We start from the raw sequence: 144,179 nt of genomic DNA, 5'->3' as shown, positions 1-144,179 counted from the left end.
CTTTTCTACAGGTCCAAAACAGGTGTGAGTCAAGACAATGTTCACAAACAACCCTTTGAATGTGTGTCTATATTTTTGGCCATTATTTTTATTTTTACCACACACCCATCTTTGTTCTCCAGGTGTTCACAGCTGTAAAGATTTATTGCAGCAAAGAATTTAAGGCTACTTTTCAGTTTGTATGAGAGTCCTAATTGGGTTTATAATAGTTACGGAAGTTTCATCATAGTGAGTTTCAGAGGGGGGTACTTACCAAAATCTTGCCAGTTCGTCCACGACATGGGCACCCTTTCTCCATTACCAGTTCGTCCTTATTCATATTATGCTCATCCCTCTGCCCATATGTCTTTATTGTTTTCAAAGTGCTTCCGTTCCTTGGTCTGTCGTCAATCCGTTTCTCTAAGGCCACGATGTCAACAAGTAAATCTCGAAGATTGTCTGACAATCTGTGACATTAAAGTTTTATTTAAAAAAAAAACATGAACACTATGGACGGAAACTTTTGAATGACTGCACTTGAAAGAGTGTCCACTTATAATCTTTGTCCGAGGTAAATTGGAGATTTCCTCAAGTGAATTCTGAAAACTGTGTTGCAGCCAATACATGTGAGAGATATTTTTAAACGTTTCTTTTCGAAATGACCTTTGCTTTAAGTGCACCAGGTGATCTCACCTGCAATCACAATGCTGTGTCGTAAATCGGTTTTAACAATAGAGAGATTCTGAATGGAACTGACACTTTTGGTCTGGGTTGAAGATGTTCTTTTTCGTTGACTGATGATGTTTCTCTTGTGTAAGACATACTTATCTGAATTGTGTTGCAAGATCTGTTCCGTGATTTTGCAACAGCTGTCACATTAAAGTACAATATGTACCCTTTCTAAGTAAAGTATTTGTTCCCCTTACTCTTATGCGTTTGCTAGGCAACGTTGGCACCAGGAATTCGACTTCATAAAAAAAGCAGTAGTAGTAAAACTTACTTGAAATGACTTGATGGAAGCAAAGCAAAACAAACTGTAAATAACTAAATAATTCTGAGTGATGAAGGGCATTAATCTGGTACTCTAAATCTGCTTTAAATTCCCGATTAGTAGTCATATATTTAAATCAAATGCATTGTTATTATTGTTCTAGTTATGCCGTATCAGCGTGTGTGCGTACAATGCACTTCAGGTGATTGCTTAGTTCAAGGACAACACTGAGTCAGTAGATTTCTACAACTGTCATTGCTCATGACTCATGGAGGTGATTTCCCACTCTATTCTATGGCTTCATTCCAAATTTTAGGTAACATTAAGATCTTTGTTTCTGTTGTGCTTGTTATGTTTTTGGACATCCATTTATGGTGCTCGTATGACATAATTGGAAGTGGAAATCACACTGACTATAAAAAAAAGTTGCCATTTGGCTTCATTATGTTATAATAAAATGTTTGTTTTAGGGCCATAGCGACAATGTGGTGAAAAAAATAGAAATAGTTCTCGAAGAAAAGTTCTCTAAGGGAAAAAAGTACTAGATGATGACTAAATGGAAAAAAGGCCTGCTCTGGCATGTTGCATATGGTTGGACTGCCAGGAATGACTCTGGATTAGGAAATCTTTGGCCTGCAGTACAGGGAGGGTATAAAAAAAAAAAAAAAAAACTGGAATCGTGTTCTCTTTTATTACAAAACTTCCACATTGAGCAACATCACTGCCACGAGATGCAAATGCTTTTTTCCAACAAAACCAGGTTTTGTTTTGTTTACGTTGTTTACTCGTGTCACCTCGCGACTTAATGAATGCGCTTAAGCGTTTTCTCCTTCCCGCTCTCAAGCCCATGCTCACTTCCTTCAAACAAGGAAGTGGGGCCAAGCGGCACTGAGCCGGCCGGGAGAAGGAGGGGGGAGGGACAGATGGGAAACTGCAGTTGAAAAATGAAACAAAATGTCCTGAACTTCAAGCAGGAACAACTTCTAGGAAATGAGCACTCGTCACATTTTAGAGTACTCGTAAAGTACAGAATACCCCGTTTGTTTTGTCTAGTGCAATGAAAAAAAAAAACGGCAACTACTGTATGTTGACCATAATTTTTACAAATATGTCATATTTGAAAGCTTAATTTGATTTTAGTATGATAATGGGGCTGTGGCCAGGGAAATAACCTTTTACCCAAACACCCTTGGCTGGATTCCCTAGACTGGCATAATACTAATATTGGTCCAGGCTCCACACATGCCGAGCAAGATACCTAATGCTGCTTTCCACTAAAATGAGAAGTTCTAAACTCTGAGGACACAGATGCCATGAATGTCAAATGGAAATTATATTTATTTTACGACACATTCTGAGTGTGAATCCATTAGGGAAAAGAAAAAAAGTGACCAAAAAACAAGATAGGTTTGCAGGAAGCACAACTATTATTTTATGGCAAATCACACTATCATCCTTGATAGTACTGCTTATCAGGCAATTTTTTGTGTGGACTTTCAACCACACAGTTTTCCTGAATGCATCCCACATTGTTGATTTCTAAGTCATGATATTACGATTTAAAGGGGAAGAATTCACGTAAAAAATGATCTTATATAGGCGTTATGTGCCCCTACGAGTCTAAACACTGCTTAACATTCTGTTGTGAGATATGAATTAAGCATGGGGGCAATCAATTTGCCACTTGCTATTATAATAGTGATCCTTCATGGCTTTGGGAATCGAAAGACAACTTGATTATACTTGTAAATGTGCGCAATGTTTCTCTATGTTATGAAAATGATGAACTTTCCTTATTGTGGTGCCCCCAAAGATATGACTCAGTGGCGATGTAATGGCTGTGACAAGATTCTGGTTAATATTTACAATAGATAAGCAACAAATATATGTCAAAGTCAAAGTCTGCTTTTTTGTCAATTTCATCACGTCAAGAAGCGATCAAGACATTTCGTGACGACATATTACATATTATATATATATATATATATATATATATATATTATACTGGTCCACGGACAAATAAAACATTCAAGTAAACAACACAATAAGTAAAAACAAGAAGGCACATACAATTAATAAATAAGAGCAATGAATAAATAAATAAATAAATAAATGGAGTAAGTGTGCCTAATACAGCAGGCAGTCGGAATAAATAATTTAATGTTGCATCAGAATTCTTACTTAATTCTTAGAACTATAACATGAATAACGCTGTATCATAGTGATGTCAAGCGTCCTAATTTCCTCCTCCTCCTATCAGTGGGCCGAGGGTTTATCCATTTACCACCCACAAGATCGCAATTGGTTGGACTGTTTTGGCGTGTAATGTTAGGATTGGTCTCCTTACGGATTAACAGGGTCACGACGAAAACGTTCCTAACTTGACCCCACTTTTAACTCATTTGGGCCGATTCACTTCCCCTTGGTATGTATCCTCCTTACACTTTCACTCTGACGAGATATTATTACGGCAAATATGACGTCATAATATGTCTATACCATGCAACGTGTATAACCTCTGGATTCTCAGAAGATTTACACACTAGTTATAGCTTCAAAAATTCTAAATTAACAAGCTTTGCACAAAATCATAACACAATATACAAGCAGGAGGAAATGTATTACAACTCACCATATACTCAGTGGTTGGTATAAATAAATAGACGACCAACACAAGGTTTACTTGGGGGCAAAACGAGAGACAATGGCGCTCTTCTGTCCTCATTCAATGCTTCAACTGTCCTCCACTCTCACATACACTTTGTATTTCCCACTACGCCACTATTGACATACACAAGTACACTCGCATGCACTCACGCGCACACTGTCTACTGCCACTCACTCCTCACATATGAAAGACTCTGAAAGTGACTGTGTTAAGATGTAATGGGAAAAGTTGTGCGCAAGTGTGTGTGTCTCACATAGAATATGGTAAAACACAAGATCATGTTCAAATCACAGTTTTAGGCCTCATTTACATAGATGAAACATAATGTGCCTTAAATAAATTATTTATTTATCCAGGCAATGCAAATGAGAACAGATTCCCCTTTTCAATGCTGGCATGGCTGCAGACAGCAGAGTAAATAAGCCAGTACGGATAAATGCACAACAAACTACAATGTGATCTACATAAATTACTAAAACAAAACATACTACTACTACTACTACTACTACTACTACTACTACTACTACTAGTACTAGTACTACTACTACTACTACTACTACTACTACTAGTACTAGTACTACTACCACTACTACTACTACTAGTAGTAGTAGTACTACTACTACTACTAGTACTAGTACTAGTACTACTAATACTAATACCACTACTACTTTCACTACTACTACTACTACTACTACTACTACTACTACTACTACTACTAATATTAATATGAATGCCCCCCTAAAGAAAAAAAAACCTAGCTCCACCAGTGCTTCCTGTCTGAAATGAATTTTCAAGGTGTGGCCCTATTTTACTCAAACCCAAAAAGGTGATGTAATAAGCAGGTGAAACCGGTTTCGCAAAACATCCAGGAAGGGTTTGTTTTGATATTAAACAGTTAAAAAATATATAACTTTATTATCTCATATTTTAGTGCTAAGATACAATAAGACGCTACCTGGTGATAGAGAACTTTGAGTGGAAGGATTGTTGGCGAGCTTTGAATACAGTGGTTGGGCAGGCCACATTTTATATTGAGCTATGAGTCATAGAGGTGTTTATATGACACACGGACCTGTGCTATCGGACTGTACACAAACACACCGGCAGGGTTGGTGAGTCAGTGAGGAATGCATGCTATGTGGGTACAAGGAGGGCTGAGGGTACGGCATGAAAAAAGCAGCTGGGACTCTTCATGCTGAGGCTTGACAAACTCAAAGGAATGTGCTATTGCTTCGTCCCGTCAGTACTATGTCAATCTTGAACAAGTCAAGACCCAATTCAAAGCGTTTTCTTCTTTTCAATAGCACTATGCACACAATTTGCAGTTTCTTGTCCATGACAATGTTCAGATGTGTCTATACATGGGTACAGCATGGTTTATATCATATTCTGCTATGACACATAATAGGTAAGAATTCATTTTCTGAGGAACCCCCGCTGCCTGTACACAAGTCGGGCAAATGTGCCACTACAGTTCATAACAATTTATGATGAAAAATGAGAGCATATTTTTTGACTTTGAAGGCCAAATGTAGGTGATGACTGACTGCAACAAACACATAATGTGGGTCTGAGTTAAGCAACCATGACCCAGTTACACTCATGTACAGTATAACAACAACAGCATGTGACTTCACTCACGAATATGTTGAAAATCTGATGACATGAAAAGTGTATACAGTGGAAAAAATGCACAGACTGCATTGGTAAAATTTCCTTTTCATCAGGTGATTGTAAAAATGGAAAGTTAAAAAAATGTCAGTGTTCTCCAACTTTTTAAGAAAAAATAATTTACACTGCTCTTTACATAATTTGGATGAATTGTCACGACCCAATTAGATTTTAATCTATTGATGGCATTGATAAACAGTTAAAACCAATTTAGGACCGTGTACAGTTACCACCCCTATTGGACACGATGCAAACTTGCAGTCTATGCTATGAAGGATTTCTGAAAAAAAAAAAAAAACACGTAAAAAATATGCCTGTTGTTACCAGTATGTGACAGGAAATAATGTATTACCTGGGCCACTTCTTTGTTTGTTTTTACCTCTCAAGGCAATTCATGTACTGTACGTGACAGGTGCCATGGACGTGGAACTCAGTTCGTGACGTGCGAGATTTGAATTTTGCTCATCTGTATCACAAAGCTATCAGTTCAGATCTTACTTCGGTTTGAAGGTAGTAAGAAAAAAAAACACCCCACACCCATCCGTCCCTTTTTTTTTTTTGTTCTTACTACCACAGTACATTTCCCCCTCCTGTTGTGATGAGTGTCTGCACTGTGTGTGCAGTGTCAAACCGCAGTGACTCAAACTCACATGATGAGGAAAGGTACCATCAAAGAACTCGCTAACGTGACTCAAAACCACAGGGTCTTAATTTGAAGAAACACCCGAGACTTACTGTTTAATTGGTAGAATATTCATTTCATGGCGGGACAACCTATGACTTAAGCTACTGCTCAGTCATGATGAATATGTTCAATCTAGAGCTAGATTAACTAATATTGTTTTATATTCTTCTTCTTTTGCAAAATGTCTACATTACAGACAACAGTTTCTGGGTTGGAATCCTCTGCCTCTGGTTGCCAACCCTTGTTTTTCAAGCAATACAAATATCTCATATGACATGAAGTAAAACAGTTTATATGTTGTTTTTGTGTTATTTTGTGAGTGGCAATGTTCCGACACCAGTGACGTCACATGGCTCAGGTTTGGGTGACTGGAAAAGCTGCAAAGATGATTTTTATTACTTCGCCCCACTGCTCATTCTGTAGATATAGTACACATGTACACAAATGGTCTTGGGAAATATTATTATAGTACTGATAGCTCCTTTCAATTTTAACTCACATAGCTATAGCTCTACTGGTCTAGTTGACCTCAATTTGCTTTTGCCCAGAAAATGTTCATGTTCAAATTTCCAGCTGTAGTACTCTGAATAATTATTAATTCATGAGGAAGGACGGTATGCAATCAACCGTAGAGAGTGTACACTAAAAATACCACTTAGCTCTGTGTTTGATTTCCTTCAGTGAGCCAAAATGTCAGCCACATAATTCTCAGTCAACATCAACAGTGAGGGAACCTCCTCTTGGAACTTCTGTGATGTAGTGCCTTCCTCTTGACGTTTATTTGCAGTACAAATAACTCCAAGTGATGGTTTTTGATAAGAATATACAGTACGTAGGTATGTTCCATCCCACACATACACAAAATGTGTCAAACAATGCGATGGAAAACTTTATCTTCCTCTTGAGTGAGACGATGGTCACATATCATGTTTAAAAATACACATCAAGAATGTTAATGACAACTGTGTACAGCATGTCTTTGATCATATTACATCCATCATCAGGCCAATATCACGTGACTATGCATCAGGAAAAGCTCATTTTCTTTTTTAATTTTTTTGCAGAGAGCCGATGACCGTGACGCTAGTCACACTCTCCTTTGACTTCTGGGTGCTTATGTGGTCGTGCAATCATAAAGTTATATGAGTTGATTCCATTGCTAAAGTAAGTGATTATGAGAACTAGCAAAGGTTTGTCAATATAAAAACACGTAATATGTATATATTTGTGATTATTCAATGTTTTTTAATTGTTCCTTGAAGTTGGATACTTGAATGAAGCCTGCCGCTCACTGGAGCTACTTGCTGAGCGTAGAAGTCATTTGAGACTGTTTGCTCAGCAAATAACTCGCTGTGTGCTTATAGTTTTTGAAGAATTTTCTGCCTCACAAATAGATGAATAGATAACATGTTACATATTTTTCACCTTGTGACTACTTTAGCTACAACTTGCCTATAGGGCAGAAATTCAGGAGGCCAATCAAAACATATCCTCTTTTCACATGATTTCAACTAAGTTGCCGTTGCAAACAAGATAATCAGCTGATACATGGAAAGAGTTTGTGTTTTTATGACGTAACATCTTCTGATTTTGAAAATACGGATACGTATGAGCAGGCATTCAAAGTAAGGCTAATACATCATGTTACCACTGCCTTCACCTTCATTCATGAAATCAGGCAGCAAAATGTCTTATCCTCAATGTAACAGGTGACAACTTTGCCATGGGGCATCATCATGTGATCTCTCTCACTTAGTATACTTTAACAGCTTTTACCAAATTGTAATGTCATGTTATGATATTATGTTTGTGAAGTCAACATTTTTGCATCTGTGGTCAAGGTCAAACAAGAGTGAAGGCAGTGGAAATTCAAAGGTCGAATTTTCTACTAAACACTGTCAACGTCATAAAACTTGTAATATCTACCCAGGCAAAGTCACATTTTAACATTCTAACTGTCATACAAATTTAAAGACCAGTTAACTATTGTTCATTTCATAAGAGATAACTATGAACTATAAACCACTGACTTAACTTTTAATGACAAAGGTCAAAAATGCAAATACAATTTGGCTCGCAGATGAAGATGCTCACCCTCTTCTTACTGAACACCCTTTGTATATGATGGTTGTTCTTTTAAAGAATAGGAAAAAGTCACAAAAACACATCAAAACACATCCCCACACAATTTCCATTCTTTCGACTGCATATTGAACTTAAGTTTCACGTGAAGTCAAGCATCACAACCGTCTAAATTAAACTTTGGGTTAAACTCTGAAATGTATGATTTGCAGGCTTTTGACTTCCACCAAAAAGTCAACCAAAAAGTTGTGTCCATATCATTAGTGATTAAAGTCAAACAGGAATGAACATTTCTTTTCAAATTGTTTGCACGAGCTGGGCTGTACATCATGTTCCATAAAGCCCTTTCAAGTGATTTGAATAGCATTTTGTTCAACCACTGGAACCTTCCTCTACTGCACACTAAGGGGCCTCACTTCCTTTTTTTGAAAGCCTTTCCATTTCCTGTCTGTCTGAGACGTGCTGTTGTTCTGCTTGAGCAAGAGCTAGACTCAACACATTCTCAAATCATCTTCAAGTCTTGAAAATACATGGTTAGGAGTGTGTTTGGAGTGCAACCAAAGAGTGGACGCTTCTTATCAGGTTGAGCTCCAAATTATCCATCAGGTGTCACTAGTATGGTGCCAGCAAGCCAGGTTGGCCTCAAGGACCATATTAGTGGCCCATGGGCTCGTCAGGGGACATTGTAATTTTCTGGAAATGTTGTAGAAGTGATCATTTCAAAATCTAAATACTTGCAGAGAATTATAGAAAGAAAGATTTGAAATCTATTTGTTTCCTACCATTTTTAATTCATTCCAATAATTATGAGTGGTGTCAATAATGGTATTTTGAGCAAATATATTATTTCAGACGTGCAGTACTGACAGTTTGAAAGTCAGACATGCTCGTTAAAGGTCAGGAGTAAAACAGTAGTCTTAGTTCAAGAAAGTGTGGATTTAATTACACGTTAGATTTGGAGACAGTCACTTATTGAGATTTCATTTGTCTGATGATTCGTAACAAGAATAGACTTTGTTACATGGGTTTGCCACTGAATTTAATAGTCGGCATATAGTTAGTTGCAAAGCCATATGACTGGATTCAGAAATATACTCCCACACTGTATATATCAATACAGTACACTCAGATTGTCTTTGTAAATTAACTGTGCTGCTGCTGCCCCCTGTGGCTCAAACTAAGTAATTCAGAGACAAGACAGACAAGGTTGTTGGAACAAAAGATTCCATGCCAAATATTTCTCATACTCTATCAATATCTATCCACTCTTGTACATTTATGAAGTATGTAAAAAAAATATATTGATTTTTTTTTAAAATCACCGTAATCCAATCTCTTTCCGTCCCCCAAATGCTCAAAATGAAAGCACATTGCTGTACATAATATACAACTGGATGAAAAAAAGCATAACAATGAGTGACTAACAATAAGTGACTTGAAACGCTTATCTCTTACCCCATACAAGCCATTGAGAAAATAGATGAACAAACCATCAGCAGCATTTACAATTCAAGTTCCCATAGAATTGGTTTCTTCTTTTCAACACTGTGTATATTTGTGTTACATCTTACTTAGAGGAAGTAGAATTACTCAGTGTTGGTACTGTATGTGTCTGTGGGTGCACGCTTGCTCTTCTACCCACTCTCTTGGCCCGCATGGTGTTTCTCCAAGTCTTTGATTGTTTGCAGTGTTGGTGCATATGCTGGGGGGCATGGAACGGTGTCTCAAATGTGCAGTTTTTCAGAGTCCCACCCCTTCCTAAACGAACTGAAACACACTCACGCAGATCTGAGGATGCATGAATCACACATGACATATTGACGTTACATAACATCCTCACCGTACGTTCACATTCGAACCATAATACAAAAGACTTCTCTGTAAACAAACAGAAGTCTCGAGCAAGATCTCTCATCACTGATTCTGATCTACTGGCAATTCCTATTCGGAGTTGTTAGGGTCTATCAGAGGTTATGAAAAGCAATGAGTGATGTCAAGGTTTTTTGTTGCAGTGAGAGTAGATTCTTTATCCCAGAAATGCACAAGACTACTCTGAAAAATAATCTCTGGCATTTAAATGAGGGCTGATATTTTTACAGTACTATGACCTTTCAAGGCGAAGTTCTGTTTGAATTGGCAACAGATTAAGAAGTGAAAGAAGCGTGTTTAAAATAAGGTTAAAACTGTAAGAAAAAAATACTTGCTACAGATAAGCATGAACCAGGAAGTCAAGCAAACAAACAGGAAGTGGGGAAAAAGATAAAAGGAAACAGTGGTGGGCTGGAGTAGAGGCAGGGAGTAGGATAAAAATAAATAGGAGGATATCAAGTTTAATAAAAGAAAGAAACTCAGAACAGCACAAGCAGTGCAGTGTTTTGTTCTGTTTCCGGTGTTTACACAGAAATAAGAAATATGCACTTTACAAAAAAATTAAAACCTGGTTGCAGTTTCAACAGTTTCTTGTGTATATGCATGGAAAAGAATTGCATATTGTGCCGTACATTTTTACATGAATAAAATTTACTCAAAGCAACATCTCTAATTAATAGGATTAAAAAAAAACATCTAGTGACTTCACTTATGTCCCACTGAAATCAGTTAAATGACTATGAATAAAGATTTTTTTTTTGCATTAAACTAATAATTCAATTTACTCTTCACAAGTTAATTACAAATTATGTGATTAATCACAGTCAAATGTTTTAATCAGCTTACATTTTTAGTTTGGGTCTTTTTTGAGTTAGGACCGGTCGAGTAATGACTGAAATAACACCTCAATTAGCTTTAACACATGATGACTGAGTTTTCTATCCCACATTTCTATGCGGTCCTTAATATGGCTGACCAAGAATATGTAAACTACAGGAAAGTGGCTATGAAGATAGTGTATCTCCTCACTTACTTGACTACTCAACATACTAACTCAGCCAGTCATAATGTGACCTTTCTGTCACAGTTTTGATTGCACCATTTCCAAATAGCAGCCTTCCACTTAACTCCTCAGTGGCCAATTATTTATATGTACTTCCATAAGAGGAATTTATTTATAAAGGTACCACTATTCAAAATAAGGGCAATTTTATGCAGGAGCTGCATTTTGCTTATTTTGTTAAGTTTGGTTAAATAAGCTAAGCACGATGGCATGACATTTGCCGTAGTTCTACTCAGATTCAGATTGTTACTCTGACACTTACTCTAAAAGTATTTGCAATCAACTCTCCAATTGGAAACAGGAGGGGGTTGCTTCCCACCGAGTGGGATAATTTCACTTGTGGAAAAAAAAGAAGGTGATTGCAGTTTTTCTGGGACTACCCTACCTGATCAAGTTTGTCTACATAAAAATTAAACTCCACAGTGCAAGTTCTACTCACTCATAGAGAGCGTAGTTGTAACTGTTGCTGAAGGTCCGATTATCGAGCCTAACTGCTGTGTTTTCAGTAACCAAGGTTGCAGAGCGCTCTACTGGGGGAACCTTTCGGACTCACGTGAGCGGAGGATATTTACTCGCTTGTGCGGCTGGGGGCTTATTGCAAGAAATTGACAGTGTGGGAAAAAGGACAAAAAAAAAAAACAGGACATTTTCCATTTACATGATTGAAGAAACCTAAACTTGATAGTTAACTCACATATGTTTCGTGTTCCAAAGAAATAAATCATTTTCAGTCACATAATTCAGAAGTTTGGCTCAGCAGAAAGAAAATCCACACATCTGTCTACGTTCAGTGAAAAGTCCTTGTGGTCTTTTGTGGTCTCAATTTGCATTCTAACAGCCACAACATGTGCCAACAATGTCAACATTTGTGTATTTGCATGTCCTTCCTCACCACTTTCAATAGCCAGAAGTGTTATTCTGTCAAGGTCTGGCATTGCTGATTGATGCTACACAACTCAACACAAACTCATACCAACACTTGCCTCACACCAATTAATTCAAGAGATGTTGGCAATCGGTGCCAAGATGGTGCTTCAAAGAGGCAAACTAATAGTTAATTTATATTCCACAACCTGAATACTGTGTCGAGAGTAGTGGGGTGGCATAGAGCATATTATCGTAATTATATTTTTGACTTGATTTCCCCTTTAAGGCATCTTGTGGTGATAACGACCCAGGTGAACTAAAGTGAACTTTCTTCGCCAATGCTCTGTATGACTAACATTGATCATTTATTTATCAGCATTCACAAAAACAATGTAAAAATGATTTTGTATATATTGTCAGTTTCGGGAATGTGTGTGTGTGCGCGCACGAGCATGTAAACAAGCTACTACGTATCTTTGTTAATAACGTGATGAGTAAAGGCAGTGCATTGTCAACATAGACTTGCTTCATCCAAAGCATCAAATTCATCGATGGCAATATTTACCATCACCTATGACAAAAAAAAAAGGGGGCAAATACTGTATACGTTTTGAGACAAATTTCCCCAACCTACCTTTTTTCCATTAGGATGACTCACATTTGTCCAAGAAATAACCCGGCAGTCTATTCAGTGAAAATTTCATTTTGGATCTGATACAGCTGCATATCATATTGCAGTAGAGCGCCAGTATGTGACATTTACATTGATTGATGTGTGACTGTCCAATGACAACACGAATGATGAAATATGGTCGCCCTTTTGAGTTATTGTGTTTCAGTTATTTGGGGACTTATCCTTTACAAGAAGCTGCATGATGAAAGCTGTTTTCTCCTTGCTGGCATGTACATATATTTGCTTCACGAGAAAATATGTCCTTCTCAGCCTCTCTGCAGGCTAGAGTTCCCAAAACTGGTTGCAGTGTTCTGCGTGACCCATCTTTATCTTCATATACGTATTGGCACATATAGCTCGGAGGGCTGCATCTGTATACTGCACCAAGACTAAGCTGAGCAAAGTAGTCGCATTTTGTCACAACTGAGTGGTCGGCTCAGATTTCGCTCCATGAAGCTGGTCATAGCCACATGCAGCCTCCCTCCTTTGATGGAATAATCTGCTTCACCTTGTCCATACTTTCTTCCTCACGCAGAATGCATTTTTGTCATGAATAAAGCATTATGGTTGAATTGCGTCAGGTCCCGTTAAGACACGCAGAGTCAACAATACATCCTGATGGCAAAATGTTCGATTGATTTTTGTGTTTTATATCTCTTGAAGCTATAAAAGTTTAAAAATTATAGCGTGACAACCAGACATGGAGAATGTTTTTTTCTTGAATAACTCATGAGTTTACATTTTCATCAATTATGCATCCATCCATCCATGTTTTATGGTACATTTCCACCAAACGCAAATTTACCCTTTCCCATTAAAGTCAATGCAATGACGCAGTGGTGTCAAATGGCAACAGGCAATGAGAAAGGCGCATCTAATGTGATTTGAACGGATGAGCAAGTGAAACAATTGACATTGAACAATGAATACAAATAAAGTCCTACTCATAAAAAATGAATATGTCAGTGTAAATGCAATGCATGGCGTACCGTGATGCAAAAGAAAAATACTAAGCATGATTTTGGAATCAACGCAAACCCAAGAATAAGCGTGACTTTGCGGCATACACATATGGCCTCGCACCGTTTTTGCTCTGGTTGAAATAATTCAATCTCCAGTGCCACATTAACTTGACGCCATGTTGCAATCAGAGTCCAGCATATCCAATTCAAGCTTCCCATCTGTGGTCACGCTGAGTTTTTCTAGCAGTCCTGCACGAGACTGAAGACGGACAGCAAAGCAGTTAGTGTATATGGTATTTGCATGACTTGATTACAGCTAAACCAAGTTTGACGTTGCACAGTGATATAAATTCACTGTTTATCTTATTGACTAGCACATATTTATTCTGAATTATGATAAAAAAATTCAAGTACCTTAAAAAGTACTTCTTGGAGCCATGACTTGACTGTTCCCACCATACAGTATGTTTGGAATGTTAAAGAAAACTCACACATGGGGAGAACAAAGTAACTAATTCCACACAGGAAGGCTGCAGCCCGAAGGCAACCTCGATATTAAGGCCCAGACTAAGTCAAGGAATGACAACCAGTTTTGTGTTTTGTGCAATGTCCTTGCAAGCATATTAATGTTTCTTCAGTCCTGATTGCAGGTGAGTGAATAGAAATGTCTTTGGTCCTTGGATGGAACTTTGCAAGGACACAAAAGACATTTCTATTTTTACAGGCCACTGTCACATTGTCATGTCTACTCTTAATGGGAATGATGAGCAATGGGGATCAACATCAAGATAATGAAATTTCAATCATGTCTATTTAATCTGTCCAGGGTCCATGAATCCATAATGGTCAATGTGATTTACTAGCAGTAGTTTATTTTGTAATATTATTAAATAAATATTGACTCTCAACCACTCCAAATGGTGTACGTGTGTTCTGTTGTGTTGTGTTTTTGTAAAATAGCCTATTGTTGGATTCTAAAACAGTGATTAAAAGGTGGATTAAACCAGCCAAGTCACCATCAAATGCCCAGATACCAAATGCATGGCTCACCTCTTCTCTTTTCTGCAGCTTTGTGAAGTAGTATTTCTGTAAGACTATTTCGAAACTTGGCACTTCATTGACATTATATCCTCAGACATAATTGGAGTAAAAAAAAAAAAAAAAACCCCAGCTCATTTCCTCGTTTATAGCTTTTTGTATCATTTCCAATTGTAGCTTGAAGCTTCATTAAAGACATTATGAGATCGTGTTTTCTCTTGAGCTTAGAGGGCAAACACCTATTGCATACAGCTTGAGAATAAGAATTGCTCATTTTGTGGAGAAAATTATATCTGCCGGATCCACTGGAAATCAAAATAAAGACATCTACATCGGCTTACTTTGTCTAAAAATAAATGAGGGGAAACGAGTGGGAGATCAGATTTCTGTCACCAGTCTATGATGCTGTGGTTCATATTTGAAACACTAGGTGACAGTAAGACATTTCAGAGCAATGACATATCTTTGTGACATAGGAACAGTGAAACGGAAAGGAAAAAGTCTTGGGGAGGGAGACTGAATAGATAAAACCAAATGTATATTGCAATATAGGCCTATCCTAAAAAGATCAGGTTTTGCTGCTACTTTCAAAGACACAAAACAATTTCAATTTGCCACCCCATCTGATGTCAGCTTGTCATCTCCATTTGTTTCCCTCTTAGGCCAAAAATTTCACGTCATTTCTTATCTTTACTGCTCCCCTGCAGAAAGTCTTCGAATATTTTTTTTCCTCACGCTTGTCTATAATCACAGACATTGGTAGGACAACACGCCAACAAATCACTCAAAGCTAGTAACCTAAAATTGGTGCTATGGCGCTATTTGAATATCTGTACTATGTTATTGGCGTAATAATAAGTACATGGACAAGCTTGATCTGTTCTGTGAAAAAAAAGGATTCATCCAAGACACATTTGTGGATGTGTCAGTCAAATGTGACAAGCTTAAACCTATCATCACAGAACCTTAAATATGACTATTAACCACACTACTTACCGGAGCCATATAGTGGCACGAGTGCTAGTGACAGCTGGCAAAACGCCTTGTTGACATCAAAGAGTGTTCTTTGCATCTTGACTGAACAAAGAAGACGTGGGAGGAGGAGGCACAGTCAAGAGTGAGTGCAGTCGTGCCCACTTTTGAGTGAGACAAATTATACATTTGAAGGATTTATTTTAAATCCCTCACCCAATGATATGTCACATACATTGTCACATTAAGGGAGCTAACGATGCGCCAAGTGCTTCTTCACTTTGAAGTTTCAAGTACACATTCATTTTTTTCTTGAGAATTTACAACTTCCAATAAATTGTGCATTGTCCTGCATTATTGTTGCAGTACTAAAATGGAAAAGTTCCTTCAAAATGTTTTTTCCACCCCTAAGTATGAGAATGACATCTTTTTCAAAAAGCTCCCATTGTGACAGAAACTTTGGTAAGCTATTGTGTTGCAAAAAAAACATACACTTTTGCTTCTTCAAATCAGATCTCATTAATATGCTGCTTGAGAGTCCAAATATTGATGGTCTGTCGTTCATGAGACATGAGACGTCAAGTCATTCCTCAGTGAGAAAGACGCAGTTGCCAACGTTGCTTGACGTGGAATGGAAATAGAAACCATCGGACTGAATATGCATGAAAAAACTACGAGCAATTTGACTCAATGGTTGTTTTGAAGTCAATGCCACATTTTCAGAGGAATTGGAAAGTGGAACACAGTCCTCCATTACTTCTGTGGAACACATTCATGTAACATGTTCTCACTCACTTTTGTGTCATTGAGAGCTGGCTTGATATTGAGACAGGTGGATCCAAAAGTATGCAATCTACTGAGAGAAAAGTTCCATGTACAATTAATACATAATACACAAAAAACTAATCAACCACCTGAATTGCAAAGCTCTAACAAGGCAGCATAGAAACTGAGCTACCACACAATTTCATTCATTCAACAACATGATAAAATTGGAAAATTGGAAAATGAAAAATGACATTTTGATAACAGCAAATGATCAAAGAGAGCAAATAAAGACTCACAAAGAGAGTTCAGGAAATGTCAAGTCCAAAATACGAAATGGTGTGAAAAGCCAACTGGCCAAATGGGACTTTGACAGAAAAAAAAAGCAACCTATAAAGCATAACCTTCTCTGTGAAAAAAAAAATGTAGTAAGGTGAAATTGCAGTTGTAGTTGGAGCAAAGCAAAATAATCATCAAGTGTTATTTTCACTACAGCCAAGTACTGGAGGAATTTCTTAAGTATCTACAGTACATAATGTAGGTGTAACGCAATAATCCTATTGTGCTATGCAACGTGTAAACAGGATTAGGAATTGACTATTTCTGTTGCTACTCATAAATATAATCCCCAATGGGGTTTTATTTAGAATAAACTCAATAGTCAGGTTATAGCCGCCGGTGTAATTGTGTACATTTTTAGCTTTTAAGTATTTTATTTTAGCTGCAGCATTATGGAATAAGAACAAGTCAAGAAAAAGGTAAAATTGTTGTTTACTCAATTTGCCCCCATGTTGTGCATGTCAGTATTTAATTCAAAAACCTGTAGCTGCGCTTATCTAGGCAGTGAAATGTAGCTGTTGCTGCTTTAACATCCTCTCCCTTGCCAAACTAATCCCCAAAGTTTTGAATCAACAAAGTTTCTGAGAAATTATACAGTTCATTAAAAATCTGTCAGATACACAGTAAAACCTCTAACGTCGAACACATGACATAAATGGAAATTAATAATCATGCCAACTGTTATGTAAACAATTGGCATTATTATTAACTGCACACACAATGTTTAGAATATTGGCATGTAACATTATAAACGATCATACATGAGCAAAAAACAAGTAAACTGCTCCTAAGACAAAACTAAATAAACTTACTATTACTGTCGATGCATTGATTGACTTTATGCATCACCTTCTATTCAAAAAGTATGGTCTGTAAGTAGTAGTTCATGAAGGGGAAATGATTATGGAAACTCTTAATTTTTATGTCCGTTTTTCACTTTACCGTTGGTGGTCGACCAAAAGAAAACAGTTATCCACAATACATGAGTAAAGGAAATCCTTGTCTTGTGGATATATTGTGTTTTTCCGCTAGATAGGAGATGAACTGATGTGTGGCAAGACAAAAGCCATGTTGAGCAGGAAAGAGAGAGATAGAGTCAAGAAGGATGCATTTAATGGAGAAAAGCTTGTTTGGGAGAAAGTCCAAATCAGAATGAAAGAGGAGATGAAGGACTGGGGGGATAAGAGGCAATCTGATATACAGCATTGGAGGGCTGAATCAGTGGAAGAACACAAAAGAGGCAAAAATACAAAACAAAACAAAACAAAAAGAAATGAAAATGAAGGCGTGCATGTGTTTGTGTGGAAGCAGCTTTGCAACATGTGTCAGTTTATGTAACATTGATTTTTTCCCCTTATGGCAGGCATGCTGCATATGTGCATTTGTGTGAGTGTGTGTGTGTGTGTGTGTTTTACCTTTTGTATATTGTGGCACCAGCACTCAATGTTTCCTCTCTGCTTCAAGGACAGTGACAGGAGGGGAACATGAGGATGAGAGACACATAGAAGTCGAATCAATTCAACTCTTCCACTCATTTCACAAGAGACTCATGTTAAACTTCAGTGGCATTGTGACGTCCATGTTCCGTTTCTGGCATAAACTAGCTGATCTGACAATGCAATCATGTGAGTTACTTTTTTTTCTCCTCTTTTTTTTATTCTTTATTTTTTTATAAAATGAGAAACCTTGAGAAGAGACCACAGACCTCCTATCTGTAGTCTCTTCTCAAGGTTTCTCATTTCCCCTAGTTGGAGTTTTGAGTTTTTCCTTGCCCTGCTGGGAGTTTAAAATCGGGATGGCTGAGAATATTTGTCATTTTCACATGTCCTGAGTGTTGTTAATCACCTAAATGTTGAACAGAGACTGTGATGTACCTGAATCAAATTCCTTATTTGGCACGATCAAACATGGCGAATAAAAATCTTGGAATCTTAAATCATATATATCGTATTGGCCCGAATATAAGACGACCCTGATGATAAGACGACCCCCTCTTTTTCTAGACTCAAGTTTGAAAAAAAGACTTTTTGAACACCAAATTAAATGTTTATACAGAAAACAATTACAGTACATCTGAAACAAATGATCCTGTCGAGCTCTTGAAAGCGGCCACTCTGAGGACAACAAAAAGCTTTTCTCTGATGTTGAGCATTTTTTTGCCGATCTTTTTGAGCTCTCCATCTCCGTACATTACACATTACATGACAACATATTTCACAGCCGCTTTGCAATTGTTTGAAGACTCTGCCTCATTTATCACCATCATCTTGAAGTTTGCATCATAACTTCTTCTCAGCTGCCGGTTAACCTGGCCAATCTTCAACCCACTCTTCTCCAGATTGTCACTACGTTTCTGTTGGGGAGCCTGAGGACTGTATAGGGGGTTGGTTGGAAGGTTATGCTCTTTTCGCCCCCGGGTGTCGGTCAGAACACAGAAGGGAAGATGTAGTTCAGTTTTGATTGCTTTACTGAATTATTGGCAATACATTAACACGCACATAGGGGCAAACTGGCAAAAGGGTATAGGCACACGTTTAGTCGTAAGGATGTGAGAGCAGCTGTGTGTAGCGTACATGGGTGAGTCTTTGGGTGTGTGAATGTTATTCTTGTGTGTTGTAATTAATGTATGAAGCGTGTGAAGGGTGTGTGGGGTGTGTGTGTGTGTGGGGGGGGGAGTTCTGCAACAGACAGAAATACAGCATGTAAGTCAACACTCAACTTCTGACGTCACACAACACGATGGCACACATTACATAACTGACTGGACGTAATGGTTCCACTCTACTAAATAACAATAAATGAAATACTCTCGGCAACACACCAAACTTAAGTCATCGATCGAGACAACAAAATACATTTGCTGGTGACCGTTAGTCGCCGTGGCCCTGCGTAACGGGTACTCGTACGATGCAAGGAAAACTTAAAGGAGCGCTTCAAAGCTATCAATCAAACGACGCTCACACAAAACAAACCGCGATCAGACAAACAGCACAACAGTAGACAGTAGTAACAATGAAATGTATATTCTCACTTTGTGTCAAAGACACACACGATCACAGCAACACACTCAGTCGATAACAGCAACTTTTATCTTACCGATGCGCACAAACTCCAACAACCACGATCAAATGAGATAACTCACGTGAGACTTAAAGCGGGGTGACGTAACTGTCCAACATTTTAACAACATAGGAACCTTTCTAACAGTTTCTCCATTTTCTCTTCTCTTCTCTTATTTTCTTCTGTTTTCTTTCTTACCCCTATTTTTTCTTTTTTTTCTTTGTGCTACCGCTATTTTTATTTGTATTCTTCGTGAAAGGGGTTCGCTTTGGCCTGGGGAGTTAAGTTCAGCATTCGCTTTAAAGATATCTGGCGCCATCCAGCGTTGTGAATGGGTATAATGTGTAGACCCTGAATGTAAGACGACCCCCACTTTTTCAGTCTTATTACAATGCAAAAAACACCGTCTTATATTCGTGCCAATACGGTATACACACGCACGCACGCACGCACGCACGCACGCACGCACGCATGCACGCAAGCACACACACACACACGCACGCACGCACGCACGCACGCACGCACACACACACACACACACACACACACACACACACACACACACACACACACACACACACACACACACGACGTAGTGGTTTGGTAGTGGGGGAGGGGGGTTCTTCATCTTTCACAGCTGGTTGCTCCCACTGCCAGCTCCCATCATGTGCTCCATTCTCCCAGTGACCTTGGACTTGTTTCTTGCTCTGTATTGCATGAGGGGCTCCACTCCATTTACTTTGCTTCTATTGCATTGCCATTCTTGGCCTCCCTCCCCTTTTTATGTATGTTTCACATGATTTTTGATTTCCAGAAAAACATTTAATCAATCCTAAAGCATCCTCACATTTTCATGGACATTTGCACACAACTCAACACGTCCACATATCACATACTGTGCTTGCTTCTCAATTATACATGTGCACATTAATAAATCTGTGGTCACAATTAAGTTGCCCGTGCTCCATAATTTATGAGTCACTGAAGGGTTTCACCTGCCATCTTGATTTGTCAAAGCAAAACCTTCTTTGGTGCACAATGTGTCTCACTAAGCATTTATGAAGAGATAGGTGCGGCAGTGACACAGCAAAAACCTCCTGCAGGGTGCTACCGGAAGACCCCCTGCTCAGTGTAGTGGCCTACTGTTGGGCTTAGTAATTGAAATGACTTAAACCGTGGTTAAAACCATACAAAAATAATATTTATACTTAAAAAAACTTTTAAATAATAAGTTCAGATTGGTAATATGAATGTGTGCAAAGTGGGATTTATTGGAAGATGAAAATAGTCTGGATGATGATTTCTGTCGAAAACTGGATTTAACTCACACACTGCTACATAAATCAATGGTCTGCCCACAGTAACTTCACTGCACACAAAAAATACAAAAGCTGAAATTTGTTGACATTGTTATCTGGAGTTTTCTCTTAGTACCTTCCTTGTCTGTTTGTCAGTTGATGGCCTCCACCTAGTCTCATCAACTCTACTCCTCATTTCTTCCAATCACGCTCTTGTCCCACTTGTCCTGCCTAGATGCGTCTCGCTGGTGAACTCTGCTTCTGGACAGAGTCACACATCACGTCTGTCACAAAAGCAGGTAAATACGTTTGGTTGGTGTTGGTGCAAAATAGTAGAGGACCCCAATGCAAGGAAGCAGGGCAGCGATGGGCCAAATTGTGCCAAAGCGTGATTCATTAAAGGGAAGGAGATGACTTGGAGTATCAATCACCTGTTGTGATAAATACTCCTGGTATTTTTCTTTTAAACACGTTTATTCTGTTGAAAGTACATGCCCAATTCTCCTTTTCAAAAAAAGCTCCATTTTAGTAATAAATCTGTGGGATTACTGGTGCATCAAAAAGTGACAGATGAAGTGCAAGAAAGATGCATTGACTGAAAAGGTCTTTTTTCCAAAATGAATAAAATTCTACTTTAGACTGCAAGTTGTTGTCTTTGAATTATCATCACTGTGCCCTGTTCCAAATAATACATTTTGTGATGACTTCTTTGGTTCCCCATATTGCAATGATGCAAAACAACGGCAATGATGAATATGATCGGAAAGTTCCTTCCCGTCAAGTGTACGATTTATATTGCCCATTTCTCCTTCATGCTAAATACTCAGATTTGTAGCATAGTCACGTCATAAGTGCGACTTATACTCCGGTGTGACTTGTATATGTTTTTTTTTCACTTTATTGTGCATTCTATGGTTGGTGTGACTTGTACTCCGGAGTGACTTATCGTCCGAAAATTACGGTATTTGTCATTTTCACATGTCCTGAGTGTTGTTAGTCACCTAAATGTTGAACAGAGACTGTGATGAGTCAAATTCCTTGTTTCGCACGCTTAAACATGGCGAATAAAAATTATTGAATCTTGAGTAGCTCCCATTGCTTTCTCCCAGCTTGATAGAAATATAATTTTCTTCCAAAGAATTGTATAACAGAGTTATCGCCAACTTAATAGAGATGGAAATCCTACATCCCTGAGGTGATTACATCGCTCAATGGAACCTTTCATCGCAGCATGTGTACATCTGCGGAAGAGGTCATGTTCGGTGCCACAGAAAAAGTTTGTACCCTGACTGGGTTCATTTACAAAGAAATTCAAAAGAGGATCGTATTATTTGAAAATTATTTGAAGACACTTTTGACCCACCATTTGAAGAGGCACAATATTTTTCAAATGCAATACCCACCTCCGAAGGTTTATGTAAACCTAAAAAATATTAATTTAATCAAAGTTTCCCTTGTGCTGTGAAGTGTACATGGAATTCTAAACCTTGTTTTTGTTTTTTGGGGATGAATCAATCATACTCAAGGTGCAAGTCCATCTCCGTTCATAAATATTCATCATACTTCAAATAAATTGACAAGACCTTGAATACAATCCAGCATGATCGGATAATGCCACAAACACACGGTTGGTGTTGATTCCATTACAACCTTCATATCACATTGAGCGTCTCAAGCACTTGTTATTGTAAAGTATTTAAGATAGCTAAAAAAAAATCTCAGTTTGACACCTCACCAAAATAATTTAGGTTTTTGTTTTATTGTCCCTGTTCAGCACTGCATGCGTACAAATCTGCAAAACAAAGCCTTGGTATTTGTGATTGTTTCAGAATGCAGAGCATGTGTTCTTCAATTATTGACAACGTTCTATGAGGACGAGAACAGTTTTGTGTTTGTCTTTTGTACTAGTAAAATTTAAAAACTTGTTTGTTATTGTGGTTGTAATTTGCAATGGTGTAGCAGTGCCCTGCATCCCAAAGGATTGTGTTTAACTGCACAATAATAGACAGACTCATTATCCAAAAGCTGTATTATAATTTGACATGAATGCAAACTTTTATGGCAAAATGAATGATGTAATAGTGTGAAATTCCCCACTGTGGTACTACAATCACTGTCATACATGTATACATTTTCTATAGCAGTACTAGAATTCTGCCAAATTGTTAATTATAAAGTAAAGGCAGACACAAGCCACACTGGGATTTCATTTCAATACATGCAGGTCTAACAAGGAGGCTACAGGACCCTGAACATCTCTTCATCATCAGACTAGCAAAGCAGTTTATTTAACACCAAGCATAAACCAGAGGCGGTTGATTTATTCAATCTTTTGTTGTTGTTTTGTTCTCCCACACATATGCCAAGAATGATTAATAACCTCGCACTTGTTTGTGTTTCAACCTTTCTGTCTGCCCTTTCAAAATCACTGGCCAATCTGCAGGCCAGATGCACACCTTGGTGCTTTATCCTTTTAACTATTCTTTGTCTGTTCAACATAAAATCATATTTGGAAAGTCAAGACTAGGTGATATGGTCCCTGATTGCTAGAATCAACTTTTTGTTGTTGTTGATGTAACCTAACAAAAAACACAGTCACATGCAATCATTAAAGTACAACTCTAAGTCAATCACACACCTTGGATATCAACTGGTCCAGTTAAGTAGTAGTATTGATTGGGAATCAATTTTACCTCCTTTGGTACAAAGGGAACAGACAAGGTGGGAATGAGAAGTCATTAGAAAGACCACCTCTTCAAGGAATAATTCAACAGGTTATGGGGACATACCTTTTTTGTCCATATCCTTTATGACTTCACTCGAGGTAGCAATGGCTGAGATCATCAGAACCACTGTCAGACCATACCTGGTGCAATGTGCATCTTCGGTTGCATAATGACAATGCTCTCGGCCTCATGCGGCTGCCGTGTTAGTGCTCAGTGGTTCCTACATGATGACGGCATTAAAGCCATGGACCAATCTCCAGATCTGAATCCATTTGTGCACGTGTGACACTAGGCTTAGTTTGATCCATCACTTCCACGTTCCACCACACACTGTGAAACTTTCTATAAAGGTTTCAGAAATCCAAACAATGATACTTTTTAAATGATAAAGTTTTCTAACATCTTCTGAGCTATTCATCAGTCAAATATTTTGTGGTCACAAACAAGCAGTGCCATGTGTCCACTGTGCATCCTATTATCACCAGCTCTGGATTATTAATCAATCTGCCTGTGCTGCTTGGCACACATGAGAGATGATACAAACATGGATGCTGAATGCAAAATGGTAGATAATCCAGATAACATTTACTGATTGTGCAGAACATATGGAAGCCCAGACCACATGGGAAACCATAGCCATCCATGATTAAAGAATCTTCAGCCTTAATGACCAGATGTGTTCCCACAATTTCTGGCCTGGTCAATATTGACAGTGATAAGCCATCACAAATATGGGGACTGGTCAGGCCCCAAAATATGGCAATAGCCAAAAACAAATGTTTGTTTTGCACATGCATTTGATTCAAATGCAAGGACACTTGTTTAAGCTATTATGATGGTAAATTGAATTTGCTACAGAGTTTTCTTTATGATTCGATGAGTCACAATCAATCTTCCAGAGAAAAACATAAATGATCGGTGACAAAGCATTTATACAACAAATGATCTTTAATGAGGCATTCACAAAGAACCGGGAGCGTGTAAAAGGGAAACTGACATTAATTCAAAATGATTTAACCAGTGCAGCAATATGTTAGGCCTGCAGCTTTGTATGAGCTTCTTGGTGATAATCATGCATAACAACAGCAAAATAATAATTATTAACTGATTACATAGTGTGAAAAATCCTTTAGTTTTTAATTGAAATGCATTGAATAGAAATCCAAAGGCAACATTGCAAAGCAATGCCACAAAGGTCAACATGAAACAAGAGTCCTGATGACTTTAATATGTTTCAAACCTGGAACTCAGTGACTGAGCCGTTTATTGGCTCGGATTACTGTAAAATGTACAATTTGCATGCCCAAATGAAATATTTGTTTTCCTGGCCAAAATAATCTACATGACTAAAACTGTTGTTTTAGTTGTTTATCAATTAACATTAAATATTTGTTTTCTTGGCCAAAATAATCTACCAAACTAAAACTGTTGTTTTAGTTGTTTGTCAATATAGATCTTTAAAATGTTTGACATTTGGGGCAATCAAGAAGCATAATGTTTCAATACTACATATATATGACTGCAGTAGTTTAGAAGTTTGGCATTCTTACAAAAATCAACTAAATGTTATTTGTCCTTGTTTTACTTTTTGCAAGAAAAATGTCAATCCTAACTTTAAAAAAAGCTGTCTTTGTTTAGTTTAAAAAAACAACAACAAACGTCTTGGCGATACGGAAATGTCAAAGTGGGATGTTTTCTGCAGCACGTTATCATACATAAAATATGAAGGATGCAAGTCAGTGCTTTAATTAAACATTTTATTATTGTCAAGGCCAAATACGCCTTGGTAAGTAGAGGATGCTTTGAATCGGAGGTGTTTGCTGATTGATGGAATTTTTCACTGATGTTGTTCTATTATAAGTGGTTCTGGCACTCCATTACATTTCACATCTCCTAATGCATTAATATTTAAACCCATTCCCTCAGCTAGCTAGGCACACAAACAGAAGAATGCCTAGACCTACAGGATATGCCTACAAGACTTCTGTGGATGTGCGGCACCGCATGCAGCCAAACTCATCTGTTAGATGTGTTTATTTATATACAAGAAATATCAAATGAGGCTAGCTGGGTAGCATGTCCGCCTCACAGTTAGGAGGGTGTGGGTTCGATTCCACCTCCGACCCTCCCTGTGTGGAGTTTGCATGTTCTCCCCATGTCCGCATGGGTTTTTTCCGGGCACTCCGGTTTCCTCCCACATCCCAAAAACATGCTTGGTAGGACAATTGAAGAAAATTATCCCTAGGTGTGAGTGCGAGTGCGAATGGTTGTTCGTCTCTGTGTGCCCTGTGATTGGCTGGCAACCAGTTCAGGGTGTCCCCCGCCTACTGCCCGATGACGGCTGGGATAGGCTCCAGCACGCCCGCGTTCCCCGTGGGGATTAAGCGGTTCGGAAAATAGATGGATGGAAATATCAAACGTATTCTTGCATCCTATACGTTGCATTTTTTTTTGTGTGTATGTGCAAAAATCAGGATAAGAAATCAATTGTGATAAATTGGAGAGTGGTGAAATAATCAATTTATGACAGGAACTGTCAGTTTGAGCATGTGTAATTGCTGTGCCTGGAAGGGATTCCTACGAGGGTCCCTTCCACTAAATTACTTTTTGCCACTTTCCCAGTTTAGAGCTCCATGAGAAACAACACGTCACAGTCATGTAATTTAATTCAAGTCATACAAATGTTTATCAGTGAATTCATGGCAGTGGATTCATGACAGTTTGAATTTCTCTCCATTAAAAGCAAGCCTGAAACATACAACTCAGACACTACCTGCTTTGCAGTATTCATAACGATATTCATAATTAATAAGAAATCGATTTTTTTTGGGGGGGGGCGGCTCAGTGATGCACTGGTTAGCACGTCCGCCTCACAGTTAGAAGGGTGCGGGTTCTCCTGCGGCCCTCCCAGTGTGGAGTTTGCATGTTCTCCCCGTGTCCGCGTGTTTTTTTTCCGGGCACTCCGGTTTCCTCCCACATCCCAAAAACATGCTTGGTAGGCCGATTGAGCACTCCAAATTGCCCCTAGGTGTGAGTACGAGTGCGGATGGTTGTTCGTCTCTGTGTGCCCTGCCATTGGCTGGCAACCGGTTCAGGGTGTCCCCCGCCTACTGCCCGATGACAGCTGGGATAGGCTCCAGCACGCCCGTACAGAAAATGGATGGATGGACCGACCGGCGACGAGTCGTGACACTTGGGAAATATTTTTTGAGCCAGGTACCCCCTAACCAACGCTATGCATTTTTTGATAAAAAGCCCATTAACTTTCTCAATTAATCCTTTACAATACACGCGTTCTTTCGGATTTAGAGTTACTAATGTAATGCATTATTCAGGGAAACACCGGTTGGATTTTGATGGCATGATCATTGAAATATATATTTGTATTACATTTGACTGCTCTTTAGTGACTAATTGTGGAGTGTGAATGGCACGGCACAGTCCGCCTACACAGATCATCTTTTCCTGGCCTCCTGCTGAACTCAGACCTTAGTCTTGCCTGGAGTGACATGCTGCCTGTCCTCTGGAAAGTGTGTTCCCCCGCCAACATGTTAGCACACGTCAATATGCCTCTCTTGCGCTTGTTCTTCCACTGTATATTTTGTCTTCCCTCCCCTCTGGCTTCTCTTTTATAGCAGGACTGTGCTTCTGGCCTTTGTTGTCTTAAAGTGTCACCAACTGTTTTCTCCCACCTCAGGCCGTTGACGATCAATTCCCTATGTCCCCGCTCAATGTCCCTCATGCTCTCGGCTTTCTCTCAGTCATTGGATCCTCACTCTAATTATCTGACTCCCAATGTGCAAGTCTGTATCCAGTGCATGTCAACTCTCCATCCTGAATAGTTCATTTCAATTTCTTTCATTGACTTTTAATCTACTGTATACAGAGTATATCTATTGACATTAAATAGTTTTTCAACAGGCTCTACAATTTACAAAATAAAAAAAAATAAAAAGAACTTCAGCGAATGGGTATCCAAAAATTAATCAGAGCAAATACAGCAAATACAATAGTTGGCGTTTATAATGTAATATGTAAAAGTACAATAGTGTAGGATACAGAAATACTAAATGTAGTATTAATTGGATTTTATTGGTTAGCAGTAGGACACAGTGGTCGAAATGTAGTTACCGTGGGTTGAATATCAAATAAGACCAAGGTGTACACTGCCTCTTGCCCAAAGTCAGCAGTGATACAGTTAATCAGCGACCCTGAAGAGGAAAAGTAATCTAGCAAAAAACGTTATTCGTTATGAAATGTGTGTTCAAAGGAGCTAAACATCGCAGCCACGTGTGGAATTTGATTTGACATTGAATAAAAAGACATTGAAGGAGGGAAAGAGTGACAATTAGTCAAACTGTTTTATCTGCTCTCAGAGTGACACCGACATACAATTTTGTCATGAAAAAAACCTTACAACCATTTTTTTTTCATTTTCTTCTCTAACCACAGGGTTTCTCATTTCTTTTGCTTGCCTGTCGGCACGGTTGCTGTCACACCGTCATATAACATGACATTGACATGTATAGTAGTGTTTCAGTGTCAGAGCAGCTTGCCACATGCTGCTTGCCACACATCTGTCTTCTTGGCACGCACTTAAATCTGAGCCACGCTGTGAAACTTGTTCAAGCAGAGATAAAGGAAAGGTCAATTTATGTAGAAAAATTCAGGATTCTTCTAAATATTGTCACATTTGAAAAATATGATATTTGCTCTTTGTGAAAAAACCTTTTGCCCACAAGTTCAGCGGTATTATATTTCAGAAGTAATTTGTGATGGTATTTTCCCCCCAGATAATTTAAAGTTTAAAGTTAAATTATTAAAGTCTTCCATGACTTTAACACTTCATGTCCCTTCCCCCATCACTGTCTTTTGTTCCTTCCAATTCTTCTTAATAGCAAAATAAATCCCTGCACACACTGCACATATGGGGAAAGGCTCATCCAGATCTAGTGAATGAATGAATCACGTGAAATGCAAATATCTGCAAGGACTGCGGCAGAAAGATGGCACAGGAACAGCTGTGTTTTGGGTGAGGCTTGTTCATCAAAAGCTTTCCGTGTGTTTAAATTATTAGTGTCCACAATATTTATGTGTGCTTCTTATATAGAACGTGGCTCTCTGTGAATAAAAAAAAATGGAAGGATGAAATGTCTACATCTGATTTTATTTTCTTCTCAAGAAGTCTCAGAAGCGGTATTGTTGAATAAAGAGTTGGCATATAACTTACCTTATTTACACCCAGACAGTTATTCTTGAATACATTGTCCTACTGTTATTAAGTATAACTGAACATGCATTTGAAATTATTTCAAAATACTGGATATAAAATACAATTGTATATGGATATGTCACAAACAATAATATACAGTAGGGGTGTCAAACTCATTTTTTTCGCCGGCCGCATTGTAGTCATAGCTTCTTTTGGAGGGCCATTATGACTGTCAACCCAAATAAATGTATGAGCACCTCATATTATATACAGTAAAAGCTACAAAACAAACTGACAAATAACTTGTTTTCAAATCAGATGAGTAAAAACTGGTCAAATATAAAAAAAAAAAAAGATATGAAAAGTGAAGACAATTTGAAATTCTAGTAATGACACACGAATTTGATGAACAATTTGTCTTTGCGGGCCACATAAAATGATGTGGTGGGCCGTATCTGGCCCTCGGGCTTTGAGTTTGACACCTGTGATATACAGTAATGGTATATTTACATATGTAAATGATGTGCAAAATTGCTCATCCCTTTCAAGGTAAACATGTGCATCATATGAATTGTATTATTTGTAATTATGTGATGAAGAACTAAAAAAACCTCTGGACCTGGCAAAAGTTTCAGCAACAAATCATCTAATTTGATGTCTCTGCAAATTACTTAACATATTTTCCAAGCTTCTTTCAAACATTGCAGTCTTCTAGTTGTGGTGTATCATTTTCTTTTATAATCTTGTGTTGTTTTTCCTCATCCAATTATCTCAATCTTTCTCTCTTGCAGTCTTTTGATCCTTTATCTGCCTCTTTTATCTCATTATTGTCCACTTGTGCTTTCTATTTTCAAGCCCGTAGCTAAATCCAAGTGCCAGTATTCATTTGTTTGCTCTAATTTTGCATGCATCTGTGTACTTCAACATGCACGTGTCTGGCTTGTATAGTCACATTCGGGTTTTGACCTTGTGCAACCATCCATTCAGTTTCCCTTTATTTTCACACATGACTATGATAATGTGTGTGTGTGTGTGTGTGTGTGTGTGTGTGTGTGTGTGTGTGTGTGTGTGTGTGTGTGTGTGAGTGCGTTAGTGTGCGGGTGCATGTTTGTCTGAGGGGGTACGAATAAATGTGAATAAGGAAATGCATGTTTCCTGGTGTGTTCATGTGATTCAATGCTAGTTATAACTTTGTTCAAGTATGCATTTGCATGTGTGGGTTGTTGTGTGACTCTGCCGGCAGGGTACCTGTAGGTGCAGTCTTTTCAATTTTGCAGGTCTGGGAGAAGAGCAAGTCATCGGTCGTACAGTGTTTCATCAGCACTCAGCACTCAAGTGCATAGACAGAAAAAAGAAATACAAAAACATGAATAAACCTTGATGAAAATGTAGATTAAATTTGCATTTGGATGCATAAAAATAATGATAAGTGGTTGACCGTACCTGTAAAGGTCTCTTTGATGATAATGGAAAAAAAAGCAGTGAGTCATTCCATCTTACTTTTACTTTGGTTCCTCCAGCTGTAAACATGTACATTGTTTTAAAAATGTTTTTTTTTTTATATAGCGCACTATTAACGGGGAGCAGTCAAGCATGTATGGTAACGATATTAGAAACTGATCGCACCAGCAAACTAGTATTTTTTACAGTACCCATGTCGCACTTGGCCTCCAAAAATATGCACAAACGGTCTTTGAAGCAAACTGCTGCATCTGTTTGTCCGTCTGCCTATGCAGTAGTTACAACTTTGGAGTTGTTAAACTTCAGACGACTATGACTAATCACCGACAAAATTCATATGCACATTCCTACTACAGTCCACTTCAACCTGCGCAAATAATTAAAAAAACAACCAGCATAATATTTTTGATTGTTGTGGAGGTGAAGTCAGGTTTTGCCAATAGGAGCTGAAATTTAAGTAAGTGAATCTAGAATATTGTGCCCAAAAAAACAAAAATCCATATGCAGTTTGTTGGACCTTTGTTTACCAAAGTTTACAGTGGTAAACCAGCTCAGTTGGTTAGATCACCATGCTAATAATGCCAAGGTCATGGGTTCAATCCCCCATATGAGCCACTGTCCTTAGATATGTGTCCATCTTGAGCTTTGCCAGAACTGACATCTTGCAACAGTCCAACTAGAACATACTGATCTTAGCAGGCTGTGGTTGTCCTTCATTGGTCTTAACTATCAGTTGGTTTAAGGTTTTAGCTTTTTAGGAAAATGTGTCTTGTTTTTTACCACATGTAACTCCAATGTTGTTTTTGTGTATACACATGCTGTATACACATCTTTGATAAATAATTCACTATAACCATGTTATGTTAAATGGAGTTTAATTTACCTATGCAGCTCTCTCTTACTTGCTGGGCATGTAAATGTGTTACTTGATGTAAAATAGTAATGACCAGAGTTCAATTACCTTTCAGGAATAATTTCCTATGCAGCAGTTTGGATATGAAGAGTGCAGAAGAGAGGAGATGAAAGTATGCGTGCGGGGTGAACGGAAGGAGTACGAGAGGAAGCCAGAAGGTGAAAGGTAGGAGAGGACTTATATAACAGGAAGTTAAGGAAGGGGTGAAGCCACACAGTGAGGATAACTGTAGACACATTAGAGACATGCACAGTAAGAGAATAATGAAACTGCTCATGTTAACTTCAAATCAACATCAACTGTGATCAAGTATTTCGCAAATAAACAATCAGTACACATTTCCCAATCCTAAATAACAAAACTAAATAGCAGGTATATTCCAATTATCTTTCTCCTCTGGGAGAGAATATAAAACAATGCCATGCTGTCCATCTCCAGCCTTTCTATGTATTTATGTCTCAATCAGAATTCCTTTTCCTTCTTTCTGTACCGCATCATAAATCTTTCAACATTTCCATCTTATTTCATCCTTCCTGCACGCTACTCCACTTTTATTTGACAAACCTCAAATATCAGTGAGCCATTTACCCACAGCAAGACACACACACACACACACGCACACAATACACACACACACACGCAGGGTAGCAGCTGTCGAAAACAACACATCTTCCTTCATAAATGTTTGCTTCATTCTTTGCCAACGGGGCTTTATTCGACTGTTTCCCCTTTCTCAAGCATATGATGCAAACTCCTCTAATGAAGCTCAGAAAGTGGGAGGGCATATTTTTTAGGTTTTCTTGGTTTAAAAAAAGGTTAAATAGATTAATTATTTATTCACAACAAATCACACAAGGCATTACAAAGTCTACACGTATGACATTTAAAAAACTTCCAACCAGTTTTATACAGCTTAAGCCAACATATGCGTTTGATTAGTCTTGCTACTTCCCAGCTATTGATAGATAAAAAAAAAAAGCAATCACTTGAAGAATTGCTTTGCTACTTTGTCAGAGACCAGTGCATGTGCATGATATGAGCAGCTCTTAAACGATAGCTTTTGTCATGAGCAAAAAAATCCCTGCTGTCCATTTGCACTGTTGTAAGGAGAGGTATTCACTGTAAGGACTCACACACTGCTCTTACAAGGAACATTAGCACCGACAATTGTCCGTCAAGATGTCAGCCATGTCAGCTCCTCAGCACAACATAGAAAAGAGACACTAATCGGTGCTTGGAAGACATGAGCTGAACACCTCATTGAGATCTGGATCTTTTTCGTTTAACCTTATGTCACATTGTGATTGGATTTGGCTTTTAGCACTGGGTTATATCAGGAAAAAGAAGAAACCTACACCTCATATTTCTGGAAAATATTGAAACTTAAATATTTAATATATTTTATATTTTATATATATAATATTATATATACTATATACATAAATCTAATAAATGATATTTGATGCAATATTTAAATCTTTCCAATCATATTTACAAAACAGGATTCCTGCTTTCCTCCTAATTCTTAGAGATTTTTTTTCTGCATGCACGGGGAACTGTCTTAAATTGTAAAATTTCAGCAGTGGGTCATATCAGAAAAAAAAGAAACCAGCACCTCACATTTCCGGAAAATATTTTTTCTAATCATATTTATAAAACTGCATTCCTGGTTTCCTCCTAATTCTTAGACATTTTTTTTTCTGCATGCAGGGGAACTGTCTTAAATTGTCAAATGTCAGCTGCACAAAATGTGACCAAAATACTGTTTCTCGTTTGCATTAGACATACGAGGTGTATCATAAACGTTTTAGGACCGGTGTCAAAGATACTTTATTTCAGCCCCAATTAAAAACTATGAGGTAACCCTTCAATACGGGCCAGATGATCAGCCAACATAGTGACAGAGATCCTGAGACATTTGCTTTGTTCAGAGAACACAATGACCTGAGCGCCTGACAGTTCCTGACCAGAAAAAGAACACCGCTCTACTGCGGCAAAATCCCTCCCCACCTGACCTGAATTTTAGTGATTCCCCCCCTCTTTTCCAAGCTCAAGAGGCTCATCAAGGGAACCTGTTTTGAAGCTGTGCTTGACATAAAGATGGCCGTGATCATGGAGCTGAGAAGGATCCTGGAAGAATCCTTTCAGGAGTAACTACATAAGGGAGTGACAGAGAAGGCTAGAAAATGTCTAGCAGACTCCACAGGGTTTACTTCGAAGGGGAAAACTAGTACATACTTTAGATCTGAAATATATCTCTCGTGACACCGGTCGTCAAACTTTTCAGACATCGCTGGTACAACAAATGCTTTGCTTTACCAGACACATTTACTAAGGCAGAATTGAAAAGGGAAAAATCTCATTTGCAAGTAAAAAGAGACACTTAGTTAGGCTGCCATGTACTCACTGTGACACCATTGCTGTATATTAAATTTGTCAAGCTAATCAAGCAACTCATTTGATGAGCTTCCGCCTGCCTTACTTCCCTTTAAGCAATGTGTTTAGGCTGCAATTATAATGTCATGTTGATCCATTTATTGAATGTGCTAGTCTATGCATATGGATGTGTATGATTGCATGAAAGGCCGTGATTTGACTGTGGGCAGACTTGATAGTCTTCTGAATAAATGCTTCTTTTAAATACAGATCAGATTGGCTTTGCTGTGTTAAAAGAAAATAAAGGCAAAACCTTGCAGCGAGGATTCCTTACGGTATGTTTCCAAGACATGAAAAAAAAACCCAAAGCACCATTTTGGTTTTCTATAATCTTGTTTGTGATTTCCTAATATTGCAAACCGTATGGATCATTTAAGCCACAAACTGACTTGTCTCTGTGGTGATGGTTTAACACGGAAAATATCAGGAGGGTTTTGTCCTTTGATGGTTGTGACCAGCAACAATTGTCACAGTGCTAAAATGACCCAGACGCAGTGAAGTGCTCAGTTGATTGGAGTTTTGTCACAGGTTATAAGGCTTCTTGTGACTTGCTCTGAGTCAGCCATCCAGATGAGCTCTAAAAATTGCATTGCTGAATAGACAATGTGTTGCAATAATTTTTGGTGACATTTCCTAAATGTTTACACGAGCAGACAGGATGAGAGCAGACTCTCATATTGGCTGCGCTGCGCTGGCACTTCTTTGCACTCTGATTTACATCTGCCTTTGGAAAGATGTGATATTTAAAGATAAAATATCAGCCAGTGCAATTTGTCTCGGGTTTCAGATTACACATACTGAATTTATCTGCACGCATATACGGTACTACTCCCACAATGTTCAAATTGGGCTGTGTGGCAATTTATGGCATTAGATAGATGCAATCCAAGTTGTGCCTTAATACTTATGCATCTGTCAGCTTCTACGGCCGCACAACTTGTCATGCTTTGACAGTTTCAATACTTATACCCCTGTTTGGCAATTGCGATCAGAAGAAGAAAGAAATGTGACGGAGGACTACTACAACCTAAGGCTCTGTTGCTTTGAGCGAAATTCCATTAAAACCAAATAAATTAAAAACGACCATAATCATAGTAATGATGCCTGTTAAGGATGCCTGTTCTCTAAGATGCTACAAAACTACAGATACCGTTTGTACTACACAGACAACAAGACACAGAGCATCATTCAAAACAAAAAACAAAATCAGAAGTGGCTCTGAAGACATGGCATTACTGCATGACCTTTCTCCATCAGACAGTGAAATGGACAATAAGATAAGACAGCACTTGAATATTAATCACGTTATTACTTCTACAATCTGATGATGGACTAGTGTGGCTATTATAAAGGTTATCTTTCATGTGAATTGACTCTGATGTCACATCCATCATTGTTTGTGAACATAATGCGGCAATAGTTGAGAGGGAGTGATACGACTCAGGCTAAAATGTCATGTCCCTATAACCTTTTTCTCCCTTTGTATGTGTATTAAGAACCACTCGCACAGAAAAAAAAACATCCATAAGTTTAATATGGTGGTTTAACTGGTAAATATGCACACCTGGAATCTGCCCAGTAATACCTGTGGCTGATCTGTTCACTTTTGAGCTGCTTCAATGAAGCAAAGTTCACTGACATAATAAAAGGAGTATTTAAACATATTACCAAAATAATGAAATCTAAAAAGGGATACGGCTCGAAGCAAAAGTCCTCTCACTCACAAGAAACAATAGAGGAGTGGGAAGTGCCCGGAAAATGAAACTAGTTTGAAAAAAAAAAACATGTATTTGACTGATGGGAATAACAGCTAGGTAGAGTTTGAAAGATGTGACCCAGCAGATACCTCCACATCAAGGCCTCAGGGGAGCTTGAGAGACTGGCACAACTTCACTAATGATGGGTGAAATGTTTTATCTTTTTGCACATCCCACATTGCAAACACTGTCTCTCCCTATCGGTCTTATCACGTTTCCTTATTTCCATCCCTGTCCCCTCATGGTCTCTGTTGTCACATTCCTCCTCTCACATTCTGTCCTCCTGCTCTTGGAGTGCCCCCTTATGCCTCGTGTGGCCTTCCATGCTGTCATGTTTCATGTGGCGGTCTTGGTGCTGACTTAATGATCCAAAACTGTAGATAGAAAAGAATGATGTGTTGGATCCCACATTAACACACAGCGAGAAGAGGGACTTCTGTGTTCGATAGAACATTCTGTATGCATGAATAGAGATTACTGACAGCTTTACCGAATGATGTATAGCGAAGCAACAAGAGCGTGAAGAAAACACACAAGTCCACCAAAGCTGTCACCTGGAAAAGTGAATGAATTGTTATGAAAGAACATGAATAAAGATCAATTTTTAGCTCCAGAAGCTTCTTTTGAATTCAGGGATCAAAATATAGCATAATCCGAGGATACTTGACAGAGATATAACAGGAAAACAAGGGTCTTAAAATTTACGTTTTTGTTGGTTACATTGGCTTTGAATACGTCTCTGCGATTCAGATCGTACAAAATCAACCCTTACACACAGTTTGAATTTTGGCATCTGAGCATATAAAATGGGATTTTTCATTTGTAGGGGTGTCAAACTCATTTTTCTGTTGTGGGCCACCTCTTAGATATGGTTTCCTTTGGAGAACCGTTTCTCTGACACAAATCATTTTGTGGGCTTGGAAAAATCGCTTACCTTGTTTTCTTTTCTGGATGTTAAAGACCCACATGAACGAAAATTCATCATGGCAACCCGCGTGATCGTATTCTCTTATTTGCTGTGATGCAAAAGGTTTTGTTGCATTGGGTGTATAGTGCTGTATAGATGATGAACAATATGAAGCAAAATTTTCCTTTGTTAAATTCAATAGTTAAATCTGATTTTATAGTGAAGTCGCCTCAAATGCATGATATGTTGTTACAATTATTATCTTCATGGAATGATCGTGGTGGCTGATTAACTTGTTTGTATTTAGATGCAGCAACGTTTTGTACGGACATGATCTTTTTGGCCACTAAATGCCCTGTTTTCCCTCAAGTGTACCTGCATTCTTTCTTAGCCTACTTTTCCACTCACAACTGGTCTCTACGTCACAGTCAAAGTCACAACCACCCCCAACCTGCCAGATTTTGTTTGTTACGTTTCTTCTTTGTTGAGTTGTTATATCCTTTGGGATTTTGTGCTTTTTGTTTGGATTCTTTTCGTCTCCCCTAAAGAGTTATCCTGCCACATATTTAATACACAGTAAAATACTTTTAATATTCCCATCTTGTCTCATTTGGATTCTGTTTCCCGAGTTTCCCTCATCATAAAATATGGTCTAGTTAAACCTTGAATTCCAACTGCATCATTTATACATCTATTGTTATAAATAGAAGAATAGAATTATTTTGTTCAAATTTACAGATTCTAGTCTAAAGAAAAACACAAAATTGAACCTCTTTTGCAAACACTGACAGTTTTGAGAGTCTGTCATTCAAACACTTAGTCAAGGATAAGCACTGATTTCCACGTTGTATGAGCACCTGGACCAATGGACCTCTTCCCATTTAAAAGGAAAATGTCCTTCATATTTATTTTTACACAAAACCCTTACGCTGAATAAAAATTCTCTCACTATTTTTCTGATTTTCTTTCATTCATTCATCTTGCGTACCGCTCAATCCTCACCGACTTGTTTTGGCTTAGTTGACCTTGTTTTTGTGACATCTTCCTGTCCAATACTGAACCCCCCCACAATTGATCACTTTCTGAATCCTATTGGTGATGTTGGAGTGTGGTTGGAAGTTTAAATATCAAACATTAAACCATATAACACAGATTTAATCAATGATAGAACAGTACGGCGAGTTCAAAAAGTATCCAGTCTTTTATTTTTATTTTTTGGGCTTTTCTATGACTGTTAAGTAAGGTAGTTTTAGGTTGTCACTGCAGTCGTAGATTGGCAACTATTCTCTTTTATACGCTATCTCATCTTTCCTCTCATCACTACCTGTCTGAATTTTCATCTGTCCCAGTTCGTATTGTTTTGCCTTCTGCTTTCCTGGAGCAGGTTCTTTGCATTTTAAAATGCAAGCTGAATAAATGGAGCACATTCATGCTTCTCTGCATCTCTTGCTCCCATTCCCACTTTCTCCATGGGGAGTCTTTTATTATTTATTTCCTCTCTTTTGTCCAGCTGCTCTCTGTTGTCTCATAGTACATATCCTACTCAGATAGAAAAATATAGATACATCTGGTGTTCTTTTTTTAAATATCTCGCACGCACTGTATTAGTAGAAGGCAGTGGATTCCGGTTTATTTTATGTCCAACAGACATCAGAATTCAGTAAGAAATGACCTTAAGATTAACTGAATGACCTGAATTGCAGATAAACAATAAGAAAAAAATTAATTGTTGAATACCCAACCATTGAACTACACACAGTAAATATTTTTTGTATTCAAGTAACTAGAACAAAGCCTATATTATTTGAAATGAAATGTGTAAACCAAACAGTAACCAACTGTATGGTAATTCTGTAGTTGTAGGTTCAAAACCGGGCTACCTCCTTACTGTGTGGAGTTTGCGTGTTCTCTCTGTGCCTGCATGGGTTTTCTCTTGTTCCCTCCCACATTCACCAAAATATGCATGGTTCATTGACTCGGATAGGGTCCAGCATGACCCTTGAGAGGATAAGACAATGGATGGATCAAAATAAGTAAGCTATTTTGGTACCCTTAAATTTTAGAAGATGTTTTTTTGATCACATTGAGACCAGGGCTGTCTGAATATGTCCACATGACAAGTGTATGTTTTCATCTTGCTTAGTTTCAACTATCTGGAGAAAAGGAGAGCTTGTTTCGTATAACAAGATCGGATGGTTAAATGAGCACAGTGGTTGTTGTTTTCTACAATAATCAGGAGGGACATTGTGTTTATTTTTTGAGGATTTCCACTAGTTGAAAGTGCAAAATGCATACATTATTGAAAACATTTTTAGAAGCTAAGCATAATCTTGCTTTAAGGCTTTACCAAATTGACGGTTAATAATTTATTCATTTTTTTTTACCTACCCCAATAAACTCCAATAAAATTGTTTTCCAATGGGTCATTGTAAAGTTTAATAATTGCAAGCACTTAAAATACAAACATCTCCAAACACATAGAGTTAAGTGCAATCAACATACCACAACGATTGGTCCACATTTGACATTTTTCAATTAAATGTGTCAAGTACCCTTTGATACTAATGGACTCCTACGATATTACAAGAGGATACAGCTTGTTGTCATATGTTAATGTACTTAGTTGAGTATGAGTATGGCAGACAGTCCAAATTTATGCAGAACTTCAAGTTTCTGGAAATTACTGTTTCTCGGGACCTTAAGTGGGACATCAACATCAAATGCATCTTCAAAAAAGGCCCAGTAGGTGCGGCTGCTGAGGAACCAAGGGCTACCTCATGAGAGTTCGAGGCAGTTCTATGCAGAACATAGTTCGTACAATATTGGGTAAGCATCAGGAAATGTCGTTTGCTCTAGTCAGTAGCAACTGGGTAAAAAAATAGAGTGCAGCTCAGCTTTTGGGTCACGAACAACTGAGCTAGCAACGTGCTCTCGGCGGTATGCCAAATTCATTTGAAACTGTGTTTAAAAATGTAACATCTTGTATTTAAAGGGACTATTTTTAACACACACAAAAAAAACTTTGTTGTTCTTAACATCTATGAAATGGGTCCCGCCAGTAGGAAGATGTGGGTCCCAGGATGGAAGAAGTTAAGGACCACTGGGCTAGAAAACACATAGTTGTGAAGTGGTTAAAAAAAAAAAATTCAAAAGAAATATCTCACTGAGAAAAATAATATGTTGGATCAAATGTTGCTGTTAAATATTGATTTTGAGAGAAAATCAGCATTAGGGGAGACAGCTAGGATTGTAACACATCCCCAACTGTAATCGCATTACAAAAATATAATAATGATAAAAGAACCAGTAAAATAATATATGTGTTAAATAATTGACAAGCGAAAACAAAATGAACTTAGTAGTACAACTAGTAACACATATACTTCATCAAAGAAGAGAACTGGCAATTGTTTTTGAAGCCTGTACCTATCACAGTGCAGACACAAATTATACCCTTGACTATAAAGCCAATACAAATCCCACTCCTCACCATGTTGCTGGCAGTAAAATAGCTGATTGAACTTAAGCTGCCGCTTTACTCTGTGGACTGGAGAAACCAAGTCTGCTCAGTCATAGTAGATACTAGATTGCTGGTACTCCCAGGTACAACAAACAGCCAGTCTTCCAAGAATATAATGCTTATAATGATAATGGGTGAGGTTGATTTTTGTGCCCATCCATGTGGGGAATTTAAAGGTACAGTTATGACTCTGACTACTTCTACAATATAAGTAATGACGGTCGTTTGCTTTCACAGTAGAGAATGTTATTGATGAACATTTTTTGCATTAAAGACACATTGTCAAGTATACAATAATTATGTTTTTATTCACTTATGATCATAGCCTTATTCAAAAGAGAAGGAAAACATGAAGCGGATGGTGCTGAAATGACGCAAAGTTCACAGCTCTGATAAAGTGCTAAAAGCTTGACTTTCTTGACCATGTTTGAGACCATTTTATTTTGACGGTGTTTCCAAACATTTGACTGGTACTGCATTTGCCACATACAATTGTAATTTGGCGTCTTTTTGATCACCTTGAGAAAATATCTATACGACGGTTTAAGACCTTTCCTCGACTCCTTTTGCTCCACCCCTGGTCATCGTGGTAACCCGAATCAAACTCTACTTTAGTTTGTTGACTAAGCAGGGTGAGTAGTCACAAAATTTGCAAAACAGGCTAATTACAGTCAAGCATAAAATGGAGTATAAAGTATTCGGTAATTCATGGATATTTTGACGAAAGGGTTAGGGTTAACTGTTTTAAATTGTCAAAAAATATGTTTCCCATATAAATGCAAATAAATCCCTTCCTATGAATAATAATTAAAAACACTGAAGTTGTAATTACCCTCACAGTTTATAGATGCTACCATTCACAAATACACATTAAATAATTGAGTGCTCAACCAATTTGAACTATGTTGCCACAGCAGCACTAATTTAAAAAGGCACTTAAAAAGATTAAAGGCTGGAGTCTTACCGCCTGCCACTTGAGTTCCCCATTAAAAATTATCTTGCGTTGTAAAGAGAGGGTTTCTATACCTGCCATCAGCATTCAAATAGACACAGATGTTGTGCATCATATTTATGTTCCGGGGAGCTACATGCCGTCAGCTGAGTTCTTTCCACTGTGCTTTCATTCGTTTCTATGATTATCATTATTTTTTGTGGAAAAGGGATAATCTTCTAATTTTATTCTGAAAATCTGTATGTAAAAAAGGCCTCTCCATCCCTCCCCGCTATTGTGTGAGGTGGTGTGAAGCCACTTTTCCACTAAGTGATACAGTTTAATTCAGACCGCCATGGTTTGGAACTGTAAATACTTATCAGGCCTGCACGTCTCCGCTGTGTGTGGGTGGAATGCCGCTTTGGTATGTGCTACTGAAAATACTGTGGAATAATAGTAGCACAACAATGAATTTGCCAATGAATTAAAAGGATATACTATGTGACGCGATATAGTACATACTGATATATTTTCTAAACAAGTAGAATAAATGCATTTAATTTTTCCTGCCATCGTAATCCACCGTTTTCTAATTCACATTATTCAAATTCTTCAATCAATTGGTTCATACATATGAATGTGAGCGTAAATAGCTTGTTTACGTGTATGTGCCCTGTAATAGGCTGAGAACCAGAAGCGTGCAGGACGGAAGATGCAGCAGATATGTGCCAACATCTAAAGAGTTCAGTCCAAATCGCCGACACTATAAAATCGATTGCTATTGCGACGCCATGAGTCAGAAAACTACTTGCCACAGTCAGATACCAAATTTGCCATAAATATTATAATATCCTTGTCTAAAAAGAACCTTTTCTCAGATTTTAAAAACCGACTCACCCGCATGTTGTATTGCCCGTTTCCTTTATCAAGGTATACAGTCAGTCACTAATGCACTGCACAGAAGCACACTCGGAACCACAGTCAGCTGGCTGACAAATGTTGTGAGTTAGGAAAGCTTTAGCCATGCAATTTATGTTCAATCTCAGATGACAGCTAACATCCATCCTTCCCAAGTGTCTGTCAGTAGAGCGAGTGAGAAAAAAACAATGTGATATGATTGATTAGAAAACAATAACAACAACAAATTACAAAGGCGTGTCTGTCATAATAGTCTTCATCTGTGTTTCTGGAAAACATTACACAGTAGTGTAAGTTTCAAATAATTTCAAAACATCAACTTAATTTTTTCCCCATTGAAATGAATGGAAATGCAATTAAGCCATTCAAGCCTCTCCAAAACAATACTTTTTTGCACACGTTAAAAAAAATTCCATTTGCTCTCCACATAGTGCGAGCACAAACCACGACTCTATTGTCCTTGCTTGTACAACCCTCTTGTCACAATTCTGTCCATTATCATGCATTTTTCTTATCTAAACAAGCATAGGCAAACATGTTGTGATGTTGGAACAAATGTCATTATGTGGTAGTCATACTTGTATAAGGCCCGACTGGTAGAAATTATTTCCTATTTATGCACGCACAACTCTCAAACATCCAACTCTACAGAAGCACTCGTTTACATTTATTTGATAGAGCAACTGGTGTTTTGTTAAATTTCTACATTAGCTCACACACTTCAAAGAAGTCAATAGACCCGAGGCTAACAAAACACATTTAAATTCTCTCTACCAGCTTGTGCACACGCAAAAACAGCACTTGAAAATGGATTTGTGAAATTTGGTTTCAGCATTAGTTATACTCTTGACTTGATCCTTGGCCTCACATCACACATCTGGCACTGTCCCATGATGCCACACGGTGTGGAGGTGTATTTCTGCTGTAGATCAGAAATACCATGGAGCCTTATACTTTCAGAAACAAAAAAGGTGCACAGGTAAAAAAAAAAGTGGACGATAAAAAATCTTTAGAAATCAGGCACTAGTGAAAGCCGGACAAAATCAGCCAGGAAATGTTCTAAAAATGAAGATTTTTAAGTCTTTTTAAAATGCACCCAACGGTCAGGGAAAGTATTCCACAGTCAGGGCACAGCAGCCACTCGGGGCCGGTCACCCTTCACTGAGATCTAGCTGATGTAGGTTGAGGAGTTGCGCAAGGTAGGTTTGGGCAACACTGTTCAGACAGTGATGAGTGTCAAGGAGGATTTTGTATTCAATGGGGAGCCAGTGCAGAGTGTGCGGGATGGGGCTCGTCTGCATCAGTTCCGCTTTATGACCTCTTGGGCGAGGGAAAGACGAAAAATTATCATATTGAGCCAGGTCGAGTGAATAAGGAGGTTCCAATGTTCCACTCGACCAGGAATTGCGCGATTATGAGGAGTGTCGTTGTCATTGTGAGCAGCTCCGAGTTGTCCTGCCACAACTTTCATCTATTTCTCCACATTAAATGAAGCGCACAGCACATAATGTTGGTTGATGTTCAGCCCACGTTGACAGGAAAATATTTTTGTTTAGGCTTGAAATATATCTTTTGTGATACTAGTCCTTTTTTTTGTTTTTGTTTTGGACTACTTGTAGGTCAGTGATGGCTCACTAATAAGAGACTCAGAGTGAGGTGTTGTTGGCCTTGTTGAGCACTTCTTTTCGTTTTCATCATTCCATTCTAATCCAATATCTTTAAATGGGTATAATGAATCTGATCAAATAGTTTCATACAAAACTTCAACCTCATCCTCCACTCATCTAAAATCTGAATCAGCTTTTCAATACATTGCGATTAAAAACTGACCTTCCCTGTTGAAGAAATGAACTTTTAAAATCAGCTAACAACTTCTATTTCTTGGAGTTTGTTTGAGTCCTGCAGATAAAAGACTAAAATTATTGGAGAATCAGAAAAGCTCTTCTGGTGGTCACATTATCTGGTGACATTGAATGATTGATGTGCAGATGGTATAGCAGATATGTGGTTTGTTTCTCAAGATAACAAGGTTCAAGGCATCTGACTATAAATAATTATGAGAATAAGGCTGAGATGACATGAATCCACAGGCAGTAAATTTCAATCAACTCCCCACCGCCACATCTAATCGCGTCTCTGATGAGAATGCTGTAATCTCACTCAATGATTATGATCAGAATGTTAAACTTTGATAAGAATATTTTAATAAAGCTGTCTTCTACCCACTTTTGGCAATGTCATTCATTGCAAGTGATGTTTTAAAGTTTATTTATTTATTTATTTATTTGGTCAAGTGTTACAGAAATCAGTTATTTATATTCATTATACTGTTGTATAGTCTACTTCTGCCTTTTTCATTGGCAATTAAAGCTGGCCTTTTCTAAGCAAATAATAATAATTATTTTTTATTATTAAACATCCTTCCTTCCCACATTCTGCCTCATTCACTTATTTCCGTGAGTAGCACTTTAATTTTCTTCAGTCACTAACTGAAATGAGAGTGTTACTGACTGATATAAGTGCAATGCATGTTCTCAACTGATAAACACACAAGTTTAGTGTTTATCAGCTGAGCACAAGCATATGGGGAGAAAGCAGCATGGTTGGGATCATTGCATGTGCATAACTTGAGTGTGGGAGGAAATTAATTCATTGCCCCAAGTGCCCCCATCCCATAACACCTGTCACTAAGTTGCAGAGTGCTTTTAGCTCACTCACCCACTGAACATCTGCAAACTGAGATAAACCAAAAATGTAAGTTGGTGTTGTAGTTGAAGTCAGCTACTGTGCAACATTACAGCTTCTCAGTTATCTTAAGACACAATAAGAAAAAAAGCTGGATCAGCACAAAATCTGTGGTTGTCTGTAGTCACCCTCTGATAAGTCAAAGTCAAAGTCCGCTTTATTGTCAATTTCTTCACATGCCAGGCACACAAAGAGATCGAAATTACGTTTCCCACCGTCCCACGGTGACTAGACCGTACACAACACTCACATCAAATAGCACAAAGAGTAAAAACGAACAGACAAGAGCAACGAATAAGTAAGAAGCAAATAACCCAAATAATAAACAATAAATAAATGAATAGACAAATAAGAGCAGCAAAATGGAGCAAGCGCGCTAACAGCAGACAGCCAGATCATAGCGCAAAATAACAGGACGTCATGTAGCAGATAATTAAACTTAATTTGGACTGGGAAGATACGTACATGTTGTAAAGATAATACATTTCCATGCAAAAACTGCCATTGTCAGCACAACATTTCATCATTTTTAAAGTGACAGTTTTAAAGCATTTAAGAAACTAAGTATATTTGACTCTCGTATACTGACTGATAACGTTAGTGCCTGACCAGCCTCTGACATCAATTCACATACTAAATCTTTTCAATCGATTGAATCATGTGGAGAAACTTTTATTTAGCCTTGATAATGGGCTTACTATGTAATGATTTCTATCTTCTGAAATTCTCTTTGCGATGACAAGTAGGTCACACAATTTAATATTTGATTGATCCCAAGATAGTGTTTAGGGTAAAATCATACATTTACATGTTTTTCAAAACATTTCATGCTTTGGAAAAAGCTAGAACTTGCAGAGGAAAAAAAAAAAAAAGTCAAATCAAGTTGGGTGTTCTCCACCGAAGTAGACATCATCAGACAGCATCAGAGTCCTCAGCGGTACGACGGGCCCAGTGAGACATTGGACTTGCAAATTAGTCTTAGTTTGATTTCCTGTGTTGATTTCCTGTGTTTAGATCTCTTTTAGGGCACATGATGTTTTTCCAATTTCATCAGTCTACAGATTTGAACTCAGCTTGGGTGCACTGCACAACCAGACCATGTGCATAACACATACTATAAATCAGAATGATAGGTGTAACCATTTGGCATCTGATTTCATCGCGCCATACACTGCAAAGGATGCGTCTGTTGTGTTATGAACATTCAGGCATTGTGCCAAGTGGAACAAATTGTGATTCTTTCATTGCTTAACGTCATGACGTTACCCAATGCATGGAGTGAGGCAAGATCATGTGATCTTGAAATGAAGGCTTGCACTAGGGAAAGACATTTGAATTCATTGATTTCTCCGTGGCGTTATTTTACTTCTTTATGGCAAAATTGCCACAGTGTGTAGTAGCAATAAATATGGATGAAGCGCTTCATCTACATTTTATTGGTAAGAATTTGGTTAGTAAGTATAAGTATATATATATATATCTGTATAAGTCGCTATTCATGATACTGAGATACTCTGAATGGGCGATGCTGTGAAGTTTATTACTTGAGAGGCTCTCATAACTCCGTGGAGGGATCCGACAGTAAAACAAGCACTAAAAATAACCGAGGTTGCCAGTAACAGTAGCAACTTATGATGGCTGATTCTTCAATTTTTGTTAGTCTACCTACCATTTGATGTCTTTCAAGCGGAAGTCAAATTAAAACATTTCTTAGTATAATCCATGCAACCCCACTAGCCTTAAAACTTTAGTCTGATTATCATTGAGTTTGTGGATTATGTATTAAGCAGAAAAAATTATACAAATTTTTATCCATCAAGAGGGGCTGCCATTTTACTATGTACCGTATTTTTCGGACTATGAGTCGCGTTTTTTTTCATAGTTTGGGTGGGGGGGGGCGACTTATCTTCAGGAGCGACTTATATGTGAAATTATCCACACATTTTTACTTGATCATTAACACATTACTTACTAGTATAGTTGATCACTTCACATGTTATTTTCACTTCAAACCGCATGAGGGCGCACTATGGCTGGGAAAAATTAAAGGCTCACTGACAATGAGTTCCATTCGCTGACTTCCGGAGTCAGGAGATTTAATGATTTGGAGTGACACAGATGGTTCGATAAACTTGTTATTTATGTTATAGTTATTTGACATATAGTTTATTTAGAGTAGCAACATGTATGTTGTTAGACTTCGGTAGTTTCTGATTGTCTAGCGAGGCTGTGAAGGCAGCGGGGGGAAGCGCGATCCAGGGCGCTTGCTTGGTGCACACACACACGTTGAGCTCTTGTTTTATGAAATAAAGAGCTGGTTATCAAACCCACGTTCATGTCTGTTCTTGGTGTTGGATTTTGTCATATACATTTCCCCCAAAATGCGACTTAAACTACAGTGCAACTTATATATGTTTTTTTTCCTCGTTATTGTGCATTTAATGGCTGATGCGACTTGTACTCCGGAGCGACTTTTAGTCTGAAAAATACGGTACTTGGACTTGCTGTCGGCTGAACATGTCAATCACAGTGCCTAAGGGCTCAGGAAACAACCATCACAGCTCAACAGTTATGTGGGTTTTGTCACGTGATGTTTCCAAGCTGAGCCTTTATGCACCGTGGTGTCATTTTCAGTTGTTCTGTGTCGTGCCTGCCGTATTATTTACTGCGTTTTTTGTGCCTCTTCCAAAGAAATCAACCTCATCCCAGACTATTTACTTGGACTTGTGGCTGCTACTCAATGTTTTCCCACTAGTATCATTATTCACAATGAAGCATGGCCTGTGGAGCACAGATGTCAAATTCAAGGCCCAGTGTTTGCATTCCGTCATCCCCCAACTCATGTACCACAATAATTTTCTTTCTATCTGCTTCAATATCGAACCACCTTCACCTCATTTTGTCAATTTACGCACATTAACAGACTTTGTTTGTACTGTCAACAGTGGATTCAAATGATACCTGATGACTGAAGGCAGTGCTAATAGCAAAAATAAATTATCCTTACTTGTTATTGAAACACGAAAAGTAGAAAACTAAAAAAGAAAGTCAATTAAAGGAGGGACGTGGCAGATCTATTGTTGGTTCGCAGCTTCCAACTTCAGAGAAGTCAGGAAAGGAGTAGAAGGGAGTTGTGTATTGTCACACTGACTTCCTATTAAAGTTGCAAAGAAAATGAAGCGGGGTGAGAGATGAGGAAGAATAAGGCGGAATCACACGAGGGGCTGAGGGGAATAGATGAGAGGATGAGAAGATAATAGGAGCAGAGCCGAGGTAGTGTTTGGCTACAGATTTACGTAATGTTCACAGTAGTCATTAGCACCTGTGAGGAAGATAATGGGGAACCCACACGACAGCATCATGTTCAATAAAGGTGAAATGCATATTGCCAATTTTAACGACAAAAAGATAAAATGACATTTTTGCATTGGGAGATATTATGCTCTCCCTGGCCATACATTCTTGTATTGAACCACAAGATAGTGCAAGTAGACTTAATAAAGTGGCTGCAGATCGAGTCTAGGATCGTATTCAATCCCATTGAAGTGTATCTTAGATTTAAAAGTATTTGTATTAGTAAGGTGAGGAAATGTATTTCCTGATTGATACAGACTTGATCTGCCAGCAAAATGACATCCATCCGTTATCCTAATAAGAGCTGCGGAGGATCTACAGTAAACACATAATTATCAACACAAGGCAAATATGTACTCAATTGGAAAAGTCCACACTTTTTTTTTTATTAAAATATTCACACACCATAAAAATTACATGTACAAAACTATAAGATTTGAAATTGCTTTATATACACATACAAAATATAAAGACCAAAGGGAGAAAAAAAAAAGGATACACATAAGGGAGGCATGTTGATAAGGGTGTGGTCTTGTTGTGTGAGTCTCTTTCACAAGAGCTTAAAAGAATCAAGGTTCTCCTTTTGGAACAGGTATCCTTCCAAAATGAACAGTAATGACGTTGGTGATAGACCTCATGACCAAAATTTCGATGGAGACGGACGTGAGCGGTAAATATCAGCAACATTACTTTTTGATCATAAATTCTACTTGCATGGGCCAAAGCATGAAGAAGATGAAAGAGATGCTATTGAGGGTCCAGCTCCAAGACACACTAATGGAAAGCCCTCTCAGAGAAATCAAATGAAACGCAAGTTTAGACTTCAGGTAATTCATGCTGGGCACACACTCACATCTATAGGAACAATAATGATGTGATTAAGATGGAAACGGAGCTGAGACCAGCGCAAACAATGTTGTAAACAATTTGCAATCCTATATTCTCACACCACATTTGTCCTGCACATGAAAAATATTCAACAGCAGTGAATGACAGTTGGGCTAAGGATTCAAAAGAACCGTGATAGATGACTAAAACTGATGCAAGGGTGTCTTTTTTTCTTTTCTTTGTGTGTGTGTGTGTGTGTGTGTGTGTGTGTGTGTGTGTATGTGTGTGAAGAACTGTGCTTTTATCTTCAGACATGACAGATCTGGGCCTGAAAAGAGAAAAATATGATATAAATAAATGAATATTGTTCTGTCATTTAATCCAGGGTACATTTTCTGCTCCCTACCAAAAAATAAAATAAAATAAAATTGAATATTAACAATGTTGACGATAACTTGGCACATGCTTTGTGTGTGTGTGTGTGTGTGTGTGTGTGTGTGTGTGTGTGTGTGTGTGTGTGTGCACGTGTGTCTGGTACTGTCTGTATAATAGTAGAACATGAAAATAAATGTAATGAACAAAATCATATATATAAATATATGAATACAACCTCAGTATAAAAAATATGAAAAACTACCAAATAACATTTTTACCAAGAATTTGCAAAGATCCAAAACATAAATAATTGGAAATTGTCTTTTTTTTGCATTTTGCAATACAAAATTAACTATATTTATTTTTTTTGCTCCTGGACATTAGTTAAATGCTGCCCTCTCTGCAGCCCAGTGGACACTCATTGATTAACATTCTCACTGTAGCCGCAAAAAAAAAATCTGCTTTGCATCGCAGCAATAACTTTGCCGAGTTGCTTCACTGCTCACAATCTCTTCAATCACATCATAAAGTTTGGATTCATATTTCCCATTGCTTTGGATCATTTTCTTCTAGCTCAGTCCATCTTGAGTCAACACGTCACACCAGACAATATCTCCCGTTTTCCCCAGTAACACTGCCGGAATCTGTCTGGCTCTTTTATTACTTATCAACATTTGGAGTGTGTGTATTGTCTCCTTTTATGTGTCCAGTTTCTTTGTCATCCAAGGTTTATCCAGTGTTGTCTTTGCAACCTCCCTCCCTTACACTTGACATCTTCATGTCTGTCTAGTCTTCAGCATTTCCTGTTTCAGCACCAGGTGAAAATTGTTCAGAAGTTTTATTTTCTCAGTTACCTTGTCTATTTCCCACTTGACCCCAGTCCAATTCTTTAAAGGTATAACAAATTTGATGATACAGCACCCCACAAAAAAGACACACTCGCCAGAACAGGTTAACCTAATTTCCTTATTCAGCTTGGCATTTTACATAATGCTAAACTCACCATTATTTGCTTAATGTTCTAAATCTGCCACACCAATAGGACACCAGAGAGCATGTGCGCACTTTAACACTCTATTTCCAAATACTACTGCAATCTCATCATTTTATCCCACTCATAAAAAAATACACAGAATGTGCATGAATGCCATTCTTCTAATTACAAAACATAAGTTTCAGTAATGGGCCAGAACAATCCAACTGAATAATACAAGCATAACTACTGAAGTTAATATAAATTAGAGGATGAAATAAGAGATTCATCACTCTGAGCAGGTATTTATTGAAAGGAAAAAAAAGTATTTTGAGGGATAAGGCCTTAAAAATCATTGCATTCTGTAGGATTAGCTACATGATGCAAATATGTATTCACAATAGCGTTGAAATGGTTGCATATTATAAAAAAAAATCATAGTTATTTTATTATTCAATGCTGGTAGAAAATTTGCAATTTTTTTTCTCCAAGGTCAAGGTTACTGCAGGAGTCTCGAACTCACAGTCTGGGGGACTGCAGGTTGACGTTTTATGGCCCCCTATTTGACATCAATGTTTGATGTTAGCCCAGCCCTGGGTCTTTCATGCGTGCGTTTAATCACTTTTAGGCTACCATATCTTAGGCTCATGACAGCATTTGGTGAAACATAATTCTAAAGTGTCCCCCATCACCCAGTCCCAACCCTTTCTTCAAAACCTGCTGTGAAGACAGAAGGTTGGCAATGAGAACTGCCAATTTGAAGGGAACCAGGAGATGGAATGTTATTTTGTTGAGGACAGTACAATATGTATTATGTCATTTATTTTTCCAGTACAGAATATATCTCACATCCCTATACAACACACATTAGTTCCCTCCCTTTTCTACGGCTTTATCTTATTCCCTTTTGTTAGTTTTTGCTTCTTACAGTAGTCCCTGTCCTTCTCGTGCATTTTTAATCCTACTTTGTCCCTCCCTCTTTCCCGATTTTCATTAAATAAAGCTTCTTATCATGTTCAGCTTTCCACCCATATCTCTACTCCTTAGCAACAGTTTAATCCATACAGCCATACTTCATTATAAGATATCACTGGAACATATTGTACAGTACATGTATTTCATTGATGTGTTGCCCGAGGTGGGGGTGTCATATAGATCTATAGTGAGCAAGTTTGTCTGCATAGTTTGTAGATCAGCCTCACTCAACCTGTGTGTTTTAAACCCTTTCTTGCTTTCTCAGCGTCTATGTAACATCGTTTAAAATCAGCTGAGTTGTTTCCTCTGTGGTTTGTGTCGTATATTTCCATATATTGGATGGAAAACAGTGTGTAAGTCCCTAATTTCATATGCACATTTGTACAAACAAGCGCCAATACAATTGAATAAGGTGTCTGTTTGTGTAAAAGCTAAGTAATGTATCCATGGTCACGTTCATCCTCAGTTGAGCCCCCTCAGCCATGGGATGTTTTATGATGTGCAGTATTGCCAATAGTAAATTGAAGACCATGAAAGAGCTTTAGCATAGTTCATCACACCAACTTTTATGTGAAAACAGGCCTGATGTCTTGAATTGTTTATACAATTGTAATGTGTGTAATGTATGTTGAAAAAAAAGTAATTGTAAAGTAATACAGTAAAAATAAACAAATAATTGAAAAAGGTATGTGATGAGCACACAGTAGTATATCAGAGATCCTTGAGTCTATGGATGACACATTTTCTCAGTTAAAAATAATTTGAATATTACTTACCTGGACTAAAAGGGACCCAGAAACTTGCAAGTGAGCATTGGCGGTCCTTGCCAGTCCAATCCAGTGGAATTCAGCAGGGCCAGGTGAAAATATTTTGGACTGGCACAAAAGATAGTCTGCTTGGTCTAGTCCGGTTTTGTTTTACCAGATTAGTGACAGTACATTTTGAAAACACAACCAGGACCCAGGGTAGGCTCCACTTTCTCTAGAGTCAAATCTTCATTCTTTATGAACTGTTCGGAATGAACCACTGGATACGATGGCTGTGTCAAAGTTGATATCCATCTCACAGCAGCACATCTGCCTTTTGCAAAGTTGCATTAATTCACTTGATTAAATAGAAGAAATACATGTTGACTTTGCACTTGTTAGTTGCAATCTGGATTATTAAATATTGTGCAGTTTATATACCCAAAACACCAGTGCTCAGCATTTGCAGATCCAAGTTGAAGGAGATTCTGAAGGCGGCTCATCTACTCGCATCATCTGCTTCTTATTTGTCCAGTTGGAGAGGAGATCATTTACAGTGTATCCAGTATGTATTTTATGTCAATACATATTTGTATGCTTCTCAGTTGTTTTTTTTGTCATTATCCAGTGCCGCATCAACTTTGACTGCATCTTGTATTTAAATAAGGAGAATTCCGCATTTATGAGTGCAGAATGTGTTCCATTAGAAGTGATCGTGATGATACTATCTTGCAGAAAGTGGTCAATTACATTGGCAAGCACTTAAACAATAATCCAACCCAGAAATGAGAACCATGATAATGAGAAAAAGGGTAAACCAGATGGAAAGACAACAACGGGTACAGGAAGCAAGATAAACAGGACAGGGGTGATTTCTTCTTGGCTTTCTCCCGCGGTGGTTGAATTCAACAGCTCAGAGCAAAAGGTTCAAGGCTCTAGAAAACAAAGCAGAAATGACAATGGTGATATTTTAATGTAGGAATCAAATATTTTTGGGGGTAAGTATGTACGTATAGGGATTGGAATCACATTAGATGCTCTGAGTATCGGTAAGTAAGGAAAAACTTTGGATAAAAAGGGAATAGAAAGTCAAAAAATTATAATACAGGAACAGAGGAAAGGGAACATTAGTTAAATGTGCCAGAATCTGCTGTATTTTAGATTTCCAGCCATTCAAGAATGTGGTCCTTGCAGAGAACAAAATGAGATAAGCTATCACCTTTTTGTGATTCTAGAATTGTGCTTCAAATTATTTTGGAAACCACTATTCAAACTGTGACACCCTTTGTCTGACGGTCAAATTGGTATTTGTCTCACTTGGTTATTACTTTGTCATGCCATTCTCTGTCAGGGGTAATTACTAGCATCAGTCGTAGAATCAAATATCTGCAGTACCTGTTTTTACTATTACCATTTTTTTACATTTACTTTTGTTTGAATTTGTCAACATAGAAAAAGGAAGGAGAGGCAATATCCTTGAGAACGATGAAGCACTACTTTTCTCCGGCAGGTTATTGGAACATATGTTATTGGTAATGTGTGCGTTTGTCAGAACATTCTTAACTACATTTGCCTGAAAGAATATTTTCTACAAGCGTTTATGTAGAGCTTGTGCTTCAAGCGTCAGCTAAAGAATGAAGCAGCATATTTGTAATGAGGGGTCATTCTTTATTCATATATCACAACCTCAGCACATCTCTGCTGACTTGCGTGTCATCACCCTCCAACCAACCGCCTCTATCCTTACCTGCACTACTCTGGCAAAGTAGGTGAAAAAATATTTAACACAGAGAACAGGGAAGAGTATGTGTGACAACGAAATGGATGGCAAGGACAAATTTAATGCAGAAGGCTTGAAGAAGTAATATAGGATTCGGCATTAGGTAGTAATTTGCCACAAGCAAAAATGCACAGCAGTTCCAAGGTTGAGAACTGTAAATAGGCGCAATTTACAAAAAAAATTGAAGCCCCCCCATAGCACGATACATGGGAAGGCAACAAAGCAGGAATCAAGAGGCTAAAGAAAAGGCTGCAGGCGTAGGGAGCATGAAAGGAACAATTCACCGAGAAAATATGACCCTCAAGTTTGATCTTTTTTGTTCATTTCAATTTTCACAGTCTTTGAGGAATCTGACACGTTGTTTACTACAATTAAAATAATATTCTTATTATTCACCCAATCTGTTCTCTTCAATATTGTAATTACTAGAAAAAATAATCCTAATTGAAATACCTGCAACTTGGATGATTAGACCACGACCAATACATTTGATTGTGACAAAAAAAAAAATCCATACTCGAAATACCTTTAGTAGAGTAGAAACATACATAGACAAACAAGCTATTATATACTGTCATTTGCAAAAGAGATACAAACTTTTGGGTCAGAGGTAGGTAATATTCTAAAATCATTGGATGGGACTTGGTAGATGCTAAAAATCATGTCCATCATTACTCTTTGGAGCCAAGTCATTGTGAGGCCAGGCGACTGTCAGATCTTAAAATTTCTCCACTCGACACTATGAGGTCGTCCTTCGTCTGCTGGTGGAAGCATCAGAGACATGAGAAAGAGAGACAGAATCAGCAGCAGAGACAACAAACTAGAAAACAGTGAAAATCCAGACAGAGGGAAATCAAGAGTAAATGAGAAACACAGCAGGAGGTTCAAAAGGGAGATGCATTCACAGACACAGATGGCAGTAAAGAATGAAGCCAGCCATGAGGGTTGACAGCAAAAGGAGTGATGGTGTTTTAAGGCACAGCAAAAAGACAGGTTCCAAGGTCACGAGTGGGCCATGGGGATAGCACAGATTGATTTCCACAAATAGTCAAACACATTCTCATGTGGAAATGAACTATTTTCCTATCTTGGCTAACCTTGTGGGAGGATGCACTGTTGCCCTTGCTTAAGGCGGTTAATCCTCACACATTACATCTTTCAAATGCATCCACAGACCTGCAGGGTTTTGGTGGATGACCCTGACATTTTTATGCACACACAGATTTCCACTTCACTAGAGAGAACATTACATTGACTTCCCAGGGGGAACTTTTAACCCCTTAAACATGAGGGATTACATAGAGCACGCTGTTCAGCCCCAGTTGGAGATTTGGTGAATGGATTGTTTAACACATACGATGAACAGATGTCCCATTTGGTTGACTGGTCTTAAAAGCACAACAATTAACTGAGTTAATTGTGTGTCAAATTTTTACTGTAATCTGTAATCCTCGTGATATCGTTTCCCTTGTTTCATATTCAGGCTGATTTCAATGGTGACTCACATTACATTAAAAAGACAATTATTACAATTGCAACTTTGACTACAAGTCATGATGCAAAGGTTCCCTTTGGCATGGAAGTACCTTCCATCACTGGTCCCCAACCTGTAGCGATGCGTGGGCCACTTTGGAGCGGGCTGCGGCGGCCCGTGCAGATGAAAGAATTAAAAAACCTTCATCATCCGTAAGTGGGTCAGATAGAGCCCTGCTCATCCACACTGACATAAGGGGTCAAGGTCTCAGGTGCCTCCTTTATGCTTTGTTGGGGAGTCACTCGGCATATGCTTAATCAGGAAGAGGCCTCTGGGTAGAACTAACATGCTGCAGGGTCTATACCATGATATGCTTGTTCTCAATGTTGGGTCTCATTTTTGACAACCGCAGGCCTTTAATGGGGATCTGTCTTTTTATCTGTCACGAGCTGTGCTTTTCAGTCACTCTGATTGTAGCTCCCTCTGATGAGATCAATGTTTCCTGTCTCTGCAATGCAGCAAGCAGTGAAATGTATCACAGACGCATTACACACCCCAAGAAACCTAAATGTCTCTCTTCAGACACATTTGCGTGTTACTCCTCCATATGGTTTGTGGGGGCAAAGCAAAGCAAAGCAAGGATGGCAAAGGACACCTGTCACTTGTTTGAGTTGCAAAAGCTAACAAAATAATTGTTGTGCATGTCTCTAGTGTGCAGACAGCTCGTTGGATGTTAGTTTGATTGACAGTCTTCCGTCAGGTTTAGTATAGAAGAAGCTTAGGGCAATTAAAAACTACAGTAGGTTTTTTGTTCAAAAAGTGAAACAATGCTCAGTAGCACAATGAAATGTATCCTTTTCATATTTTTGAGTGAAATTCTACCCTGTTGTACTTAGAATGAACCCCCGAAACATTTACCCTTTAGGGGGCCAATTTGGCTAACAACTTAAACCACTTTGCTGAAGTATTTCCCTGCACATGGTTTCAAAGGTGAAACGGATAACAGCAAGTTTGAATTTGCCATCCAAATAATCTTTTTGAAAAATGCAGATTCTCACAGACAACACACCGAGTGTCTTGGTCAATTAACGGTTATAATTGCCCCACCGATCTGACAGAGTTCATGAAGGTCAAAACTTTCCCTGAACTAGATGAGTAAGCCGCCACGTTATCTCCCCTCTCCCTGTATTATTATCATACGCTCAATGACATCTCATTTCAACCCGCTCATAGAGGCTAATTGAATGACTTTCCAGACACTGATAACATATTTCAACTTTGGCTGTTTAAGCCCAATGTGTGAAATGATGTCTCCATTTATTCATTATAATATTTCGGAGTAGATTGCAGTTGCAATGGAAGTCTACTGGAGCGAATTTAGTTGAGTGAAAATCTGCTATGGCACTACGGAGAATTATAAATAACCTTCCCGTGCATGTTTGAGTGTGTGCATCCAGAGAACAAGGCAGTCATCACAAAGTTTTATTAGCCTTAGAATAGCCTTTTCTTCCCATGATTAGGTTGCTTAATTGAACAGTTTTAGTCCTGAAATTTTAACTGTGGTCCAGAGTCAAGTAGAGAAGGTTTTATTTTATTTTTAGTCTGCGATCCAAATCTGCAGCATACATATTGGCAGAAAATACATTTATAATATGACTTGCATGAAAAAATATAACCTTTAAAAATGTGATTTTTGAAGACTTCACAAACTTTATAGAAGAAAAATGAAAGTTTTAATGGCTGAGTGAGGTAGACATTTCTCCTAGTGAAAGATTATGTCATTGTATATTGGAATGTACTGGACTTGTCAGAATCATTTTGCTATAATCATTTATGTGGCTGAATTCACTTGAAAAATGACCTTAAGTGACATCCCTTCTCAGACAGCATTCCTCAAGTTTTAGAAGTGTTTTTCCAAGAATTTTTGACGTCACACACGAATGTTGAACACATTGTTCTTGAGGTACTCTAAAGGCCATAAAAAGTCTAGACGTCACTAGCAACTGACTTGTTTTGTGACACTTGTTGGCAGGCACACTGTGTGACTTTTCAAATGGAAAATGGGCAGCTGTTTGATTACTTTGGATGAAGGGTTGGCCACACATATTGGCTGTGGACCAGTACAACCACATCGCATTATTTGTCTGTATATTTTCTCTCTCACACACACACACACATACACACACGGCAGGCACTCGTACCAGACCTTTGGGGAATTTCAGAGCATGCTACAACTACCTGCATGTTGAATGATAATAACATAAATACGCAACATTCTTCCCCCAATGTGATATAATTCTCTATTTAAAGTGCACAGTGAAAATATTTTTCTCCACTGTTGTCAATTACTGTTTATATATTTTATTGAAGTGCCACAAGAGCTCTATGAGTTCAAAAGACTGAATGGAAGCCTCGAGCTGAGAGGATGTGAAAGATCTGAAGGTAGATTTTAACCAATATCACTGGAGAAAATTGGTTCACGACTGTGCTGAACATAGGCCTTTAGTCATTTGTACACCTTGGAACATTTTTGTTTTGATAAAATGTGACAATATAATTTGAATATATCAGTGTTAGGGAGGAATGGCTGAATAAAACATCTTAGCCAAGACTTGTTTATGTCACTCAGTCACAATTGTGGCTTTCTGCTCCTTATCTGAAGGAACACAATCTGAGGCATTTTAGTATTCACCTGTTATACTTGTTTAGTTTAAAAAAAAAACATTTTTTTTGTCATTGTAAGGCTGTTATTTCTGCAGACAAAGCAAGCCAACTTTTTTGTTGCTATTGTTTAAATCCCACCGCCATCATTATCCACTCTTGCGTTGTTTGGTATTGGTTACCTTGTTTCTTGTATACATTGTTACCCAGGAGAGGTTCACTTAGATTCACTCCTACAGATTCCAAGTTTGGAATTATACAGATATCACTTGAGGGAGCAGTACCTAAACACTACACACAAACACAAGTCGCTCTGAGGAAGGTTTGAGTGTTTACAGCCAAACTTACTAGGAAGGTAAACAAACTTCTCTTTAAATAAAGATATGTGCAAATAAAATGTATACATTAAATTTCTATGCGACTAAGACTTCACAGTTTGATCATGGATGCTAAGCTATCCAGTGGGTCGGATAATACACGAGTATGGAAAACACAACTGCTTTTGAAGAGCAATTTGGTGTTGGTTGGTGAGTGTGTGGGAGGGTGTCTTAATATCATGGGTGCATACTCATCTTGAGTAGAATTCGCACAAAATATTTTAGTATAAAATGTTTGTTCTAACAAAAGAAAAAATATATGATATGAATGTACTCATCAAATTGTTTTTTTCTTTCCCCCAAATTTCCCTTGGCTTATTTCAATCATTCTCTCTCACACGCTTCTTTTCCCTGTCATTGACTATAATAATTTCACACTACCGAAATATCTTTTTTTTTTTTCCTCACTTTCCATCTCTTCCTCTAAAACTCATCCTCATTTCTTTATATATCTGTTTTTTTCCCAGTGAAATTCATTTTTGCCTATTTAGCCCCTGGCTGCTTGCCGCCACTATCTATGCTCCTTGTCTGTTGGCACTCTACCTGCCAATTCCTTGGGGGAGGTGGGCTCTTTGACGACAGATGGTGGTCTGTTTTTCATCTCAATGGCAACCCTGGAGGTGAAGCGGGCTTTGTTGGGTGAAAGCAACTCCTCATTGGCCGTGGAGTTTGTCCGTGCCATTGTATTCCGCGCACTGGCCTCCTCCACAACCAATGCAACAGTGTCCCTCAGGGTGTTGCTAGGTGACACGGCTCCAGATGGACCCACTGCTTCTTCGTCCTGACCGTCAGTCATTTTTGAAGCAGAGCGAGGCAGGACTTGGGCCTGACCACCACCCCCTTGACCGTTGCTCTGCTGTCTTGGCACGGTTGTAGAAATGGCAGATTTTCCATGGGCTGTCCCTTGTTGGCTATAAACCTTGTATCTTATCATCAGGATAATAATAAAAACCAGGACAGACGCCACTATAATTCCACCGATGATGATGATCATAGTTCCTCCCAAGAAGTGACTATGTAATGCCTGACACTGGCTGAACTCCGTGTCTGTCGTGAATGACAAGCAACCCAGGGGACGTGTCGCAGTCAGTGAGGTGACAACATCGTCGAACACGGCAAGGACGCACAGGTCATAGCTTCTCCCGGCAGCAAGGTCACGAACCAGGAAGTCATTGGTGCTGGAGGGAATCATCCTAGAAAAGCAGAGACATCAAACAAAAATGTGTCAGACATCAAATGGGCCAGTGAGCAGCTAAGGTATATTTTAAAACAGCCTTTTTTTGTTGTTGTTGAAAGCAAATAATCAGACCTTCAAGTCATTTTTCACACAGATCAGAGGTAAAATTTCAACATCAATGGTGTGAATTATGCCTTGTCAGTTGAAGTGTATAATTAGCTTGGTTGGCAACAAAAGTGAGATGTGTGGATGTTGTGTGGCAAGTTTTAGATATTACACTCAAATGGGTGTTGTGAGTTTTTAAATTACCTACATCACATGCATTTAAAAATACAAACCACAATTTATATTCTTGGAATGAAGAATTATGTATTGAACAAATAATGTGCATTCTTTGTAAAGCTAGATTATTATTATTATTTTTTTGCGTCTTACACATTCTTGCACTGTGTTGTGGCCGGAATCCTGACTCCTTTGTATCGTGTCTCTGCTGGATTTGTACGTGTGCACAAACCATGACCCAGCATATCATATAATGAATCCATTCGCAGACATACATCCACACTACCTTTAATGTTCTGGTATGGTATGTCATTATATACAGTACTAATGCGTATGAACTAGTACATTTCAAGCCATTAAATATTTACAGTAACTTAAGAATTTTGCATCTTCCACGTGTATGTCAAAACTTCAGAAAGGGCAAGGTCTGCTGGGCCATGCAGAAACAGCCTACTTGAGCAAATCCATTTAACATTGTAATTATACTGCATGGTTATTCAGTTAATGAGATCAACCATGACACAACATGTGCACACACACGCATACACACACGCACACAATTAATCAATGCCTTTCTTTGTTACTTACAGTTCACAGGCACAAGACTGACTTCAACAGGCAAATGGGAACGTGACACTGCTACACAAGCAGCCATCCGTGTTTTGGTACTCCTTGGGTCATCATGACACCCACAAGCACAACCATGCATTCACATAAGGCTATAGTGAGTCCACACACCGAAAACACACAACTGAATACGGAAACCATTTAATCATTTTGCTTTTAAAATTGTACAAAGTACCACAACTTGTGAGGATACAAAATAAAATTAAAATTGACTGAATTTAGATTTTCATGCTTTATATTGTCCCCTCCAAAAAAGTAAACAGTTTTAAGTTCAATTTTATTTGATGCTCATCTTTTAAGTATCCGCATGCAAATTATGTTGACCAAGATGTTTTAACACTACACCATCAATGTCACTATCAGGTGTAAGTAACCATATAGCTTTAAAAATGCATTACATTATATGTCGTGTGTTAAAGTCTGCACGTATATCACATTAGACCTAGAAAAGACAAGTGATGCGTAAACATAATCTTTAACATAACATTCATAAAATATATGTGCTATTAAAAATGCATGGGATGGTTTGTCAAACAAAATGGAGGCAAGCTGTGGAGGGAAACGTGTTGAGGGTAGAAAAAAATGGGCCTATTATTATCTAGTCATACTTAATGAATGGCTCTCCATGTGTGCTCATGTTAAAGATCAATGTCATGTGACGCCTTTGCTAAACTGTCACTCGCTGTACATTATTATTGCAGTTGACCTTAGGGGGGAAAAAAGCATATTTGGGCATGTAGGAATGATGGCACAGCCAAGAAGATTATCATAGCAGACCTTTTAAAAATGTCAGCGAGCTTCATTAAATGAATATGGGAATTTATGATTCTATGTTTCAATAAAATATATTGTATCACTTCTCATTTATAGGAATTTTCACTGCCTTCCATTCGTCTCAATAACTTCCACACTAGAGGCCTTTTCCTGAAAGATAATTTTTGTGTTGTAAATGAGGGGTATAATCCAGGGGAAATGATAGAAAATGTCTTTCCATTTACTTTATTGCTGAATAGGTTTTACCCAATCAGAATCTGCTGCCTGTTCTAATAGATTTCATTTCAATAATGTTTTCAGAAAATAGCTTTTTATGTTTTTATTTGTTTGTTTGTATATGTTTTAATATTTGCTCTTGATGTTACACTCAAGACTTCACAGATGACAAAAACAATGGCACCACGCAGACCAAGTCTACCCAGTGCGTCACTAACCGCCTCTGATTTGCCTTTTATTTATTAATATTTTTAATGAGATGGTATTTTTTGTATTCTAGAGTATTTTAAGAGTATCCGCAGTTTAGCTCCTCCAATATTTTATTTGCCATTCTAAAATGTATTTCCAAATTATTTGTTTACTCTGAAAGTGGAAGTGTGTGAGCGTGTTAATACAGGAGTGCAGTTGGTCTGATTGTCTGTGGTCATGAATGACATTAAGAGATGCTAATCTGCTATCAGTAGTCTCACACTGAAAATGCATCGTAATTGTCTTGCAAGAAGAGCGACAGGTTCGTTAGGCATCCTCGTTACAACGCAACATCAGAGGGGGCACGGTGGTGCCAAATCCTGTGGATGCATTCCTGGTAGAGAGAGTGGCTGACATTTCCCTTCTAACAGCATGTTAATGCATATTCCCGGCGATGTCTGTGCATGAGCCTGACCTTTTCAGACCATCTGCATTCAGTTGGGTTGGTTGATGGAAAGAAGCTTTGTTAGTAAATACTGTCCATCAATCAACTTTTGGGCACTCAAAATGCTGACAAGCACCCCCCCACACACACGCACGCACACGCGCACACACCATATGTCATGTTGCTATATTCAGAGCCCCGGGTTGTGACTGTTGATCTAAAAAGAACGTCAAGAGAATATTTATGTTAATGCACCCTGGCTGTTTTTAAAATATTAATGTGCCAATTATTCATCCAGTGCAAGCAGGCCAGGACAGTGAAGGGCAACGCTGTGACGGCAAAGTCGCTACAGCAGACAAACTTTGTCTATTCAGCTCCGCAAGCTGCGGCGTTCAAGCAAAAAAAATAAAACCTTAAAGCCAGATGTCAGCAACAAGAAGAAAGTGATATTTGTTTCTCTACATAATTAAAAATGTAGAAAAAAACGAGGGGAAATGTAACAAGATCATTGTCAGGTCTGTGTCAATTGTGCAGTATCCACAGAAAAGCAAGCTCCAAAAACATTATCCTGTAATTAATAATTCAGTGTAGTCGTCTTGATTAAGAGGCATGTTCCCCTTCCTTTTGGGCTCTATCCAAAGCTCTGAAATGAAAGTCTCGGCACTTGGAAACCATGAAGGGACAGCTTTGGAAAGTTATTTAGGGCACAGTGAGCAAAATAACACTTTTGCTGGTTGAGGGTTTTGTACATAATCTACATGCAAAAAAAAGTCATTTTAGAGTTAAAGCCAAGTTTGGCAAAGAACCATATTTAATGACTAAAGCAAATTATTCAACCACGTGTACATTTTAGCACAACAGGGATTTGGGTGAATTTGATCGAGCACAGGCAGAGAGACTGTCCTTGCATGGAACTCCCTGAGTTATTGTCAAGTCAAGTTTATTTATATAGTCTGAAATCACAGGCAAGTCTCAAAGGGCTTCACATGTACGTACAAGAATTGACAATTATTCTCAAACATCCCCTGATCTTAGACTCCGAGGAGGGCAAGGAAAAACTAAAAAAAAAAACGACTGGGGGAAAAATGACAACCCTTGAGAAGAGACCACAGATGGGAGGATCCCCCTTCCAGGAGGACCAGGCTGCAATGGATGCAGAGAGGACACATAGAACACACAATATAAAACAATCCAAAGAAAAAGTGGATGTCCAATTCAAAGTGAAGAGCAGAAATCACTTAATTGAACACATTATAGTTACTATCAAATACACTATTTATGTACTTTTTTTAATCTAAAATAAATGTTTAAATCCACACTAAAAAACCTACAATTAGATGTGCCACAGACAGGCAGCAGACTTGTATGAAAAGAAAAACACGAAATAAAACAAATCCCAACCTTAACACAAAGCCCAGTTAAATTAGAAGATTTCTGTTATGATTGCTGCTGGATTTAACCCTCATTTCATATTTTCACCTTCGCTCAGGATTAAGAGAGACGCTTGGTGAATAAAAAAAGTCATGAAGCTTAGAAATTGAGGTGCGCACATGTGATGTCTGAGATTGATTTTACGACACATTCTGGAGCCTGACCGCACAAAGGAGCCTTTGTGTTAAGATTATTGCTGCTTTGTATTTCAACAAGACAGCAAGGTTTTTGCACCCAGAAGAATGGGGACATTTGTAAAAAGTTGACGTGGAGCAGATTTTCATTACAAATAAATAAATAATGAGGCAGTGGAATGACTGCACGTCTCCTTTCTGCAGCAAGGCGATCATTCAATCCCTCTATGTTAGACTGTGGTCGAACATGACATGACCACCTGAATGTAGACTATGGCAGCCAGGTTGGCAGGGAAACAAGCTCTGGGAGCCAGTTGATTAGAAGGACCCAAACTGTGGCAGGGTTTCTACTTTCTGGATTTGGATTTTTCTCCACTGGATAATGTAAAAAGTTGACCATAAATACATTTTTAAAGTGGATCAAAGCCCCCAATTCAAGTAGGCTTAATATTACGGCATGGCACAAATGGATTAGAACAATTTGAAGAAAAAAAAAATCAACCAGCATCTCAGAACACGTTGACTTTGTAGGTTCCACTATTTCAGTGCAGACCAATATTTCTACCTTGGTCTGTGCTCTACAGAGTGCCTGTCTAGTTAGAGAATGGTTTGTCTGCTGCAGGACACAACTGCCAGTTTTCATCACTGTCCTGCCTCCTTTCGCCACTGTCATAAATTGTGTCTGTGGGGAAATAAATCATGGCTAGGATTCGACTTGCTCTCTTCCCTTTGCCTGTGTATTGCCTTCTATTCTTTCCCTCGAGCAAACAGGAAGAGATAATCTGGTCAGAGATGACTGTGAGATTAGTCGAGTCTGAAGTAGGTTCTGTGTGCGCTCTATCATGTTGGGAGAGCCCGACTGAGATGCATGGGATTTAGAAGCTTGTGGGGTTACAGTGACTGTCGGAAAATAAATGAACAGGTGGGCAGATCCAGGCTAAAACAAAGAAATAGACTGACAAGATCAGACAATCACAAACAGGGTGGGAGGGGGGGGTGATTGACATGGCCTTATCTAGACAAGAACTTGTTGAGCGGTCTGAGGAGTATTTATCTCCAGACTGCAGGTCAAAAAGCCCCTGCAGCGGTTATCTATGCCAAAGAGCTCCTCGTCATGTTTTACATTATGCCTCATGAAAAAGCACAGCACGAGCATTTAGCTTTTTGTTTTTTCCATGTATGTATTTTTAAAGAGATTGTGCCATGTAAATATAGTGTGTTTCATATTTGATGAAGATAGTTTAGAAGGCCAAGAAAGCATAACAAATTGTGAAGGCAAAATGTTTGTTGAGGAACATGCCCAAAATGTGGATCAGAAGACGAAAGATCTAACCACCACGTGAGCAGGTACTGTGCTTACCGGGATATTCAGAAACGATACCTGAGAATGAATTTCTCACAATCAAGTCTGTTTTTAAGAACATTAATATTAATCCTCTGGTTACAAGCTGGAAGGCTTGCTGAGTTCGACCAGAGATAACTCAATTTCGGTGCTTCATCGCAATGGGCCTACAAATGACCTAAGCGAACTATCAGCACGGTTCAGCCCACAAAGTAGACGGCTGAACCGTGCACCATTGCCTTCATAATAATAATAAAGATGTGAGAGTGTGTGCGTGTGACTGCATGTGTGAATATTTACGTCACTGTCAATCTCCTGTGGTTTGAAAAGAAAACCTCGATCGCCTGGAGTGTCTCAAGTAAAGTCATTAACTCCTGACATGTAGAAGCCATTGGTGGTGCATTGATAGGCAGCCCCACCACCACTGATAAAGGTAAACAAAAAGTATATTTTGGGAACAAATGCATAATTTATTGAGGATGTGTCCCGCAAGTTGTTAGATTTCTCAAGAGCACGGTCGTTCTGAAATTTGCATCGATCCTTGGATCCCGTATAGAGAGTTGAAAAGTTCATACCTTGTTAAATATCAAAGCATTTTACTGGGCAAATTTAACCATTTTTGCATGGGGACAGGGAAAACGAGCCGTTGACTCATTAGAAGCTCTTCCAAATGACATCACTGTGCATCACATCTGCAACAGTCATTTCCCCATGTGCTCTATTTCTTTTGACGGTCTGAGTGCCTACAGGATGCTAAAAAAAGATTTTTCCACCTTCCTTCTATGTGACATTAGGTTAGTTTCACTCTTCTTTCTTGCAGCAGCAGGTGCCCTGCTTCAAATAGCAGACAGTAGCATATTTCAACACGTTAAGACACATTTATCACAAGGGTGAGGAAAGAAAAACTAGATTATAATCTTTTTATCTTGAAGCTCTGCTTTAAGCTGGCGTGTAAACACACATCTGTTTTCTGTAAAATCTGCCCAGTTAGCTATGAATATGACAGAAATTACCAATAAATCCGTCACTGCTAGAATCGGTTCCAGGGATGTTGCAGATTTGTGTCGGTTAATATGTGTGTTAGTGTGTAAAGTTAATTTTATTTTTAAATGCATAAGCATTCACGGAGAATTAGACACACACAAGAGCACACAAATGTGCACGAGCAGGAAAAAAAGCCGAATTATTGATTACTTAAAAGATGCAAAGGATGCTACAAAGAGACTCGAGGTCACACTTTACAACCTTTTAAATGATTACGTTGATTTTCACCACACCAATGGTCACGGAGAGGTTTGCATGGCTCTAAGTAAATAATGTCCAGGAGCACACACACACCATGAGCCCACACATGCATTGTGACAGACGTATTCACACAGGGGAAAATGTCAGTTTCTGTCAAGCAGAAGAGTCTGACAGAATCAATTAGCAAGCTGGGATAATGGGGAATACGGCATTAAATTAAAGTGACAGTTTCCCCCATAGGCACAGTGCTCACGAGGGCATTAAACAACTAAAACTGAGCTTGTGTGTGTGTGTGCATCCATGTGTGCGTGTGTGTGTTGTATGTTTGTGTACACGGTTGGGACGTGTTTACATTTGTGTGTGCGCAGGTATGAGATTAGGGATTTTAACTGACAGTAGCATGATTAAATTCATCAAATCAAATCACTACACTGTAACCTTGTGCAAAATTGTCTCATTCTTGGAATAACGACGTCATTAGAGAAGCCAGTCTGACAAAAACAATGTGATGTGTTACCTGGCGTTGTCGTTAGGACACTTCGTAGCAACAATGGACAATGGTTGTTTTTGGTGCCCTTGCCATTTAGTAGCAGCTTCTTGAAGAAACAATGAAACTTTTTATAGTCTTGGTGTACTATTTTGTCTTCCAAGGATTTTGTAAAACTACATCTACAGCATAAACTACAGCCATTTGCCTTTTTGGACAATCGAAATTGAGTCCCTTCTGTACTTCGTAGATGCCTCAACTAATGGCAGAGGTAGGAATTTATTTATGTTTGGCCCTACTCAGAATCGGTAAAGAGTCATAATGCAGATAAAAATAATATTGTTTTCTAACAGTGGTGTTCTCATTGGCCAGGTTGCATTTTTCAACAATCAATGTGTGTTTTGATACTATCTCTGTAAATATTTGAAATCAATTCTGGACTTATAAACATTGGAACGTTGGACAACTTGAATACATATTACGTGGAAGTGAGCAGATATCACACATCACATAAATCCTCCCAATAGAGTCTTTGTTATGCAAAGACTGGCTTTGTTTACCAACGGGGATGTGCAGTGTTGGTGCCGGAGCACCTGCCTATTTCCCCTAAATGCCCAAAGTCCGTACGAGTAAAAGGTAATAAATTGCCTTCTGGCAATACTGTAATTTAATGTGAGACATCTTTGGGAAAAAAAATTGGGCAAGATAAAATTAATGAAGGAATCAAAGCTTTAAGTGTTAAAAGCGAGTCTGTGAATGAGAGAGAGGAGGGGCTGAGGTAAGAGGAACAAGGCGAGTCTGCCTGAGTTCCCTCAATAGGATTCTACTTCTGAAAGAACTTCATCATTCATCATGAACAAGAACCTTAAGTTTTGTTTTCGAACCCCGGACACTTGATTATTTGAATTTCTTATTGCGATACATAAACCACATCCAGGACATCCAATACGAAAGTGCAGCATAGCCACTTTAATGTCATAATTGCAACCAATATTGAAGCAATTTCTGCTCCTCTACCTCAGTCGTTTTGCACCCATCTTCCTCTACACGTCCACTTCACTTTGTGAGTAATTCTTTCCACAGCTTGCTTTAAGAAACAGAAGGGCACATTGCTAATTCTGCGACCTTGAAACACCAGACGGTAGAAAATGTGAGTTGCTTATAAATATATCGACATATTTTGTCAAGCTAGATGTACAAGGACCACATCTCTCCCCTCACTCTGAGAACATGGATAAACCACTATAATTACCGTGATTTGATTTAAGAATAATCAAATAGCCAATCTCTAGGGTGATCACAGTTAAACCGTGCTCCTAGAAGCTGGTGTTAAATCTCATAAAATCCCACAGCTGCGCAGCCAAACATAACAGCTCACTTTTCCAAACGAACATATACCTTGTATTTGTGTCTGTTCATGCCTGGCCGTGTGTAATTTGGCCTCCATGAGTGGACGCTCCTGGACCAGCTTTAATAGGTTAGATTTTCGAAAGCCTCTGCTACACTTACTCCCATTTATCAACGCAATCGATTCACAAACTGTCCATGGCCCATCAAGCATGTAGTGTATAGAGCCAAAGAAAGAAAAAAACTGGCTGCAAGAGAGAGACACAGAGGGGAATGGATTCATTTAAAATGAGGCGTGAACCGAGGGCTCAATGTGTGGAACGGACTTCAATCTAAAACAAATGCAGACAGATTATATGTGAATCTGGATTGAAATCTGGAGCATTAGAATGACAAAAAATAGGAAAAGGATGGATTAGCATTTTGTAGAATGAGCAGTGTTGACATTAGGGAGAGTGTATTTAGTTCAGATGGTAGATTAAAGTCTAATTTTACATCAATCTAAATGGGCCATAGGGGGAGAGAGTGAGGCCGATGCTTGTTAATGTCTTAAAAGTCTTGTGAAGGCTGCAAAAGACATTTGAGTTTAAATTGCACTCGATCGACAATGCAAGTTTATTGGAGCTCAAGAAAAGCATGTGTTTCACTCAATAGATTGTCAAGTAGATTAGTCAGGCCTGTTTAAGGTTGTAGTTTCAATGTACCTCTAGTCATGCGGCTGGAATTCAATAAACCTTTTATAGGTGTCCTCCTAAATAACCACCTGTGTTAAAAGTGACATATTATGCTTTCCATATGTACTGTATTAGTTGTCAAAATTACAATCCCTGTTGAAGTTTCACATTCATTCATTCATTCATTCATTCATTCATTCATTCATTCATTCATTCATTCATTCATTCATTCAATCGTCAGTTCTATGAAGTGTTGACATTGAAAAGACCCCAATTTCATTAGGATGTGAGAGCAATGTTGGGAATCTTTTTTTTTTTTTTATCACTTAGGGTAAATTGCTTCACCACAATGCTTGATTGGTCTCAATCAGCAAATGGACAAACCTAACATTGGTAACATTGGTTCGCTGTCAAAGTAAAATACCTAATGATATTAAAGGAATCAATATGGCATACGATAGTTGAGAATAAATACACACTTATTTGCCATGTTATTCAACTGGCGCCGGGCTTCAAGAGGTCAGTGCAAATGCTTTTGGTGCAGTGTAGATTAGTTTTAATGCTAGATAGGCTAAAGATATGGACGATTAATCAAAATGAAAGTGAAAATCATTGGAAACTACATCTGGTTTTCACATACAATCAAAGATGTGTACAGTAAGGCTAAAATCCTGTCATGTTAAGGTGAGAAACCTTCCTGAATTTCAATTACCGAGTTGCTCGCTCTGTAGATTGGTGTACTGTTGGCATCATTTTGTTCAAAGCTTTCTATTCTTTAATTAATAATCCCTTCCAACTCACACGCACAAGGGTGTTTTTGTTCTATTTGTGTCTTGCTAATCTGGGTCAAACAGAGTGTCATTTGTGTCCCAGTAAGGCCCTGCAGTAAAAGGAGAAAATAGATGGACACACGCAGGATTAGAAACTGGCTAATCTTACATTCCCTAGCAGTAGGGCTGGAGCCTGGAATTTCACAGACATATTTTTCATGTTACTGTGACAGAGTGACTGTCAGTAAGTTGTTTTAGCTGATCTACACTTACTTTAAATAGTAAATGTGCAAATTTTTCAAAAGTTTCCACATGCTCATGCTGGGAGATTAAGAAGTTTTTAAAGTTAGGGATTCCTCATCCTTTTGTGATTGGAGAGACACGCATTCAATGTGATTAATTTAAAAGCATTATATCTTCTATGTATGCAGAGGTGAAAAATGTACATGTTAGGTAGTACAGAAATGTGAATATAAATTGGTGTTAAGTACAGCAGATATGTTAGCAATACAGAAAAAGAGTTATCATTGTAGTTAGGACTACAATTAAATCACAGCATGGCCACATTTTTTGCACTCAACATCGTTAACACAAATTCTTGAACTTTTGCCACATTTTATGTCATGCTCTCAATGGAGCTTAAAGAAATGGTTGTCCTGTGCTTCTTTAAAGTAAGCACAAAATGGAGCAAGGGCCCAATGCTTAAAAATGTTTGTCAATAAATTTATGGGAATATTAAAAGACACTATGTATGTACATGATTGCAGTGAACAGCACGATGAATTAAAATAGAACAAACAAAGACTCGTACTATTTCCAAGAATATTTTGTAAGCTAATTTAGTTTTTTCTGCTTTGCTTCTGAATGTCATTAAGTTATTTGTAAATACTTGTAGTCGAATGTGTCTGAACTGTGTGAAGCACTGTGAGTTGCCTTGTGTATGAAATGTGCTATATAAATAAAATTGCCTTGCCGTGAAGAAACATATGCATTAAGAGTAACTGGAAATATAAGAATTTTTTTAGTTAACCCGTTTTCCACAACTTTATTTTATATATTTAGTCCAGTTTACAATTGTTTTCATTATATTAAATTAGACGTTGCAAATCCAAACAAAGAGGGCAGCTGTCCACGTTAGTTCAAACAATAGCTTCTTGTTATGAGGCAACAGGGTCAAATGGATTAAAAATAATGGGCAACAGTGGAATTGGACTGAAACTGATATAAATAATTAAGGAGCCGTAAAGTAGGGGGTCAAATGCTGTCTCTATGCCCAGTCGCTGTAAATATAATTTTTAACATTTAATTCCATGATTCATGTGAACGAGTTCTTCTGCTGGATGTTCAGATGAACCAATTTCCTACACATGATATATATTTATTTATTTATTTATTTATTTATTTATTTGTTTATTTGTTTATATTTATCTGTTGCAAATAACTGAGATTTTATGTTAAATTGGGACCTGAAATATTGACTGTTTTCATTTTTATTTTTCATAATTTATAAATTATATTTTATTTGTACGATTTCAATCTTGCTCTGTTGGTGTTGTGAGTTTTTATTTTGCAACATTTACTCTCATTAATTTAAAGATGAATGAATATATTAATTAAGGCAATATGTTGTGTATCCCTTTGTGATGTGTCTTTCCTTTGTCTGTTAAGATGTTTGTGAGTCTTGAGGCATTGTCAGCCTTCAAATCTGATTTATACATTTTTTATAAGGCATAGAGTGCTCAATTTAGATGAGCACACACAAAATATTTAATTATTGAATTCTAAGTGCTTTGTACCTACCTGAATGAATGCATTATTGTGTGAATATAGATCATCTATTGGAAACAAGTGAGTTTTCATAAAACATCCAACACACTCATCATTAGCACTGAGAAAGTGCAAACCAGCATTTGTCTCTCAATCGTTTGTGAGCCATTTGTAGACACACATTGACAACTCCTAAATAATTGGTTTGTAATTGATGTAATACATAATTGTGTAATACAATTCATTACAGACATTGAGTTGGTTCAAGGAGCTGATCTATTAAATTCTCTTGTTTTATGTGTGGGACATGCTTCAACCACTTACCAAAGACAGTATGATTTCTTTTAATAGAAAGTCGACACACTACTTAAAAAAGAGACAAGGTAAACGCTTTCAAAAGACAAAACAACTAGTCAATGCAAAAACGTCTACGAATTGAAAATACAGACCGCTAAACATATGATAAGAAAACCATGACAATATAATTTGGGATTATGCATGAAGGCATGTAAATGTGTATTTTCAGAGGAGATCTTGGAATAAGGGCTACAAAAGGCTAGAAAGAAGCAACAAGACAGGAACTGAAGCGCAAGACCATGAATAATAGAGCAATCAAGCACAGGGAGTGACGGGGAATGTTAAAAAAAAAAAGACAGAAAGAGATGCTGAGAGGAACAGTGCAACCAGTGTTGGGTTTCATATCCATACCAACAGGAAAAGAATAGATCTTTCCATGACATACAATCCCTTCCCCAAAGTATATCATCAATATCGCTGCTTGAATCAAGTTTCCTATAACTGGGTGTGGATTCAATTGATAAGACACACGTAAAATTATGTGGTTAACAGTTAAAGTTTGGATTCAGATGCAGTTTCTCAGTTTCCTGAATCCTACTCTTGATGCAAAGTCGTTGGTATTGTGAAAATATTAAATGAACAGAATACTATGTTTTGAAAAAAAATAAAAATAATTCTCCACACTGACCTGGAAAAGGAGCATAAAACATTACTAAATTTATGCATGACAAAGTGATAACTCCCTTTGAAACAGCTTCAGAAAATACCCAACTGTGAATTATTAAGTATGGTATGATTGGTATATAGGCCACAGTATTTTCTGAAATATTTTTTGAACTCAGAAAACCACATGTAAAATCAGAACCGATTTTTATATTTGCTTACATTTCATTGAGAGTTGTAGGAGCTGAGAGAAATCATCAATTATCCCTATTTACCATCCAAGTCCCCTTTAATTCCCAGAACCCTCGCAAATTTAACATCTTCTCCTCCCTTTGTAGATGTTTTTTTAAAATGCATCATCTATCCTTTGATCACATCTCCATCCTCGTCACCTCTCTTCTCCTTCCCTTGCTTCTCTCCTCCATTTTTGCATGGAAAAGCTGAGTTCTGATTCTCTTTAATTATTATTTCCTCCATCCATGAAGATCTGAAGGCTGGGTGGGGGCTGGGTTGTTAGTGGACAGATGAGTAGAGAACTGGAAGGTTAGCGGGGGAGTGGGCATGTCGTCGTATAATTAAACATCGATTTGGGCTGATGATGAAAACAGCAGCAAGATGCCAAACAAGAGGATTATGGGTTGGACAGCCGCCGGCTTTCTGCTTAGTTCAGCAATCCTCCAAGAGCAGAGAGGAAATGTGAAGCACAACAAGGGAGATGAGAGGCCAAAAAGATGCGAACACATGAAACGTAACTTAGTATGGAACACCAACCAGCAAATGAAAGAAGAACACACAAGAAGAACAAGATCTGTGAGTCAGGAAAACTGTTTGAGAGCAAACATTCCATTTTCTAAGTAGGAAGTGGAAGACATAATGAGCACAGGAAACCACACAAGTTTTGCAAAGTAGAAGGAGGGATAGACTAACATACAGACAAAGAGAAAGAAGAAAAAGCCTACATAGGAGAAGTATGACAAATAGGACCAAGCTTTTTGGTGTCTGTGAACTATTGACTCATGCAGTTGCCACAAATACCACACCGTGTGCCCATCCTAGTACAGTTAAGCCTCAATTTTACACGGACTTTGGGGTACAAAATTTGGGAATCATGTAAACCCTGAACGCACGTTGTTTAGAAAGTCCTGAAAGGAGAAAAAGTTTCAGAATCGTGCGTACGAGTGTATCAGAAAGTTGCAGTAGGGAAATAAGTACTAAGATTCACATTTGCATTTGGGGAACAACATCATTCTGGGTGAAAATTAATACAATATAATTCACCATGTAATTATTGTAGTTAACCTGCCTCTGCCGGTGGGTTTGTCCGACTGTGCAAATGTACAACCTTTATTTTATCGCTGCGGTCTTGTCCTTTCGCACTGCAATTTCTACAAAATCATCCATTTAAACTACCACAGAAAAAATGACCAAAGCATGTTAGACAGAAAGTCGCATCGAATTTCAAAGCGTAAAATCAAGGCTTAGCTATAGTTTTGCCAAAGTGTGCACAAAATCAGAAATGCAGCGGCACACCAAGAACATTCAATTAATATAGGCCAGAGCCAAACGGTAAACATGAAGCTTACGTATGTTAGTGTGTTTGTGTGCTAGCAGGAATATAAAAAAGGACACAATAAAACTGTATCTAAAGAGCGGTAGGGTACAGGCCAAGGATAAAATATTGAACGGCTCTCTTATGGACACCACAACATAGACCTCCACCAAGGCCAAACTGTTTACAAGACTGAGCACACATTCAATACAGTAATTCCTTTTTGGTCTGTGGACCACCCCTGTAGAAAATCTTAAGGCAACCTTACTAGTAGTGGCAAAGACTGTGTATCCTTGGCAGAGGTAACAAAACCATGTAGCAAACTAACTTTTTTTTTTTACCAGCAGTCTGTGTAGCTTTGTGAAGCCTCAAATTAGATAAAGGAATTCATGTATATAGAAATATTAAAAGCAAGTTGACTGAATGCCACATTTTAACGGATAAAGTCACACAAACGGGCTATAATTCATATTTTTTCAACATTAACACATGTAAGACATGTCTACAATTCCCTACTGCATACAAATCATCTTATTCCCCCACATAAACCGCAATATGCATACTACTGCTTCATCACCTGCTCCCGACGCTATCCCTTTTGAGACCCAGTTATCACCAACCAGCACACAAACATACACACACACACACACACACACACACACACACACACACACACACACACACACACACACACACACACACACACACACACACACACACACACACACACACACACACACACACATATACATACATAGAGATGTCACTCGTTTTAATTAACATGAATACTCTGGGCAATGAAATGCGGGTGGATTTCATGGAAGACTGCACTGAGCAGCAAATGCGATGCGCACAATCTACCACCGGGAAGTAATGTGAGCAGTCCGAATGAAACCCCTGTGGTCTTGTCTGTAATAAGTGTTGAACATGCTTGCAAGTCAGATGAGGAATATACAGTTCCCAATATATTTTACGTCTTGCCTGTACAGTTTACGGGTCTTTAAGATTTGGACATTAGAGTGACTCAGGAAAGTGTGCACTGTCTCTTAAAAAAAAAGTTTCCAGAACAGAAAATAGGAGCTCCATGGCATACTTTGATTTGAACCTTTTGATATTTGATGTTAATTTCACCTATCATATCAAGAACTGCGATGGAAATGCAATAAATACACAGAGCTACATATTACAGTCCACCTGAACTGCACAGAAATCGTAAAGAGCTATTTTCTATAAATGTACAAAGTGTCTGCACTCCTGACATGCAGTTCTCCAACATTGTTACATGGTAGAGTGCTTTAACACACAACTCAATATTTTCCCAAACTGCTCCTTGTGTGCTAAGTTTTGAAGCAGGAGAACATCGTGGACTTCTACTAGGTGACACCAGTTATGCACAAACACAATACTTATTTGCTCCTTATCTACATCCACCAATGCCTGAAGGTACTGGATAGTCACTAGGGCAACTGCTAGGCCTCATAATTACCTCAGACATCATGTTTTCATAGACCCACCAAGTGAACATTACAATCATCAAAGTGTGTCAATTTCAGAGATAGCCAATGACAGAACTGGATACACGTAAAGAAACATAGACAGAATTTCTAGGAGCAGCTAAAGCCATTGAGGGTCTCCGTTTTGGTGACCACAGTTGAAGAGGTCTGCTTTTTGGAGATGATATGGTTCTGTTGGTCTCATCAAGCCACAATTTTCAATTCGCACTGGAGCGGTTCGCAGTCAAGTGTGAAACGGTTGGGATGAAAATCAACACTTCCAAATCTGAGACCCTGGTACTCAGTCGGAAAAGGGTGGGAAGTGCTCTTTCTAGGTCGGAAATGAGAATGAACAAAAACAAGATTAAATGATTTTGAGATGGAAGAGATTATATCATGATGTGTGTCTCGATTTGTTTCAACAAAAAAAAAACTGCACTCAAAGTGTTTCTGTTCTACGCACCAATCCAGGATACTATTTCCATTATTTTATTGGTTCTTTTATCACAGACAAATTTAACAACTATCCTATTTCCATGTTTTCCTTGTACCATGTACCCTTTCGTTCTGTGCCCTATATTTTCGTCACACTTCTTTTGTCAAAGTGCCTCAGCCCTGCTAATGGATATTGACCAAAGACAGACAGGACGCTGGAAGAACTACACAAGCATGCACATGCACTTATTGTGCATTGCTTTTGATTTTGTTCTCCAAAAAGGCTATGCGGTGACACATCCTGTAATGGACTCTCATTGGTTATGAGCATGATATTACGATAAATCACAAAGATAGCCATGAAATGAATTTAGACTTTAAGGGAAAAAAAATAATCCATACTTTCCACAGAATAGCATCCTATTCACTGATGGTTATCAGCATTTAAATTAAATACACAAATAATAACCAACTATTTTTTGAATGATTAATGGTCATGTTGGTTAGTGTTTTTGTGTGTGTGAAAACGATGCACAGTGTTAGTAAAAAAGAGGATTTTTGCTGGGCCATATTTTTTGTCATTTTTTTGTATATTGTTTAGTTTCCTGCTGACAATGGAAAGAGTAAAGCTGGAAAGATCACTTTTATACAGGATAGAAACATGCATACCCCAGCCTAAATGTGTGCCCACTCACTACATTCACACTAAAATACAGATAACTTTCCATTTGTGGTCTAACCTGACATTGCCCATGTGTTGCTATGGAAACCTGTGAGTATCTCTCTGTACCAAAAACTAACAAGGTTTTTTCAGGATTTCTAAAACATCTGTTAAAAGAGAAGCTCTGCTGTGATCAAAGTAAATATTAATGTAAGTAAAATGAAGTTGAAATGAAGTTAAAATGCCAACGGAATTAAAAAAGGACACATAAAACATAATCTGTAATACTGACAATTAAAAAAAAACAAATCAAGAAAATTAACATTATAGTAACTTGGTGATAAAGCTCGAGAGCTGTGTTGAATTCCGTTCAACTGTCACCCTTCTCGAATTTAGCTTGCTAGATTATCCGTAGCAATGTTCCACTGCAGAACTCTTCATATTTTCAGTTGATTAGACATTTGATCTTGCATGACTGGTTAATCTCCATGTGTATCATCTATCATCTGCTCTCACCACAAGGCAGCAGCAGAACAGAACAGCCGTGATTATCAAACAAGCAAATGAACACAGAAACTCAGCAGCACATATGCAGGCACTTAAGGGATTTTACTAACATGCGTAAAGATTTTACGTAAATAACAATTTAGACATGTAGACAGACCAACCTGTACACCAGAGTGTCATCCCCTGAGCTGTTGTACTGGACCTGAAACATCCTGACGCCTGACATTGTTGTCTGACTGCTCCATCTAATGAGGGCAGAGTTTCCTGTCAGCTCCACCAAGGAAACCCTGCGATCTCCTGTTCTGGTCTCGTTGTTAGGCATCAAGACCTTTGATGAGGTTAGGATGTCAGAAGGAGCTGGTTCTCTGGTCTCTGATGGGTCTCTGCTACGACTTGTGCTGTTTGCCAGATGGGGCATTGGCGTTACAACCAGTTCCACTCTTCCTGTGGATTCACCAGCCGCATTGGAGGCAATACAGGTGAAGTTCCCCGCATCTTTGAGAGAGGTAACGTTGATATCCAAGCTTCCATTTGGGAAAACCAATGTTCTGAAAGAAATCACAAATAAATATTAAAATTGTATTTTGTAAATATTTACCGTATTCTTCGGACTATAAGTCAATTTTTTTTCCATAGTTTGGCTGGGGGGGGGCGACTTATACTCACAAGCGGCTTATATGTGAAATTTTTCACAAATTTTTACTTGACACATCACTTACTAGTATAGTTGATCACTTCACGTGTTATTTTCACTTTAGACCGCACAGGGGCACATTATGGCGGTGGAATAATTGGAGTCTCAATGACAATGAGTTCCATTCACTGACTTCCGGAGTCGGGAGATTTAATGATTTGGAGTGACACAGATTATTTGATAAACTTGTTATTTATGTGATAGAGTAGCAGCGTGTATGTTGTTAGACTTCAGTAGTTTCCGATTGTCTAGGGAGGCCGTGAAGGCAGCAGGGGGGGAGGGGGCGGGAAGGGCGCTTGCGTGTGTCGGCTCATATGTTGAGCTCTTGATTTTTGAAATAAAGAGCCGGTTACCAAACCCACATCTTGCCTGGTACTTTGGTAAAGCTACAATATAGTTATTTACTAGATCTCTGGAATAATTGGGGCCGCAACTGACGACGAGGCTGACGTCAGCAGTGCACGTAGGTCCAGAATCGACAGCTGTTTTTTCTTTTTTTTTGGAGACAGAGGATGAATATTCTGGTGGATTTAATGATTTGGAGTGACACGGATCGTTTGTTAAAATTCTTGTTTATATGACATTTATTTTATATATCTAGTTTGACGTCAGCAGCCCACTTAGTAATTCCGGCGTCAACAGCTGTGTATTTTTCTTTTTTTTTTTGACACAGGATAAATATTCCGATGGATTTCATGATTTAGAGTGTAACGGATGGTTTATTAAAAGTGTTCTTTATATTACATTTATTTGATATACCTAGTCTGATGTCAGCGGCGCACATAGTCTTTCCGGCGTCAACAGCTGTGTGTGTGTGTGTGTGTGTGTGTGTGTGTGTGTGTGTGTGTGTGTGTGCATTTTTTTTATTTATTGACACAAGACGAAGATTCCAGTGGATTTAAAGATTTGGAGGGACACGGATGGTTCGATAAAATTGTTTAGATTATTGTTATTTCATACATAGTTTATATATTGTTATGCAGGCCTGTGGGAAAATGTTGTCAAATAAATTTCCTCCAAAATGTAACTTAAACTCCGGAGCGACTTACATATGTTTTTTTCCTCTATATTGTGCATTTTATGGATGAATCGACTTGTACTCCGGAGCGACTTTTAGTCTGAAAAATACGGTAACCCCGAAAAACACAGTTGGACATTTGGTTGCAATATCTGCCATTTCAACAGCTCTGAATTGAAGTCTTGGTCCAGACATTTCCATTTTTCCATCTTGCATAATTTAGTATATATAGTATATACCTTGTGCCATTTGAGATGAGTCGACCTTCAGGACTTATCCAATGGACTTCTGGTTCTGGATCCCCATTTGCTTTACATTTGAGACTGGCAGGCTGACCCTCCATAGTCAGAGTCTGAGGTGACTTGCGGGTTAATACTGGCGGATCACAAATAAATTCCTAAGAGAAGAAAGCATACATTTAAATCACCCGTTCGATTTCCTCCCTTTTAGTTTTTTAATTTGTCATACATATGTATACGTACGAAAAAAAATCTCACCTCTTCAGGTATTGTCCAGAAGTATTTGGCACTAAGGTCTGGAGGTGAAGCACACGTCTCCAAGTCATCTTCTCGGGTTAACCTCCTCAACCACAGAAGTTCACAATTGCAATGGAGAGGGTTTCCACCAAAACTCAAAACTAAGGATGACAGGGGGCTTCCTCTGGATTTTGCATAAACTGGGATTCTCAGGAACAGAGGGTCAGGAGGAATTTTTTTCAGTTTGTTGGATGTCATATCAAGCCTGTGAAATTAAAGTGAACACCCTTAAAACTGCTGGTTTAAAAATTGGACCAACCCAGGAGGTTCATCCAACTTTGGGTTTTTTGCAAAAAAAATAACAAACATTGTTGAGTTGTTTTGAACAAAAACTGGGATTACCTGGCAAGTTTGTGTAGGTTGGTAAAAACCCCTTGAGGAACATTTTCAATTAGGTTATGATCCATATTTAAGGTATTGACGTTTGTTAGGCGTCCAATAGTGTCCCAAGGAACATTTGCGAGATTATTGTAGCTGAGGTCCAAATCCTCCAGTGTGGACAGGAAGTCATCAAAAGCATGGGGAGATATGAAGTGGAGCTGGTTATTGGCCAGAATTAGATGGCGAAGATTGGTGAGGCCTTTGAAATGATCATCCTAAATGAAGCAAAAATAAATACCTACATGAATAAAATATGTTTAATATCAAACACATCTTCAAAATAATACTAGATTGAGTGGATTTACTTAATTTAGCAAAGCCCTCAATTTGCTCGTTCCTGCTTTAGGGCTTAATACTGATCCTCCTTTAATGCTGACTTCACAACTAAGACTGTGGTAACTTCAGTTAAAACAAACTTGTTCAAACTCCATCAAGCATGAACATTCTTTTTTTTAACATTGGCTTCAGTCCTTTTGCAGGTAAACAATGATTTGGTTCACTTCTGCTCAAGTGTGAAAGCTACACTCACCATCAGTCACAGACAATGATATCATCAGTTTTCTATACCATTCAATAATGTTTTAGGTGACCTGGAGTCTATCCTAGCTGCATCCGAATGAGAGGTGTTTTACATCCAATATCGCCACCAGCAAATTGCAGGGCAAATTTTATAGACAATCAACCACTCATACTCATATTCAGACCTAGAGGGTAATGAACCTTACAGTACATGCATATTTTAGGAATACGAGGCGAAGCTCGCCGAGTACTCGAAGAAAGCACAAAGAGAACATATATGTGAACTCCACACTGTTGGAAATGGAGCTCGGATTTGAATCCCCAACCTTTGAGTTGGATGCATTAACCAAAATAAGCATACTACCACAGGGGACAGAATCTGTTGTGTGACTCAAAGCGCTCCAAGTGCTTTGATCTGGATCAAATCAAAGTGCAAACACAGCCTAAAATTACTGGGTGGGTCACCTTTGGACTAAATTGAACCAATTGTATGTTTGTGACTTCAATATCCAGAATCTAAATGTAATCATTCAAAACAGAATCAACCTATGCTGTGTGTTTACCTTAATAACAGTTAACCTATTTGAGTCTAAATGGAGGGCTCTAAGGCGCCGCAGGTCACTGAAAGCTGACGGGAGTATCTGACTGATGGTATTTCTGGACAAGGTCAGATGCAACAAGCTGGTCATGTTTGCAAAGTCCTTCCTCCGAACAGCTGGAAAAGAGCAGACACAAAATTGATACATACAATGGCTGAAACCCTTAAAAGAAATGTGTTTGTAATTGCTTGTATGGAAATATTTTAATCTGTGGAGTGACTTCACAGGTTGCTTCACTACCTGTGATGAAGTTCTCTTGAAGCCGAAGCTCCACGGTACGTCGGTCTATAGCAACAGGAACAAATAGCAAGCCTGTCTTAGAGCAGAGAATAGCGAGCGATGGCGACAGACTCTGGCACATACAACGTTTTGGACAATGTTGTCCCTTGCATGCTGCCGCCAGCAACAGCAAAGACAACCACAGCCGTTCCATGATCATCCACCAGAAACAAGGCCACTGGAAGAAAGAATGAGATAAGGATACAGAAGTTTATGTTAATAAAAGTAATATAAAACATGGTAGTTAAAAGTACATAATGAGTCACGTAATCAATGGCTTCAGATTTCCAGGGAGAACATTAAGTAGATTATAGAAAGTAGATGAATGGACAAAGTACTGTGTGGGATGGCGTGGGCTCATTATACTGTGAAAGTCTAAGTGTAGCTTGTTTGAGAATTTGGTAGCTGTGCTACCCATCATTAGGCATTCCTGCACATTCAATTGCATAATTTGAAGGGAACGAGGAGAGTCATTTCCATTGGATGGTAAACAAGTCTGCTGTGTTCCCTCCCACAATGGCACACCACGATGTAAACGCCACTTTCTACTTGCGCCCGACACACTTTGACTGTTTTTTTCGTTACTGTTGACTTCCACTGGACCCTTTAACTTTACATTTTCTATGTGAAGGAATTGTATAGTGTGCGGCACGAAGAAGTAGGGATTGCTGTCCAAGTGATGTCTGATACACCAAGCAGCTTGGGGTAGCTAGTGTTGCGTTTTGTTCAAGATATCCATCGTTGAGCAAGGAAAACAAAGATGTGGAGTAATAGTTGGTTCTTTATTTGCAAGATCTTGGGTTGCTTTACGGCAATCAGTACACAATGCACTTCAGCAGATGAAACAACAAGGTCAGATTCCAGAAGGTTTTATACTGTCCGCAAGCAGGAATACGGAAGGGAAGAAAAGGGAGGGGAAAAGAAGGAAAACCATATCCTCATAACAATGTCCTGTTATCTACTGAATGTTTTGTATCAATGTTTCGTGACGTTAATGAGCTAGCTCTGCCTTATGTGTAATGGAGAAGTTACCAAGCTGTGTGCTGTGTCAGTGTTCTGATTGAATAACTATGTGCATAAGTTATTAAAAGTATTTACACATTGATTGACATGATAACATATATAAATTAATAGGAATATGTACACATTGATTGACATAAGTATAACAGTATAAAAAGTATATGCTTGTCTAAACTAACAAACATATGTTGTGACTCTCTCTTCACTAGTTATGTGACAATTTCTATTTTTGTCCTAACTTGAAAATTGTGATGTGTGGGCCCAGACTACATTATGCTGCACAGTTTGAAAGCTTGGCTAATAAAGGACATTGAACGTCAATTCTGTGGGAGGCTTTTCTTCCACATTTCAATAGTCTTGGTGTTTTAATCCAAGAGTTATACACAAAGGTTAACTTTTAATAGATTTCAGTTTAAGAAATAAAAAATAACAATGTTCACTGATATAACTTGAAAATGACAAGACCACAATTTGCCAACAAAACATTCATATTACAAACCACAGCGCTTCAGCGGGAATGCCCTTTAGAGAGAAGAGAAAATCTATTGAATTCTATATTTACAGACAGGAACAGTGCACGGACAAAGCCTGGTTATGTTCTAGGGCTTATGTTTTACTACATCTGGAACAACGTGTACTGAATCAAGCTACAAGGAAATCTCAATGCTACCAAGGCATTCGGAATCAAAAATGTGCCAAATGTCAGAACAGCAGGTGATGAGTCAACAAGATATTCTCAACTTGTCCTCTATGAGCGTTGATCAAAATCTTACAAAACATCTGTGGAATGAGCTGGAGTGTAGAGAAGGCACCAATTCACCTGGGACAGATGTACTATAGGCAATAAACTGTTGACCAGTAGTTGCAAAAGTCTCATTGAAAGTTAAGGAAATTCTTTCATTGAAATCATTGCTTCAAAAGTGAAAACAAAATATTAAGTACCATCATCTTTTTTCCATAAATTGGTTTTCATTCTGTTGGATCAGAATTCAAAAGCATTGCTCATGCCCACTTGCATTATATCATATGTTTTTGAAGATGTCAACAATTTGGCTAGTGGTGTATTGTAAATAGGGGTTATTGAGTATTGGATGTCATTTATTCTCTACATTCAGTATTCTATAGCCTTAGTTAGGATTAAATTCTTGGTTGGAAAATGAGAGCATGTACCGTATTTTTCGGACTAAAAGTCGCTCCGGAATACAAGTCGCTGGATCGCTCTTCCCCCTCCCCCTGCTGCCTTCACGGCCTCGCTAGACAATCGGAAACTACTGAAGTCTAACAACATACACGCTGCTACTCTAAATAAACTATACGTCAAATAATTATAACATAAATACGTTTATCAAATGATCTGTGTCAGTCCAAATCATTAAATCTCCTGACTCCGGAAATCAGTGACTGGAACTCATTGTCAGTGAGGCTCCAATTATTCCACAGCCATAGTGTGATCAAGTAAATTTTTTTGAAAATGTTCACATAAAAGTCGCTCATGAGTATAAGTCGCCCCCCCACCCAAATTATGAAAATAAATGTGATTTATAGTCCAAAAAATACGGTATATGGGTTTTGGGGTGTCTGCCTTCTGGTTTGCCTTGTGCTTCCCTACTTTGCATCACACAATGCAGATAGATAGATGTACAAACTGTATACACCATCTTTCACATCATTAAGTTCACAAAACAAAATAAAAATATATGGTTGTAGAAGACCAATATGCATGGTTGCATTTAGCGTTGAAGCAAATTAAATGTGTTGTCTTCTTCCCTTAATCATCCATCCACAGTCATTCATTCATTATGGGTAATGTCTTGTTGAAGATATAAAAAGATATGGAGCAGAAATTGAAAACGTCATAGACAATGGCAGAAACTAGATGAGTAATGGTTGAAGAAATGGCAATGACATTTAAAAAAAAAAAAGTGATCCTACAGGGGTCGCTGTCAAAACCATTGGTGAAAGGAAAAAAAAAAACTTGGTGGAGGCCTGTATCTTAGCAACAGTCGATGACACATGGATGGTAACAGTGAGGAGGTGGGAAGAGTATGTGTTATGGTTGTGGGGGTGTTGTGAGTGCATGTATGAGGACTGTGAGAAAGTACAAGATTGGTCTGGAGATCTGACAAGTAATGAGTTGCATTGTCGTCATTGGGTGATAAGGGCGAACAGATTCCCCGTCGCGGAGAGTGCAACTACACTCATGTTGTGGAAAGCGTGCTATTCCACAACACAGTGACATAGTGGTCTTTTAGTTTATTTTTGTCCAACAAGACTGGCCCCGCTCTGGCCTATCATCACTCTCACACACACGCAATAAATTCATTTTTACTCTGAAGACATTTGAACAAACCTTTCCGGATTGTAAATGTGCCATTTCTCTCAAATATATACCCCTCAAATGAAAGACAATTTACTGTGGATCATGATGAAATTTAAAGTAGAACCATTCAAGGTAGATAGATAGATAGATAGATAGATAGATAGATAGATAGATAGATAGATAGATAGATAGATAGATAGATAGATAGATAGATAGATGGATGGATGGATGGATGGATGGATGGATGGATGGATGGATGGATGGATGGATGGATGGATGGATGGATGGATGGATGGATGGATGGAGGGAGGGAGGGAGGGAGGGAGGGAGGGAGGGAGGGAGGGAGGGAGGGAGGGAGGGAGGGAGGGAGGGATAGATAGATAGATAGATAGATAGATAGATAGATAGATAGATAGATAGATAGATAGATAGATAGATAGATAGATAGATAGATAGATAGATAGATAGATAGATAGATAGATAGATAGATAGATAGATAGATAGATAGATAGATAGATAGATAGATAGATAGATAGATAGATAGATAGATACTTTACGGATCCCCAGGGGGATAGCAGTCAGATACAAAAACACACAATTCGATGTGATGTGTTGACATTGTTTAAATACAATTCAAATCTTTATTTTTCTGTTTCATCACTACTTTCCAAACAGTTAGATACTCACCAACCCTGCTCATACTGATGGGAATTTATACTATACTTACTTTATACTGACTAATTGACTTTAAATAGTTGTTTCATTTTTTTAAAATGAGCCCAAACATTGACTGTCTGAGCCATTCAACTACAGACTAAAAAGACTTTTGAAGTGGGGGATTTTTGCGAAGGTTTATTTTCTGCTGAGAGTTTAATTTATCTTGGAATGAAATTACAAATTGAAAATTGTAGTGCCACGTTTATATTTTGGTTATTTTAACTCAGTGTATTATATTTTTGTCAAGTCTCTCTCGTTATAACTTCTTTGTTGTGAAAAACCTGTTAAAACCTCATTTTAAATTGCACAATATATCTGTTATGGTTTACCCTGATACATAATTTACTATTGATTGAAGACCCTAATATTACCATTGATTGCAAGGCAGTTGTACTACATTGCCAGTCGGATTTTTCTTTACTTTCATGGTTTTTTATTTTACTTTATTCGACTAGCACAGTTAAAACTTCATTTTTGTAATATTTTGGAAAAGTACTCCTACCACTTGACATTTCAATTAAAATCATTTCATCCACTCCAAGGGACAGTTTAAGAGCTACAGGAATAGCACACGTCCAGAATCATAGAAAAAACATAAAAATAAATAAATAAGTGATGAATGTGATCAAATGCCCAGTTATCGGTAAATGCAAAGTGTGCCCGAGGTAACTCGTCACCAATTCGTATAACATTATAATCAGTGTCCAGGAAAGCGCTGGTTAACAGAATGTGTGCTATGTGTCTGTATTATACAGAGATAACATTTATTTAGTCCATCTTATAGGGCTGATTTGAAGTCACAAAACAGATATTTCCAGAATTATGTTCATGGATGTTGGTGTTTTTTTGCTTTGTTTGTTCATAATCTTGGCTCAGAAAACTATTATGTGGAGTAAGAGGTCATGGTTCTGGCACATTTCCTCTGCTATCCAAACCTCATACCAGCTGGGTGACCAAGCTGGCAGCTCTGATATACACACACAATGGCACAAACAATTCCCCACATAAATGCACAGGGGCTGATAAACAAAGTTGTTCACACAAACCTTCACCTTGACTGTAAAAAAACGCACAACTAGGAGCATGCAGAACCACAAAAATGCTTGTGTGGGGAGAGCTTGTATTGCGTGACTCTTGTTGTTTCACGATGTACCTTTCAAAATAGTCAGCTCGCTTTTGTGCCATTTTCATCCAACACAGTTCTCAGTGCATCATCTTTCAAAAATAGTCCTGCCAGTACAGTAAATAATGAGGTGATTCGAGCACACTGCAACAACGATTGTCAGTCCATGTTCTTTTGCAGGGGTCTCAATCCTTTTATCTTCTATGAGCTACTTGGGAGGGAGGTTGTTGTGTATGTTTCTAAATTAATGAATGTTGGTGTACGGATGTCACAGTGTTGAAAGAGTCTTGGAGCCCTCTCCTAAGACAATTTTCATAAACTGCTGGCCGTTTTATTTACCACGGGAGTTCTCCTCGATCGTAATGGTGGCTGTTTACATTACACCACACGCACATGCAATCAAAGCCAAGAAACTGCTGGTTGACCAGGTAACAGACATGGAGAAAAAAACAACCAAACTCACTGATCATTGTTTTGCGTGATTTCAACAGAGCGAACCTCACACACGAACTCTCCAAATACAGACTGCACATAACGTGTCCCACCAGAGGGACACAGACAGTGGACCACTGCTACTCCGTAATAAAGGACGCATACCGCTGTGCCCCGTGCAGCTTTAGGACTCTCGGACCACTGTCTAGTTCATCTGATCCCAACCTACAGGCAGAAATGAAAAACTTCTAAGCCTGTGGTGAGGACTCTGAGGAAATGGAGAGTGGAGTCAAAGCAGGACCTCCAAGCCAACACCATCGCTCCCGACATCCTCCACCAGAAGTTCATCCAGCTCGCAGTGCCTGCCTCCACCTGTCAGCCGATCACCAACTTCCTGACCAACAGGAGGTAGCAGGTGAGGCTGCGGACCATCACATTCGACACCCGGACCACCATCCACCATCTTCCACCCCTCACCATCCTCAGTAATGCTATTCTCACTACACACACCTTCAAGTTCCTGGGATCTACAATCTCCCAGGACCTGAAATGGATCGGCAACATAGACTGTCCAGAAGCAGGCCCAGCAGAGGTTGTACTTTCTGAGACAGCTCAGGAAGTTCAACTTGGCACAGGAGCTGCTTTAGACCTTCTACACTGCCATCATCCAGTCTATCCTCTGCACCTCCATCACTGTCTGGTTTGGATCGGCCACCAAACAAGACAAGCACAGACTGCAACCGACAATCAGGTCTGCGGAAAGGATAATCAGGACCAATCTCTCATCTAGCCAAGACTTGTATCTGTCCAGGACCAGGAAACATGCAAGTAACATCTCTGCAGACCCTTCTCACCCAGGTCACAGTCTGTTCAAACTACTCCCCTTCGGACGGTGTTACAGAGCGCTGGACGCCAAAACCAGCAGACACAGACACAGCTTCTTCCCCCAGGCTCACACCACTCATAGAGACTCAGAGACATCACTGTGCAATAACATCCTGCGCTCGCCACTTAAATGTAGTTAGTTACCTGAATGTTGTCAGTCACATAAATGTTGTACAGAGGCTGAGATCAACCGGAGTCAAATTCCCTGTTTGGCATGCACAAACTTGGTCAATAAAGATGATTCTGATTCTGATCTGATACTCCAAGCTGTTTATTGTGAGAACTTTTTATTGTTTTTTTTTCTTCACAAAATAAAATATAGAGTGCTATTTTTCTTCATTGAAATCCACATTTCAACACATTTTGTTGTTTTACCATTCGTTTTACAATTGCATTACCATTGATTTCAATGGGGTTGAGTCTTAAGTTATGAATGTGATCACAAAACTAAACTCTATATCAAGGACCCTCTGTGTATTAAAAAATAATTTCATTTTTAATAATTTTTAAGAATTTTGTACACACATAGGGGCTTTTTTTTTAATACTTTTTGATAAAAAAAAAAAAGCCTTCACAAAATCCCAAATATGTAGCTAAAACAAACAATACAAATAGACCTGAATGTAGATTGATTAAGGATTATTGTTAAAACCAATCATTTATTGCTTTATGTGGTGGTCAGTTTTGATATTATCAGAGCACACCACACACAAAACCTCCAATAGTATCTTTATGAATGGGGTCTGTAACAGATAAACAATCTTTTAAGAAATTCATGTGTGTACCACATGTTAGCTTTTTTTTCCCCTGCATGCCACAAAATATTTGTTTTGTCTGTGTGCTAATGGGCTATCTCTATACTTGTTTTCCTCGACACATGGTGATGTTATAAATACTAAACTGTTGGTGGTGCATGTTTAACCTACACACTGCTCTTGAAAAGCAGCCAAGTGCCCTGCTAAAGCCAAGTGGCAAAAGACTATAATAATAGTTTGGAAAATTCATGCGGAAAATTTAAATTGGCCTGCTACCTAGCTGGAAGGACTTCAGCTTTGGAGAGTGTCAAGGTTCAAGTGACACTGCGGACAAAATGTAAAAATGATAACTTGGTGTTGGAGGAATGCTTGTCTGCTTCCTGGCTACTCTCATTGTACTCTTGAGCAAGGCACTTTTACTAACCCACCAGCACTGTTTTCACCGTGACATCACTTTCCATGCCTGTATGTGTGAAATTTAATTCCACGTGGGTGGTATGTAACAAAAAATATACAGAGAGCAGAGTATACATTTAATTTCTCGTAGAGGGTATACAATCAGTACAGTTAATTATATTGAATTACATTGAATTAAATAACCCTTAGTATCGCATTTGTGGTTCTTTTGGTGAGGAGGCCACAGTTCTATTATCTGTGAAGCTTCTTCTTTGATTTTTTACTGATTACCCCAGTGATTAAAGGGACGGTCAACCCCAAAATCTTCTCTGAAATAATGTTATGTGCAGCCTAGCTAGTCAAAACATCGTGTTCTGATTAATGTTCTGATTGGGGTTGACTTCCTCTTTAATGAGTTATTGTCTTTGACTCTAAATGTGGTTTACCAAATGTAGTCATGAATTTTAAAATAACTAAATAACAATCAGGAAATATTTAGTATCTTACAAATGTTGTCATCTCATGACATGGGCCCTTTTTAATTAAGAGCACAGTCACACCTAACTTACATTTTTAGAAGGATTGGAAGAAAATGTAGTGGTGCACACTGTAAATCACAATACAGCTGAGTTGAATTGCCGATGTCCAGTCCATTTTTTTGACTGGGCTATGTCATTCAAATGTTCTGTGTTCTTTGTGTTTTTTTTAACGTCTGTGTTTTTTTCCTCCTTCTATATTTCTTTAAGGGCTACCACAGCTCAAGTTCATGACAGCTTTGAGAGAAATATTATTTCTGAAATGACATCAAGTGGAAGGAAAATCCCAGTCACCTAAATCAACCCCGTCACCTAAATCATCCCCGTCACCTAAATCATCCCCGTCACCTAATCCCAGCCATAACCTTTTCAAAATCTGACGTGAAGAGAATGGTTGGAGACCAGAATAGCCAATTTCAAGAAAAAAACAGATGACAATGTTTTTGTTGTTGTTGTTGTTGAGTTGAGGCGGTTAGAAATTCAGAAGTTATTACTCAACTAGGGATGCTGCAGGATGAAAAAAAAAATCCATGTTCTGTGATTAATAAAGATTGAGAATATTGGATTAATTTTAGTTTGTATAGTTGGCTTTTTGTGGAATAATTGAGCCTCTAGCTCCAGGATTTTTTACCCCGGCTCTACGATGTAATCTTGAGCTCGCAGTTTTGTGTATTATGGGGGATAATAATCTGACAACTCATCATCACTTTGCATTGGTGGTTCTTCCTTTCCATGGTCCCATTGCCTCTGATAGGAATTTTGTGGCATAGATTTACCAGGCGCAGTCCAAACAGCCCAAACAGTTTGTGATGTTTGTGTAAGGAGTAAGGAGATGTGGCAATACAAACAAACCATATGGAACATCACAGGTTAAACCACAACACACAAAATGAGGCATTTATGATGAGACGGAATTGCAGCCTGGAAAAGAGAGCACATTGCTTTTCGTTGAGTGCTACAGGCAGGCACAAGGAAGAAAATGGGGAGTTAAATGGTACCAGTGGCATCACGAGGCTTTATCAACTGTGGGTGGGGAGTAGGGCCCCCAGGAGATCATCTCTCTCTGCCCCCCCCCCTCTCTTTCTCTCTCTCTCTCTCTCTCTCTCTCTCTCTGTATCGGATTGATACTAAAATGTGCTGTATCATATAACACTACACCTTATTGAGTGTCTGATTTCATACAGCTTTTAACATTAATCGCATATGACGTATATGTAAAAAAAATTAAGACACATTACTGGTCTGCTAAACTCTATAATACCAACTTGTTTAGACTGTGCTTACAGGTTTACACTTTATTTTGACAATGTAATTTAAAGCAAAGGTTTCTATCATGACCACCACAGACCACAACATAAACAGCAATTTGTTAATTTGTTTCACCATAGTCAGTCATTCAAAGTGAGCCAGCCAAATAAGTACGGGAATTGAAGAAGACAAAGGAATCTGAACTCAATTAATTTAGATTTAGAAACTACTGTCACTATCACTTCTGAAAATTCAAAAGAATGTTTGCAACTGTGTGTTTGTGTATACACTTTTGAATATTGTGTCCTTGAAGAGTAAAAACTTGTGACCGTGAAGCATATTGATGTCTATCTTTTAAAGATTATTTTTCTTATCACACCTACATGCTCAAAAAGCATCAAATTAGCTGAGAGATTTTGAGTACCGGTCTTGGGATCATCTTTGGTGGAGTTTGTATGTTCTCCTGGCATATCCCCAGGTTTGAGCACACCCTCTCATGTTGTGTAAGCTTGTGCCCTATGATTAACTCCCAACCAGTTGGGGGGTATGCCTCAACTCTTGCTCACATGTTTTTGGGAACAAGTGGTTTAGAAATCAGTAATTGATTATTAGGATAAGGCGAACATTTTCAACAGCTATGAAAACACATTCCGCTTTTAATGGCAATGTGGATGAATCACCAGGAAGAGATTTTTTTAAGTTTCATCTTGACCTTCTTGGGTCTGCAATTTCATGAAGTGTTTTGAAGGTTTAGGTGTGACTGATGTGTTTAATTTTGCAGAAAGCAACAGTGAGCTGTTCAGTGATTATGTAGGAGTAATGATGTTATATAAAAATGAAAGAGGGAGTAATGAATTTAAAAGTGAAAATGAAATATGTAACTGTAATAAGGAAATTGAGAACTAATAATGGAGGGCAAAAGAAAGGAGGAAAAAAGGTCAGATAACTGTCATTTGTTAATTATACTTGTACCATGAGAATACAATTTGTTTTACAAATAATGTCTCTTTTAATACAACAGTACCACTCGAGAGCTGTGTAATGAAAGTGAAGCTGTTTGGGGATAAAATGTATGCTGTAACATGGCTGACAGGCACATTTCTCATCCGAACAGGTGTGTCTGTTTGATAAATATCGCCAAGCGCACAAGAGTTGAAAGCAGGGCACGTAGTAAATTTCAGCCACATATGCATGCAAGTTGATGCATGTAATTATTATCACAGGAATCAGTTATAATGTCAAAATACTATAGGGGTGCTGTAAAGGAAAATATGCATCCTTGTCTTGGGCATAATTCCATTTCATGAATATATGCATGATTTGGGAGGTGACACCAAGTATTGGCGTGAGTTTCGATTTTGTATTAGAGGAGAATGATTTATGGTTGCAATGTTAGGTCCTGAACATGGCTACCTTCAAATTCTTATCTTAAAGGCCAAAGTGACCAACTATTTTTATATGTTTGAGTTAAACTGAATTAGGTTTTGGGCAAAATGACACGATGCACAATAAAAACAACATTTTGCTCGTAGTAATGTGACATTGATCAATGTTGTGTTTTGCATTTCCGGCATGCCAAGTAGCAAAAACTCCCCCCGCTGCAACTTAGTCCCGTGATTTAAAATATTTCAACTGCCGCTGCTTTTTGTGTTGGTATGTCGTCACTTAATGTAGTTTATCTTGAGACTTCCTAAGGTAAACGAGATGATAGGAATATTGCTCTTAGTTTGTGAAATGGAATATTTTTTTTCTCTTATACAGCACCATATATCGTCAGACAACATGTGCTGACATAAACACAAATAGGCCAGCTCCTTCCTTTAATTTCCTGCTCAAGAACGGGAGCACAAATAAATACTGTATCCGTTTATTTCCCCAAAAAGCACTTTTAGATGATACTTTCCTTAGCACATTGCATGTTATGTTTATACATTTCAAATGAATAATCTATTATGCTATGACATTAAATAAATGAAAATAGACTGCTTTAAAAATTCACAATGCTAAAAACAAAGGGAATTTTAAATATGGTCACATAGAGAAGAATAATTATAGATGTAAATGTAGATGTAATTTTGCTTGACAATCTATTATACTGTTATCTAAATGAAGTATATTTGTGTAACAGTTGTGGCAGGTACTTGCTCTGATGCTTGAGAAAGTATCAAGTAGTTAGTAGAGTTGATCATATTTTGTGAGCTTGTTTTAATAATATATCGAGGCCTAAAAATCATCAGTATTCTAAGTAGGTTAATTAAAATCCATGTGAATTTTATTAACTTCAGGTTTAAATTGTTTGAGCAACAAGAAATAAACTAATTTCGTCTCGTCAATAATAAATTGAAGAAAAGACCACATCTTGCTGACCAGAGAAAACTGAAAATGATGTAAAGAATCAATATGAAAACAAGCACAGACACTTTGTAAAAGGTCAAACTAAAACCCTTTAGAATTGGATCATCATTTCTGTAACAGTCAAGTTGGTTTTCATGTGATATTCCTACAATATTGATCCATATTTTGAGGAATAGTGAATCCTGGAGAATAGTGCTAAGTAGGTTAAAGTCACCGGTGTGATGATTTACTTGACTGACTTCCGCGTTGGCAGCGTGGGATGAGTTGTCACTTAGCAACAGTGTGAATGAATTGTCTGTGATAAAAGAACCAGTCAACTAATCTATAAGTGAAGACAAAATGAACTTAGTACAACTAACAGTGTGAATTAATGCTTTTCTGTCTCTACATTTCTATTACGATCGACGACCAGTCCAAGGTATAGCCTGCAATTTGACTGATGTCTTGAAAATGGAAAATAGTCTTGAAAGCTTCTACACAGTCAATGACCATTGTAATTTTTATAATATATTCTTTTAATCATGTTTGTGTTAAGTCATACAAAAGCAACGATTGATAAATTGTTCTACGGGGGATTGGGCTCTAGGCTCTTTTTTAGGTGTACAAGAAAAATGCGACACATTTTAAAAAGTCATTTACACTGTGAAAGCAAGATGTGTGGCAACAGCAGGTTATTCCCTTTTTGATGTTGTAGACAACCTATTGAAGTGATTACTGGAATTGAAAGTCTTTATAACCATTAGCGAGACTTGTGCACCTGTCAACAGGTAAAGTTTGTTTGTTTGCCCAGTACTCCTGATCAAACTGCTAAAGCTGTCTCAAATTTGAAGGGAACTTGTTCCACAGTTCTACAAAATAATTTAGACTGGGCCTTTTCAGAAAAATCTGATGTTTTTTTCTTCGTCATTCTGGGTGTTTTGAGCTGTGTGTTTGTTATTATTATAGATTATTACTGACCATCCTCCATGATCGATTGTACTTATACAAAAAAGGATGTACGTTTAGCATTTACTACAAGTCCAAGAAGCAAATAAAAAAATTGGCAAGTATGCCTACCTCTATGAAGTATACTGTGATTTAATTAGAGTCAACATGAAGTAAATCTGTAGTGATTAACAGATGAATAGATTAGGGTACACAGCCTGGAGGGAGGGAGTCCAACCTGTAAAAAAGAAAAAAAAAAAAACAGAGCTAAGAAACAATAGGCTATTTACAGTGTAAGGCGACTACTGTATCTCGGAAATACATATCGCCTTGCATGCAGCATTTAAAGGGAATGAGATGAACCCCTTTGACTGGCAGAGAAACAAGTCAGCTGCTTTCAAGCTCACAATGGCATAGAATTCACCTTTTTTAAAATGCAGCAGGTTGAACCAGATTGCACCCGTCTGCAAAAATACTATATCTTTGTCGATCTTGCCCCTGGGTGGATTTACACAGCACCTTGAGTCGTGTTTGAACTGGGCACAAAAATACAGCCCTTTGTACTTAATCGTTTCAGAAGTGAGGACACTAATTGTTGAAGCTTTGTAGCTGGAATTCTTTCCCATCCTTGTTTGATGTACAACTTGAGTTGCTCAACAGTCAAGGTTATCCATTTTCATATTTTGCGCTTTATAAAACGTATTTCCATGAAAATGTAAATTATATGTACATATCAGACATGTGTACACAAAAGATTTGCACAAAAACACACACAACTCAAAAACCTTAATCTCAAGCTGTAACAAAATATTAGACTTTAATTCTTCTATTTTTATGATGCAATGGATAAGAATAGGCTTAAAATGAACAAAACAAAACAAGCATTAGCCATCAATTAATCCAGTTTTACGTGGGTATGTATGTGCCTTTGTGAACAATGAACCTAGTCAGTACCCACTTCCTCAGCATGGGCTGAACAATAGCAAATCAGCAATAGTTAAGGAAGCAAAGCCGATCACGGGCTGGTCACGCTTAGAGCCTGTGTCATATTTCAAAGAACAGAGTGAGTGGGTGGGTGGGAAGGAGGCAGCCACGGAGAGGGAGTGACTGAGGTGAGACTCTGGAAAATGTGTTGGGTGTTACAAAGCCCACTTCCCCCCTGGGTGAGACACTCATCTGTCATGAAATTTTGAAGACCAGTACCCGCAACCTTGATTTGACCCGGTTTTTGTTATTTCAGAATTTCTGACCACAGACATAATGCTCTTTTTAACCCACCACAACCAAAATCCTTGCAGTCCTTGTCAAGTTTTAGAGTATAATTCTATTTCTATTAAAGTTTTTTTACAAGAGTGTTATTGTCTGAACCAAATGCCCAGTCACTCTTTTGGCAATTGTGTTTGACTTTTACCATTTATGTTCACCATTATGCAACACTGGTGCATCACAATGACAAGTTTTGTCTAAACAGGAGAAAAATGAATTTGGTTTTGCCAAATCAATGGGTTCAGGGCACTGAGCATTAGGGTCAGACAATAGGTGTTTTGTAACTAAGAAAAACTGTAAACCAATCTAAGACACTGTGGTATGACCTCAATGGGCAGTTCATGCTTAGAAGCACTCCAATGACTCATTTTTAACAGTTATGCAAGCAGCGGGCCAAGGTTCGTTCACAACGATGCTCATCATCAGTCACTGCAAAAGCTTGATTTCAGTTATTGCTGCTATGCTGCTGGCATCATCAGTTATTAGGTTCAATAACATTTTCACATAGGGCTAGATAGGTTCCCCTTCTTCATAAACAATGATTCAAAATGATGATTAAAAAATCATCATTTTGAATCTGCCTTTTACATTTACTTGGGTTATATTTTAAAATACTGAAATGTATTTGTTGATCTTAAAAGTGTGTTTAATGTATTCAAAACAACAGAAATCAAGAAGGGGAAAATTATTTCTCTTTTGTAAATCTTTCTTTTAAATAGACTTATTCTAGTGAGTGAATACATCTGCCCTTATACTTTCTGTATCCTGTGTCTCTGATAATGTTGCTTTTGACCTTGTGGAAAGATGTATCTCATTAAAATATTTTCCAAATAACGATGGAGGATGGAGATACGGTGAGTGCTAAAACATTTGCTGATTAAAAATGTCACTCAAGGTCAATCACCGCGAACTTAATCAGCGATGACTGTCAAACCAGATCAAGAAGCGTCTCAAGACGGAAATATGTCCACCACCTTGGTTTGGTTGGCAAGGTTTTTAGAAGTGAAAAAAAAATCACTGTTTCCATAGTCACCCCCTAGTTTGTTTCATTAGTTTGTTTGCTAATAGTTTAAATGACAAAATGAATGTCAACTTCCTGGATGACCTTTTTCTACCTCATTCAATACACATGCAATTGTCAGTTAACCTGATTGCCAACATTAGCTGATCAAGACACTATTGTAATGAGGTTAAGTCTAGCCCTCCCATTATCGCCGCTGAAAAATTGTAGTTGCACACCGTTGTGTTACACAGTTTTTAGGGAATCTGTTTGAAAAGGGGCTTTTTATATGCAATATCTGCCTTTCTGTAAAGGATGGCAATCTCTAAAGAGGTGGTCTGGAAAACAATTCCACTTGAGAATATGATGGAAGTTTTGAAATCATCTTTTTTCCAGCCAGTACATAAAGGTTTTAAAAGGCAATATTGACTCATAAAATGTATTTCAAAAGTTTATTTGAGGGTATTTTAATCATGTAACTCACTAGAATTTCAAAAGTCTGTTTCTTTTTTTCTTTGCACCGGATGCAGACTAGCCACACTAAAATTATGATAAGTAATTCCACTGTATTAATGGATGAAAAGGAATGACTAATTTGTCTAATAAGACCTGCCAGTCAGCCATAAAAAGGCGCCCGTAATGGACAGAACACTGGCACTTATTTTTTTAGTTCTGGGCTTAAAATACGTCTTCAGTAGTAATTCACTCAAAATTTACAGAAATTAATGTGGACTTCTCTTATAAAATCACTGAGGTTGATTAAAAGCTCCTCAGCGGTGAAACCCAAGAGGTGGGTGAAATCCTCCCAGAGGGTACTTTTGTGCACTTTCTTCACTTCGCCCTTATTTCACAGTAGCAACACTTATTCATTTAAATATTATTTTTTTATTTTTTTGTTTTATTACCATTAATAGTGGCAGCATTTTCTGTCTCCTGGATGGTTGGTCAGAGAAAAACTGTGATAAAGCCAAATTGGACAAGCAAAACCTGTTTGTAGTGATCTGCCACATAAAAGCAGCATCTTCTGGTGAGTATGATGTATTTTTTATGATTATGTTGTTGAAAAAATATTGATTCTGAAACACTTTAGGTGATGTATATGGCACAGTTGTACATTGCATGTTGCTACAGTATTGATGGTTTCTATAATTCACCTCCTATCCATCGATCATTCTCCTCAGAGTTCAGTGTTTGAGGATTTGAATCTGGGCACCTGCCCCCTGTGTGGCATTTTTTTGTTTTCCCAGTGCCCTCCAGGGGTTTATTCATGATTCTTCGGCTTTCTCCCCATTCCAAAAACATGGTCGTGTTTTTGCGCTATATTCTGACTGTCTGCTGTCTGCACACTTGCTCCATTTTTGCTCCTCTTGTTTATTTATTTATTTATTTATTTATTTATTTATTTATTTATTTATTTATTGCTCTTATTTATCCATTGTATGTGCCTTCTTGTTTTTACTTGTTGTGTTGTTTACTTGAATGTTTTGTTTGTCCCTGGACCAATATAATATAAGATATATATTTGTAATATGTAATATGTCTTGTCACCGTGGGATAGTAGGAAACTAAATTTTGATCTCTTTGTGTGTCTTGACGTGAAGAAATTGACAATAAAGCAGACTTTGACTTTGACTAAATGAAGACTTGAAATCTAAAATGACTTTAAATTGGGATTGAATGCAAGTGTGAATGATTGTTTGTGTACACGTGCCTTGCAATTGGATGGCGACCAGTTCAGAGTAGTGCTCAGTTCAGTTTTCTCTGCTCATCCATGACCCTAATACATGTGCAAACTACAGAAAATGAATGATGAATATGAATGCTGGTGCTATATTAATAAAGTAAATGGATGAAGTCAAGTGAGTCACCACTGAAGGCCCGTCAACAAAGCACAACGACATGGATATGGGTGTACATGAAAAGATTGTGAGTGAGAAAACTGAAGTAGGTGCCATATTCGAATTGGGCATGTCAACCTGCAGAGCAAACCGAGCCTAAATCTACAGACTCTAAAATATGCATTTGTCTACTCAAGCATTACAGTGGAAAACTTACTCGAGAAACTTTTGAACAATTACATGGACTTTAGAAGCCTCCAAGAGTGCCCTTTCCTTGGGGCAGTTCTACAAGTACCTAACCGAAGCACATTTTAAGAAGCTAATAGTTCAAATCATACACAGCTCCAATCATCTGAAACAGTTATTTTCACTGTATTTTTCCATTTTCTAACCACTTAGGGCATGTTCTCAAAGTAGCTTGTCAACACCAGTGTCTGCATGCATGTTTTTATGGATGTGTATTTTGTTATGCACTGTCTTGAATTGATTGGATAGGTTATGATAGGTCTTGGGGAGACAGCCAGACAACAGTTGACACTGACCTATCTCTTGCCCCTGGACGTCTGCCTCACTTCTGCTCCAGTTTCATCTTCATAGTCTGCCTCCTTTGATGACTGACAACACGCTCAAAGATTCCCCTTCTAAATGTAAATCCTAAACCTGTGTTTGCATTTGTTTTACAGAAACAATGTGGCATTTATCTTATAAAGCCATACAAGATCTATTGGCTTAGTCTGTTTGTTTGTCTGCAACACTTAATTTTCGCTTATACTCAAATATCAGCACCAAAACAGTTGATGTCTACCATGTTGTTGTTTTTTTTCCAGGTGGTCACTTTGTAACAGATGCCAGCTTGACTATGCAGATTTATTAGGCAAATCGTACTACTCGGAATGCCTAAAGACAGACGGTGCTGGCTACAGAGTTAGCGACCGGGGCTTTTGGCTCAGCAGTTAGTGCACTCGACTTCCAACTCTGGGGTGGCGCAGGTTCAAATCTATCTCCTATATTTATCCATGGTTTGGTTGCAGAGAAAACAGCTTCAGCAGGGAGTCCTGGACCTACCTCTGGCCAGCTGCTTTGTCTAGCTCTGCTGGAGGAATCCCAAAGTCATCACCAGGGCTTCCTCACCTAACGAGAGTTGTCCAGGATGCATACCAACTAAGTTAAAGTCCTCATGATTGTCACACACACATATGGATGTGGTGAAATGTGTCCTCTGCATTTAACCCATCCCTGTGTGATTTTGATCCATCCCCTGGGGGAGAGGGGAGCAGTGAGCAGCAGCGGTGCTGCATTCAGGTATCATTTTGGTGATCTAACGCCCCAATTCCAACCCTTAATGCTGAGTGCCAAGCAGGGAGGCAATGGATCCCATTTTTATAGTCTTTGGTATGAGCCGCCCGGGGTTTGAACCCACAACCTTCCAGTCTCAGGGTGGACACTCTACCACTAGACGCCAGAGCCACCTCATTTGACATCTGTTGAAACTGAGAAGTTGTGACTATATTCTGTTCCTTGCGGATGACTGAGTTCTCATGGTGAGGAAGATAACTCACTTGAAACACTTGTCCTTGGTTTTGTTCTTTCAGTTATAATCCATTGTTCATGACCATAGGTAAGTGAAGCAACATAGATTGACCTGTAAATTAAGAGCTCCTTCTTCACCATGATTGACTGATACATAGTCTGGATCACTCGAGGCAATACATCAATCTTCCTGTGCACATCTTTAACATTATCATGGTCCCAGGCTTGAAGTTTCTGATTGTCACCCCAAAATGAAAATCATTAGAAATTGTCAGCTAATGCAAACTAACTAAAATAGCATTTCTTCGATGCAATTGATCATTTTTAAAGCCATGTGACCTTTGCTGCAGTTGATGGCCTAACATCCTCTTCTTATCATATCCTACCGCCTGCTATTCCTTCCTTACTTTGCAGAATGCCCTCCATTTGGTCATCTCGGCCTCCATCTGTTTCTCCCCTTGCCTGCACTTCTTTCACTCTCCCCTCGCTAAAACTGTCTCCTAAAATCAATTGCCCTCCATCTCTTCCGTCTATTTGCTATGACACCCATGCTTGTATATCAGCCATCCAGCAATGATTGTTCTATATCATCAATGTATTAATTACTCATTAATTTTATGGCCACTCTGAGCCCCTCCTCTTTCCCATATGGTTTTTATGGCTCTCAGCCATTGAATATTGATTAGATCCATTCATCTGTTAGTCCAGTTGATGCCGGTATGAGTTTGACTAGGCTTGGTGACTGTAACTATGCAATATGGCACTGACTGGAAGTAATAAGAAAATAATAAGTTTACTTTTGCATGCCATCCTGTTATTGCAGTATATATGCAGTATACCATACATTATGTTGCCCATAGCTCAACATATGGCTCCCCCGTTACATTTACACCTGTTATGCTGATTAATGACAAGTCTTGCTTATTATTTATTTATTTATTCTCTAAATTGCCAGTTCACATATGCTGGGTGCAAGTAGGTCTTTACCTGTGTGATGATGAGGCTCCTTTATTTATCAGTGGAGATTAATATGTTGCTACTTGTTACAGGTTTACTGTTTCAAACTTTTTAAAGGCATAACTTTATTTTGCTTTGAGGCTATAAATGCAACATTTACCAAGCATCATGCGCTTCGTTATCTAAATTCAATGTTTCATTTTTCAACTGTTTAAAAAAACAGTAGTATTTCCATTGTTTTGATGTTCCCTAGTCACTGTAAAACTTGGGCAATAATAACACAGACAGCGTTAAGCAAACTGTGGCGGTTTTTAAGAATGATAATTATCCACTGACCAACAGCTTTAAGTTCTAATTCATTCTCAAAATTCCTTCTTAAGAAGACACATAGATTCTTGAACAAATGCAGTGGGAATATTGAAGTTATTTTCACTGCATAACTGTCCAAAGCAGTCCTGTAGGTGAGAATCCTAATTTAAGGTTACTATTTTAAGAAAGCACCGCTATGATCATGGTTGAGTTGAGTGGCCTTTCAAACATTCCAATGTGAGGAGAATGTCAGTTTGCCTCAATGTTCATAGAAGACAGTCTTTGAATTACCGGTTGAATTTAGCCTTTCTGTCACAGACATTTGACTAGTGCTTCATATGCCCCCGCCACAACTGACAATTTGGTCACATAAAGTAAACGAGACTGTAGACCAGGTGAAACCAGGTTTATGATCTATGTGGTCGATGACATTGTATTTCCTTCATGAATATGACAACAGCGTGCATCAAACCCTCGCAAACATTGTAGAACTCAATTCATTTAATGCATTATTACAAGTTTCATCAATACTTTAACTTTTAAAAGTACCCTCTTCATTATTATTTTTATCATAATCATTTTTAATGTGTCTATAAAAGCATCCTCCCTCATTGCGGCACATTTGTGTGTGTGTGTGTGTGTGTGTGTGTGTGTGTGTGTGTGTGTGTGTGTGTGTGTGTGTGTGTGTGTGTGTGTGTGTGTGTGTGTGTGTGTGTGTGTGTGTGTGTGTCAGACAGAATTGCACGCTAATGGGTGGAGGGCAGTCTCCAGGTGCCTACTTTGCAGCAGCCATCTTTACATTAGGGCAAGAGAGGATTGTCTTGCAGTTCATTAGACATGTACTTCATGAGAAATGTACTTTGGACTCCAGTGAGTCTATTGTACTTCGGCCATATAGATCTCTCTCTTTCTCTCCCTCTACAATTTGACAGGAATCATGTGGACTATGTTCACTCCCACAACGATGCAAACACCCATTTCTAACTGCACCCGGTTATAAATTTACAAAAGGAAAGAAATCTCTTCTCATGCATTTTACACTAGACTTGCACTGAGAACATAATTAGGGCCCAACAAAATGCTTCCACCTCATTTGGTATCTCAAAATAGATCTCTTTATCATACAATAATCAGCAAACTGGCCAGTTTGAGTCAAAACGCCCTGCCTGGCTGTCCCTGGTACTAAAGACATCATTTAATAACAGCATGATGGATTGAAAAGAATGGCCTGAGGGAGGCATTTTGATCAGACTTTCATTCAATACCAACCAAAAAGCTGACTTTAATTTAGCCTGACTGTCCTTGAATTATTCTCAGCAAAGACAACCTATCTTGCCTCAAGTGATTTATCAAATTAAATCAGTGGGGATGCGATCCAAAGACAAGGAATAAAAGAATTGTGAAGTGAAAATTTAGCAATAATTTGCAACATTTCCGTACAGGAAAGATCTGACTGCTTGTAACAACCTAAATTCAAGTCATACTAATTCATAAAACCACAGTAATGGCAACATTCTTGGGAGTGATATTATGTAACAGAGAAACAGATACAATACACCTCTTCATTCAATCATTTAAAACATTGCTCCACACGTTTTTATTATTTTTGTTTTAATTTTTCAAATGTACATGTTGGGAATGGTGCGTACATTTTTTCAATTTAGTAGTAATAGTTTCTTTACTATTTCAATTCAATTGTTGGTTAAAAAAAACAGACACTGATTAAAATTTGGTTTGGACAGTGTCTGTACTCTAGGCCGCTTATTATTATTAACGACAGCAACAACGACAATGATGATCATCATGATCCATCCATCCATCCATCCATCCATTATCTGTACCGGGGGTCGCGGGCATGCTGGAGCCTATCCCAGCAGTCATCAAGCAGTAGGCGGAGGACACCCTGAACTCGTTGCCAGCCAATCGCAGAGAACACAGAGACAAACAACCATCCGCACTAGCACTCACACCTACGAGAAATTTGGAGTGCTCAATCGGCCTTCTATACATGTTTTTCGGAAGTGAGAGGAAACCGGACTGCCTGGAGAAAATCCAAGCAAGCACAGGGAGACCATACAAATCCCACACAGGGAGGACCAGAGGTGGAATCAAAGCCGCACCCTCTGAAGTGTGAGGCGAACGTGCTAACCAGTGCAACACTGTAGCGCTACTCATAATGATAATAACGATAATAATAATAATAAACTATCTTGCTTAGCACCTCATGTAAACATCAAACCAATTGCAAGGTGAATGCAACAACTACACCTGGCTTGGGCAACAGGATGTAGAACTATGGCTGTGCTCTGACCAACTCAACAAGCAGAGTCACAAACGGTCAAGTGACCACTCACAGAAGCACAGAAGTTCAAGTGTGAGATATTGAGAGTAAAGTGGTGGGTGGATGGAAATTTAACTACTCTGTCAGGTTGCATCAAAAGGTAGAAGACCTGCTATATGGTGTACTATGTGCAACTATGTGCAAAAAGGAAACTCAAATTATGTTTGTGCTCAGGACTGAAAAATAAAATCTACATTTAGAACACCCTGAAGATGGGTTCTTATCACACCCCGCCCCAACTTCATCAGAGGATACACATGACACAAACACAAAACCTTTATTGGTTGTGCTTGTTTTGTCACCTTTCCAGTTCTCCCTTGATAACCCCATAGTGCATCTCTAATTGTTTCAGATTCCAACTACCATGACCTCATTACCACTATTTATCTTTTTTCACTTGCTCTTTTGTTACACACAGTTCTTTCACTGGCGTATCACAATTCAATAACACAACTAGTGGCTCCCTGGTGTGGGTATCTTCAGAAGTAGAGAGAGACAAAAGACAAAAGTGTATTTGTACAGTATATGCGCACTTGGCGGGTGTGTGTCTGTGTGTTGACTGAATGCCAGCTGGCCTGTGGTGCAGCAAGCTGTCCTAATGAAGTGATCTTTTCAGCTCTTCAACTAATGGATATGTACACCGGGAATTATAATTAAGCAAACCAAAGAGAAAACTCCTCTAAAGAACAAATATTATCTTTGGAAGACCCATCGAACGCTAAAATCAAAACTAATACAAGATGTAGCTTGGTGTACCATGATTTTTAATTGTAAATCGATGTAGTAAGACCTGCCTATGACACAGACTTAATTTACGCAATTAGATTTTTAAAGCTCCACCTCAAAAGCAGTTTAAAATAAATCTGCCATTTTATTACCTCTGCCAAGACTGGGCTAAAATCAAAAGATTTCGACAATTTGAAGTTAAACAATAGCCACTAATTCAAGGACCGCTCACCAAAGTTAAAAAAAAAAAATCTTCCCAAAACTGTTTCTGCTATAGCCTCATGCCACATTTCTCTACCATATTCAAAATTCATTTATTCATCTTCCGAACGGCTTTATCCTCACGAGAGTTGCGAGCGTGCTGGAGCCTATCCCAGCAGTCTTCATTTTCAAGGTGATGAAGCTCAAAGAAATGATGTAAACCAAAAGTATTTCACCATCACTAGCTGTGTTGGTTCAATGACCTTGTGTACATCGCTGTTAACAACCGGTTCATTGTTTGTCAAATAATAAGCAAATAACAAGAACTAGTTATATTAATACAATAGAATGTATCGTGTACATTATACATCATAAGTTCTGACAATATGCACAGTTTGAAAAAAAGATTTGAAAAGATGTGTTTTCTATAAACAAAAATGTATTGATGTAAAGTCTAGAAACACCGTTTTTACCATTATAATTAAAAACAATTTCCAATATTTATAAACAATAATTTATTTATTTCTGTCGATTTGCTTTATTCTGGAGACTATTTCAGCTGACTTTAAGCAAAAGGCTGGCACATCCCTTGACTGATCGCCATTTGGTATGGCACTTATCGACAAACAAATAAGTTTGATGTAAAGAAATGATGTAAACCAAAAGTATTTCACCATCACTAGCTGTGTTGGTTCAATGACCTTGTGTACATCGCTGTTAACAACCGGTTCATTGTTTGTCAAATAATAAGCAAATAAGAAGAACTAGTTATATTAATAGAATAGAATTTATCGTGTACATTATACATCATAAATTCTGAGTTCTGACAATATGCAGTTTGAAAAAAAGATTTGAAAAGATGTGTTTTCTATAAACAAAAACGTATTGATGTAAAGTCTAGAAACACTGTTTTTACCATTATAATTAAAAACAATTTCCAATATTTATAAACAATAATTTATTTATTTATGTCAATTTGCTTTATTCTGGAGACTATTTCAGCTGACTTTAAGCAAAAGGCTGGCACATCCCTTGACTGATCGCCATTTGGTATGGCACTTATCGACAAACAAATATTCACACCCACAATCACACTTGTGGTAATTTAGAGTCTTTAATTAAGCTTGGAAGCTGCGTGGGTGAGAGCTGCAATACACCAGAAGATGAACATGCTAACTCCACACAGGAGGGATTCAGCTGAAATTCAAAAACACTGTCATTGAAGCAGGATCAGTTGGGTTCCTGAAACCTCGGTGATTCAAGTACCGTTGTAAGGACAGAGAAAAGTTCCCTTTACAGTTATAGTGATGCTTAGTGTGTATGTGCACTTACTGAGAAAACATCTACTCTTCGTAATACTAATTAAATAACAGATGGGCTTTTGCAAATAGCTATTTGCAGCTATTCGTGTGTGTGGTTGTTCACAGAATACAGTAGTTGAATCAAAAATGAAGACCCTTCAAATTTTGAAATTGGGATAACAGAATGATTTCCTCCAGATGTCTTTGTAAAAAGAAGTAGCTTGCTTAAAATGGTGCTGAATCACATCACTTTTCTCCCCTCAGACATTCACCCTTGTAATCGTTAGGTTGCTGCCCTATTTTGGTGAATTTCATTGTCAACTATTTGAAAGCATTCTTCACCCGCATCCTCTCAAAGAAAGTGAGTTGTTGCTGAAGACAAGTGTGACAAAGAGGATTGCCTGTGCTCTTTGAATGCAACACAAGTTCACTGGACACAAGAGCTGGTGCACTTTGTCATGATAAATATATGAATGTAGCATGAAAATAGAACATCAATGTCTGGAAAGTCTTCTAGCAAAGAGGCAGGCGTCTCTGAGATTTTTGTTTTTGCCCATCTCTACACAAGCATGTTTGTGAGTCCAGAGGTCCCTTATGTAACTGAGATGGCCAACTAACTATACTAAATATAAAAGATAAATGCAATATGTTTTGCTTCGATTTCATTCATTGCCAAAATTCAAAACCTATGTAGCTCCCGAGTAACAAGGATGAAAAATTGTGGCCCCGTCCAGCATTTAAGTTGCTCATCCCTGGTCTGAGTGCATACTTTAGAGACTTTAGGTTGAAATGTTAAAGAGAGAAGACAAAGAATTGATGTTTTGAATATTGTAGTTTGAGACGTGATAAAGAAAAAGTTGTGATGTATTCACTACGACTTTAACCATCTTCATCAAATGTGACCAACTTTGAAGAAAATTTTTGTTTTTTGGTATTTAGATTATGATTAGTTCGCTTTGTTTCATTTAATGTCATGAACACTGTTTTTTCCATGTTTATGTCCAGTCTTGTTTTTTTTCTGGCCCAATCCCTTGTCTACTCATCCACACCCTCAGCCACTTGTGTCGTCAATTTGCATCTATTTATTTAGGTCGCTATTTTCCATCACTCTGTGTTGGTTCTTTGTTTCTGTTGTTGTCACACATACTGTAGCATTTGTCCTCATTTTTAAAACACAGTGATTGTTTGAGAGCCTGTTTATTGCTTAAAAGATCAACAGTTGAATCTAATGCATCCGATTATTGGCACAGGTAAGACCAGTGGAATTTTCTTCACTGCTTAGACTGCACATTGTACATCCAAGCAGAAACCTAAGACAAAAGGTAGTTGTGAACATGAAAAAATGCCTCAAAACGATCATCTGAAGCAAGATCAAACATCCCGGTACCAACTCTGACAGCTGCTCTCCAAGGGTTCTCAGCACTTGTACATCACCACAAGCTCTCGCTCACTTCTCACATTTGTACTCACGCCCTCTCACAACCCCACTCAGCATGCAACACGAGTGACTTCCTTTCGTTCAAGGAACGACAAAGCTGTAATTTAACTTGTATGTGTGCCTGTGGGCGTGTGTTCATTCCTGCATGATGTGTATATACTGTATCTCGGCTTTTTCATGGCCAAGAAAGAACCAAGATAAACATCCAGAAATCCTCTGTAATTCATATTGTACAAATTCACATTAGCAGATAAGACCATCAGCAAGATACAGGACGAAGAAATGTTCATTTCTGAACCACTTCACTGATGTATATACATTGCATGTGTGCATGCACATCTGTGAATGTTCAGCACCTATAGAGCACTGTCAAAGCGACCAATATTCCATCCGCATAGTGTTTTCCTCATTAGAGCCATGTGTGTATGTGTTAAGTGTAGCCCCATATATACAAATATGACTGTGTGATGAAAGGCATCCATTTGGTCTCTAATGAAATATACGTAACATCTCACTGTTAGTTGATGAAGGCTATCACATCACTCTCTGAATGGAAGGAGAGATGGGGGTGCACGGAGCGTCAGACAAAAGTAGTCCTTGAATAAGGGATGAAATGATGTGCGCTAGGAGCAAATATAGATGGGGAACAGTGACCCATACCCTCCCTACCTCATCTCATTACTTCTCTTATGTGTGGTCCTTATTCGCAGCTCCCAGAAACAGAAAATTGGGCGTATAGAAAGGCTTATACAATAACTTGTGTAATTGTAGAATCGAAATTCTACAGGAGTGCACAAGCCTGCTTCTAATCTTTGTCAATGGCTAATTTTAAAAATATGGCAAATGGAAAATAGAATAAGGGAAAATAATCATCTAATGCATGTTCTTGTCCTATAGTGGCACCTACATGGTCATCAAAGGATGCTTGTGCAGATTGCATTACATACAACTATTATGCATAGCAGCACTATTATATTACACTCAACTAAACTCTCATTGTATTACATACAAGTATTATGCATGGTATCACTATTATATTACTCTCAAGAACCCACAAACAAGGGCTCCTATCTACAATGCAGATTTTGGTATACAGTGAAAACTGTTAAAAACCTACCTGAAATAGTTGTAAATCCACAATTAGGAGCATATGAGAAACATTCTTTTAGTTTTCACAAACAAGACATATGATCAAGTGTACAATGCATGATTCCATCTGTGCAGATTATAGTATACGGTGAACCTTGTCTAATATAGGGGATATGTTTCAGACCCACACACAACAGGTGAGACTCCATGATATAGGGAGACCATAAACAAGTACTTATAAATACTACTCCGCCCTTACACAATTTAAACAGATTTAAAACTATAAAAATACACTTCAATCTATAAAATACACTTATAAACACTAAAACGAACACAAGAATATATAGAAGCTACTTTATATACAGATACATTTTTGTATTCAAATTTTTGATCCAACCAAGTTGATCCCACTGATTGTTAAAAACCTGTTCTTCAATGGTGACCTGGCAAAGACAGGTAGCAACGAAAACACAAAGTTACAAAAATCCAGACACGGTACAAGTCATAGCAGCAAGTGCATAGATAAAGTAATGAGTGAATAAGCCCGGGGGTCGCCAACACGGGCCATGCAACCGACGAGTACAACATGCTGACAGAGCTTTACAATTTGTAATGAACCTCAAAAACGCATGGTAGGCAGTATCATTTACTAGATGGAGATGCTGTGCAGAGGCATCATTGTACGAAAGTTGCAAAAAATTGCATACACTAGCCACTTTTTTCGTTACATTTTTATATCTTTGTAAACTACTTTAAAAAGCCTGGTAGTGTGATGTGTGACATTGGGAAGTCTGGAAGAGTTTCTAGATGAGAGTTGATTACCTCATTGATTATCAGGCTAAATCGACTACCCACTAACCATGATGATCATTTTTCAGCAAATCAAATTAGAACTTATTTATGTGTGTATATATTCTTCTGACGTGTGGAGTGGGGCGGGATTTATTGCAGACTCTATCGGGACCATGTAGGCTATGCTTCAAGGAAATGTTAAGGGGAAATGTGGACCTCTAATTGGCCAAACTTTGCTCAACGATAATGACTTTCAAATAGTAATAGGAGCATCACATTTCTCACAATAACATATTCATTGATTCTTGAATTTTGGGCCATTTGTTTGGTAATTGTCAATTTTAAAACTCTGTAATATTTTCTTTTACCCTCTTATGAATGCAATTTCAGGCAAATCACCAAGAATGTGAGTAATGTGACAATATATCTCCACCTATGTGTGAGCCACTTTTCTGCTTAATTAGCAAAACACACTGACAAAAAAATCTTTTTCAAAAAAATCATTAGCCCTTATTACACAAGCAACGTGGCAGACCTATCCATCTTTATGAAACATGGAGCACTAGAAAAGCAAACCTCTATAAGCAGAAGCCACCCAAACAAACAACAAATTGAAGACAGATCTGGAGACACATGGGGGAGTAAAATGCCATTAAAATACTAAAACAGACTATAAATCCAAATGTGTGTGAAATACTATAACATCAGTGTTGCCAAATAATATAACTCTCAATAAACATTGCAAAAAATATACTTCCCGGTTGAATCCCATTAAAAAAAAAAATTGGGGCGGACAGCATCTGCGAGGAGGAAACAGAGGATGACAGTTCGAGTCCCACGGCGGACAAAAGTAATTGGCAACTATTTGTTTGAGGTCCTACTCTTATATTTGATAGCTATTGAGTAAAGCACAGAAATGACTCAAACTTTACCTCAAAACTTCACCTTGCCAGCTTTCCCTCTATGCCTGATACATGTGTGTGGTCTGTTTCTTTCTGTGGTGTGTTTATGCTCTTCATATTAGAGACAAGTATTAAGTGTAACAGTCATCAACAACACTACAAATAATTAAAAAGTAGCAACAAGTTCATTCAAAGCCATTGCTCTGTTTTTGAAATCTTTCTTTTTACACATCAGTGAATTTGCCATTTCCATCTCTGCCCGGTAAGTCGACTTTCCTGTCCATCACAGGGAGATTCTACCCCAGAGCATTGCTTTTATCCACCTGTCCCATTTTCTCGTTTTACTTGGCAGAAGGAAAGAAAAAAACACAGCTACACTCGAGAGTATTTTAACTGTGATGCTGTGGATATTCCTACGAAACCAAATGTGGACCCATGTGTTACAACTACTAGGACATCATTCATGTTAGATCACTTTGACCTTGTCATGTTGTTGGCGCTTTGTCTGTTTTCAGTATACCTGCCAAACTAATCACCCACCCTGTGGTCATACAAATCACACACCTCACATTCAATGGTGATGCCATCATTTATAAAAGTATCAACAGTCTTGACTCAAACTACGGTGCCAACTGTATGAATTTAACATTGGCCTGCTGGATGCTGAGCTTAATCAATTGATGAACATTTGGTGTGCTGTGTGTTTGCTGTGCAAAAAAAAAAAAAAATAGATAATGATTCAAGCAAATGTTCATTACTATATATTATGATCATTTGTCATTTGATCAACTTAAAGGCTTGTCTTTATATTTTAGGGGCACTTTATTCAGGGATAACGGGTTAATGATGATTTTTTTGTTGTATTTTTTTTTTTGTACTTGATTTTGCTTTTGGATTTAACTGACAATAAAGATAGTATTATTTCCAGGTAAGAGATACAGGCTACCCCGCTAATATTTAAAGATGGAAAGAAAAACATTTTGTGTCTCCTGATATACTTCTTCACTCTATCATGTTTCACTCTTGTCTTATCATCCCTCAGCCAAATGTGTTGACTTTCCTGTCCATCACAGGCAACTTCTTCCCCGGAGCGATGCTTTATTTCCATCTGTTCTAGCTTTGTTCTCGTGCTTTGCTGGTTGTGTCTCTCTTGTTTTTTTCTGCCCTGCAGAGAGACTTTCTGTTTTTAATAGTTTTTTTTTTTTTGGTCCTCTGCATTCATTTTCATATTAATAATAACAAGAACAGTGAAAGTTATGTTTTCACAAAACGATAAAGGTCAAATCAGCTTGCTACGTTCGTCCTGTAAAGCTTGATATGGCAGATGTTTTCACTGTGCTTTAGCCACAGCTGTCCATAACACAAATTATTTTGAGAAATTGATATTCTCAGTTATTTAAACTGAAGTTAAAAATGACTTGAGGAGGAATCCAAACAAATAGTACCAGTCAAGGAAAGACCTTTACAAATTAGAATTTGTTGACCTAATCAGATTATGACCTCTAACAGGCACAATGGCAGTCATCTCTGCCCTGGGGCTTGTCTGCTTGCTTCTTTCAGGTTGGAGGTGAGTCTCAAGGTCTTTATCTTAAGTCAGGGTGTAGGTGTATATGTGGTTACTTAGACAAGCAGATTGGAACACTGTCTGCGACAATGAGGGTGTTATGCAGGTCTACTAAACTAAAGGAGCTATGTTAAAAAAAAAAAAAAAAAAAAAAGCTCTCCAGGGCCTGATTTACCAAGATTCCCACTAGCCGATCCTAAATTGCATGTTCAATCACTCCAACAGATTGTGTGTGTGTGGAGGGGGGTGGGGGGGATATTGCAATTGAATAAATGTTTTGTGCTTCAGGAAGTTCAAATGGTTCATACAATGAAAAATATCAGGAAGCACACAGCAAGTGCAAAATGGAGTTTGAAGTGGATAATTTTGGAGAAGCAAAGGAATACTTAAAGCCAATGTTTGGTATCGGTGAACTCGTCTGGAGTGCATTTTAATTTGATGTATTAGCCCATCCAGTGTAACAATGCAGGACACCACACCCAAAAAAAATACTATGGAAGAGGTCAGTTGTTAAGACCTGCACAAAATAAGCCAACCAATCACATGGCAATGCAAAGTTAAAGAGTTTTGTCTTTGGCAATATGGTACGACTCCTTGTGATTGGCTCCAAGTTTGACCCTCGATCATACAGAAGCCCCCAAATTGCATTGCTCAATAATCGATTTTTAGGATTGTTATTTCAGGCATTTTCAAAAATGTTTGCACGGGCAGAAGAGTTCTCCCCGACGCCTCTCATTTTGCCTTGACCATGTTGACAGCTGTGCGTGTGGGTTTCCACTTGCCTTTCAGAAGAGGTATTTAAAGAAGCAAAATCAGTCATCACAATTTGTTGAACAATCATGTGCATGTGCTAAAAACTCATTGATTTGCATTTCCAGTATTCCTCACACAACATGCAAAATGAACTGCACAGTAGTTTATCACATTTGGCAGAAACAATGATGGTTTGTTTGTTTATTTGAGCAGCTTCCACATCTGCTTGTATAAGCAATCAAGTTTGCACTGGTTTTTGCTCTTGCAAACCTTTGATAATTCAGGCCCTAAAAAGGCGCTCAAAGAATATTTCAACCTAGCAATGGTCTTAGCTCTGCAATAACCAAGAGAATGATATCACAGATAACAGCTGCTATAATTAATTTCCTTTATTGAACAGCCAGCTTCAGCCTTAGATAAGCACAAATAAAGAGACAGCATAACCATAGCAAAATCAACGTAGAGCCACTGCTCCTTTGATCAAGCTGAGTGGGCCCAGATATTTAATTAGGAAGCCTGACATGGGTGATGGGAGATGGGTGAACATCTGAATAACACTTTTTTGTTGTTTTTGAATTTTTCAACAAGCAACAGATTTAAAAAAAGAATCGTCTTGTGTTGGCTAGATATGTTTATAGGAAAATTGAGTTTGGGGGGGAAAAAGGAAAAAAAGGCATTTTACCCAATACACCAAGGTAAGAATTAACGTTGCACTTTTGGACTGAGAAAATGCTGTGCACGCTAAAGCATATTACTAATTTATATTCTGTATATTTATTTTCAATTTCCATGTCTGTCACTCTCTGTAAATGTGGATCACTTTGACAATGTCAAAGTTCCAAATAAAAAAGTAATCATACATAGTGATGCCTTGAGATACTAATTTATACTTGTGAAGTTAAATTGGAACCCTAACTATGCTCGTAACCCAGAGCATTTACATCTCAATCGGTTACAGACTGTTTCTCTCAAAATAAAATAAAAAAGGAAATGTACTGTATTCAAATTATTCATTATAAAATACTGTCTATGTGTGTTGTTACATATTTGTGCTCTGACTTACAACACCGCTGCACTGATTCTGCACCAAGACACAATTTTCTCATAATGGTGTAATGGTATAAAAATGCTGTTTAGTTCTAATTTATACTCATATACAGTACACTGTGACTAAATTACATAAGTATGCTCTAAGCTGAACAGCAAAAACTATATAGTAGACGACATAGGTGCCTGAGGCCGAAAATGTGTTTTATAGACGCATATTTACAACTTTATTTACTCATACTATCAATCAAAAAGTGTCGGGTGAATTTTCCTGAGGAAAATGACAACATGAGAAGCAATATGATTGAAAAACTTTCTCGCAGAGTGAAATGGAAAATGCAGGGAGGGGCAGGTGAGAAACTATCAAAGCAGTAAAAAAAAGAGAAGCAAAATTTAATATGTGACTGGAAAGATGACATGGAAAAGATGAAAAATAAGAGAAGTGCAGGTTCGACAGTGAAGACAGAAGGACGGAGAGGAAAATGTGCAAGGACACCCCCCACTGCTTAAACAAGATCAGTCACTGTTGGGTTGATGACACCTGTGAAGGACACCCGTTGGCATGAAGAAGATGGTCAAATTTGTGTTGGTGTATGCATTCCATTACAATACTTTATTAGCGAACATACATGCACGCGCGCACACACGCATGCACGCACACGTGGGCGCACACACACACGTACACTACTTTGATATTTAAGTACATTTATATATTTACATACAGTAATGCAAAAAACAGCTGCCATATAATACAAAGAACTGTGCGTGTGTGTGTATGTGTGCGTGCGTGTTTGTGCGCGTGCGTGCATGCGCATGTGCGGCCCCTCCACAAAATGCAAAATCATTAAAAAAAAAAAAAAAAAAAAACATGAAACCTTGTAGGTGTAAAGGAAGGTGGTAGGTGGGAAGTGTTTCATGTTGATCCACATGCGGCTGTGGTAGTGTAGGAAGTATTGATGAAAAACAATAAGAGAATGAGTGATAGAAAACAAAGAGTATGGAAAGCAACTTCAGATCAGTACAAACAAGAAAGCTACAGAGCACAAAAGATATACAGTCTCGTGTTTTTGTTCACTTATGAGACTGTCATGATCATTTCTGAATACTCTGCCATTAAACTGTGGAATATTACAGCAACATTACCAAGTTGTAATTTACAACATTACAATTCTCATTCCCTTAGGCCGCACAAAAAAAAGAAATCATCCAAAAGAATATGAAGTTGGCTCCTTGGAATGGAGCTAAATTATTTCTGTGATGCATAATTTGTGGTGGATGTATTCATATTCAATATTTCATATTGTCAATACGTTTTCGGGTTTTTTTGTTAACTACGTTTTACATGATATAAAAGACACATACAGACTTTAATTACCAGCCTGTGCAGCACCACAGTCTATGCCTGTGCACTTGGGTCTTTGTACTTTTCTCTGTCACACAAAAAACCTTAAACAACCAAACACTTTCCAGTAGAAAATGTAATTATTTGTACATACTATATACATATATATATAATATATAAATCTAAATAATGTATAAATCGAAATAATGTATAAATATTGTATAAATCAAAATAATGCGATATACATGGTTCCTATAAAGCAGAGCACAAAAACTAAGGGAATTTATGCTTGGTGGATTATTTATTTGTTATAACAATACTTGTTAGCAATAAATCTTAAACCACGGACTCCTTCACCTGCCAAACAACATGCCTGACCTATATTAGCGTAACAAAGGACCCCATCGGCTGCCTAAAAACATGCCTTTCAAAAAAAAAAAACATGACTTTCTATACCACGCGCTTTCGGGGTTAACGCGATCCCCCAATTCTGGACCCCAAAGTCAGCGTAAAATCGAGATTTGGTTGTATTTTGCTATTGCCATTAACTCTTGTGTTGAGATTCTGCCTATGGTTGAGTTGTTAGAGCCTAAAATCAAAGAAGACACAGATAATGCTATGCTGATTGCCGCACTGATAGAGTAGCATCGTTTGGTGAAGATAGTGTGATTGTGTGCCCCCCCCCAGTGGAAAGAAATACTTGTCATCCTTGGAGGCAATCTCAATGGAGAGAGATATCAAAATGAGATTCTACAACCCGTGGCTGAGCAACCTCAACCATACGAGATTGGTTGCCAACAAGCTTTGAGGAAAAAAAGTTCCTTTTCTGTTCTGTCCTTTAATCGACACACACAGTGTCCAGTAAGCATTGCACAAAGTCCAAATGTGATACTATTTACATAAGCTGAGCGCTTCAGCTCCCACTTGGCTCTACTAAGCTCCAACTGCACAAGGTCACAGGAACTGACGGGTTGCTCAATCAAGCAGCCTGTTTTACCCCCATCCATCCAAAATCTGTTAAGTACATACTTAATCCTTACAGTACATGGGCTAGGGGGTTGGCTTGAAAACTATCTTCCTCCAGGCATCTCGAAATCTGTCATGTGTTTAGTTATTTTCAGTCTGTAACTTCAAAATAGTGTAGAACATTAGTATTTTGCATTTGTATTTTTATCAATATTTTACTGGTGCAATAGGTAATGGTGTCAAAAAAACATTACATTCAGGATAGAGAATTATTGCCCACAGAAATTCGCTTTTTGATTTGGTCAAGCAACAACTGCTGGAGAGAAATTGGAAAATACCCAAAAGTCAATTATCTGGCCTGGCACTAGGGGGTCCAAATATATTTTGGGCTACCCCCAGAATCAATTTGTCAACCAAGTCACGCGTCAGTACATCTCTTCATATGGTGCATTAGACTACCAGAACAAGAATTGCATTGCTAGGTACAACTGTGACGAATAAACACATGAAAAACATCTTCAAGATGTATTATCCCACAGAAGGACACAAACAAATGTTGAAAGAGGTCACAATGTCAGTCATCTTTTTGCGTTTTCTCTCGATCACGTTACTGCGTGCACGCACACGCGACACTTCTGCATCGTGTGTCACACATAAGACAGAAAATAAAAATAGTACTGGTTATTTATTTAACTTTAAACAGCATCACTCTAATGGATGGTATACAGAAAAGGAGACCCTCGAAACAGAGAGAGAGAGAGAGAGAGAGAGAGAGAGAGAGAGAGAGAGAGAGAGAGAGAGAGAGAGAGAGAGAGAGAGAGAGAGAGAGAGAGAGAGAGAGAGAGAGAGAGAGAGAGAGAGAGAGAGAGAGAGAGAGAGAGAGAGAGAGAGAGAGAGAGAGAGAGAGAGAGAGAGAGAGCAAGCGAAGACAGCTTAAAAGGCCGGCCGGCAGTTTAATGCATCACTTATCAGTGGCAATGTTATGACTATGTCTGCAACCATCTTGATTGACAATAAAACCACTTACATATGCACAGCAGTATAGCACTAGCATTACATGTGTGTCTTTATGTGCGTGCACTTGGGCAAGTATAATTGGCTCTCCACTAAGTCCTGCTAAGCCTGACATTATTGAGAGCTGACACTTTTGAATAGATGTCTCCACAGCACAACATGGATGCTTAGGGAGCAACTGAGAGATAAATGAACGGGAGAGGAAACGCTGAGTAAAATCTCATAAAATCTAGGTCTTCATGGGAATAAATGATGTTAAAAATACTGAAGAGGGCCCATTACCATATATTATAACAGTGCAGCGAGAGCAGCAAAAGTAGTCAGGCTCAAGCTTTAACTTGCTGAAGGTCTGTTTCATTTACTGTAGGAGCATTTGAAGCTCCATGAATATTATAACCTACCATGGAGTACTTTATCTATTATTGACAATTGTGGTTGTGTGACAAATGACACACTATTTTACATTGTACAGAATTTTGCAGTTCTGCATTATATTGCTAAGCCGTTTTAGGATTTACTGTTTTACCGTGTCAAAATAACTACTACAAAAAAAGCTCCTAAAATAGTAGTGGTGGCCTCAGACTGTTGTTGCAGTTGTTACTATCCCATTGCACACTATGCACTCTCTCACCCATAGTCAACTGGGATAGGCTCCATTTACCCGTGACCCAGTTGAGAACAGTATAACAAATGGATAAAGGAATATATTCTACGGGATGTTAAATTAATGAAGACTTCATGCCTTCTGTAATGAGGATACTGGGGATATAGCTGTTACAGCCAATTGACTCGTGGTTACAAACGTTTGATCGACCAAGCGTGTAAACCAGATATGAATTTTGCTGCAAAATATCACAATTAGAATCATCATATACAGTTTCATGTCATAAGGATGTCTGTTTTATCATTCATATTTTTGAGGTCACATATGTCTGGCAAAGCACAGTATAATGCATGTATGGTATGTATACGCTGAGCAGTGCAAAGAGTTGAATGCAAGAGTACACATTCCCAGGCACAGAACATCTCTCATAACAACAAACAGACAAGCACTTTCTGGCTTATTTATAATGCCTACAAACGGAGGCAGGCTTACGCTGCATGCTTCGGTCTGTGTGATGGCCGCAACAAGGGCTTCTTTAGTAAGGCTGTAAACACAGAGCGGTCTACAAGACATCTTCTCAACAACTGTCAGTTCATAAGATGGAAAGAGCAAGCAGAGAGGAAGCCAACCATCCTTTTTTACATTGTTGGAAATAAAATGAACTCAAGTGAGAAAATAAGATTTAATTAGTTTGAGTCAGAGGTGAGGTGAAAGGATAGAAAAGTTGCAGTGGGACATTCTGGCAGTTGCAACCTGCCATCACACGTCTCGTGTATGTGTGTGTGGTGTGATACTTGAATATGCACTGTGATAACATTCATTAAAGAAATCCAAGTGGCATTGCTATTTTCATCTATGTGCTCAGGAACTATCATTGGTGCAGAGAAACAATGTGGTAGTCACAATGGTGTTACATCAACGTGACATTTTGTTTATTGTAGTTTTGCCATACTTCAAACATCAAAAGCACAAAGGCTCACATGGCTATTTTGATCAGTTGTGCTGACTATTACCGGATTTTACAAAAGCTACAGATTTAGCACCTTGAAGTTATTTATTTGAGAGTGAAAAGAATTGTATTATCAGAAAGCCCATTTTCGGCATTTTATTGACATTAAAATGCATTTGTCTTAGTATAGGCTATGTTAGAAAAGAGCGGATCCATATTCACTGTAATAATTTACGTGATTGCTAGGTAGAAATACTGAAGGATTCGGGAGATAATAGTGACTGCATAGATCAGCACATACAGTTATTGATGAAGTCTTGTGTGGTTGGTGATACTCAAGAGGGTTTCATCTGATTAAAAATGAAGTCAAAAGTAGCTTAAAAAAAAGCTGGGCATCCATTTTACCATCCACCTTCAAATTCTTGTTCGCTGTCACTCCTTCTCTGAAACATGAAATGCATCCAGTGAACAAAGTCAGCTCAAGAAGCAGTCTGATGCTCAAAGCATTTACAAATGGGTTAAATCTTTGAACTGTGGACTAGAGCTTTCCTCAGCCTTTTGATTCAGACTTTTATCTTCTCAATACTCTCCCCCCGTGGAGATTATTCTGACACTTTGCCTTCTCACATTTCTTTTTAGGTGAGGTGTAAGGTCAGACAGTTTGGTATAAACGCTTGCGCGTCTGTCACCTCTCAGAAACACTCGCTCAATCTCATTTAGTGCAACTATCTGTTCTAGGACTGCCTCGTTACATAAATAAACACTGGTATAGAGGAACATGAAAGCTCTCAAATTCAGTATTCATAGAGTTTACAGAAGCCAAGAATGGTAGGTATCAGCTAAATCACCCCAGAAGTAGTTGTGTATCATTTTAGCTACATTTGACCACAGTGTTGCTATAATCTACTCGCCTTTGTCAATTTTTGAGGGCAATTTTCTACTTCATAACAGTACTGCCTTTACTTAAGGTAGAAATCAGGAGACATTTGATCAAACAACAATAGAAGAGCGTGTGTTATTCAACCCTTATTTTAACCTTTTGCTCGAAATTTTACTCACTGCAGCAATTTTGCACAGATCAGCAAGGTTTAGACAGACTCAGTCATATCTTCCTTTCCTGAGTTTATTCAACATATGTCTCTTGGCCATGGTGAGACATCCAATTTAAATAGAGTAAGAACTGACTTCCTATGTGGATCATAAATAAAATGGAATTCATAGCAGGACTGGCCAGAGTAAGAAAATATTAGCTTCATAAGGCTCCATACAGAGATTACATATTGCAAAATGGGCAAGGTTAGGCATCTCACAATCAAACTGAATATGGATAAGTATATTCTAACCCAAGAATGTGTCAAGATGGACTTAATGAAGGATGACGAGCTCCATGTAAAAAAGGCAATGACGTTGAAGTCGAGCCATGCGGTGAGTCAGCATCACTTCAGGCATGTTTTCTAGTTGTATTTCTGGAACTAAATCAGTTTGCCATTAAAAGCTCATCCACTGTGTTGATTTTGTTATTTTATACAAGGAAACCGCTCTTAAGATGTTTGAGGTGCCCCTAAAGCAGAAAATAAAGTATTGCTGGTCCGAAACAGGTGTTTTCAGTGAAACCAAACAACAGTTTTGCAAATTACAAAATAACTGAAAACCTTTTTTTTTTTTCATGAGAAATATTCTATTTTTATTTGGCAATTTTGGATTTTACATATTCATTTAACACAATATTCTCCATCTCAAATGATCATTACGAATGTTCTAAAATGGCTGGCAGCTCTCTACTCTGAAAATGCATAGCAGTAAATGAATTAGGTACAACTTGAATAAACCTGCCTGTAAGTAACTGGAGGCCCTATGTTCAGTGTCTAATAAAACATATTCCTGAACCACATGGGAACGGCTCTGACCTATTTTAGGTCTCCACCTTAAGTGGTGAATAGCTCTTCTCTGCCAGTGCAGTGTAATTTCAGCATGTTTGTTCTTGGAGGAAAGCTTCTCAGGACAACGAAGCACCACAGAGACAATGAGAAAAGGAGCAGAAGCAGCCAAATTAGATCTTGTCCAGGCTCCATCATAACTGTCGCCGCCATTTCAATACAAACATAAAAGAAAACGAGAATAAAACTTCCAGACTTCCAGATAAAGAAGATAAAGACTTCCAAAATGGCATTTCCTTAAGGAGTGTGCACACTCATGTTTTATGTACAATCTAAAAATACCAGTCTTCATGTTATAGTATGTTACAGGGTAGGATCATAATGGTTGCCCTGCCACTGACCCTCCCGTCTCCCCCAAGCTGTCTTGTATACTTCTAGTAGACACGTCCACCAGCTCACCACCTATTTGTGCCTCGTGTGCTTTCTTAAGAACAGTCAGCGGTGTGAAGCATTGCCAGTGAAAGGAACTCATAACTCCAACAATTGTTTTTTCTGTCTTTCTAGCACTCACCACTTTAATGCTGACTTGTCACCCAGATATCCCACACAATAACAAAGGGTTGAGATTCTGAGAAATGAATTTGCTGAACTATGCCGTTTAATTTAAGAGGGAGGCTTTGACTGACTCAATTGTGCGTGCAAAAAAAAAGCCTTAAGTGAAGAGACCACCCAACTAAGCAGTTGCATTAATGAATGCATGATGATGGGTCAATGATGGGTCGAAGCCGAAGGTCTTGTCGAGTGTTTTTGAAGATGGATGGAAATATTGATTAATGAATGAGAAGTTTTTTCTTCCCAATTCAATGTTGATTCACGTCCTTGGTAATGCGTATGATTCACGATGTACAATTGAAGGCCACCCTCTTTCAAAACACAGCAAGATGGCGACCAAAGAACAGCGAGAACCCAAAAACAGCACAATTTTTAAATCTGACATTTTGGATTCCCCTGTAAATCCAGAACACTGGATAAAAGTTAAAGAATCATAATTTAACTGAACTGCATCATCAACACAAAATTAAATTGTGAGGATCTTAACAATATTCAACCCTCCAACATTATTGAGCCAAGCCAACCATTTTGCATAAGAAAAATTTTACTACACACTGCAAAACAAATGTCACATTGAATATGATTATTAAAATCATGATATTGCCTTTGTCTCAATTTACTCACAAATGTACTTCACGTGGACTATTAGCATGTTTAATTTAACCCGAAACAAAAGGAACCAAAGGAAGCCATGAAATACTCTGTTGTCGGAATAGCAACAAGTGGATACGCAGGATTTATTTTATTTTCTGCTATCTAATTGAAGAGCATTTAACTGTTCAGCCTGTCAATATCTCCTGCTGGCATAGATACAGTAGATCAGGGGTGTCCAAACTTTTTGCAAGGAGGGCCAGATTTGATAAAGTGAAGGGGCCCGGGGGCCAGTAGTTTTTTCGGACATTTTTTTAACTACAATTTCATCCAAATAAACACTGTTATAAAACAAATTTCATTCTCCCAATTGTCTTTATTTTTTAAATGACAACTACTGAGTAGATGAACAAAAAGTAAACTGGTAATTAAAAGAAAATACTTTTTATACAAATCAAGTGAAATAAAAAAAAATCCCACGGCATACCTGATCTCAAAGCATTCTACTGATCCACGGTGGGAATCACCCGTCTAGACAATAGCTATTTTAATACCAAAGCGGAATTCAACCTTTTCCTCCCCTCATCATTCCACCTGTCACAACTTTTTTCAATGTACTATTTGTGTGTGCGCGAGTGTATGTCTGTGTGAAATGAATAATCCCGTGTTCATCACATTCGTTGACACAGTGACCTGAAAGCCCTCATGTAGCACGCACTAATCCAGATGAGGCCATGTGGCGATTAAATTCAAGATCATACTTTTGAATAGGAAATAAGCTATGAGATGTGTTTTTCATTATTTGTTCCTTTCCCGTCTTATTGTTATGACCTGCCAGTGAGTCTAGAGTGTATGCATGTCTTTTGAATGTGTGAGCGTGTGTGTGCGCGCGTGTGTGTGGGTATGTGTGAGAGCGCATGTGTGAATAGAATTTATTTTACAACTATGTTTAAACTTGGAAAAGTGAACAACGTACCATTCAAGGTTCCTGTGCTACATCTACGAAGCAGCTGTGCTGGCTTTTATATGTGCCACCACAATTACATTGGGGGCTGTTTACTCCAACTTTACGGCTCTGAGGGTTTGAATTTACACTGTGGCCACTTTAGAGAGGACAAAAAATGCAGCTGTCTGAGCCACCAAGATGACACAACTCACAGATGTCACACTAACACACACACACACTGAGGTAAATAGCCTTCACAGAACCGATGACACAGAATATTATTTATAGCACTGCTGTAAGAGGTAAGCGACAGTTACTCGGGATAAGGAAACAGGACTGGTACAGCATTCTAAAATCAGGTCACTTTGCCTAATAAATCAGTCTCCAGTAACCTGCGATATAACATTATAAAAATCTTATGGTATGCTGTCTTCACAACTTTCAATCTGGTACAGTGTTATCGTGGTATTGTAGAAAGATAGTAATAGAATGCCAGAGTGTGGAAAATTAAGTGTCAGGAATGTCAAGAGGTCCACACAACTATGAAAAAGACAAACACAATGGTCAATATAGCACTTAAATAAATGCTCATTTGAATAAAGTAGGTGAAGGATTTGTTCAGCAATTACAAAAATGGCTAGTGCTGATAAATACCTGCATAAAATATCTCAACGGTACTGAAACGATACTATGGCAAAACCTTAAAGCATGAGTAAAAAATAATAGCTGACAGGCAAAGACCAGATCACTAATATGACCTACGTCCACTGTGAATGGGCATTAAATGAATTCAAACCAAGGAGATGAATAAAGCTGATAAAGACAAATTGGTAGTGTGGAACACAAATGACAGAGAGGTTAAAGAAAAAAAAAAAAGAGGAGTGGGAGAATAGGGCTAAGTTGTTTATGAGCTGCTCAAGGAGAGGTCATCTGTTGCCAGTAGACGCGTTAATCTGTCATTACTCTCATCAGGCCTTTGGCACTGCCACACTCAAGTGCTAGCGTGCGTGTGGCTGCAAAAGCAAAAAGTCTGATTGGAATTCTGTTCAAGGGCTGGGTGAAAGCTGAGTCACCATGACGACCTGCATAGGAGAATGGGGTGGGGGGATAGTTGGTAAAACCGGGAATGATGAAAAGGAAATGGAATATCCTCCGCATTGGTATTAAGGCCACTGAGCCACCAGCAAATTATACTGGAATCACCGCTGAAGTGCTTACTTTAATCATTTTAATAATTATTGATTGTATTACAAATTATACTTTGGGGTCATGAAAATTGCCCAGAAAATTGTCTCTAATTTGGAAGCGACAGAAGCTTCTGTTGATTATGGACTCTGCTCTATCATAAGTTTTCAGTGAGACGGAAGGAACTATAATCATCATTATTTCCTCACACTGATACAATAAGGTAAAAAAAAGAAGACTTTTTAAATGACATTTCGTGCAACAACACAAACTGTGGCCTGCAGTATATACAATTAGACATAAATGAGATTCGTTACAAGGAAAATGGTTTTTAGTGAGATGTCACTCAAATGTCTCTCAATTGCATGGCAATCCAATGACTGACAATAAATACAGCCTTGTGCTTGAATGATCCTATCAGTTTATTTTCAAATAATGTTTGTTTTCCGCATTACATGTGAGAGAGCGTTCCAAGAATATCTGGGATGTCATTTTAAGAAAATCATGTTTGGAGAAAAGAAAGGGCTAGTGAGATGACGCTTATGAGAATAAGTGCAACCTGGGAAAATATTGCCTCTGGTCGGTAGCCAGTGTCCTGAAATAAAAATAGAGAAATGCTATATTTGCAATCAAGCCATTGTTGCAATTATGTCTTTCATACCACAAGTTTACTAAAATGTTTTTTTTTTGTCTGTGAAATTACTGTTAGTATATCACACTGGCTTTGAAAAAAAAAAAAAATCAAGATGATCATAATCTTAATCTTGGATAGGGTCTAGCTCACCCATGATACTCGTGAGGATAAGTGGTGTAGAAAATAAAAGACATGAGTGATACAATTATGGCCACACAAGTTAAAAGTCATTATTGAGCTGCTCCATGCTGGCAAGCCGTTTGAGTGATGTTTTTTATGTTTTTTATTCTTTCCTTTTTTTTAAACAAACCATTTGACAGACATTTCTGACAGTCAAGGAGACAGATGCTTTCACAGCAGCAGACTTTGATAGGTCACTCAGAGGACATAATTGATTTTCTTTGAAGGTATAAAAATGGTTTCGCACCCCGTCATAGATGTTACCGCCTTCCAGTCATTGAAGCGAATGTGTGTACAGTATAATATTTCAAGTCCAGATACTACATGTGCACAAATTTGACACTTATTATGTGTCGTAGAAGGAAGATGAGAACAGAATGGCCTGTTCCGGTGGAATTATAAGAGTTGACATAAATCAAGTAGCAAATTACATGCTGTAATTATGACACAGATAGCCTCGATCTGTGTATGTGCTGTGTGGGAGAACAGTCCTTCTTCTACATGCTCTATGACAGCGTCAGTATTTCTGTCTGAAGCGGAAACCAAGACCCCTTCATGGTCCTTGCATTTCCTTAGTAATTGTTTCATTTTGACTTGATTCAAAGTCTGGACAGCTTTATGAGGCTATACCTCATCTGTTATGGCCCTCTCAAGGGCCATTTCTGTCTTATCACGTTTTCGGAGCTGCTTGTGCGTTCCCAATATGGCGTAATTTGCAAACATACAGTCAGAAATGTGATTTATAAAGATGTAGATAACAAGCTGACTTTAATAGATATTAATGGCTGTGTGTTAAAAGACATTCAAAATCATGTGACATTTAAAAAAACAAGAATAACCGCAATAACCCCAGGCTCATGTGTTGCTCATGAATAACACGGAACAAAGAATTGAAGGTGAGAGCACTGGCGATGAATAAATAAATGTTATTATTTCTGACAATTACCAGTTATTTTGTTAATAATGTACTACAGAGGTAATTATGGTTAGCGTGTAAAGAAAAATAAGTAACAAAGGAGACTCTCGCACGTTTTCCATTACAGTAAAACACATTATGATGTTGAACTAAGAATTACCATCTGATGCGGCACAGAAACATTCCATCAACTTCAGTTATATTTGTTACAAAACAACACATAGCGGATCAAAACAGTCAAGACAATTATTTATACTACATACAGACTTATTTATGTTTTGGTATGTCCTCAAGTAGTAATGTTCATTTGCCTATATTTCAGTGATCATGATTCAAGCAATCAACAGATGAAGTCTTTCTCCCAACAGATGGCAGAGACCCATTTTTATTTATTTATTTTACGGCAACTAAATTCTAATCATTGTGCGTGGTTACAATCGAGGAGAATCTGTTTTATGTTCTGAGCTGATCTTTTTCTGCTAGTGCAATATTGAGCAATGCAATGCTGTTGTAGTGGAGGTCGACTGTGTGAATATAAGTTCCTTGTTCATGCTATGCTGTTTTTGAGGTCGCAAAGTAGTCATGGTTGTATGACACCATGGTACATGTGGTGCTCGTCAACAGACAGGAAAATGATCAACCCAGAAGATCACTGGTTTCTCTGCCTAGCCTGGAGGACATCCCTAGCTCTCGCTACCTTTGCAGAGCTCCCCACATCATCAAGGGCTTTTCTCACCCCAGTAGTCAGTTCGAACTGCTGCCCTCGAGCCAGCACTACAGGTCATAAAGAGCTCGGACAAACAGACTTCTTCTCCAGAGAAAAATATCATAACCAGGAGTAATGCCGTAAGAACCGACTGAACATCAACCAGAAGTGCACTCAGACTTATTTTCTGTACAATTTCATTATAGTAACCCATAACTGTTTACACTCTCTGTGATTATATATCATTTTCAGTTGAGTCAGTTTTCTTATCTTTATTTACAATGATTTACTCTACCAGGCATATTTAGGCCTCAAACAAAGTACAAAGCAATCATTTTGGATTTAATTTGGTCTTTTTAGGCCGTGCAAGAAATGCTTCAAATTAACGAACAGTCAGCTCCAACAAATGCTCCTTACCCCAATTAGTCTGTTAAATTGAGGTTTTACTGTATAGGGCTATCCATTTCCTCAATTGCTGCAAGTTGCAATTAGTTCCACAGAATAGAGAGAATTTATAAATAATCTATAGTGCTAATCAAGTGTTATGACGAGCACTAGAGTAAATCGAAGCTATACACCAAATCCAATAGTTACCATTTGATTTATCTCTGGGTTGCACATTGATCCAAGTGATCTTGTCACATCAGTGACATTTTATCTACATATAATGGCCAAAGCAGCACATTCTAATTAAGGTCCCCTTTTTCCGGAAGAACCCCCATATCGGTCTCAGCTGCCTTAATGAAATCAACAACTCTTCAATATAATTAGCCAGTGATAAATGATGTCTGCATGCAAACATTGGTAAAACAGCAGAAACTCAAAAATAGAAAGTATACATGAGTAGGTGGCATGAATGTTATCAAACAACATGCACGTTTTTAATTAACTTACAAACCTAACGTTAGTGTCATTGGTCCCACAACAGTGTAAATGGCAGCAAAAAAATGTATCTGCAGCATTCCTCATGACAGACAACAAAAGGAATAAGATGAATTCAATTTTAGAGTCATGGTACAAGAGTTTTGTGTAATATTTTAACACTTTCAAAAGTGACTTAACAGAGGGTCAACAATTGGACGGTTTCAGTCCCACTTTTAGGGCTGTAGTTGTTTGATCAGAAAACTTATGACCATAAAAAACAAAAGTTTCCACACACCAGACTGTGTGAGTGATTTTATCGCTTTTGTGTTTCATAAGAATGTAAAACCTTAACACAATTAAAAAATAATCCCTAAAGCATTAACATTGTCCAATGTTTTTCACAGAGAAGCCTGCACTCCAGAGCATTTTATCAACATTGTGTCAGTCTCCTATCACATTTTTTGATCGGGAACGATTCATTATTCAAAACTGGGATTTTCAGCAGTGGGTTTTCACTCCAGGGATAGATAGTTTGGTCTCACTTATTCATGTGAGATACTAAAACTAAATGTATCTTCCAAACATTGGCAAACATCTAAGCATTTAACAGTAGCTTTGTATAGCTGCACTTTGCTCAAGCAACTCATCTAAAGTGGACTCAAACTGAGGGCAGCTGCCTATTGAGAGCTCTTTCCCATATGTGCCTACAGTATGTACATACATGTCCGTATTTTAGGACATAGATGCAGCTGTATTTTGTCACAAACAACGCCAATAGAAAAATAAAGCAACCCAGCTGTCATCAGCAAGCCCTGCAATAAATATCAATTTGTGTATAATGTTGACTATATTCATATGACAACGTTAGGAAATGTCAAACGGATGTGTATCTATGTTGCCAATATTAAATCAATTATGATAGCAAAACTACTCAACTACTGTCCTGAAGAAATGCTTCATACATTTCAGACACATTATCATGACATCCGAAATAAAAGGATGGCTATGATTTCAACCTAGATCGAAATGTTGCATATTTCAGTGAGGGGGGGCTAGGAATTGGCACATTGACTTGTCCAGGTTAAAAAGACCAGGCCCATTTTTATAGTCCAGCCCGGCCTGACTCAAGCCATGAAATATTTAGCCGTATGGGCAGCTTGATTTAGTCGTGCAATACTGCAGATCTCGTTCATTTAAATTTCTACAGACATTTAAAAACTATACATATGTAGGTGTTACTACTACACCAGACAAAAGTTTAAACGAACTGATTTATACACATAAATGAAATCATCCAACAGTAAAAAGAAAAAACAACTAAACCATTCTTTCTGCTTGCTTTTCTCAGGAATAGGCTCGTAATAATGTTTATTAATGGACGATTAAATGTATGCAATATGTAATGTATGAATGTATGCAATTCATGTAAATTTACTTAAGGAAAATACAATAGATGAATATTTGTATTTCTAATTGCAGTCAACCTACAGTATTGGCCTATAGCAACAAAACCAAGCCTTTCAAATGAAATACACATTCACACATTTTGTCTAAAAATATGTTAATAAAATGACAAATTCTGTACATGTATTTACAAATATGGCATAATGTCCTGGTACCAACTTAATCCAAGCTTAAGTGCAATTACAAATACATAATTGTTCATACATATCCACTCATATATATTATTTGGGGGGATAATCATATATTATACCAGAAGTTGCCCAGAAGAGTGCTCATCATTATGAAATTGACAGTCCGGTCTACTGATTAAAAATAATAACAACTTTCCCTGTCTAATATTTTACTTAATACTGTGAACAGACAAACAAACAAGAACATTTGCATAAAAACAGACTTGCAACTCCCACAGTAGAGATAAACACATATTTATGACACATGATTCTCCAGCAGGAGCTTGGGGTTCACAACGATTACTCGCCTGCGACGTCAATTATCTTGAAACGACAACGAAACAAAGATGTCATATTTCCCCCTTGTAACTGCAATATTACTTACTTAGATCTTGGAATTCCACTCAAACTAAACGCGCCCTCAAAGGGTTCATACAGATTCTCACACATCATATACCTTTGATAATAATAGGAATGAAGCAACTATGTGATGTGAGAAACTGAAAATTGCTTGTCTATTCCATAAGCGATGTAAGTGAAAACAAACAAGTCGGTGGTGTAAAATAAACTCTTGTTATTTATAATATAATTGTTATACAATTTGTAGTGTATGACCACTTCCAGGAAAATGTGTAAACTTTTTCTTGAGGATTAATTGGAGGAAGAAACAAGTTTATGCTTTTCTTTTTACTTTGTGCACCAATTCAAAATCATATTCTCTCCCAAACACATTTCACTTTTAAGAATGTATGTATTAAGATTGTGAACATTAGGATTTGCAGCTAATTAAAACATCAAATTAACCATAAAGACATTAGAAAATTGACATAATCAATTAAATAGAATAAAGTTGGCCTTATAAAATGTCCTATGTCTCAGAATCAGATCAGAATCGCCTATATTGTCATTTTAATTTACATTACAACGAAATTTGGGTGCAACCCCAAGAAGTGCTTTGCAAGTTGACAAAAAATAAAATTGTGTGATGAAAAAGGTCAATTCACCCTAGTGACCATCAATATGCTTAGGATCCATTAATCATAGAAATATATTTTTATAAATATATAAATAAATATATATTATATATATATATATATATATATATATATATATATATATATATATATATATATATATATATATATATATATATATATATATATATATTATTATATATATATTATTATTATTATTATTTATATTATATAAATATATTTTTATAAATATATTTTTTTATATTCACACATACTGTATATAGCTCTTCATTCTGACCCGTTTCAAAACAGCAACCAAACATATACAATCATCTACATTCATGGTGCAAAAGATCTGCTTTGTGTAAAACAATTGCATCTTACTGCTGGGAAAAAAAATGATATCCCATTACACATGTTCCATTGGTAAGCGAGAGCCTGACCGTGTGAATGAAATGAGAAGTAAGCTCAAACGGCATCTGTCTCGTTACAAAGCTAGACAAAGAACAAAACGTCACTTTGTCCTTGCATGATGTGACCTAATTATTTCTTATATAATGTTCTTAGTTCATGACTCACTCTCTTTGGGGGTTGGGGGGAGCCCATTAAATTATTATCATCTTAACCTGCACAGTGACTGGTGAGGAGCGGACCCAGCAGCAATTGTATCTCCAAAGGGAAGAAGGATTGAACATCTTCCATTTTTTACAGTATTATTATCTGATGGCCGCTTGTAACAGCTGGCAGCTCAATGACCTGGCAGCTGGGAAAAAGACTTCAACATCTTTAGTTGTCACACGCATACCGACACGTACACTGCCTGCCTCAAGCCTGTAAATACTGGACCCTTATTTACCTGTAGCGCCATCCCACGAGCACACTAAACACGGTGGATGCTTTTAAATCCCTGTCAAAAAACGTGGGTGTAAAGTGTGCCAAAAACTGGACACAAATCACCCATTGAAGTTTATCTTACAAATGTTAGTTTTTAATGGCAGTCTTCCAAGCTTCTCACTTTTGACCTTTGGCTTGGGAGACTAATTTGTACTTGACTATAAACTGATTTATTGGGTAGTTAACACATCAGTGGAGAACACTTCCCAAGCTCTAAAGGGGCATCTTCATGTGCAATCAGAAATGTAGCAAACTGAGTGGAAGTCCCCTGCCAGATGTCTGACCTCATACCGCCTCGATGCAGGGTGTTACTCATCACGGCTCCGATGAGTTTTCTTGTCAACATTCTCTTCCAATATATACTCTGAGGAATAGATACTGTCTACCTGTACAATGTCTATCCATCCATTTTTATACCTCTTATCCTCGTCGGGATTGAGAGGTGCTGGAGCCTATCTCAGTTGACTTTGGGCAGAAGACAGACTTCACCCTGAACTGGTTACCAGTGAATCACAAGGCACATATACAGAGAACGATTCATACTATCATTCATACTTGCCTGCACAAACATCAGGCACGATGACATCAGCGACGTCCCCTTTACTTACTATGTGTAACAAAGTTACAATCCAGTCACAGGTCATGGGTCCTCTGATGGCATAAATACCCAAAACTCACAACTATAAACACCCAAGAATGTCTATGAACATAACATTGATGTATTCTGAAGTGGATTTCTATAGGATCTCTTTTAAGTTTGTCTGAACATTTTGTGGAAGAGCACCAACTTCAGTGAGGGTTGCAGAAGAGATTTTAGTGACCATTGTGTTTTTTGAAGGGTGTCAACAATTAAGCTTAGGTGTGTATTTCTATTCATATGTGTTATAACGTGTCACTTTCTAGAAATTGATGAGGAATAACAGCCTCAGTGCAATAAACTGCATAAATAATATAACTGCCACATATACTTTGCATATTGTAAACTTTACAATTTGACTTCAGCACTCATCATAAACAACTTAAGCAGTTGAACTTAATTTAGATTGTGCAAACAAATTATGCAATTGAACTCAAATTAGATCAAAAGGGGCCGCTTAACTGCACAAAATCACTCTGACTTTGGTTTAAAAAGCTAAATGCAGTAATTAATTCAATTTAACCTGTGAACAAACAAAATGTTTTAAATGAGCTCAACAAGACTAATCTGGTCAAATACTCTGGATGAGCCGATTGAGTTTTATTGGATTCTAAATGAGGTCCTAAAAATATGCTTGCAAGGTGTGAAATTTATGAGCAAAGGAAGAAGTGGTACTTCAAGCACGAAGCAATATCGGGCTGTTGCCATACTGATTCCTTCCTTGTCTCTCTCGCAGACACAGACCTTTGCAGCTGTCAATCAAACCATCATCTAATATGCATCAAGAGCTGCACGCATGCCTGAAAATTAGGGGTGGTTTTTTTTTCCTGAGTTTGCATGTGAAGAAGCCTCACATATTTGAGTGGAACTTGACAGAAACAAAGAATACGTTGAGCACAAGTGTGTGCGCTGACATGTGCATCTATATTCAAAAGGAATCTAACCTACATTCTATTTTTGTAAAATAGCTACATACCAGCCATAGTAGATGTGTAGTAGCATTTTTCTTTATGAATTTTACCTAAAAAAATAAATAAATAAAAAACATTTAAGAAATCAGCTTTGTTTATTATATCAAATAGTTCTGGGTGATTTTTGTAATCTTCTTTGAGCTGAAGTCTTCTTTTGTTCTTTTAGGGCTTTTTTTGCAAAATGATTCTGAGATTATGACCTGCTAAAACGCATTTTGGCAGTACAGCGGGGCACTGCAAAAAGCTTCTGAGTTGAAGTTCTCAGCTCAGAGCTAAAATTGGACACTTTAATTTCCTCCCACATTCAAATCACATGTGTTATATTCGACACTAAAATGCTCTCAGATGTGTGAGAGAAAACTAATTAAGAAATAGTTGGTCGATCATGTTCAGCTATTACATTTGACTGGTCACTTATGTTGTGAGCTAAGTTAAAACATAATAAAATCGGATATTACATCCTGACAAGCTTTTCTGAGCGGTACAGTGATATAATTATCATTTCGTCTCATGAGAGGAGGCTGTAGTGTGGCACAATGACAGAACCGTCGATATGACAATGTCCAGTGCCAAGAATCCAATGTTGTACATCCGTAGAGAAATGAAAAGACAACAAAAACTGTTTACAAGATGAACAAATTGTACAAATATGGATGTCATAATTATAATCATAGCCAAGTTGTACATCTTAAAGCCCCTAGGTGTGAGTGCGAGTGCGGATGGTCTCTGTGTGCCCTGTGATTGGCTGGCAATCAGTTCAGGGTGTCCCCCGACTGCTGCCCGATGACGGCTGGTGATAGGCTCCAGCACGCCCGCGACCCCCGTGGAGACAAAGCGGTTCAGAAAATGGATGGTATTATAAACATAATATTCAAGGGCTCAATTGAAAAAAAAGCATTTTGCATTTTGTTTCCATAGATTAAGATCATGACGTGAGTAGCAGTCAATGCAAGTAAATTTATTCAAGCCATGCACATCTGTCTGCCATATAATCCAAAAACGAGATTAAAAATTCTAGAAAAATCCAACTGAGATTTACCGTAATATATTGTTCTTTGAAGCCTGCTTACACAGCTGTGTGCACATTCTGCATGCACAATGTACATAAAAGGACAGTGCACATGGCATCTAATTCTATAGGGGGCTCCCCAGAAGGTATAAAGCATGAATGAACACACGTCAACACAATCACATGGCAGATGTCACGTTGCTGGAGAATGCACCAGATACCCAACTTCTAATCAAAGACTTCCACAATGACAATGAGTGAGGTTACCACGGCCCTCTGGCTTTAAAATCTTATTACTACCAAATTAATGCCAACGGCAAAAGTACAAAGTTGTTTTGATTGCCGATCGGTTAGTCGGTTAGTTCGCAGGCTTCCACACAAAGGGCCTGATTTAAAAAGACTCCGAATAATAGGAACTAAATTGCATGTCCACTCTTAACATAGTGCCTGTGGTGTCGATGGACACGTTACATGTGATCTAGACTGAGCATGGGTGCATTCAGTTAGAAGTCAACTTTCATATCTTTCTGCGTCACCAATCAAGTTCACGGCTGATTTTGCACAAGCAGACCTTTAGTGAATGAGGCCCATTACCTCTTCTAGGAACTCAGTGTAATCAGACTGAAGCATAGCTGATCAAATAGGCCCTGCATTACTGAGACAACCTGCATAAGTCCCACGTGGGTCATATAGGTTCCGCTTTGCTGCTTCGTTCATTCAATTTAGTTTGATATAATAAATGAATAGAATATAGCCCATCTTTTCCTGTTTTCACACAAATCTGTTGGAATGTTACTAAACTTTCACAATTTTCATCTGCATGGATTCTCCTGTCCAAATTTCTGACACGCCTACCCCGTGGGAAAATGAGAATAAACATGGATATTTGCATCTACTCCTCCCAGTATTTTGCGCATTCCGGTAGAAAGGTGCGGAATTAATTTGTGGCCTTTTTTTTCCTTTTGGACAGATGCAATTGTGGGCTTGGTCAGTTAGTGGATCAGCTTCCACATTTGTGTACGCAATCAAGTGTGTGCTTGTTTTTTGGACTTTTAGACCTTTCATAAATCAAGCCCACAGACACATAATTTCCACAATATTTTGCAGTGTGATGGCAAAACCCCAATACATTGAGATGCAGGTCAGAATAAATAGGCACAACATTAAATGTGCATTGGAAATGGAGTGGAAGGGATAAAAGCTTGCTGCGTGTGCAGTTGGTTCACTTCATTATTATAGCATCTCCATTATGTCCATTAATGCTAGCAACGGGCTTGGCCATATTGGGGTCCCAGGTGACCTGGAGCCTATTCCAACTGACAATGGGCAAAAATTTGGTCAATTGGAATTTGGGACAAATTTCCCTTTTCAATTTTCCCAGGAAATAACACGTTTACTGAAGAGGATTAGGGCCAGTGAACAAAAAAAAAAAAGGGAGGGTGACAGGATTCTGACTTTTTTTCTCAGAAGTCGGACTTTAAAGTGGGAATTCACACTTTTGATATGAATACAGTACATCGGCTCAATTTTCTACCAATTGACAATTCACCAATTCACTGAGATGAAGTACCATTTACAGCTCGAGAAAAATTCTGTTCGCTTTTGGGACTGAATCTGAGCTTTTTGCATTTTACTCCAGCTGTGGCTGAAAAGAGGCTGTCAACACCGATCAAACCGCTTTTGGCTCCTGCTATCATAATTACACAAAGGCACATCATCATCAACAACTGTTTTTCCCCCTCAAATAGAACATGCCACTGTGACAGTACAAATTGCAAGAACTTGAACCAGTGAGACAATAGACAGATGAGGCGCAACATGATAACTCACAGCGCCCCGCTCATTAAATCGTCTGGGTTGATCAAGAGCATCCATGCAGACTTTCATTTAAAAGTTTATGCGAACATAAATGCGCATGCCATCAACCACGGGAAAGAGACTGAGAAGATGATACAAACAGTCACAGAGGAAAAAGTATAAAGACAAACTACATGGAAGAGACTTGGAGGAAGAGTGGAGTGCTCAAGTAGAGAAAAATGAATGAGTGAACTGATTGAGAAGGGGAGGAAAAGAGTGGAGGGAGCATCCATCCATTATGTGGCACTGTTTCTTTCTGACACTGGTAATTGATGAGGAGAGATAGACGGGTGAGCACACACTCCTTTTCAATCTATCTCCACTTGCTATCTGGCTTTTGCTTGTCAGGTCTGCTATGTCACCACGGTGGTTACAGATGGGATGGAGACAAAACTATCCACTGGAGAGACAAGTCACACATATTCAAAAACAGCAGTCTCTAAACCTTGTCTACCGAGTGTTCTAGTTTGTTAAACACAGAATCAGGCAAAAAAAAAAAACTGCAGCTGCTGTCCTGCCAAGTACTTTTCAGTGTCATCAAATCTAACAGCATGAACAGAAATGTAGTCCGATTTTCTTGACTTCACTGACTTTGTTTTTCTGTTTGTAATGTTCACAGTCGTTTGATGTAACTGCTCGTGATACCATGACCATTACTCTTTTTCCATTGGCTGATCCCGCCTGGTGAGCGCAGTGTCATCCCTTGTCAAAAGTAAGACGTACAATGTAGAATAGCACAAGCTTGAAGCGGCCGGATTAAGTGTTATTTTTGGAATAATCCGTAGAGCCACACATGCCTGCTGTTATTCTGATTCCGATATAATAATTAATTGTGCTTAAAGAGTAAGAATATATATTAATTATCTTTTATATGGATTAACATCGTAAACAATGGGTCGATTCATTGACGTTGCTCCTGCTCGAACACCTGCTCGACATAGTATCTGTGGAATGGCATCCGGGAAGAGGATTTCCAATCCCTCGAATGCAGACATACGCACTGAGTGAAATGAAATGACTTTACCCAGGTTAGCGCAGTTTCAAGCTGGGCAGTAATTTGGTCTGGCAATAAGTTGAGGGGAATGATTGGTCCCACCAAGAACAAAAACAAAATATCAAAGTGGACCCACAGCATGGTGCAACTGCAACCCAGAATCAAACTGATACAATAGCACAGTCATGTCCCTGAACCATTAAAGGGTCCAGTGCCTTTCTATCTTCAGCATGTTGTATTAACGTTTTGCTCCACAGTGGCTTTTAAATCTATTGCTTCTCCTGCTGCCGCAATTAAATCTTTTACTGCAGGCGCCTTCAATAGTGGGCATCAGTAATTATACACTATAACTGGTAATAATATAACCAGAGTTGTGGTCCCATTTGCTTGTGCTCTCTTGGCATTTAACTTGACATGAGTTGCAGGAGTATTTTATTCTCTTGTTCATAGATTATATGAACAGATATCAGTTTTTAACCCCAATTTACAGTCGTGGTACATCAAGAGACAAATGTATTACTTGGCTTTAGAAAAATAGCACTTTAATCTCTGTAGTACTATTAAAAGTGTTGCAGAAACCTTGCACAGAGCCTGATAATTATAGCTGGAGAACATCGGCCCACTTATTTACATACCCACTAGCTCAAGTTTGTGTCCAAAATGTTTTACCTTTAAGAAGGTGCATCCTAAAATCAGCTATTTTTCTTTCTACTAAGAGGCTCCAAAAAAATAAGGGTATCAAACTGTCATCCCCGGAGATGCATTTTGGTAACTTACAGGATGCAGTGCTTAGGCTGAGCAGTGATATATCGGCACAACACAGCACCTTTCTACGAGCATGCTGCTTGGCATTCAGCACACCGCTCACTCCCTTGTGCTCTCTGTCTCTCTTGGCATCAGTCCTTTCTCCACCTTTCTTTTTTTTTCTCCTCACACTCAGCACCATCTCTCAGTCGCTCTTCCTTGGCGAGCTGGAGATGTGCCAATGAGCCAGCATCTGTCATAGCGTGCGTGTAGACACACACGCACACACGCGGGCATATCGGTGTCGACATTTAAACCCCTGCTATAGTGGACATCGTGGCGCTTAGTTGAGACCATCGTGATAACATCATCTGGATTTACCGTACCAAAGCTTAAAACAATCACGGTCTTTATTCTTTTTTCCATTCGATTGCCGGTCTTTTCTTTTTCTTGATTCGACTTGCTTTTCAGAATTCTTTTCTACTTGTTCTACTCCTGTGTGTTTCGTTATGGATTCAAAACCCGCAAATCTCATTTGACCTTATGTTTTCTTCTCTCACACTCCTTTTCTTTCGCTCAGTATCATCTTCAGCTCACCCAGCACCATATTTTATATGATCTGACCTCAGTTTTTTAATAAAGTCAAATCCTCCTCATCATAACCATCATCAACAGCACGGCCTTCCTCCACCTTGCAAATGTTTACTTTCACTGCAGCTACATTACTTCCATCCCCGGCCATTTTTTTTTTAATTATTTCATTTCAAATGTGTTGAAATAGAAACATCACTGCAGGGCAGCAGTGCGTGCCTGATATTGGTCCTGCAGACCCGCAGCGAATGTACGTTACATGGCTTTCCTAAAAGTATAAAACAGTAGTTTGCCTCTTCTTATAAACTCACTGGATTTACTAGTGTATTGTAATTCTTCTTCAATACAGAACGAGATGAAATGCAAATTTAGAATGAAATCTTTGCAAGATTTAAATTGTGTTTGAACCAAGCTATTTTCGTGCAATGCGACCGTTACTTGATGCTGCGTTTTTCGCTTCGATGCCTCCATTTCTTTACTTTTATGTAAGCCCCTGATGAATAAAACCATCTCGCCTTCAACTTGAGCGATTGGTGTAGGTCGGAAAAGAAGATTTTTGCAGTGTTACCTTTACCCTAGTCACAACAGTTTTTCTTTTCACACAAATTCTGGTGAGAACAGGCTTCAGTTTTCCATGGCGATAGAGCAATTAATCATACATAACCTGTTTAGAATGTATTCCTATCTTGGGCGTCCTTATTAAATATGACATTGTCAGACACGGATGGATTTTGCAATAAGCCAAGTACAGAAGAATTTGTTAAATGTTGATGATAAATATATATATATATATATATATATATATATATATATATATATATATATATATATATATATATATATATATATATATATATATATATATATATATATATAAATACATATACATATATATATGTTATATATATATATGTATTATTTTTTATATTATATATAAATATATATATATATATAATATATATATATATATATATATATATATATATATATATATATATATATATAGAGAGAGAGAGAGAGAGAGAGAGAGAGAGAGAGAGAGAGAGAGAGAGAGAGAAATTATAATTATATATTCTAATTAATTACACTAACGACATATTGGCAGTAGGTACGTTTTTGCAAAGCCCATCTAGTCTTAAATCTGTTGTGATGAAACAAATAAAAAGACACTTAAACTGGGTTACTGTTATTAATTCATGTCCATTCAAATAATCTCATCCAGCATCTTAACTCATTGAACGTCACACAATTGGAACGTAAAACAGATTCTTGCTGTTTTGCTCCTGAGCTCCTACACTAGAATGGTTCCTAAAAGCATGAGAGTCAAGCTCAGTCAACAGGCCAGGGGAATCATTCTTGTATTTTTGTCATACGTCTAGTTAGGAAGTCCTGGTATAGCTGAGGAAAAATTGTGGTCCCGAGCAATCATTTATATTAGGCTAGTCTGGTCATGGTTGCGTGAAAGCTGGAGCCTATCTCAGCAGAAGAGTCAGGGTGACTGCACACTGGACAGGTTGCCAGTCAATCACCAGGAAACTAAAACAGGCCCACTGAGTGAGCTGGTTGCCACACCGGCTGGGCGGAAGTCAGCCAGGTGAAGCACTATACTACCAATAGCTCTCTTCCCAAATTCTTTGTTCAATTTACTAGACACTACACAAATGACTGGGCTCACACTTTATGCCATTTTTACAGTTGCACCAAAATGCCTTCTGGGATAGGCTCAGCTGTTGAGCAAACCAAATGCCATGGCACATGTTTTGGACCGAGTCACTTGTCTAGCCTTGGGTCAAGCACACATGCACAAAAAAACAGTCGCGAGTCAAGTGTTAAAATGCTTTGGAAATAAGAATGGGATGAAATGCTTTATTGACATCAACGTTAATTCTGTGTCATCATATGACGTTTCATGGTGGAAATCCCCATGGAATTGCAAATAGAGCCATTTAAGTCCAAGCAAATCGAGCAGGTAAAGCAAAACTGACGCGCTGACACTGCAATGTATATTGTTGGCTGTGTGCTGCTCTCACTTCAGTTTTATGTGGTTTCCTATATTCTCTGTCCGTCTCTTTGCGGTGCAGCAAGAGCCATTACCCAGCAGACCATTAGATAATATCAAAGAGTAGCTACAGCACAGCATTGTTTTGTATAGTTGCCCCCTATAGCACTCTGCTGCTCGGGCTTTTAATGCAAGCTGCAATACTTGCCAGTTGTTGATGTTACTCTCCTGTGTCTTTTTGGCTGCCTCCACCATTAAGCCCCCAGCGACCACCTCCACCCCCTATTCCATTTTATGATTATCCACTACCATGTTCCCTTGTTTTTGCCACTCACCTTTCCAGCAGTCCTCCCTCTCTGCTACCATTATGCCCACCCATCCCCGCCCATAAACACATCTCCCCTATCACTTGGACCATCTCCGCTCCCTTGAGCTTCTCTGTATTCCATCTGCCCTCTTCCCCTTACGACTCATTTTAAGTCAACTCGGGTCTCCTCTTTGCTCTGCACAGCCTGGCTCTTGTCCTCTTGGGCACTTTGCCTTTTAACTTGTTTAATTATGCCCTCAGCAATACGCATACTATATATCCTTACATTCAAGCCTCTCTCTGCAAAACGCCATCCATCCAGTTGTTATACTGCTTAGCCACATAAAGCTTTATTGCAGACATGACTGAATGATGGGCTGAGTCGACCCTTGACAAGTCACTCGCAGGCAACATATTGGCATATAATGGTTCGCACTCGTATGGAAAATTTGTAGCCTTCAATTAACCTCACATACATGTTTTTGAAGAATGTGAAGAAGCTGCAGTCACCTGCAGAAAACCCACACAGAACATATAAACTCCACCAAGACCAAAGCCAGGATTCAAACCCAGAACTCAAGAACCACGAGGCAGACATGCTAAGTAGGATTCTACTATGATGCGCACTTTGCAAAACTCTCAGTAAAAAATTATAAATGCGGCACAATTCCATCCTTTCAACCACATTTAGTCTTACTTCTAACCTCTTTCCATAGCCCCATATGGCTGCAGTCTACAAATTGGATATCATCTCATCTCGGCTATGTAGTAGAGAACCCTAGCGCCATTATCTCCCCATCGCATCTCCTCTGGTTCCCTCACATCCTCTGTGTGCATTACTCTGATGGAGAGTGGGGAAATTGCGCAATAATCAGATGATTGAAAGTAGAACTGGACACATTATATACTGTACCTTTGCGTCTCCCTCGCCTCCTTGCTGGTGGTGGAGGTTATCTCTCCAGTTATCTCCACTCTTAAATTAAGCGCACAATTCCTCTCAGCTAAAATTGCGTGAAATAATCCCACTCCTGATCAGAAGCATTCTTTGGATACAAAAATAGTCAATGTCCACTTTTTCTATTTTCGTGCTCTCGCTCTTCACTTGCACGACGCGTACTTTTGGGGTTGTCGGGTGCCACGTGAAGCCGGGGATCAGTCGAGTTTAGATAAATGAGGTGCAGGAGCCCACAAAAACCCAGCGTCCGCTCGAGATCCACCGGGACACGGTTTATAAACAGAAAACGCGCCGCTAAATCGGCGCACCGGTGCGTTCGTGGACAGCATTTGCTCTCCGCATGAGCTCCCCGCGCCCCCTTCTTCCAATTGCCCGTTTAAAGGCAAATATCCAATTGCGTATTATCCCTGGCAACCACCACTTGGTTAATGGGCAATGACAAAGCAATGACAAGGGTAAAGCTTGAAGATCAATTCCTTCCTAAAGACAGTCGCGTGTTTGTTTGTCACCTTTGGGTGGCCCTATTGCGGCTCCTCGCTTTCAAATCCAAGTGCATGGCTGTCCCAACAGCAGAGTCCTGCCATCTGCAGCTTTTTCAACACCTTTGGTTAAATGATAACCTCCCGGTGGCGCTTAATAGATTAGGTTCCGCCACAAGGTTATCCAGAGAGATCTCTCCCAGGAGTCGTTGCCCTCTTTCCGCCTCACAAGTGACTTTGGTCTTGACCCGTTGTCTGTCCGCACGGTGAGGAAAATTTATAGCCAACGTTGACCAATATGGTGCAGCCTGTAGAGTAATGATCCACAAATACTAAAAATATAGATATATATGTCCCTTTGTAAGCAGCAGTGAACCCTTCGCGCACGGTCTCATCGCTGATAGAATGGGATTTGCTTCGACACTGTGAGCATCCTAAACGGCCCCGCCCGCAGTTACTTTCACACAGTGCGGCTGTGGGCTTTGTCCCGGTAGCCGATGCACGCCTACAAGCCCCAACCCAGTCTGTGTCCTCCCCTCTGCGTCCGTCTGTCGATGCGCTGCTGCTGGCGGATTGCGCAATGATTAATTGATGCAGGGCGTTTGCCTTGAACGGGTGTTTTTAGCCTCTATGGGCAAAACAGCAAAACCCTATCCAGGTCTAGCGAACAGCAAATGTTGATTTTTTTTTTTCATGTTCATTTGACTAAACTTTCAAAGTAGAACGAGGGAAAGCAGAATGTATTACAATTTACGTACTGGATTTGGCTTGAACAACACAGTATTGTAAAAGTGGGATATACTTAAAAAAACGGACCTAAAAAGTGGTATGGAATTAAAGTGCAAGATTACATCAAATCCAAAGGTCATCCTCACAATTGTGCCACTTACGCCACTAGGGGCTGTAGATGAGCTATTTTCCTCTTCTGAAATTTTTTAATCGGCATACTGACATTTAGTTCTTTGATTAAAAGTAATTGGTAGAAGCAGAGTTATGCAGATGGGATTCCCAGTGAGACAGATGAGGCTTGGTCTGTACAATAATAGCGGTGATTAGTGCAATCACAAATACCCTGTCATGGCTTTCAACAGATGCTGCATGTCTTTTTTTTATTTTGCCCTTCCATTATCTGATTATAGCAAGACATTGAGTAATTTACATGGAAGAAAACATAATTTGAAGATTAAAGCTAGCTAATAAAGCCATGAAGGTGATCCAAGAACAGGGGGAAAACATCTTATCTCATGCAACACTCAAATAAATTCATGATGCTGATTAATAGGTGTATTAGGTCAAGTGAATTTGTCTATTCATTTGAGAAAATTATTATGGTGAAATGCCCATTGTGTGTGGTTAAATTCTAATAACAGCATTGGCTACATTTTGGTCACAAGAATCAAAATAGGTCAATAGTCTTGCTTTTGATCGCTTCAGTCTACATCATGGTTCGACTGGTCTGAACTCTTAAGGGAAAAATCATATTTGGTCATCTGGAGCCCTTTAAATAAAAAAAGAAATCTGACCTAAAAGACAGTCCAGAAGAAATGGAGCCCCGAGTGGTTTTAAAGTTAAGTCTGGGAAACTATAAATAACCTCTTAATACCCATAACCTGAAGAAGTGCAAACATAAATGCACTTATGTTTAGTTAATCATATTACAATAAAATACCACATTACTCATCCTTGAAGGGGAGTGATATAGATAAAATGATATTAATTAAAGTAATTAAAGTTCTATGTGACAGGGTGGCAATTCTGCAAAGATAGACATAAAGGCGTGCACAAATCTCAGTCAAATCTATTAACACTAATAGATTTGACTGAGTGTCGCACTTGGGCACATTGCAGTTGGAATAAGTTCAATTGGAACTCGTGACTTTTTTCCTCATTGGCTTCTGCTGGCTACACAAATACATCAGCCTTAGATATAAGAGTTAAAAAAAGTTTGGAGAACAAAAAGAAAACAGCATATACTTCGAGGGCAAAGAGGGCCGTAAGAGAGAAAAAGCAATATTGCAATATTTCTTTTAACATAGTAGTGAAAGGGTTTTGTTACTGCCATTTGTTAACAAATGAAACAGCCGCCATTGACTATTTGAAAAATAATAAAACAAGTTGAAGTGTATGCGCGGAGCGCTCTTCAATAAGACCACACAAAATGGAAAATAGGAGGCAAAGTGAAGAGGAATAAAAGCGCAGCTAAAAACTCCAACAGTGGATTCAGCACCAGGGACAGCTCAGTTGCAGGAATCAGCCGTACAAGGCGGAAAAGCTTTATCCTCAGAGAAAAGCCAAAAGCGCCTCTCCTCTCAACATGCTCTGATATATTTCACTCTAATTCTCTTGCTACGTCCCTTATACACGAGCACAACCACACAAGCACACTCATGCTTATCCGTGTTACGTCTCCTGCTCCACCTTTTCTCACATAACGATTCGGCCATGCTTGTTTCGCTAACTAACCCTCCACAGAATGTACTCCTGTCATAACTCCGCCTGGTGGTGAGTTGCTTTGTGCCTAAAATGAGTTCGAAATAGCAGAATTCTAAAAAGCCTTGGGAAGAACTGTTTTTTTTCTTCAAAATGTCTAAAATGAGTCATGGAGAAATTTTCAATGTGAACAGACTGAGTGATTTGTGAAGTTGAGGCAATAGAAATTGTCAAACAGCATTTATGATCATTCAACCAGAAAACAGAGTTCATGACGTCAAACAATTATAAAGTGCATTAAGAATATTGTAATTCAGCTATTGGAAGTGGTGAATCTTGCTTGTGAACAACAGAGGAAGCTCATTTCACACCCTTTCACGTCTGTCCAATTAACATGTTCACCTGTTGAATGTTCCTGTTATTTTTAAGCTTTTCTCATCTTTCCCAGTCTTTTGTTGCCCCAGACCCAGCTTTTGTAGGAATATGTTACAGGCATCAACTTCAAATCGATTTGGAAAAAAACACATTTAATTTAGCAGACGAAAAAGATGTGTTCTGTTTTTATTGGTATTTTACACAAGATCCTAAATTCATTTGAAGTGGGGTTTGTACAATTGCAAAAAATTCAAGGAATTCATCAGTTACAGTGTCAGAGAATCAAAGATACGGACAAATCTTTTCACGTATGCGGCAAGACCAAAAACCAACATGGAATACCCATTGCATTCACTCTCTCAGGCAGCATTGCATTAGAAACTGGTATTATTGTGTCATGTGAGATCTTGAACACTTCAGAAAACCATTGCTAGTTAACACAGTTTATCACTTTATCTACAAATGCAAATTAAATTTCCACCTTGCAAAGAAAAAGCCATATATCACCAACAGCCCAAAATGTGTCTGGCTTCTCTGACCCCAACCCCATCTTAGTTGAACTGAGCCAAAGTAGAATATTGTCCACATTTCAAATAGATGCTCCCTGGGCACTTAAGCAGCCCCCTGCCCTAGTGGGTGCCATTAACACTGTGATGGATCAAATACAGATGCCAATTTTTTTTTTGTACATGTGTACACGAGAAAAAAAAAAGATGATTGTCTTCATCTTAAACTGTACGGTCTCTTAATATTGTGAAATTGGACCGTTTTAAAAATATTGGAATTGTTTTTAAGTGTGGACTGATGGAAGGGTGATAGAGTGCAGTGGATATAGTGGAAGCAGACTTGGTTAATGTGTTTATCCCAGGGCTCAGGATGAAAAGAGTGATGGGAAAGAGATAAGAGGAAGAGCAAGTGAGAGAGAGAGTCACCGAGAGAGAGATAGAGAGAGACAGAGAGACAGAGAGAGAGACAAACAGAGAGAGAGAGAGAGAGAGAGAGAGAGAGAGAGAGAGAGAGAGAGAGAGAGAGAGAGAGAGAGAGAGAAAGAGACAGAAAGAGAGAGACAGAGAGAAAGAGACAGAAAGAGAGAGAGACAGAAAGAGAGAGACAGAGAGAAAGAGACAGAGAGAGAGAGAGACAGAGAGAGAGAGACAGAGAGACAGACAGACAGACAGACAGACAGACAGACAGACAGACAGACAGACAGAGCGAGAGAGAGACAGACAGACAGGGATAGAGAGACAGCGCGAGAGAGGTCAATAGGGAAAACTTGGCAGAGTGACATGGAAATGGAAGGACTCCCAGGGAGAGGGCAACAAAGAGGTTTTATTTGCTCATTTTGTAGTCTGAACACTGTCAATTTGTTACAGGTCAGTCAGCTCTCAATCCAGTACACGCCATTGGCCACCGTTATAGGGAAAACAAGGTTGTCAATCGTAGGTTATCCTTGAGTTCATCACCAAATACAATATGAAAAGTGAAAGTAAATTAGTCATTAACACTACTTTATTTGAGAAGCAGAATTAACCTTTTGCCTTTTGTCAGCTGGCATTTGCTCTCACCCACCTGTAAGACTGCAAGATAAG

General features: G+C 38.3%; 1 protein-coding gene across 2 annotated transcripts; it reads right to left on the bottom strand.

Moving 5' to 3' along the window:
- Positions 1–48,223: 48,223 nt before the first annotated feature.
- LOC147054750 (leucine-rich repeat and fibronectin type III domain-containing protein 1-like protein) lies at positions 48,224–139,281 on the bottom strand. 2 transcript variants are annotated; one of them, XR_015066744.1, is made up of 10 exons: positions 139,265–139,281; positions 80,551–80,767; positions 80,275–80,426; positions 79,154–79,407; positions 78,773–79,016; positions 78,515–78,672; positions 76,725–77,111; positions 57,857–59,244; positions 51,790–52,694; positions 48,224–49,018 (listed from the first exon to the last, which is right to left on the bottom strand). XR_015066744.1 is itself a non-coding variant. In XM_085917030.1 (9 exons), the coding sequence occupies exons 2-9, from the start codon at positions 80,747–80,749 to the stop codon at positions 52,687–52,689; spliced, it is 2,052 nt and encodes a 683-aa protein (XP_085773156.1). In that variant the 5' UTR covers positions 80,750–80,767; positions 139,265–139,281; the 3' UTR covers positions 50,486–52,686. The 2 variants fall into 2 exon arrangements, 1 of the variants encoding a protein (XP_085773156.1); XM_085917030.1 differs by lacking the exon at positions 48,224–49,018 and having other exon boundaries at positions 50,486–52,694; positions 58,595–59,244.
- Between the last annotated feature and the right edge of the window lie 4,898 nt (positions 139,282–144,179).

The sequence above is a fragment of the Syngnathus leptorhynchus genome, chromosome 7 (genome assembly GCF_054491065.1).
Source record: "Syngnathus leptorhynchus isolate UIUO chromosome 7, UIUO_Slep, whole genome shotgun sequence".
NCBI classification, from domain to species: domain Eukaryota; kingdom Metazoa; phylum Chordata; class Actinopteri; order Syngnathiformes; family Syngnathidae; genus Syngnathus; species Syngnathus leptorhynchus.
The sequence above is the reverse complement of the archived record's forward strand: the minus strand, read 5'-3'. Positions and strand labels throughout refer to the sequence as shown.

Bases quoted from the DNA above. Each gene is read 5' to 3' on its own strand.
- LOC147054750 (XM_085917030.1), bottom strand. From the start codon at position 80,749: ATGATCATGGAACGGCTGTGGTTGTCTTTGCTGTTGCTGGCGGCAGCA. The intron at 80,427-80,550 runs GTAGTGAAGCAA...GCTCTTTTCCAG, and splicing joins TCAAGAGAACTTCATCACAG to CTGTTCGGAGGAAGGACTTT. The intron at 79,017-79,153 runs GTAATCCCAGTT...TTAATTTCACAG, and splicing joins AACCTACACAAACTTGCCAG to GCTTGATATGACATCCAACA.